The 113,484-nt window shown below is 44.4% G+C and overlaps 1 protein-coding gene across 1 annotated transcript; it reads right to left on the bottom strand.

Moving 5' to 3' along the window:
* Positions 1-19,217: 19,217 nt before the first annotated feature.
* LGR4 (leucine rich repeat containing G protein-coupled receptor 4) lies at positions 19,218-105,915 on the bottom strand. Its single transcript, XM_040409446.1, has 18 exons — positions 105,492-105,915; positions 68,872-68,943; positions 51,565-51,636; positions 49,724-49,795; positions 41,155-41,370; positions 40,419-40,490; positions 34,616-34,684; positions 34,373-34,444; positions 31,706-31,777; positions 31,193-31,261; positions 29,626-29,697; positions 29,474-29,539; positions 28,748-28,819; positions 26,532-26,603; positions 25,960-26,085; positions 25,047-25,168; positions 23,259-23,333; positions 19,218-22,608 (listed from the first exon to the last, which is right to left on the bottom strand). The coding sequence occupies exons 1-18, from the start codon at positions 105,701-105,703 to the stop codon at positions 21,332-21,334; spliced, it is 2,880 nt and encodes a 959-aa protein (XP_040265380.1). The 5' UTR covers positions 105,704-105,915; the 3' UTR covers positions 19,218-21,331.
* Positions 105,916-113,484: the final 7,569 nt, after the last annotated feature.

Raw genomic sequence — 113,484 nt, 5'->3', positions numbered from 1 at the left:
TGAGAGAGATGTATTTTTTTTAAATACATTTACACATTTAACCCTCCATTTTAATTATATTATTTACCCCAGTGTTAAATTCACCCCCCTGGATGCTTGTTTTTTCCCTACAGTGGGGTAAATAATTACACACAGGGATTTAAAGAATAAACTTCCTGACTCAGACCAAGAGCCGACTCAGTGAGTCAGCAAGTGAATGGAAGCATCCGCGCATGAATGAACCGATTCATGTGAAAGATCCGAACTTCCCATCTCTAGTTTACTCGCAGTAAACCTTTCCGGCAACCTGTAGCAGTGTCCCCTTCTCGGCGCTTGCGCACAGTGCAAGAAGAAGCCGATGCCAGCAGTCCACAACGGCGCATCAGGCTGAGCCTGTGCGCACGCGCGGGATCTCAAAACGGGAGAAGGGGGAGGGAGGGAGAGGCGGCACTGAGGAGTAGAAGGCGGCGCTGGGCACGAACGGCGATGTGGCCGGGCACCATGCATCCACAGACCTCCCCTGCTTGGGCACCTTAATTCAGTGATTGACAGGTTAGTAAAAGCTGTTTTTCCGCAGAATAAAGCCACAAATAGCTTTTATAAGGCCACCTTAGAAATCCGAATGCTGCCCTGGACATGAGCATATGTTCAGCTCACAGGGCTTATAGGTGGTGACAGAATCCCTTTAATCATATACATAAATAGGATAATTTGGGGCAGGGTAATGAGCCCAGTCCTCCACACCATAGAGCAGAGTGTGCAGATACTGCAGATGTCTGGAAAATGTAATAATAAGTTTGTGAAAGAAAAAAAAAAGAAAACCTCCCTGAAATGAGTTTTTGCAGGTTGGGATGTCTGTACATGCCTCACACAGTATGAGGCCCCCATAAGTGCTTTCCCCATACAGTATGAGAAGTGCTTTCCCCATACAGTATGAGGCCTCCATAAGAGCTTCTCCCACAGTATGAAGGCCCCCATAAGTGCTTTCCCCATACAGTAATAAGTCCTTCCCCTATACAGTATGAGGCCTCCATAAGTGCTTTAGTGGTAAAAAAAAGTTTTCTTGCATCACCCTAAGTAGTTGTTATGTGTGACCCTAGACCCCCTAGGGGTGCTGCCGCTTGCAGACCCCACTTTAAAGTACGGCCATGACACGTACCCGGTTTGAGGCGATCCGGAAATGCCTGCATTATTCAGATAATGCAGCATGTCCCCCCCAAGGTGATCCTGCCTATGACAATCTGTATAACATACAACACACTTTGGGGCCAAATTTGTACAGGCCTATGCACCTGGAAGGGAGGTCGCGGTTGATGAGTCTCTCATTGCGTTCAAGGGGAGACTCATTTTCCGCCAGTATGTTCCCTCAAAGCGGGCGAGGTATGGCGTGAAGCTGTACAAACTTTGTGAGAGTACCTCAGGGTACACTTACAAGTTTCGTGTGTACGAGGGGCGAGATTCCCGTATTCAACCCCCAGAATGTGCCCCCACTCTGGGTGTTAGCGGGAAACTTGTGTGGAACCTTATATACCCACTGCTAGTTAAGGGTTACCACTTGTACGTGGATAACTTTTATACTAGTATCCCCTTGTTCCAGTCCATCGCCGCCAGATCCATGCCAGCTTGTGGGACCGCGTGGAAAAATCAACGTGGCCTCTCTGCACCTTCCTCTTTATGATGCGCCAAATGTTCTCTATAGGTGAAAGATCTGGACTGCAGACTGGCCATTTCAGTACCCGGATCCTTCTCCTACGCAGCCATGATGTTGTGATTGATGCAGAATGTGGTCTGGCATTATCTTGTTGAAAAATGCAGGGTCTTCCCTGAAAGAGATGACGTCTGGATGGGAGCATATGTTGTTCTAGAACCTGAATATATTTTTCGGCATTGATGGTGCCTTTCCAGACATGCAAGCTGCCCATGCCACACGCACTCATGCAACCCCATACCATCAGAGATGCAGGCTTCTGAACTCAGCATTGATAACAACTAGGGTTGTCCTTGTCCTCTTTGGTCCGGATGACATGGCGTCCCAGATTTCCAAAAAAAACTTCGAATCGTGACTCGTCTGACCACAGAACAGTCTTCCATTTTGCCACACTCCATTTTAAATGATCCCTGGCCCAGTGAAAACGCCTGAGCTTGTGGATCTTGCTTAGAAATGGCTTCTTCTTTGCACTGTAGAGTTTCAGCTGGCAACGGCGGATGGCATGGTGGATTGTGTTCACTGACAATGGTTTCTGGAAGTATTCCTGAGCCCATTCTGTGATTTCCTTTACAGTAGCATTCCTGCTTGTGGTGCAGTGTCGTTTAAGGGCCCGGAGATCACGGGCATCCAGTATGGTTTTACGGCCTTGACCCTTACGCACAGAGATTGTTCCAGATTCTCTGAATCTTCGGATGATGTTATGCACAGTTGATGATGATAGATGCAAAGTCTTTGCAATTTTTCGCTGGGTAACACCTTTCTGATATTGCTCCACTATCTTTCTGCGCAACATTGTGGGAATTGGTGATCCTCTACCCATCTGAGAGACACTGCCACTCTGAGAAGCTCTTTTTATACCCAATCATGTTGCCAATTGACCTAATTAGTGTTAATTGGTCTTCCAGCTCTTCGTTATGCTCAAATTTACTTTTTCCAGCCTCTTATTGCTACTTGTCCCAACTTTTTTGGGATTTGTTGACACCGTGAAAATTGGAATCAACGTATTTTTCCTTTAAAATGATACATTTACTCGGATTAAACGTTTGATCTGTCATCTACGTTCTATTACAAATAAAAGATTGACATTTGCCATCTCCACATCATTGCATTCAGTTTTTATTCACAATTTGTTTAGTGTCCCAACTTTTTTGGAATCCGGTTTGTAAAGTAATAACCATTTTTGGGTGGTTTCTATTATATAAGCCTCACAAAGTGACTTCAGACCTGAACTGGTCCCTAAAAAATGGGTTTTTGAAAATTTCTGAAAAATTTCAAGATTTGCTTCCAAACTTCTAAGCCTTGTAACATCCCCAAAATATAAAATATCATTCCCAAAATGATCCAAATATGAAGTAGACATATGGGGAATGTAAAGTAATAACTATTTTTGTAGGTATTACTATGTATTATAGAAGTAGAGAAATTGAAACTTGGAAATTAGCAATTTTTTACAAGTTTTTGTAAATTTGGTATTTTTTTTATAAATAAAAATTAATTGTTTTGACTTCATTTTACCAGTGTCATGAAGTACAATATGTGACGAAAAAACAATCTCAGAATGGCCTGGATAAGTCAAAGCGTTTTAAAGTTATCACCACATAAAGTGACACTGGTCAGATTTGCAAAAAATGGCCTGGTCCTAAGGTGAAATAAGGCTGTGTCCTTAAGGAGTTAAAGAGGTTATCCAGTAAAATATATTTATGACTTATCCTCAGGATAGGTCATCAGTACCAGATCTGTAGCCTCTTCCAAGGCCAGTGACATCACTGTACATCGGTCACATGGCCTATTTGCAGCTTAGCCCCATTCAAGTCAATGGGGCTGAGCTGCAATACCAAGCACTGCCACTATACAGTGTACAGCACTGTGCTTGGAAAGCTGCCTGGAGCCTGCATCGTTCACCAGAGGTCTGATTCCCTGAAACAGCTGATCGGTGGGGATGCCAGGACTTTGACCTCCGCTGATGTGATAATGATGACCTATCCTGAGGATAATAAACAAAATGTATGATTTGGGAGGGTACTAATCTTGAATTGGAGGAGTTTCACCGACATCTAAACTCTGGTGTCCGGGGACTTCAGTTCACTGTGACTTTTTCAGACAGTGAGCTGCAGTTTTTGGACGTCAGGGTTTATCTGCAGGATGGCGCACTTAAAACCGATCTCTTTCAGAAGTCCACTGATAAAAACACACTGTTGATGTATGACAGTAATCATCCACACAAGATGGTTGACTCATTGCCATGGAGTCAATTATTGCGCGTACGCCGTATTGTGTCAGAAGATGATATTTTTAAAAAAACGTATTGATGAGATGTGTAGGAGGTTTACTAACAGGGGATTTCCTAAGAGGTTGATTGGACGTACTAAAAACAGAACCATAGACACTGAACGTAAGGGCACTCTAAGGCTGGGTTCAGACCTGAGCGTTTGGGATGTCGCGCTCTGTATGCGCGATTATACGGGCGTCTGACATACGCGTCTCCGGAACAAGCGAACGCCTATTGTCGCGCGTTCCCGCTAAGTCTATGTACGGGAACGCGCGACAAGACACCCCAAAGAAGCTCAAGAACTTTTTTGAGCGTCGGGCGTTTTACAGCGCGATCGTACGCGATGTAAAATGCTCAGGTGAGAACCCTTCCCATAGGGAAACATTGGTTCTTGCCTGTTGAGCGTTTTACAGCGCGTAGGAACGCGCTGTAAAACGCTCAGGTGTGACCCCAGCCTAAATGTGAGCTCATATAATAGAATTGAGACGAGGATCCCTTTTGAGTCCATCTATGGAGAGGATAGTGGCAAAACTGCCACAATCCTTAGAGAAGAATGGCAGATTCTGCACAGCGGCCTGCCTAGTATTAAGGAATTTAAATAACCTCCCATGATGGCATAGAAAAGAGGCCCTAATATTCGTGATCGAGTTGTGAAAGCAGATGTCGGAGGAGGGAAGGATCTAGATAGACAACTGCTTTTGGCCCCCAAAAATATGGGAATTTTCCTTGTCTCTCATGTTGCAACTGCTTCCCACATCCATACAGTGGCGGAATGTACAAGTTGAAAGGACATTACACGTGTAGATCTAGAGACGTCATTTACATGATACAGTGCCCATGCAGTCTCATATATGTTGGTGAGACTACGATGGAACTAAGGAAATAGGGAAAGGTATGATTGATAAACCTGTAGCAAAGCATTTTATTGAATGTGGGCATTCCATAAATCAATTACGGTTCCGGGCAATAGATAGTGTAGGGTGTCTTAGAAGGGGAGGGGATAAGAATAAGATCCTGAGGAAAAAAGAACTCAAATGGATAAAACTTGAAGTCACTCCAACCATATGGATTAAACATTGAGTTCAATGTCTCCACAATTGATTAAGTTTATGTTGTCTAGTTCCTCTGTGTATGTACAATTATGTCATTGTTTTTACATACAGTGGCCTTCTCCCCATCCATGATTATCTGAGTGTGGGTATATGGTAATTCTGTCTTGCGATTATGGCGGAGCGGATGATGATGCCCGCAGGTATATTTTTTGACGGGACAGAAGTAATTGGATAAGCTAGATGGTGAGGAATGCATATAGTTAAGACATTAAGATATAGATAATTCCAATAAAAAATAAAGTCTCTGTATAGGATATTTGTCCCCTCAAGCGCTGCAAATCCTAGGACAATGTGGGCAAATAAGTCCGCTAAATGTAAATGATAAAAGGAGGGATTGCGCTGCAGGAGAAGATTCTTTTCCGTTTCTTTTCTCCATCCACCACCTTGCCGGGCTCCATTCTCGATATAGGTGTGGGTTCCACACCTATAAGACAATGGGGGCATATCCTAGCGATATGCCCCCATTGTCCATGATGAGACAACCCCTTGAATAAAGACCAATTGAAAAAATGCTATGATATTGCCCTTGAACATTTGTGTATCGGTTTGTCCAGAGATTACAACAGATCACTCGGGGTCGCAGAAGAACACCATGTGATCCCCCCCCCCCCCCCCCCCGGGGGAGTTTTCTAATAAAAAGCCCTTGTCCACATCGGACACATTGGATTGCTATATAAACAACTGTACTTTGGAGAACAAAACTGACATAATTATATTGATTAAAAGAAAATAACGTATAGAATATGACAGAAGTGAAAAGCGACATTCCGGAAAAAGACGTGCATTACCTAAGGCTTTAAATGCCATCAACCGGCCTGATGACAGATCTCTTTCTATAAAATTCTATATGTAGCGAGAATGACATTTTTTTAATGTTCCTCAGAAGCAATAAAACGAAGGCATCGCAGGTCAGATCAGAACGAACCGGTAGAAGACCTGTTAAAACAATGACTGACAAACCCAAAGGCTTTCCTGGGATAACGTGCAGATATTGTTCCTTAAGCCCCTGTTATGCTTCTTGTTAAAACTGATAATCTTTTAAGAAACGTTCCCACAAGCGGCATACACTAAACTGTCTTAAGACAATTAGTTCAGCTGTCAAACATTGTTAACTTTTATTTCTTCACACACTAAACAATATATGGTAAGTCACACTGGCGCCGTGCTATGAATGCCTAAATATCTATGTGGGTGTGGAGTTCCTGTGTCTTGTGGTCACAGGTACACCGAGTGCTCAGCGTCTAGTAAATAAGAAGGCAGAATCTTCATGACTTACATGTACCATAGGTGTCTCCGGGGGCTAACGATTAATCATATCATATTTACAGTGCCTGGAAAAAGTATTTATACCCCCTGAACTTTTCCACATTTTTTCACAGTACTCCCACAAACTTTTTAAATGTATTTTATGTCATAGATCAACACAAAGTGAAAAGAAAATGATACCTGGTTTTCAAAAATTTTAACAAATAAAAATTTGGAAAGTATGGCGTGCATTTGTTTTCAGCCCCCCCCCTCCCCCCTCCCCCCTCAGTCAGATTGGATGGAGAACGTCTGTGAACAGCAATTTTCAAGTCTTGCCACAGATTCTCAATAGGATTTAGGTCTGGACTGTGACTGGGCCTTTCTAACACATGAATGTGCTTTGATCTAAACTAGGCATGCTCAACCTGCGGCCCTCCAGCTGTTGCAAAACGACAACTCCAATCATTCCCTGACAGCCTCCAGCTATCATCCTACAGAAGGGCATGGTGGGAGTTGTAGTTTTACAACAGCAGGAGGGCCGCAGGTTGAGCATCCCTGATCTAAACCATTCCCTTGTAGCTCTGGCTGGTTGTTTACGGTTGTTGTCCTGCTGGAAGGAGAACCTCCACCTCAGTCTCAAGTCTTTTACAGCCTCTACCAGGTTTTCCTCCAGGATTGCCCTGTATTTAGCTCCATCCATCTTCCCATCAACTCTGACCAGCTTCCCCGTCCCTGCTGAAGAAAGTCATCCCCAAAGCATGATGTTTCATGTGGGGATGGGGTGTTCAGGGTGATGCGCAGTGTTAGTTTTCGCCGCACATAACGTTTTGCACTTAGGCCAAAAAGTTCAACTTTGGTCTCATCTGACTAGAGCAACTTCTTCCACTTTTGCTGTGTCCCCTACATGGCTTGTGGCAAACTGCAAATGAGACCTCTTAGGGCTTTCTTCTTCGGCGTACCCACCACCAATTCTAAACGTAAGACAGCTACATTTAATAAATGTAGTATGGTATATACTGCAGTTTTTGATTATTTAATCTCCCCTCAATGGGGCCCCTTCATAATCCTAAGGATTAAGGACATTATTATTTAGTGCCTGGAAACCCCTTTAACCCCTTAAGGACTCAGCCCTATTTCACCTTAAGGACTTGGCCATTTTTTGCAAATCTGACCAGTGTCACTTTAAATGCTGATAACTTTAAAACGCTTTGACTTATCCAGGCCGTTCTGAGATTGTTTTTTCGTCACATATTGTACTTCATGACACTGCTAAAATTGGGTCAAAAAAGTTAATTTTTTTGCATAAAAAAATACCATATTTACCAAAAATTTTGAAAAATTTGCAAATTTCAAAGTTTCAGTTTCTCTACTTCTGTAATACATAGTAATACCCCCAAAAATTTTGATGACTTTACATTCCCCATATGTCTACTTCATGTTTGTAGCATTTTGGGATTGATATTTTATTTTTTGGGGATGTTATAAGGCTTAGAAGTTTAGAAGCAAATCTTGAAATTTTTCAGAAATTTACAAAAACCAAATTTTTAGGGACCACTACAGGTCTGAAGTCACTTTGCGAGGCTTACATAATAGAAACCGCCCAAAAATGACCCCATTCTATAAACTACACCCCTCAAGGTATTCAAAACTGATTTTACAAGCTTTGTTAACCCTTTAAGTATTGCACAAGAGTTATTGGCAAATGGGGATGAAATTTGAGAATTTCATTTTTTTGCCTAATTTTCCATTTTAACCCATTTTTTTCCACTAACAAAGCAAGGGTTAACAGCTAAACAAGACTGTATCTTTATTGCCCTGACTCTGCCGTTTACAGAAACACCCCATATGTGGCCGTAAACTACTGTACGGGCACACAGTAGGGCGTAGAGTGAAAGGTGCGCCGTTTGGTTTTTGGAGGGCTGATTTTGCTGGACTGTTTTTTTGACACCATGTCCCATTTGAAGCCCCCTGATGCACCCCTAGAGTAGAAACTCCATAAAAGTGACCCCATCTAAGAAACTACACCCCTCAAGGTATTCAAAACTGATTTTACAAACTTTGTTAACCCTTTAGGTGTTGCACAAGAGTTATTGGCAAATGGGGATGAAATTTGAGAATTTCATTTTTTTGCCTAATTTTCCATTTTAACCCATTTTTTCCACTAACAAAGCAAGGGTTAACAGCCAAACAAGACTGTATCTTTATTGCCCTGACTCTGCCGTTTACAGAAACACCCCATATGTGGCCGTAAACTACTGTACGGCCACACAGCGGGGCGTAGAGTGAAAGGTGCGCCGTATGGTTTTTGGAAGCCAGATTTTGCTGGACTGTTTTTTTGACACCATGTCCCATTTGAAGCCCCCCTGATGCACCCCTAGAGTAGAAACTCCATAAAAGTGACCCCATCTAAGAAACTACACCCCTCAAGGTATTCAAAACTGATTTTACAAACTTTGTTAACCCTTTAGGTGTTGCACAAGATTTAATGGAAAATAGAGATACAATTTCAAAATTTCACTTTTTTGGCAGATTTTCCATTTTAATATTTTTTTTCCAGTAACAAAGCAAGGGTTAACAGCCAAACAAAACTCATTATTTATGGCCCTTATTCTGTAGTTTACAGAAACACCCCATATGTGGTCGTAAACCGCTGTACGGGCACACGGCAGGGCGCAGAAGGAAAGGAATGCCATACGGTTTTTGGAAGGCAGGTTTTGCTGGACTGGTTTTTTTTGACACCATGTCCCATTTGAAGCCCCCCTGATGCACCCCTAGAGTAGAAACTCCAAAAAAGTGACCCCATTTTAGAAAGTACGGAATAAGGTGGCAGCTTTGTTGGTACTAGTTTAGGGTACATATGATTTTTGGTTGCTCTATATTACACTTTTTGTGCGGCAAGGTAACAAGAAATAGCTTTTTTGGCACGTTTTTTTTTTTTCTGTTATTTACAACATTCATCTGACAGGTTAGATCATGTGGTAATTTTATAGAGCAGGTTGTCACGGACGCGGTGATACCTAATATGTATACCTTTTTTTTATTTATGTAAGTTTTATACAATAACTTCATTTTTAAAACCAAAAAAAGTTTTAGTGTCTCCATAGTCTAAGAGCCATAGTTTTTTCAGTTTTTGGGCGATTATCTTGAGTAGGGTCTCATTTTTTGCGGGATGAGATGACGGTTTAATTGGCACTATTTTGGGGTGCATATGACTTTTTGATCGCTTGTTATTACACTTTTTGTGACGTAAGATGACAAAAAATGGCTTTTTTTACACCGTTTTTATTTTTTATTTTTTACGGTGGTCACCTGAGGGGTTAGATCATGTGATATTCTTATAGAGCCGGTCGATACGGACGCGGCGATACCTAATATGTATACTTTATTTTTATTTATGTAAGTTTTACACAATGATTTCATTTTTGAAACAAAAAAAATCATGTTTTAGTGTTTCTTTAGTCTGAGAGCCATAGTTTTTTCAGTTTTTGGGCGATTATCTTGGGTAAGGTATGATTTTTGCGGGATGAGATGACGGTTTGATTGGTACTATTTTGGCGTACATGTGACTTTTTTGATCACTTTTATTACCTTTTTTGGGAAGTAAGGTGGGCAAAATTTCAATTTTCTCATAGTTTTTATTTTTTTATTTTTATGGTGTTCACCGTGCGGGGAAAGTAACATGACCGTTTTATAGATCAGGTCGTTACGGACGCGGCGATACCTAATATGTGTAGTGTATTTTATTTTTTTTTATTTTTATTCAGTGATGAATGTTTTTTTTTTTATCTTAACTTTTTTCACTTTTTTTTTGACCCAGACCCACTTGGTTCTGGAAGATCCAGTGGGTCTGATGTCTGTATAATACAGTACAGTACAATATATATTGTTCTATACTGTATTTTACTTACACTGAACAGATCTATGCTTTCAGCATAGATCTGTTCAGCACCATGGACAGCAGGACGCCTGAGCAGGCGTCCTGTTGCCATGGGAACCTTCCCCGTCTGCTCAGAACTTCGCAGACGGGGAAGGGTAAGCACGGGGCTGAGGGGGGCTCTCTGGGGGCTCTCTCCCTCTCCATCGGGGGGCTGCAAAGGCACAGCAGCCCCCCGATGGAGAGGGAGGGAGCTCCCTGACCGACGACAGTTAACTTTTTCCATACAGCGGTCCGTACGGACCGCGGTATGGAAAGGGTTAAACGGCTGACATCTTCACAGATGTCAGCCGTTTATACCAGGGTGCCAGCAATGTGCTGGCACCCTGGTATCCCCACTAGACACCAACGATCATTCATGGGGAGGCGGGCGGGGGATCGCGATCCCGCCTGCCGCACCGCCCGCCTCCCGCACCGCCCCCACCGCATGCGACACCCCCCCCCCGGCATAAAATCGTGCAGGGGTGCAGGGGGGGGTGAAAAATATTGATTATAGGCACTCAAAAGTTTCTGATCCCCGCGGTCAGGGACCGCGGGCATCAGAAACTGCAAAAAGCGCAGCAAACCGCAGGTCTGAATTGACCTGCGGTTTGCTGCGATCGCCGACACGGGGGGGTCACATGACCCCCCCTGGCGTTGTCACAGGATGCCGGCTGAAGGATTTCAGCCGAAATCCCGTTCCGTTTAACCCCTCGGGCGCCGGAATACTGAGTTCAAGCTAGGACGTACCGGTACGCCCTGAGTCCTTAAGGACTCGGGAAATAGGGCGTACCGATACGCCCTGCGTCCTTAAGGGGTTAAGGTGCAGTCTTAATGTGGCTATAGCTAAAAATGCACCTATTGTTGTTTAGTATAAATCAGGAGTGTACGGTACGTGAATACATAAAACATCTTCATGACCTTTCAGCAGCTTCTAGCCCCATGTTCCCTGCCTGTAGGCTCTATGTAAATGTTCAGAAACCTCTCGACTAGCTAGGAAATGTGTCGAGTATGAGGGAGGAGGGGGATGCAGCTGCAGTTTCCAAGAGCTTAGCAGAAGACAGACATCCGATTGACTCAGAGTGAAGTTCTTTCAGGCATGTAAATGAAAAAAGGGTTCAAACTAAGATTTGTTGCATTAAAAAAAAAAAAAGTCTTCGACAGTGAACAGCACATTCATGTAATTTCAGCAATACAACTACAATTTTAGCTGGGGTGATGATAGGGGTAACTGATGGTGACCAGTTTACAGGGTACCATGAGCACCACTTTCCAGACTGACATGACACTTAGTAAAACACCAGTTTTGAAGGGGTTCGGGGTTCTATACTCAGGATAGGTCATCGATATAACGGCGGGGTCTGAGTACCGGATCTCCCTGCTAATCAGCTCTTTGAAGAAGCTTCCTCACAGTTTACTAAGCACAGTGCTGTCCATTGGATAACGCCTGTGCTTGGTGTCTGCGACTGAGCTTGCGCCTAGGCAATGTGAGCAATGAACGTGACATCACATGGCCTAGGGAGAGGCCTAAGCGATCACGGAGTGCTGCAGCCTTTTCGTACTGTTTATCGGCAGGGGTGCCGGGAGTCTTTTCAATTTGATATATAAAAGGGTAAGAAGGTCACAGGCAATTCCCCCCCTTCTATATACTGCTCTCCTAATAAGACCTAGAGGGGATTGTCCTGGACTTAACGCACTTGTGACTTTTATACACCTGTCAACAAAGATCACAAGTTGGACTGTAGAGAAGATACAAGGCTGCATTGCAACGTTTTCAGAACGATGGCAGCGTATGGATGCCTTCACACGTCCTATTTTGTCTGTTTTCATGGCCCGGCAGCCCGCATACTATTGAAGGTGACCATTTTTAATGGACACTTTTCAGAAAGAAATCAGTGAAAAATTGACAGTTTAACAATTTTTTTTTTTTTTACCAGTTATGTGAATGTAGCTTAAAGGGAACCTGTCATGTGGATATTTGATTATAATCTAACTAATTATATGCAATCATTAACTACTAAAAAGTGCCTTAGATGTATTCACTTACTGGTGTGACAGATGGTTACCTCATAATATACACACAAAGATGCCGCATGCTAATGAGCTGATTTGAGTCCAGCGTGATGTGATTGAATCCAGCGTTTATTTCATTCAGAGCTGTAGCCACTCCCCTGCTGATTCATATGGAAAATAACTGTCAATCAGCAGCAGGTGGGCGGGGAGAGTCAGGAGCTCATGAATATTCAGGACTCATCATTATGAGCTGGAGCTTTTCAATACAAGATGTTGGCAGATTGACTGGGTCAATTAAAGAAAGTGACCCAGCATTTTGCTAAGAGAATCAGTCACTTATTTATGTTGCCCTTCGTTAGGACACCATAAAACTGGTGACAGGTTCCCTTTAAGGGTCTCTCACTCAGGAGGACCCTACACAGCCAAGCGTTACAGAGACAGCCCTATGATTTCAGGCACAACCATGTAATACTCCATTTCCCCTGTGGTGGTGCTGCACCACACTTCTGTCTGGTCATCCAACAGCTGTTTACTGAGCTTCCAAGCAGTGGATTCTCTTGCGAGCAGCATATTTTGTAGGAACCTACTGTATCTCCCAAAAAGCAGTTGTCCAAGGTGGTCATCTTCTGGGGCACTCCCTGGTCAGGGTATCCTGCCTGATGGAAGTCAGGTGCCCTTGGTGTTAATGTTGTGAGGTGCAGGGCAGAGAACCAGGTGATTGCTGAAAACGGTAAGACCCGTGCAGTTTAGAAATACCATTATTCTGACCACTTCCTACTTTGGCAGCATGTAGCTCATGAAGGAAATATATCCCCATTGATTTGAACCACCATTGCACTCCATTCCTCATTGCAGTGTGTCCCCTATTTCATGGTTTACTCATGAAGGAAGTCACGTGTGCTGAGCTGGCTTGTTGGGTATCTAAGGTGTGGGATAGGCCATCTACACACGTATTCCTCGTTACGGTCATGGGTAAAAGGGGCTATTTTTCAGAGTTGCAAAAGGGGATAATTATCTTTCGGAGGATGGCAGTATTTTTGAACCTGCACAGTTTGTGAATTATCTGTGGTGAAAGTGTATCATGAGTGGACAAATGGCAGCATTAAGAACAAGCGATGTGCAAACTGTAGAGCAGCACCTGCCACTAATATGAGAGGTGAACATCAGCTACGAAGGTGCACAAGGGTGACAGACATGCTACAGTGGAGCTGTTCACCCCCAAAATGAACCAGGAGGCTACCAGACGTGTCTCACACAACAGTTCAGCTAAACCTACTGTGTATGGGTCACTGCATCTCTGGCACTGGCAGAAAAGGCTTAAATTTTCACGCATTATAGGAACGGGACCTTTGCTGAGTCACATTTTCATTGAACAGATGGACGTTGGCATGTCAAGCGAGAAACATCAGAGAACAACTACCCTGCAACCAGTACTGGAAGAACACAAGAAGGAGGTGGTGGTGGTGGAAACATTATGGTCTGGGGAATGATTTCATGGCATTCTCTGGGTCCACTCATCCATGTGGAAGGCACTCTCAACCGATTTGGGTCTGAATACATCTTTGCTGATCGCTTATACCCATACATGCCGATTATCTTCCCTGGGGAGGATGGGATATTTCCGAAAGACAATGCAACATGTCACACAGCTAGAAACGTACAACATTGGTTGGAAGAGCATCAACAAGACTTCCAAATACTACCATAGCCCCCTAATGCCCCAGACTTGAACCCAGTTGATTATCTGTGGGATCACCTTGATGGCGGCGTTTGCTCTATGGAGCCTTCTCCATGCACCCTCCAGCACTGCATCCTGTCATCATGGCTTCAGCTACCTGTGACCACCTACCAGGACCTTATTGAGTCACTCCCAGCCCATCTAGCTACTGTCCATGCTGCACATGGCAATTACTCTGGATATTAGCTGGTGGTCATAATGAGACTTGATTGTTTATAACCAACTGTACTAAAGAACCATCAATTCTCCACCCACATTCACATGTAAATGTAGGTTTAGGCCTTTAACTGTCAACTTCCTGGCTGAATGAAGAGGATGGCCTCCATCCATGTACCTCATCCAGATTCACTTGTTTATATCCGGCTATGTTTCACTCTAGTCCAACCTGGGGGTAAGAACTCTCCAAAATACATTTCTAAAATGCCTACTGCAGGGTGCAGACCTTAAAGGAGGGTCTTCAGGATTTACATATTGATGACCAATCCTCAGGCTGGCTCCCCAGCTGTTGTAAAACTACAACTCCCACCATGCCCTGCTGTAGGTTGATGGCAGACTAGGCATGCTGGGAGTTATAGTTTTGTAAAAGCTGTCAAGCCGCAGGTTGTCCATCCCTGGGATAGGTCATCAATATGAGATCGGCGGGGATCTAACGCCCTGGACCCCCGCACAAACAGGCTGTGGCACTCCACGAGTGCTTACACCTCTTCCTAGGCAATATGATGTCATGTTCATCGGTCACATGGGGCCTAGGCACAGCTCAGTCCCATTCGAGAGTCCTCTGGGTCACTTCGAATCCAATTCTCAAGGTACAAACGTTGGGAGTCTCTTCTGTTTTGGGGGTCACATTCTGACTAGATAAACAAGCCCCGACATGGACAGGGTGACTAATCCCTGTTTGGAATGACTAACCTTTGCCAGTTGATCATTTCTCTATACACAACAGTAATATTTCATAACCTATAGGAATGTCTGCTGCTATTTTGTTTTCACCCATGCTCTGATGGAGCATGAAATAGGCCTGGAAAGCACAAGTCATGGATATTTTCTATTGTATGCACCTGTAAAATGGTTATTGTTAAGAACTGAGTAATTGGTTTCTTCATGAACAATGTGGAATGAAGCCAGGGTCAGTATGACTGCTAAATCCTGTACTAAACATGCAGATCAGCGAGCAATTGTCAGGAGGGAAGCGTTGCCTCCAGGAAATCGCCTGCTCGCTAGCGGAGGAGACTGCTGCTATTACATGCAGCGATTTCCCCCACAGCATGGGTAGGAGTGATCGTTATGCCATCGCTTGCCCACTTACTGTCTAGTGCAGGCATCCTCAAACTGCAGCCCTCCAGCCGTTGCAAAACTACAACTCGCAGCATGCCCGAACAGCCACAGGTATGAGCCTACAGCAGGGCATTGTGCGAGTTGTAGTTTTACAACAGCTGGAGGGCCGCAGTTTGAGGATGCCTGGTCTAGTGGTTTGCTGACAGCAGATTGCCATTATTAGACAGCACGATCTTCTGCTGGCCAGCACTGATTTTTAAAGGGAACCTGTCGCCATGTTCTGACTTACACTGCCTGGCCCAAAAAAAAAAAAGTCACCACCTGGATTTAACTAAGCAAATAGTTAAAAAGCCTCCTATTGGATAGTTGCTGCATGGGCGATTATCTTTCAGCTGGCAACAAGTTATTTAACCCCAACTGGTGCAATGAGTTGCTTCTCATTTCTTAAACAACCAGGTCGGAAAACACATCTCATGGTCGTGGAAAAGATGTTAGTCTGTTTGAGAAGGGTCAAATCATTGGCATGCATCAAGCAGAGAAAACATCTAAGGAGATTGCAGAAACTACTAAAATTGGGTTAAGAACTGTCCAACGCATTATTAAAAACTGGAAGGATAGTGGGGACCCATCGTATTCGAGGTAGAAATGTGGCGGGAAAAAAATCCTGAATGATCGGCGATCTCTTAAACGTTTGGTGAAACCAAATTGAAGGGAAACAACAGTAGAACTCAGGGCTATGTTTAATAGTGAAAGTAAGAGCATTTCCACACGCACAATGCGAAGGGAACTCAAGAGATTGGGACTGAACAGCTGTGTAGCCGTAAGAAAACCAGATTTACCCTGTTCCAGAGTGATGGGCGCATCAGGGTAAGAAGAGAGGCAGATGAAGTGATGCACCCATCATGCCTAGTGCCTACTGTACAAGCCTGTCAGGGCAGTGCTATGATCTGGGGTTGCTGCAGTTGGTCAGGTCTAGGTTCAGCAACAGTATGGGCTCCAAGAATGAGGTCAGCGACTACCTGAACATACTGAATGACCAGGTTATTCCATCAATGGATCCTTTCTTCCCTGATGACACGGGCATATTCCAAGATGATAATGCCAGGATTCATCGGGCTCAAATTGTGAAAGAGTGGTTCAGGGAGCACGAGACATCATTTTCACACATGATTGGCCACCACAGAGTCCAGACCCTAACCCCATTGAGAATAATATTTTTTTTTTTTGGACAGGCAGTGTATAAAACCAAATGTACCTTAATGCTTGATTACCCTGATAGCTCCCAGTGATCGATCCATAATCTTCTCAGGACTAACCGGTCCTATTTTATCGCCCTATAAAGCTTTCCTGCCGTTAGGCTCATTCGCATAAATAATTCCTTCCCCTCACACCATCCTAGCCTATTTCCCTCCCCCTAAACTTTAATTGACAGCCAATTTCTGACCTCACTGCTTGTAATCCGAAATCGCACACTTGCCCTTTCTTTGTTAGACCAATCAGATAGTTCAGTGTATGTCCCCTCCCCCTCACGCCACTACGGGCTGGAATGTTCTGCCGGAAATGAAATTTGCGCATGTGCGAGATTTTATCTATAGGGGCGTTTCTTAGCCGGAGAGGAGGTGCTTGACTCTGAGAAAATATGACTCTTCTCTGGTCAAACATGTAAGATATGACTCTTATGTTAATTAGCATAAAAAGGAGGGAAAGGTTTATAGTGCGATAAAAGAAGATTATGGATCGATCGTTGGGAACCATCAAGGGAAACAAGGTACATTCGGTTTTATATGTCAGAACATGACCACCAGTTGCCTTTAAGCATGCTTAGAAAAATCAGAATTGCAATCAGCGGCAAATGCGCTGCTGCAACCAATGATTGACCTCAGTGGTAACGTGTCTTTAAGCAGCAGACCCATGGGGGTGATCATACTTGCCTGATCCCCGCTACAGGGATTCTGACTCAATTGCTGCCCTGCTGCCTCTGCAGGATCTGGGTATCCCCGCATCAACATCTGGTTTGACACGGGGCACATGACCATTACAACAAATGACTTGCCGAAAGGGTGACACTTCACTGCTGCGGCCACCGATTGACTGCAGCAGTCACACACCCCGCATCAAAGCAGACTTTCACGAGGGGAGACCAGTGACTTGCAGAGCTGGAACACAGTGGCAGGAATGAGGCAAATATAATCACCACCACCACGGGTCTGGCCACAACCCCCCCTTTAAAAGGGCAGTCCAGCTTTTTTTTATTTTATTTACTTATTTATTTGCATAGCCTGGAATACTTAGCCTCCCCCTAGCTTCCTACACGGCTCTTCCAGCCCCTGTCCTGCAAACATCCGCACGGAGGTGTTCACATGTGCCGCTACAGTCAATGTTTGGCTTCAGTTCTGACATACCCCCAAGTGGCAAGTCACTGCTGGGGGTCTCATCCCCGTTAGAGGCACGTCACCACTGAGGTCAGCCATTGGCTGCGGTGGGGCATGGGACCCCCTTGCAGAACTTGACAAACAAGGACCAGACCAGTGAAGAGAGAGGCAGGGAGCTGGAACGGAGCAGAGGGGAGCAGGCAAGTGCGGATTTCAACACGGGTATTCCTGGCTGGGGCGCAAATAAAAAATAAAAAAGTTGGACAATCCCTCTATGGCATATTCGCAGAAGACCACTGTTGGCCAGATTTTTCCATGATTCAATGAAAGATTTGCTATGCAGAAAACATCTAAATGATCGTGCCTCACCCAACAAAACACACCAAATGGAAATAATTCTTTACTTGTTAAAAGCTTTTCATATAAAAACAAAATTACAATGTACAGCGTAAAACCCCTCCCATGATTAATATACAGCAACTTTATTACAGCAGCTATGTACAAAAGAGCGGATTTACAAGGCAAGAGAAAGTTTATAGACTGATTCATTCTGCTACTGGCAGCCATTAGAGTTTCGAGGAGGTAGCTTTAATTGACAAAATAAACTGAAGCTATACATCCCAACCTTGTGCTCTATCAAATAATTTATAATAGAAAGATAAAAAAATATGCTCACTATATACAGCTTAATTTGTAAAACCATCTAGCTTCACGGTTTAGATCGGAATGTCTCTAAAATAAAAAAGGTAGGGGGATCGTGGCAAGGAATCGGGGATATGAAAACGGCGCTTCTGATTACTCACAAATCAACGGCTCTAAGGAATTAAGAAGAACAGCACGATACGAGAATTTTGCAACGTAAAAGGTAATGGAGCCAAAAAATAAATAAAATAAAAAATCCCCTAAGGACTATAAAAAAAAATTAAAATAAAATCAGAATATTCATCATTTATTACAGACTGAAGCAAAAAAAAATATGGAATTCATTCAAAAGGATTGAATTGTTTGGCTGAAAAAGTGTAAGTGCTCAAAATTTAATTTGTGAATTTAGTTGTCATATTTTCACATGTTATTAGGGCATTCTGATTAAATCAAAGTGGTCCCCTGACGAGGACCACCTTCTATTTAACCAATGCAGAGACTGGCTACAAAGAGCATCTCTGGAGGACCAGGTCTGTCCATGTGTTGCACAGACAAACAGCCCCCAGCAATCTAATCTGCACCAGTCAGACACTAACCCCCTGTGCATAAGGAATGAGTTGTTGCAATGGGACAACCCCGTTAAAGTGGTTGTCGGCATAATTAAAATAACAGATGGCAGCAGCAGTGGGTAGGGGGAAAAAAAAAAAAAAAACACTTCACCTTTTAGGCTCCATTCACACGTCCGCAAATGGGTCCGCATCCGTTCTGCAATTTTGCGGAACGGGTGCGGACCCATTCATTTTCTATGGGGACGGAAGGGATGCGGACAGCACACAGTGAGCTGTCATGCATCCGCATTTGTGGAGCGCGGCCCCGATCTTCAGGTCCGCAAAAGATAGAACATGTCCTATTCTTGTCCGCAGCATGCGGACAAGAATAGGCATTTCTATAGGGGTGCCAGGCGGGTGTGTTGCGGATCCGCAACACACCACGGACGTGTGAATGGAGCCTTAAAATGCCATCTGTGCCAGTGCCGCAGTTCCCAGCGGCACACGTTGGATTGGAAGCAAATTGTACTTCACTGTTCAGACTGCTGGAAGCCAGTGTGCTGGAAAAGAGGGTGTGCGCCATAGATTTCTGGTCCGTTCTATGCAGAGTTTACATACAATTCGGCAGTGTGCACAGACACATTGTGTGACTGTTAATTGAAGCTCCACCTCGGAGGAGTTCAGAGACGTCTGATGATTGTCACCCGATGCAACCAGGCACCCTCTATGGACACCACTGATGGTGTCTGACTTCTTTTAAGTCAATTTACACCCCCAAAACAGCACCTGTCATTGTGCTGTATTTTGGTACGGCATTTACTTGCATGAGTTGCAATACACCGCCCATGGACAGCAGCGGTGCCATTTCTGGGAGGGGAAGGGGAAAAAAAAAAAAAAAAAGCAGACCCATTTTCCTCCTTGTACAACCCCACAGATGCTATAATGATCAGTGTGAAATTTTATGGAGACTTCTTTCCATAAAATATATATATTGGCACCATTTCACATCATTTTCACTCTTCCGCACCATGTTTTGTGAATTTCCATGGCAGACTGAATTTCTACCACGAAGCACCTAGGCCTTCTATGGTAGACTGTTTTGCCATGAAAAGCCCTCAAGAGAAAGCAACCGGGTCATTATCAGATACGTTGATAACTATGGTAAGGGCAGATGGATTTTTGGCCAATCTGACCACTATTACGTGGGTGCCCAATCAGGACCCTTTGGATGGCTCTTAGAAGGCTCATCCTTAAAAGGACAACTGGATAGTGCATAAGGGTCTGTTTGGTAGAGTTCCGCCTGCTGGGACCCCACTGATTAGAGAGGGTCCCATGTCCTCCACTTGACCGAAGGGGAAGCATGAGCATGGTACTCAGGTCTAGTCTATGTGACTGCCAAAGATAGGCAAGCACTTTGGCTGTCTAATAGGAGTGGCAGTGCGTTTACTTGGCCGCCAAACAATTCAAAAGAGGGGATACAGGACCTCCTATCTTCCGACTGTTGTGATTGATTAAGGTCCCAGTGGTAAGACCCCCCCCGGCACTAATCACCAAGCCTTCGAATAGGTGATAAGTTTTCATTCTTGGACAACCCCTTTAAGTAGTACTCAATAAGGCACAAGTAATAGTTTGTGTTTCACGTCATGTACTGTTTGCAATATGCACCGGCTGTATGCGTATAACAATATTGCGGATCCCCCCAAAAAGCAATTTGGTTACATATCTACCCAAGTTGTGCTTGGCGGACTACCAGCCCTATTCTGTATCGCTAGAAAACCCATTACTGTTCCTAGCAGATTTCTAGCCCTTGAAAACGTTAATAGATTAGATAATACTGTACTTCCTTTTATTTTTGGTCTATGATTACCTATAGGACCGCTGGAGCACACCTCTGATAGATGTCGATCTACCACTCCGGTGCCAGCATGTGTAGATGGCGGCATGGCCCCACTAGCTGTGATAGACCTCGTGTAGCGTTCCATACAGACATAGGAAAGACGCTTAAGATCATAGTATCGCAGACTGGGATTGTATCCCTCCTGAGCTACTACACCTACATGCTACTAACAACTGTCTTCATACAATGACATTCCCTCAATATCAGCACTGCACTACATGGCGGTTCAATATGCCGCCGCCGAGCTAACATACAAAGACATTATACTGTAGGGAAAAAAAAAAAAAAAACATGAAAAAAAACACATCAACACGTTACGTAGATTCGAAGACAGACAAAACAGAACGATTGCAGGCAAAATTTTGGTTTACAAATTATTTGTAGTCCAAACAGTCAGTCTTTAGACTCCTGTCTCCTGCAGAGGCATGTAACTGCTTGCAGCGCAAGAAACATGGCCCCTTAGACAACAAAGGGCTTGTTCAAGAGTCCTGACGTCCTTTGTCCGCTTCCCTTCTTTATAAGTGACAGGCTTATAAAAGTGCTCCCTTTGATGTTAGGTCGTTAATGGTTTGTGCTCTTCGACCACTGCTATATTCCCAACGAATAGGTCCATAGTCTGCTCAGTCTTTCATCCTTGGTATATTATAGGCGTAACGAACCAACGGAAAACCGCGACTCTGGTAGAAGCAGGCTCGACCGCAAGCCTGGACCTGGTCGGAGCTATCAGACACAAATGAGTCTTCTTCGTCTGCGCAGTCCGAGTGGGCAGACTGAGTTCCAATGTCTGACCAGTAATTCTCGGACCGGTGGCAGGGCACGACGGCCAACGTTGGACAACTCTGAGACTTTATCAAGTGTTTACAAGGCGGAGGATTTTTTAGGAGCACCGACTCGCAGTAATCGCACACCGCGTAGTTGCCTTGTAGGTGAGAATACATTCCAAAGTCATAGTAAAAATCCTGAGTCACGCATCCTCTTTGGGCGTTGGTGGCGACTGCGACCGAGCCACGTCTCTTGGCGATATGCCACCTTAGTAGCTTCCAGTCTTCCTTAAACTTGGGGTTGAAGAACACATACAGCACCGGGTTGAGGCAGGCTGGCAATGGGAAAAATATCAGTGTTACAGATTTCATGATTTCAGGGGTTATGGATATTGCAGTGATGAGTGGTGCAAAGGAGAAGAAGGCCACGGGGCAGAAGAAGATGCAGTTGGTGAAGATGAGCCAGGCGACATGTTTGATCATACTGGACTCTGCGTTCTCAGAGAGGTCTTCTTTCTCCAAAGTGCAGTATAGTCTTGTATAGGTTATAACCATCACCAAAAACGCCAAGGAGTTTAGGAGAACCAACGTTACTGTAAAGCCTAAAGATGGCGTCTCTCCAGTTGGGAAAGGCAAGCACAGAGGAGAGGAAGAAAATTCCCCAACGTGAAACAAAGGCAAACATCCTGCTCCTATTGCAAGGAACAGAGCAATGACTGAAGCTATTTGAAATTTCTTTAAATGTTGGCTCTTCTCCTTCTTAATTATATCCTTTGCAGACAAGCTCCGTTCAATGGCTGCCAAGGTCAAGAAGAAAATGGCACTCTCCGAAGAGAAAATTGCCAGGAAGCCAGCCACTTTACATCCGCTGCCAGTTTCCCACCAGATGCCAAACTCCGCAAACTGTCCCCAAGAGGCCGTGTCCAATACGGTCAAAATTCCTGTATATATGCCCATGAAAAGATTGGAGACGGCAATGACACCTACTAAGAGCTTGGAGGAGGACATGGTGGAACAGGAAGCAAACATAGTCATGATGACAATGCTGTTGAAGATGACAGCTAGCAAGAAGATGAACCATACGGTGAGTCGAATCATCCAGCTGCCAAGCAGAAACTCACAGGGTTTAAAAGCGCCTGAAAGAAAAAAGGGACCACAGAGTTAGTTGAGTGATATCTAATGGAAGGGGAATGAAACCACTGACTATAACAACTATAGCTGGACAAGCTATTCTATTCTAGTCATCCTAGGCTTAAAGGGGTTTTCTAGGATTTACATATTGAGGACCTATCCTCAGGATAGGTCATCAATATGACATCGGTGGGGGGTCCGACTCCCGGCAACCCCGCCGATCAGCTGTTGATAGCAGCAACAGCAAAGCGCCGTCCACTGGAGAGCAGCTGTGCTTGGCATCACAGCTCAGTCCCATTCACTTGAATGGGACTGAGCTGCACCTAGGCCATGTGACGTCACATGGCCTAGGAAGAGGCCACAGTGCTCACCGATCAGATATTGATCAATACCAAAATTAATAGAAAGCCCCTTTAATTATCAAAAAATATCTAAGACCAAGTGGACCAGATCTTTGCTCAACTCTTTGGCCTGATCGGATGATGGACTTGATGATATGTCAAGAAGCAATGGATAACACCCAGACCAAATCCACATAAGCCAATTATTCTCCCCTTGAAGGGGGATTTTATTGACCAGTCTAAAACACAAGTGAAACTCTTGTGACATACAAAACTAATGCACACTACCATAAGGAAATCTGAAGCACACTTACCTGTAGGTGGGTTGCAATGAACAACAGTTTGCACATGGTCTTTTACTTCCTCAGATACGTAGTCTTCAATGGCTCCTATGTGAGAAGATACAATAGTTTTAGGGCTCATGCACATGGCTGTATGTCTGGGCTGCATTTTTTGTGGATCAGAAGTGGACCCATTTATTTCAATGAGGCTGCAAAAGATGAGGACAGCACACAGTGTGTTATCCACATCCGTTCCTCGGCCCCGCAAAAAGATAGAACATGTCCTATTCCTGTCCATTTTGCGTACAAGGATTGGGCATTTCTAGAGCAGTTTGAAAAAAAAAAATTGCGGTATGCACACAGCCAGGATCCGGCTGTGTGATGCTACTTACTGCCGTAAAAGTGGTTTGGCCTATCTTTATAACTGCGTCCCTTCGGGGGCTCGTCTGTATAGATCGCTGTGCTTGGTACTGCGGCTCTGTCTCACTGAAGTAAATGGGACTGAGCTGCACTACCAGGCACATCCACACTCCTGTATGGTATGGTGCAGTGCCCAAGAAACAATGAAGGGCAGGTGGCTCTCGCTGGAGTCCTGCTGCGCCATTATTTTAATGTTTGGCAGGTTCCGGAGCGTTGTGCCCTCACCAATCGTGTATTGAGGGCCTAACCTGTTAAAGGAGTAGTCCAGGTATCAATATTAGAATGGTGGGGGGGTCCGACTCGTGGAACCCCTGTCGATCAGCTGTTTGAAGGGTTTGCCATGCTTGTAGGATTGCTGCAGTCTATTCAGCGTTTTCCTATACGTCATCTACATACTAGCGGTGGTGCAAGGTGGTTACAGTTTGGTACCATTTACTTTAATGGGGTGAAGCTGTAACTACGCAGCACGGCCAGTATGATGTAGACAGAGAACTTGAAAATATTGAAGGGGATAAACCATGACCACTTCAAACATCTGATCAATGGAGGGTGCAGAGAGTCAGGCCCCCATCGATTCGATACTGATGGCCTATACCAAGCCTTTCCAGCTTCACAACACAGATGGCTTAAAAGGGTTGTCCGCTTTTTACTATTGATGACCTATCCTCATGATAGGTCCTCAATATCAGATTGCCGCTCCAGACACCCCTGCCGATCTGCTGTTTAAAGAGAAGGCAACTCTGCCTTCTCTGCTCTGTTTACCTGCTCGCCGTAGCAATTGCAGTGGTAAGCAGTCTAATTACAAGTATGGTGTCCCCATTCAATTCTTTGGGATGACGCCTTCTGTTCAAGTGAATACTACAGAGCCACCCTATAGAAGTGAATGGGGACGCCATACTTGCACTGCTCACCACTGCAATTGCTGGGGCGAGCAGGAAAATAGAGAAGGAAGCTCTTGTATGAGAGTTGCCTTCTCTTCAAACAGCAGATTGGCAGGGGTGCTGGTAGGCAGACCCCCGTCGATCTGATATTGATGACCTATCCTGAGGATAGGTCATCAATAGAATAAAGCGGACAACCGCTTTAAGAATAGGCCATTAATCCAGAATATTCCTGCAACTTATGAGTGACTTGATAGATGCAGGTTAGATGTATTCGGTTTTTCTCCTTTCAATAGTTCTGCCATTAAAGGGGTTGTCTCGCCTCAAACATTGGTGGCATATCACTCCTATAGAAATGAATGGAGGGCAGCCACGCATGAGTGGTGCACGGGTCTCAGAGGTACACCTACCTGACATTGGTGGCTTATCCTAGTGATATGCCACCAATGTTTGAGGTGAGAACAACCCCTTTAATTTCTTTTCCAAATTTCACTCCCCGATATGTGATTAAGGGGGATACCTTTTTCATGATCCATCAGAAGCTTCTGGTACTTTGATCCATCATCTTCCGCAGTGGAGGTTGTGTAAGAGTCACAAGCCGAAAACGCACAGCACTGATAGGCGTATGGAACAGACACCGACCTAAAGGATGAAGAGGGGAAAATTTAACGCCTTTGTGTCATCGTGCATGTAAAGCTAGGCCAAGTAATAAGCTGTAATTATACTCAGTTAAATAGGCCTCCCTCCCTGAATTTCATATTTTTATAAAATGTATTTATGCATTTTCATAAGAAATGGACAATTCAAAGGTCTGAGAGAGGACACTGGCAGGAAGGGGGAGGGGGTCTTGTTTAGACCCTTTTTCTGTTAGATCTGGGGAATCGGACTGACCACTAGTATGTGGATTCCAGTGATCCTAGGAGGGGAGTTTATATGGAGAGGCAGTCGGATGGGTGCGCTGCCACTCAATTCTCAATGGAAGAGACAGCGGGGACATACACGTGTGGAAGAACAGGAGGTGGGACCACCGCCGATCTAAGGGTACAGCCACACGGTCAGGTTTCTGCATGAAGTTTTAGAAGCCAAAACCAGGAGTGAATTCAAAAAAAGCGGAGAGGTCGTATCCGTCCTTTATACTTTCTCCCCTTTTAGGAACCACTACTGATTTGGGCTTCCAAAACTGCATGCAGAAACCTGACCGTGTGGCTGCACCCTTACAGTTATGATCCATCTACTGTAAAGGGCATAAATGTTATCTGCTGAAATTTCCCTTCAATGGAGTTGTGCTCTACAAGCTTGTAGATACGGACATCTCGGCATCATGCCAAAGGAGCACCAAGTTCTACTTATACTATGTGTGAATGACCAAAGGCATGACCAAATGATGTGTGAATGTATCCAGTGCCACCACAAGAATACTCAAGGTCACTTACTGCAGCTTTTGAAAGTCTTTAGCCAACAGTGAATCTCTAAAGGTCGGATTTCCTGTGAGTTTCAGTTGAGTTAAGCCGTGCAGTCCTCCGGTTGGAAACGACGACAACTGATTAAAACTCAGGTCCCTAAAAACATCAATTAGAAACAATCAGAAAAGATACAAAAAAAATAAAAAGTATCAAATCCCATTCCATCATAATCAGGGTGACGTCCCTGCGCGGCTCTGTCGCTCTGGTCACCAGCGCTCCGATTTCTCATTTCGTTAACCAGGGAGTATAATACTCAGTTATTACCACGGTCACTTCTGCACTCGACATTTCTCTGTCTTAATCTGATGAAAAATGCCCTTTTCAAAGCACATTTGTTATTTCGACATTAAATTGCGCTGATTTCGGGCGATTACCCCGGGGGTCTATGATCTTATTAAATACTTTCAGGAGGTAAATCCTCTTAGCATACAAAGACAGATTACTGTATATGGTAATTTAAAAAAAGGAGGGAAGGGGGAGAAGGTGTTTGCTTCACGGTTTTGCAGGATGATGGGAGGGATAGTCTGCAGCTGGTCACTTACAGTTTGGATATTGAGGTCAGAGTGCTGAAGGCGTCACTGTGGATCCTGCTGATGGAGTTTCTGCTGAGGTCCCTGCAATAGAGAAGATGCCATTATTAGTGGATTTTCTGCATCTGATTGATTCATGTTCATTACTTTATGCCATCATGGTGAACTTTCCTAGCACTGCACTACCGAATCATCTTATGCTTTAAAGGGGTTGTCCGGTATTGGAGCCTAAAGCCCTCTGGTCTGGATCTGTGCCCCTGAAAGTAAAAAAAGGAAGACTCGCCTGTCCTCAGTCCCACTGCTGCTCCATTCAGGATCAGGAAGAGTCTCGGTCCGGTCACCGCTATCAGACTTCAGCAGACAGAGGGTTGAACAGTACATCATATCTGTGCGTGCAGTCATTAGCCGAAGCGGTAACGGTACCCAGCCGCTTCCAGGTCCTATGGGGTCGGGAAGCAGCTGGGTATGGAGCAGCAGTGGGACTGCGGACAGGTGAACCTTCCGTTTTTAATGATCAGGGGGTCAGGCTCGGATCAGAGGGTTTGTCTGCTCCAAGGCCAGACAACTCCTTTAGTGTAGAAAGCCCTACTAGTATTCTGTATGGGGGTTATATATTAAGGGGGTATTCCATTCATGGCTGATATCTGCCGTATGCAGGGGCCACAGTTACAGAAACAGCTGTAAAGCTACAGAAGTGAATGAGAGCTATGGAAACAGTGTAGCTCACTGTGCAACAACGTATTCCTAACTCCCATTCACTTCTGTGGGGGAAACCGTATAGCACAAATCGCTTAGCTGGTTTCACAACGAAATCTCTGTCCACTGCATACGACGTATATTCCGATCTTCACCATGAAAAGGCTGATATGGGCATACCCCTCTAAGGCAAAGAATGGGATCAGATCCCTTATAGGCATAGGAACTGACCAACGGACATTCACTGTCTATAATGTTGCTGGGAAGACAGCATTGGGTGAAACTCTTAAAGGGGACTTGTCAGAAATTAACAACTGGGAATAGCCATTCTCACCGGCTTACTGAACAGTGTGGAGTGCGTGGGGACAAGCCCCATGTTCTCAAAGGGGAGAGGGGAATAAATTATTGGGCATGTTAAACGATCGATAAAGGTGAACCATGACGTTAAGGCCTCATGGCACACGACCTTATACGTCTTGGGGTCTGCAAACCGCAATCATGGATACCGGCCGTGAGCATGCTGCCATTTTTTCCCCACCTATCTATAGAAATGTACAAGAATAGGACAGCGGCACAGACATATGGATGTGGACAGCAAGTGGTGTGCCGTCTTCATTTTTGCAGCCTCATTGAAATAAAATGGGTCCACCTCCGATTTGCAAAAATGCGGATCGCATGCGTACCAAAAATACAGTCGCGTGCACGGGGCCTTACAGGGGCTTTCAGGGATTTTTTTACCGATTGCTCATCTTCAGGAAAGACAAGCATTGTACCTGTTGGGTAGCAGAGCCAGAACAATCCCCTACATACTAGATTGATGGCCGTTGCTGCCTGACCTTACTCTAAGGGTCCATTCACACATCCGCAACTGTTCTGCGGTCCGCAAAACACAGACACTGGCCATGTGCGTTCCGCATTTTGCGGACCGCACATGGCCGGCACTATGATAGAAATGCCTTTTGTTGTCCGGAACCATGACAAGAACATGGGTCCCCAAGTGTGACTGGAGCCATAATGCACACGTGTGACCACCACTCCATTCACCGTCTATGGGACTGCCAAGTACAGGGCTCAGCTAGCTCCAGCAAACAATGAAATCCAAAAGGCAAATCCACTACATAAAAGGATTTATAATAACATCTGAGATGTGACATCCAGCCTATCTTGAATGGTTGTTTACAAGAACAAAATGTTCCAGGTTAAGAGCCCCTTTAGGATCCATTCACACGTCCGCAAAATGGGTCTGCACCCGTTTTGCAATTTTGCGGAACAGGTGCGGACCCATTCATTTTCAATGGGGCCGGAATGTGCTGTCCGCATCCGCGTTTGCGGATCCGCCAAAAAAATAGAACATGTTCCATTCTTCTCCGCAATTGTGGACAAGAAAAGGCATTTTCTATGAGAGTGCCGGCAATGTGCGGTCTGCAAAATGCGGAACGCACATTGCCGGTGTCAGTGTTTTGTGGATCCGCAAAAACACATATGGACGCGTGAATGGACCCTTAATAGGGTTTAAAGGAAAAGGTACTTACAGGATGCGGAGGGAGGTCAGGCCTTGTAAAGACTCGTTTTGAACCTCTGTGATTTGATTGTGCTGCAGGGAACTGTAAAAGTCAAAAAATCCAAGTGAATATTAAAAGGTTGCTATAACCTAAGCGAAAGACACACAGGTTTAATAGAGGATGCTCCTGTAAAAGCTCAGAGGTGTCTGCTTTCTATTAAAGGAGCATTCCCATCTAAGACCTGCACCTATCTCCAGAATGGGGCCCCTGAAGTGAAGGAGAGCTCCCCGCTCAGGAGCAGCCACCCTTCATTCACCACTATGGGGAGATCCAATAGCGGCAAGTGGACAGGTGGCCATGCATGTGTGACGTGCTCTCCATTCACGGCTATGGAAGTTCCAAAAATAGCCAAGTGAGCACCCTCTGCTGTTTTTGGATGTCCCGTAGCGATGAATGGAGAATGCACCCCGCGGGCAGGGCTACTTGTCCATTCACCACAATGGGATTGCTGGAAATGGCCAAATCGGCGCTTGCCCATTTTCAGAACTCCCATAGAGGTGAATGGAGGGTGGCGGTCAGTGTCCGGTTGCTCTCGGTTCATTTTAGAGGCCACATTCTGGAGAGAGGAGCGGGTCCCAGAGGTGGCATATCCTATCAATGTCCCAGACGGGCCAACCCCTTTAGGATGATCCCCAGTAATACATAGAATAATAGTTGCACTAGGTAATAGAAATGGCTGCAGCCACTGCTCCTTACACTTCTTCCAGCAAGCCGCAGCCCTTCAGTCCGGTCAGTGATGTAATCTCGTTGTAAGAGAGGTCCCTGGAGAGAAAAAAAGAAATGCATCTAAATCAAGATGAAAGCACATAAAGTGAAGGCTAATACTAGCAGACTGGCCATGGACTCACAGAGATCGAAGCATCTTCTGCTCCTGGCACAGGTTCAGTGGGATGCTTCTTATCTTGGTGCCGGTCAAGGTCCTGTACAACACAGAAGAGAAGTGCATGGAAAGGAGATGTAGAGATAAGATAAGGCAGGATAAATGTAGAGGTCCCGGCAGATGCTGATAAGGTCGCAGAACATCGCACCAAACTGCTTGTAGTCATTGTAAAGGTTCACAGAACGGTCTACGCCAGTGAAACTACAATGCCCAGCATGCACACTTGCTCGGCTGTTCTGAAAATTCCCATAGAAGTGAATAGAGCATGCTGGGAGTTGTAGTTTCACAAAAGCTGGAGTGCCGGAGGCTGCTGATCCCTGGTCTACCCACTACACACCTCTCCTGACATTCCCCATGTAGTAACCGTTCTGGAGCATCTATTCTAATGACTCTACGTTGTGCCATTCCTTTGTTATTCCTGCTAGAAGTTCTGAATTATTTACTAGCAGTTTGCAGTACGAGTACAGAGGGGCGATAACCAGCTGGGGGGGGTGTACCTACATAGTATGACACTAATTGGTGCTGCCAGTGTCAGACTGTGCAGTGAAACGCCCCTAAACTGGTAACACTCATCTGGACCGTAAGCGCAAACTGCTGGCAATTCATTCATAACTTGTAGCAGGAACAATAGAGGGATGGCACAACAGAGCCAGAATTGTTATTACTAAAACAGACATGTCAGGAGAGGACACCGAAATATCCTCACACTGCAGTCACATCTAAAGCTGGCCGTATACTTCAGGCATTAGTCAGCCGCATGGTCGTTTGACAGACCGCTATCTCTCCTGACCCTTTCAATAAACATGCATGCTTGGCCCATCCGAGTGTGCATATGCCCTGACTGGGGAGAGGGCAGTAAGCCACCACCAGACACCGGTATTGGAGGCCCATCTCTCCTGAGAACAAAAAGGATAGGGGACAATTTGGAAGTTCAAAAGCCAGATCCCCCCGCCTTCCACTAAATCTGTCAGAGAAATATTGGGACACCACCATATAGAGACGGTAAGGTCCCCTTGAAGTGCGACCACTATTATCTAATGTTTATGGCCAGCTTAAAAACCTGCTGGGAATAATACATCTCTCTGACTTTTCAGCAAGTAGCTTTATTTAAAGGAATAGTCAAGGATTACAAAGGAAACAGCGCCACTCTCATCCATAGTATGTGCCTGGTATTGCAGCTCAGCGCCATTAGCTATGATGCTAGTTACTTTATCTAATCGACGGCAGTTTTTTTAAATTTTTTTTATTTAATATGCTGTCCCCTTCAATTTCCTTATTTTTGTGCAAATTACTCCAGCTATTTGCACGTCGTGTCTCTGCTGTGGTACAATGGAGGTTTGAACCAGTCCCTCTCACTCCAACATTAGCTGGATGTAAACCACTACAATTTGCGCAGCTAAACTGCGGGGGCCAGTCTGCTGGCTGATGGGTTCCCAGTGACAACTTGCACAAATTTGAATGCAGCTTTGGCTGTAACTGGAGAAGAGGAACCTGCAGAAGAAAAAAAAAATATAATAAATAAAATAAATACTCACAGGCTTTCAAGATTGACCGTTCCCGTCAGGTTTGGAAACCACTGGATGTCAGACGCCCCTCGGATTACCCTTGTGGAAAGAAAAGGTCCATCAGCCACAGCCTCATGGTTACACCTACATCTGTTTCTATTACATCAACTGTCTTAAATTGGGAATTTTCTATATTTTTACTGTTTAGGTATCATGGCTGGTACATTTTGTCCTGCTGGTAACACTGATAAAAATTTGGCGTGGGTACATGCGAGACATATGGACCGTCTCAGAATTTTACCCATCCTTTTTCCCAAACCAATATGGGGGCCCAATCCTTCCCGGTGGCAGCTTCCGATACCCCTCAGTGTCATCCGCTGCGACATTCTGTTCAATTATAGGATACAATATTGGGACTGGCTGACAAAGGATTGCCTGGAGCGGACACAGAGCACACGCTCCGATGTGACAGGTATTAGATCTGTCCCCTCTAAAATGATAATCACTTCGCACATCCTAGTAAAAGTAAAGACGAGTACTTACAAGAAGCGGAGGTCTGATAAGTTCTGGAAAGCTGAATTCCCAACGAAAGACAAAGGATTATCGTAAAGTTGTCTAAAAAAAAAAATATAATACATTTAAGAACAGAATGGTGATCTGCAACTTGTGGATCTTAACACAATGTTTTTTTTTTTTAAATCACATATTAAAGGGGTTCTGCACTTTGTTTAAACTGATGATCTATCCTCTGGATAGATCATCAGCATCTGATCGGCAGACCGACGATCAGCTGTTTGAGAAGGCATGGAGCTTCGCCGCGCACAGGCCAGTTGATACTAGTCGTGACGTCACCGGGCCGGCGGTAAACAGTGAGAAGGCGGCGGCGCTTCTGGAGCGCCGCTGCCTTCTCAAACAGCCAATTGGCGGGGGTTCCGGGTGTCGGACCCCCGCTGATCAGATGCGGGTGATCTATCCAGAGGATAGATCATCAGTTTAAACAAAGTGCAGAACCCCTTTAACAGCCTCTGTGTGAATGTACTATGTAATTTTTTGTAAACAAAAAACAGGTGCATGTTTTGCTGAATATAATTTTTTTGAAGTCACGCCATGTATTCTACTTCCTGTCCTGGCTCTTTAACTTCCTCTGTATGGACTTGTACAGTCTTGCAAAAGTCTCACTCAAGTAGACGTCCACTGCGACCAGAGGGGGAAGGGCAATGAGTGACTCCGAGCTTTCCAATTACACTGATAAGTCCACTGCACTTCTGCATCTCGAGACACAATACTGTTATCCTAATTCTACTAATCAACTATTTTACTAACAGATAGATAACGCGTTTCCCTCACAGTAGATGGACAATATGTCTATGTAGGACAATATTTTATTTCAATAGTATAGTACTGCGGAAATAAAACTTTGTAAAAAAAAAAAAAAAAACACAACTGTCCCTTTAAGCCATTGAGACTGCAATTCCCAGCATGATATGAGTATGCCGATAGTTGCCGTTTCTCTACATCTGAAGAGCCGCAGATAGATGCGAATAGATAGTCGACTACACATTGTCGTAGCACAAGACACCACGTAGATAATAAAAATCAGCACCTGCCAGTTAAAGAACATCCTAGAATGAATCAACCAAAGCTCACAAACACATCCTGCAGTTTAAAGGGGATTCTCCAGAACTAACTTACTGATCATCCATTCTGTAGGATATCTCAAATATCAGATTAGGCTACTTTCACACTAGCGTTCGGAGCTCCGTTTGAAGGGGCTCAAGTCACAAGCGGCCCCGAACGGATCCGTCCAGCCCTAATGCATTCTGAGTGGATGCGGATCCGCTCAGAATGCATCAGTTTGGCACCGTTTGTCCTCCGCTTTGTCAAAACGGATTATCATGAACAAAAAAATAAAATAAAAATGGTAATGCAAACGGATCCGTTCTGAACGGATCTAAGCGTTTGCATTATAGGTGCGGATCCGTCTGTGCAGATACCAGACGGATCCGCACCTAACGCAGGTGTGAAAGTAGCCTAAGTGGGGTCCTACTCCCAGAAGCCGCTGTCCATCAGCTGTATTCACAAACTCCGGCACTGGAACTAAACAGCTCCATCCACCATGTAGTGGCCATGCCTGGTTACTGCAGCCCTGTTCCTATACACTTGGATGGGAACAGCGCTACAGTAACCAGACCCAGCCCAGAATCAGCAAAGCATGGCTGCTTTCTTCCAAAAAAAAACAAAAAAAAACAGTGCCACCTCTGTCCATGGGTTGTGTTGGTTGTTGTGGATCAGCTACATTAAAGTGAACAGGGTTGAGCTGCAATACCGCACACAACTTGTGGACAGGTGTGCAATGTTTTTCTAACCCTGAACAGCCCCTTTAAAGGAGTTATCCAGGAACTGATAATAACGATGACCTATCCTCTGGACAGTTCATTATTAGGACATTGATGGGGGATCTGAGTCCCGACCTCATGCTCACCGGAGCTCTGCTGAGCGCAGCCGGCTCCTGGCAGCTTTCCAAGCACAGCGCCATACATTGTATAGTGGTTGTGCTTGGTATTGCACCTCTGCCCTATTGACTTTGATGGGGCTGAGCTGCAACTAGGCCATGTCACTGATGTACGGTAACCTCACATGGCCTAGGAAGAGGCGGGGGCACTCACGGGAGCGTCTGCCTCTTCTAACAGCTGATCTGTGGGAGTCCCGGATGTCAGCCTCCGCCGATTTGATACTGATGACCTGTCCAGGGGATAGGTCTTCAATATAATTTACAGGATAATCCCTTAAAGCTTCCCAGGCACATAATAAATGGCTTTGGCCTACAGCTACTTTCTCTGACAAAAGGGGGAAGATAAGCAGCTGCCAGACCTAGTGGTACCACTTATCGCACAAGTGACCAAAGAGGTTGTATGGACTAATAAATGTAACTCGAAATTTGCTGGCAACTCTCCAATAGGTTAGAGGCCGGGCCGGATCTGGAGGAGGTTAACCACGTATTAATCTGCTTCACTAAAAATATACTGGATAGGCGTGTCTTAATTATTTCCAGGGACTTTGTATCTAAGCTCGTCATGTGTGATACGGCACTCATGAACTGGTTGCTTAACCTGCTTACGAAACCCTATGTAAATATTAACCCAGAAAGCCTCGTGGCATGGCGCGTAATCTGTACAAGAGGCAGCTCACGCCCGCACCGCAGCCACTCACATGCTTTTCAGTAGAGGGTTTTTCTCAAACGCTCCATCAGGAATTGTAGTAATGGAATTGCTGTGGAAGCCTCTGAAAACAAGAAAAAAATAACGATTAGCCAAGTGCAAAATCCAAAAAGGGCACCCGTCACCGGGGAGCCTGACATTTACAGGACGCTGTGATAAAGGGGAGTCAGCGGGCAAACTACTGTCAAGTCTGGAGCCTGAACTGGAACAGCTCATCCCATAGACAAGTACTTACAGCTCCTTTAAATTACTCAGGGACTTTATGACATCCGGGAACGCCACGAGGTTATTATAATTCAGGTCACTGAAATAACAAAAAGGAAAAAAAAGGAAAAAATAGTATAATTAATATACAACACATACCAGTTAATCTATACGCTATTCCACAATCACAAATCTAGATGTCCTAAGATAATGGAAGCTGACAAGGCTGTGTTCACATCTGTGAGCGGAGGATCCGTCCGCACAAAGCCTGCCGCATGCAGCGCTCTTCTTGCTGCCAAGATGACGGATGACACCGCTAAGTGACAGGGGCCCATCGAGCACAGGTACATTAATATGCGCAGATGTGATCAGAGTCAAAATAATCAAATATTTGGAGGGGTCATGATTCGCATGCCCATTTGTATATGGGAAGCTCCCAACTCTCCTATGACAGAAGGTGACGGGGGCGGGGGGGGGGGGGGATCGGGCAAATTTCCTTTTTGAGCGGGATACTTTTCTGCTCCCAGGAGATAAGGCAGCAGCCTTCTCCTCTCTCCCCATTAAAAACATACATGCACAGCCAAACCGAGCATGTATTCATATTGTATGGAGAGCTGGTGCACCCTCTCAAGTTTGATTGAAAGGGGCGCCATGATGGTTACACTGCCTGATCCTGTCAAAGTACTGAAGGCAGAGCCTCTAGGTGTAATGGCAACGCCCCCATTGCTCCTAGAGGCTCATTTGCATATATTAAAACTTCTCAGCGATGCGGGCACATAGGAACATGGGACCAACACAGATGCCTTCAGCTGCCAAGCGCACATGTAACAGGTCAGTCTGTGTCATAGGTACAAAACTGCTGACAGATGCCCTTTAGTGTACTGCCCAATCCCTACTTTTCTTTTCTGTTGCATTCTATATGTAAAAATGGCATCATATGCTGTATTAAAGGGGTATTCCTCTATGAGAGAATACTGTAATATGGAACCGTACAGCTCCACAATATCAAGGCCCAGGGACTCCATACGGCCTCTCGCACTTTTATCAGTTATGTGCATGAGACCTAAGAGGGAAGTAAAAAATAGGGAACCCCTCTAGTAGATATATGGGTCCTAATAGTGTATAGGAGTATTGGGGGTATGGGATGAGCAGTTGTAATTACACTGCGCTGGTGCCGCAAATGAAAGAGCAAAAAAAATTACCACTGACATGAGAGCCGCTACCCCTTCAAATAGCTGATCGGCAAACGTTCCGGAAGTCGGACCCCTGCCGATCTGATATTGAGGACTTGTCCCGAGGATAGGTTTGCACTGTACAATCCCTTTAATTGACCTGAACTCACACCATCATAGATCCATACGGTGCTGTGAATTGCGCTGTCACAAATGCAAAACAATACGATTTAAGCAATGTCATTCTATGCCAACACATTCCTACATTATATATATATATATATATATATATATAAAACAAACTATTTCAATACATTAGACAATGTGCCCACATACTGTACACTGACTGAGTAGAGAAACAAAAAGGCACATTATATTTAAACACATCCGCCTAAAACACGGTGGAACGGCTGGCGTGTACACACAATCAGTGGTATCCTTGATCCCCTGGTTACACCACAGTATTTGTCTTTCCATCTTTAATTACTTCCTTCAGTGTGCAGTTTATATCTGATCCAGCAGAACAATGGCCAGGGGTCAGCTCAGTTCAGACCAGCAGCTTCATGCATGCTGTGTAGTAAGGCAAGGAAAGAACGACAGGCGGAGATGGCCACCACGAGACTGAAGAAAGCCGTATGGGTGCAGATGCAGCAGAGCTGGCTTTGTTGTTCAACTGTTGGTAGAGGTAGGACCTCAGCGGATCTAATCTTTATCCCCTACCATGTGGATACGGAATACATTGCTACAACCAGAACACCCCCTTTAAGCTGGCCATACACATTCAGTAGTTGTCAGCTGAATGATCTGACACCTCCCTCTCCTGGTTCCCCCATACACATACATGTTCGGTTTATCCAGTTCCGCTGATGCCGTAAGATAACCTGTAGTTCTATGGAAAACCACAGGTAACGGATGGACTGGTAGCAGAACCCGCGGTTCCCCTTAGTGGGGAAGTCAACAACTGAATGAGTATGAGGAGCTTCTGGCGCTCAATGCTCAATCACTCTATTCTCCAAGGAGAGAAGCAGCAGTGGCAGCTTTCTCCTCTCTCCCCACAGAAAACACACACACCTGGTCGAGCCGATCCTGTATGTGTACGGGGGAGTTGGGAGAGATGGCAGACACCACCGCTTGGGGGCTGCAGCGTTGCATGTGACCGTGTCCATTGTGGACTGCAGTAACCAGGCATGACCACTTCACAGCTGACAGAGCCATGTCCTTCCGGTGGCAAAGCTCCTGCAAATAGCTGGTCGGCAGATGTCAGGACTTGTACCCCTGCTGATCTGTTACTGATGACCCTTCTAAAAATTAAGTCTGCCCAGTGTGTTGCTGATAGAGTCTGCCCACTATAACTCTGAAGGGATTCAGGGCTAGAGACGCCCCTAAGGTGACCTTAACAGGAGATATGGGACAAACTAGAGATGAGCAAATCAATTAGTTAGACCCGTGGGTTTTTTCAACCGAAAACAATTTTTGAAAAAATAAAAAATAAAATCTGATTTGGTAGAATCTGAATTTCTTCAGGTTCGTTTCAGTATAATTTTTTGAGAGCAAGAGAAAAATTTTGGGGCGATTGGCCCTCATTAGTGCAGTAAGAACTTTTAGTTAGGCGAGAGGCCTTGGTCAGGAACCAGGGGATACTATTTCTCCTTATGGACAGTGCCCGGTAGGTGTGAGGAGTCCTATAGGCCAAGCAACACTCCTCTGGGTTTCTGGAAAAAAAGAAAGGGAAATCTAATGATGCCTTCACATATAACGGAAAAATCAGCCAAAAAACACACAGGTGTTAATTTTCTTGCTGATTTCCGTGCAGACTACATTCCCCGATAAAATAAATTAAGGTACTCTCCATAAGGAGAAATAGCACCCCCTGGATCCTGTCCAAGGCCTCTCGTCAAGCCAAGGCAGGTTTTAAAGCTCTGATGAGGGGCAATCACACCAAAATTTCTCTTTCATTTGTTTCGGGATTAAATAAATTCTACCTAAATTAAATTTCTTTTCCGATTAGGACAAAAACTTTAAGAAAATTCGCTCATCCTTAGGACACACCCTAAATGTTTGGCCTCTTATAAACTTGCAATATGCAGGAGTGGAAATATGCTCCATCCTCATTAACGTAAAATCAAACCTTAATGCACGCAGTGAAAAATTCTTCAAGACGAAGGACGCCATCTGCAGTGTAATCTGTGATCAGAAGTAGTGACTGGCACCGCAGCGTTTACTGATCCTATCTCCCGGACCGGTTTGGCTTAAGCATAACTTTTATTCTTAATTGTCTCTTTCAGACCTTCCTCCTTTGTGGGACTGTCTGCCTGGGTTGAATTAGAAGCCGCATCACTGCGGTCACACGGACTGACAAAGAGTTTTTTTTCCCATATATATATATATATATATGTTCATACATCCCACCCGGCTTCCGTGTGAGGCGATAACCGTAATCGAAGCGGCACAGGATAAGGGGAAGGAAACAAATATAGATATGCTTATGTTTAACAAGTCAAGAGGAACAAATGGATTTCAGCTTGACTTGCAACACATCTTATACAGCGGAATTACAGCAGACATATGTTGATGGGGTATGCAAGGGCTTCATGGCAAAAATGCAGGATTAGTTTCCCACTGTAATAATTATATATATATATATATATATATATATATATATATATATATATATATATATATCTCAGTATATTCTACAGAGTTAGGCCTCTTGCACACGACCGTATGCCCTCCGAGATATAAGTGAGGCCGGACTGGAGCGGAGCTTAGGGGAGGCCAGCATGACGCTGGTTTGGTTGGCAAGGAGTCAGGCATTTAAAGGGTTAATAGCCCAGTAGCCGGGAGGTGGAGGGTGTTGCCGGGGTAACTAAGAGGTGGGGTGAGAGGTATTTAAAAGTGGGAGTGAGGAGGGGTTTAGGTGCCATTTTGTTTGGGCAGTTAGCCAACTTCCACCCTATATTACAGGGTATCAGGGGGACAGTGTAATATAAATATAAATATATATATATATAAAAAACTGAGGATAATGGACGAGGGACCAGATGGATGGATGGGGCATAGAGATGGGTGGAATTGTCGCGGCAGTCGTGGCGGTGGGAGGTCCTAGAAGTTGGTGGATATGGTGCAAGTGGAGAATGGGAGGGCCCCCACGGGTGGGGCTGGACTCTCATCGGTTAACAGGAATCGAGGATTAGGCGCCCATCAGCTGGTGCCTCCGAGCTGGCGTTCATCGGCTGGGGGTAAGAGGGAGTTGCCAGTTGGTTTTGGTGGTTTATCTTATTTGGGCTTCTAGGACCTCCCTCGTCATTTACTCGGTCTATTGGGGGTTAATGTTAATTTATTCATGTTCTGTTATGTTATTTATGTAATAAAACGGCTGCTGTGGCCGAATTAATCCGATTTTTGGGTCTGGCTCTTCGTAAAAAGGGGGGTAAGAGGGGTAAGGGGTTAGTAAGACACGAGCAGTCTAACCAATACCCTAGTCATGGTCCATGAGCGGGCCATATGTCCCAGAGCTGCATTGATCATGCGCACGGGAGCACACAGCATCATAGATTACAATGTGTGTGTAATCTATGATGCGGTGTACTCCCATGTGCACGATCAATGCTACTCCGGGACATATGGCCCGCTCACGGACCATATATCTCGGAGGGCATACGGTCGTGTGCAAGAGACCTTATACCGAGAAGTGACACCATTGACATCTCACAGATGTGCACACTAGGCTAATTTCATAGAATTTTTTTTTTTTGGGGGGGGGGGGGGGGGTATGGCTGATATGAAGCTGGTTCAGTCCGTGCTGCTCTCCACTTCCTGGTTCCATCTCAACCCCCATTTAAAGCCTACCCAGTCAATCAGTGGCCGATATGGGTCACTGGTATGGCCAGTGATTGGGTGAGTGGGCCTTATCTGGGGTTTTGTCCAATAATTTTTTTTTGCAATGCATTTCACCAAATCATAGCAAAACTGCAGCTTTGCAGCAATAATTGTGATATGACGGTGACGTTTTCCCTTTGGTCAGATTCGGACACAGAACAACAGTGCTAACCACTGAGCCATCAGGCTGCAAGGATCAGTGCAACCTTAAAGGGGGGGGGACGACGACGGTGGTCCTACGTTCCCACTGAGCATGCGCCCTGCTGCTTCTTTCATCATCTATGGGACTGCTGGAGATGGAGAACAGTGCTTGGCTATTTCTGGCAGTCCCATAAAGAATGAATAGAGCGACAAACCAGGACTGGAACAGGGGACCTCCTCTTCTTGGGATGGATGGGGGTCTCAGCAGTCAGTGCTAGGGGATACCTTCCATTCTTGGCACAACCCCTGTCCAGAATTAGAAAAATAGGACTGCTTTCTTCCAGAAACAGTCTAGAAAACTGGAAGTCTGTGCATCTCATGCCTCGCTAACTAAACCGATGGCGACGATGGCTTCTCTTGCATTTTCCAAGAAATGTCTTTCTCCCCCCACAGTACAAAGAGAATGGTAAAGTAAATGTGTTGAAACCCATCCCTGGAGCCTCATGCCCTCAAGTAACAGATCTATAATGAAAGAAATATGTCCTGATAATACGCAGCCGCGCGGCCTTCATGCCATCAGTCTCTTAATCCCGGGAAAAGACTAAGCCGATGGATGAGTACTGCAGAAGAGCAGGTACTTACAGCGCCTCCAGACTGTCCAGCCCATCAAAGCAGTGCGGTGCGAGGGTTTTGATCTTGTTGTTGTGAAGGTGTCTGGAAATGATAAAGGAATGTTCGAATAAAGAAAGCTGCCACAGATATCGAATTCTGCTTCCTGCTTATAGATATAACAAAAATATAATACAGATGGGCAGAGCGAGTGCAAGAAAGCATGAACTGGAGAAAGTAAGAGCAGAGAGTAAGTAAATGGTATGTATGTAAGAGTGAGTGGGAAAGAGGATTTATAAAAAATTATATATATATATATATATATATATATATATATATATATATATATATATATATATATATATATATATGTGTGTGTGTGTGTGTGTGTGTGTGATCGCATGCACATTTACAGCATGTAATAGTGAGAATGCATGCAAGAGCGCATGTATGAGAGAGAGTGAGAATGTAAGAACGAGCATTAATAGGAGAGAGAGCGCATGTATGGATGAGAATGTGAAAGAAATAATGTACTGTATGAGAGTACACATGGGGGCGCATGAGAAAGTAAATAGAAGAGACATTTCTTCTCTCCATACATATTCCATATGCAGTATGTAGAGATACAGATCATTTCTCCAAATACTTGCAGTAGCAGGACACACACATACAGCATGCAAGCTACTATAGACAGCAGCGCACATTCTGCAGGGAAGCCTCCTGACATTTGCATACGGACAGATTAGTAATTCACGCTCTACATACTTACAAGACGACCAGGCTGGAGAGATTGGAGAAGGCGTAATCTGGTATGTGAGCGATTTTGTTCAGAGCCAGTGTCAAGGCCTGCAGGGATGGGAGGTTGCCGAGTGGACGCACAGGCACCTCCGTTAAGCTGTTGTCATCCAGCCATAGATGCCTGAGCTGCACGAGACCCTCAAAGCTGTCATCTGGCACGCTGACAATGTGGTTCGCGTCTAGTCGCCTGCAAGAGAGACATTCAATTCATCAGAACAGTTCAGCCCAAGTTTACCGGACAGGAAGACATGAAATAAATACTTTCAGTGTTTGGGGAGGGGGGGGGGGGGGAAACAAAAACTGGCAGGCTAAAGGGTACACCTGGCACACCATCTTAAAGGGAATGCGGCCTTCGTTTCATATAACTACGGCTTTAGCTACAGTATATTTAGTGCTCTGATTAAAGGGGCGGTCTCACTTCAGCAAATGCCACTTATCATGAAGGCACTTACTAATGTAGTGCGAGTGTCCATATTTAGGGATGAGCGAACCTGAACCTCACTGGGTTCGGGAAGTGGTAGGAATTCAGTTATGGATTCCGTTATAACTGAATATGAAAACAGACGGATCTGTTATGCTTGGCCATAGACCTGTATTATGACGGATCAAAACGGAATGCCTCTTGAAGGCTACCATTTTGCATCAGTCATCGAATTCCGTTACATTCTGTAGTAACGGAATCCATAACAGAATTCCTTCACTACCTGAACCGCGGGTTCACTCATCCCTATCGATATTGCCTTCATTGCTGGTGTAATTCATTTTTCCACCCCATTATACACTTGTACAAGTAGCAACGGCACTGGCCAAAGATTGTGAAATACATGAAATGCAACACTGGCACTACATTGTTCTTTGTGCCTGGTCACCATGCTCTGCGGTTTTAACATCCTGATCTAGAGAATCCATTAAAGTTGCATGCCCATCAATGCCGTGCTGCCTATCCATTCTGAATAGAAGAAACAGATAGGCCCGTTTCATCCACAGCTCCATGTGGTTGGTGGTCTCCCAGCTCATACTAGGAGTTTGTGATCCACAAAAACTGGAGAATGAAAGATTGGAGACAACGGGTACTACACAAGTAGACACCAAGCGTTCCAAAATCATATACAACTAGGAAATGGTTGAATAGGATTATTAGAAACTCAAAAGGACTTTTATCTAAATAAAAATAAAAAAATAAAAAATAAAATCAGCTGGAACTGATGGGAAAACCTACGAAGAAAGTGTTCAATTTCCGTGAATTTGCATACGTTTTCCCATGGTGCATTTCCTGTATACAAGTCTACATAAATCACCTTGATCTCTTCAATAAAAAACAGTACCCCCCCTCCCCCCTCCAGGTGTTCGCCATTAAAAATGAACAGATTGGAGAACCCATCATGTTGGTGCATGTACAATCCGTTGATTTCTAATGGGCACCTTCGGGGTATGGTTTTTATTAGAGATACTGGTTGTGTTTCCTAACCTTTAGGAAATGTTCCTCTATCTAGATTGGATAGTGGTCAGAACGTCTCACTCTGGAGAACCCATCATGTTGGTGCATGTACAGAGTGAGACGTTCTGACCACTATCCAATCTAGATAGAGGAACATTTCCTAAAGGTTAGGAAACACAGCCAGTATCTCTAATGAAAACCATACCCCAAAAGGTGCCCATTAGAAATCAACGGATTGTACATGCACCAACAGGATAGGTCCTTTAGAGTGAGCCATCCACTCTGCATAATAAGGGAAGATCCAAAAGGGGAATTTAAAAAAATAAAAATAAATTTTAAATCAGATATCTGAAAAACCCATTTTAAACCAGAACCCCCCCTCCCCCCTTTATACCATGGACACGTGAATTTTCCCCATTTAATTCAGTGCAGCTTGTTGCAAAAGACCAATAAACAGAAAATGCATCAGCGTCGCTCGCCGACTTCAAAGAACCTTCCAACAAACATATGAATTTACCAGAAAGCGTCCTGCCCTGGCGCTTCCCCTCTGCTTCACGACAAGCTGTTTGTGTGTGTTTTGGAGCCTAAATAACATCAATCGAGCAGAGTCTAAATCATCATCATTCAGTAGAGATCACAGCACCGTTTATAACAAAGAGCTAAGCTTTAAACCAGCGCCCCACCTAGGCTATCACGTTACACTGGATGTTTTAATTAATCCTCAGTTACGGGATACTTTGAACTGGGAAAATGATGAAGTTGCGCTTGAGAACAAAGAACATGAGGTAGGCCTCTCCAACCTGAAAAGGGTTAAAATGGAAACTTGGGCTGATGCCCCTGTGGCAGAACCTAAGTTACACTTAAAATTGACAGGCTCCCTCCTAGATAAACAGAAAACACCTGCACTTTCCTGTCACGTTGGTGATTAATGGTCACGCTAACCCAAGCATTACACTTCTCAAAACAAAGCAGCCACAGATCATTTACAGATCTCCAATCTTTCTCCTTTCTCAGTTACGGTCAGCTGAAAAATGAAGATGGAACGGACAACAGTTGCCATTTTGTTCCTTTCAAAAAGTAAAACAAAAGGCCGATGACTGTAGGCATTATCCATCCTGTCGCCGGGAACATATGAAATCCGTGGAACAGCTGTAGACATGTTGGATTGTCTTCTTCGTCTGAGGTAAAATGAAGCTTCAATTCTAGTTGCGGAGTTGTCATCCATCTTAACTTAATTTAGAGAATGTGTGTTTTGGGGGGGGGGGGGGGGGGGGGGGAACACAAAATAAAATAAACGTTGCTTTTTTGCCAGCTTTTGAGATGAAAGGTGGTCATAGCTAGAAGATGTCTGGCCAACAGCTATCTTCTTCAACAACATGAGATGCCTGGACATTTCTCTATAAAAAGACCAATCCGATAAGCCCTGTCCAGACACCTCTGGCACCACATATCTTGGGGGGAAACCACAGGCTCAGATACATCTAACCAAAAAAATAAAAATTAGGAAACAACTTTAGAAAGTGGCCATGAATATAAATCTAAACTTGATGACAAAAACGACAATTTCAACCAAAACAGGTGAAATTTAACAGATGAGCGTTTCAGCCGAACGATGAGAGACCACTGTCGCATGAAATGAACAACATTTTCGTCCGATAGTCTAACTAAAGATCTTTTGTTGAAAGAATTTTATCCAGTACCTGATTTTATTAAACCTGTATAGGTAGTTTGAACAGCTGTAACGACCAATATGGACTAATATGTAAATTTGTTGCTAGTCCTTCACCCAGTATCACTGAATATGTATGGCCAAGGTGAATGACGGCACTAGCCAATATAGACTAAAATGTGTACGGATTTGTTGGCAGAATGATCATTTACCCACCAGACGATTGTTCTATCAACAACTGTTCAATCATCATCCACTTCCATCTATGGTGTATCACCACCTTTTCTGTTCTTCCAATGAACTTGGATTGACTTTTCAATTTGTGAAACATTTCCCTCCTCAAGTGAAAACACAATTTGTTTGTATTCACCTTCCTAGAGGTTAGCCATGAATTATATCAAAAAGTACAACACTCTATAGATACATTATAAAAATACTAATAGGGGGAAAGTCCGTTGGAAGAATGCCATCCGAAAAGTAATCCTTTTGTGAAAAAATCTCAAAACTTGCTAGTTAACTAACTGAACCGCATAGTTGCCTACCTCAACCATATTCAGCCCAAGTGCAGATCTTCACGACCACCTTTAGATTGGTGGGGTGGTTTAATAACTATAGACAATGGCTAGGACCATCAAATTTGAATGGAACAAACCCCAAATTTTTCCAATTTAAAAAAAAAAAATTGAGCAAGCCTATTATTTAGCTAGGTTTACATACTCCTGGATAACCCCTATATACAAAGGCCATTCAAAACAATCTCTAACAGAGGAAGGTAGGTCATAAATTTTTACCACTGACAACACCAATGATCCACAGAGCAACACTTGGATTGTAAATAATCAGGACAGGCATAAGGATAACTTTGCATTCCTTGCTCTTATAAAGAGTACACCATATAGAAAGACTAATTCCCTTCACATCAATCCTCCTGTCACTTTGACAAGTTGCTTGAAGGCTTCTGAATGTGTCAGAATTATTTTTACAAGCCAAGAAAGATAGTCTCAAAATACACTGTTGATGCAAAGCAGTGACCTGAGAGATGACTCCTCTTACGTAATGACACCTGCATGCTTCTTACCTAATGCAAATAAATAATCCTGAGTTGATGAATCATTTTTGCCTTCTTAAGAGAAAGGAGTATTTAAACAGAGGTGCATTAAAATCTCTCGGGATACAAAAGGCCTGAGGCTTCGTCAAAAAACTGACGAGAAAATACCTGTCCCTCTTTGTCGTCTTCTTCCAGATTCATAAACCTCCCCCGAAGATCAAAAGGAGGATTTCCGGTGGGATAAAACTAGGTCAAACGTCAAGAAAAATGCCTTCACTATAGCCAAGCAAGATGACCTAATGTTAATAGACTGAAGTGGTGGGGTTAGAAATCCACCCATAGCCCATCAACCAACAAGTCTCTAACAAAAATCGCATGAACCCTTGGAACCAGTCAAAACCAATTCAATAGCCAGAACTATTGGTTGTGCTTTGACGCTATCGACGTAGACCTTTTGCAGATATTCTGCACTGTAATACGCATAGGACTAGTACAGTCATGCAAACCCTGCTCCTGTCCACGTGAATTAGTCCATGCCTACTCTGCATCATCGCCCTTCTAAATGGACAGCGCGTCAGTCCCTGAATCCAGAATACCCCTCAATGTTCTGAGCAACATGAAAACTACTTGACAACCGTGGTGGACCACAAAGCCAAATGACTTCTTATGTGTAGTAACCACGAGACGTCATCACTTTGGAATGGTCAATTGGCCCTCTTAAAACAAAAAAAAGTCCAAATATTTGATAGGTTCTTGTGGCTGCCAAGCCAAAATGGCTCTTCACCCAATCCGCCAGAGATCGCAGACCACTCAGACAAACCGATTGCAGGTGTGTTTGCTGCATGGAGCATATACCTCAATCACTTTTCTTCGCTGTGTAGTGTAAGGAAAAATAAACATGGTCCCTATTTCGCTACGTCACAGGCTGTTCTGCAGTCCTTTTCAGGTTATGTGCGACATACAACAAGGAGTTGTCTACTGCTCCTTTAAGAATATTTATACAGTTTTCAATGGTATATATTATATTGAAGAAAACAAAAGAAACCCCAAAAATCTACTGTATAACCATATTACGGATTTACCGAAGAGTTTTCACCCCTAAAAGGGATTATCAAGCTCATTAATGTCAATCCTAAACTCTAGATAGCCCTCAACTAAACTGTTGATATTCCATAAATATACACCTTAAGAATGGTTAACATTGAATACATTTAGGCACTAATCCCTACTGATTTCACATATTTGCATGTCTTGTTTTACATACATTGCTCCCCAAAAACATGGGGAAGAGTTAAATGAATGGGAGATCTCAGTCATTTTGATTGTGTATTTAACGGCTGTTGCTTGGCAGGAGGCGTGGGAGCTGTGCAAACATCGAGACCTCTAGGAGGATTTGGTTTAGGTCAGACAACCTGGTAGGTCTCGTGGAACACAAACCAATGTGCCAAACCTACCAACTTGAAAAAGTTGGCACAACATCTCTGTTAAAATAGTGTCTCGTTCCAAACAAAAGCACCTTTCAACAGAAAACGTTCTCGAAGGATACCAGGGATGTCAAGGTGTTTGGACAGGAGAAGAGAATGAAAACATTGTGGGAATGTGCTTAGCAACGGTAAAATTATGAAGGTCTAACACAACAGTATGGTTTAGAATTTACATACGGAATTGGAACGTTAATTCTAAATTCCTCATTCTTATTCAATATTACTAAACTTGAAGGGAAAGGCTGAGAATCAGTTAAAGGGGTTTTGCGGGGATTAATATTGATGACCTATCCTTAGCATACGTCGTCAATATCAGAGGGTCTAGTTCCATGGTCTCGTAACTCAGCCCTATTTAAGTCAATGGGGCTGAGCTGCATTACCAAGCTCAGCAGCTGTACGATGTACGGCGCTGTGTTGGCAAGCACCCAGGAGGCTGCTGTACTCACTCGATTGCCGATTCTGGTCCCTGCTGGCGTGGAAGTGAGGACGTTCCATATACACTCACATGCTTACCAATCAGTGGCCTCAGTGGTCAAGTGCTGCTTGTTGCAAGCATCACCGCTGTGGCCACTGATTGGAACATCCCATCTGGTCTGGTTAGGGACAGGACACTGGCAGGACTTTCAAAAAGGTGATTTTTTTTTGTTTTTGTTTTTAACACTGTCTAGCTGAACTCTAATTTTTAATGTTTGTCCAAATACCCCTTTAAATAAGTAAAGCACAAGTCATATTTTCCCAAACAAATTACTAATCAATCTATGCAAAGTGCAAAAGGTGCCCTTTTCTGTATAAACTGTTATGCTGTGGATTTAAAGGGGTTGGCTGGGATTTTCATATTGATGGTCTACAGCCTACAGCAGGGCATTGTGGGAGTTGTAGTTTTACAACAGCTGGACGGCCGCAAGTTGAGCATCCCTGGTCTATCCTAAGGCTAGGCCATCAACATCAGATCAGCAGTACCCTGACAATCAGCTGTTTGAAAAGGCTGTGGCCTCCGGTGAACGTTAAGGCCTCTTTCTAGGCGCAGCTGAGTCTCATACAGCGTTCTGTATTCAGAATGCTATTATTTTCCCTTATAACCATGTTATAAGGGGAAATAATAATGATCGGGTCCCCATCCCGATCGTCACCTAGCAACCGTGCATGAAAAATCGCACCGCATCTGCACTTGCTTGCGGATGCTTGCGATTTTCACGCAACCCCATTCACTTCTATGGGGCCTGCGTTGCGTGAAAAACACAGAATATAGAACATGCTGCGATTTTAACGCAACGCACAAGTGATGCGTGAAAATCAGTGCTTGTGTGCACAGCCCCATAGAAATGAATGGGTCCGGATTCAGTGCGGGTGCAATGCGTTCAACTCACGCATTGCATCCGCGCGGAATACTCGCCCGTGTGAAAGGGGCCTTATAGGATAGCTGCCTTACATCTGGTGGCATTAGAGGCAGAGCTTGTTAGGAGCTCATTTGCATCCCTTTCTTGCCAAAATTCCAGAGGAACATGTATGGCCTGTAAGTCTCCTAACGTCAAATTCAACGTCCTTTTAAAAAAAACACATCCATCAGAATGAAGATAGAAAGTGATAGTAGGTCATTACAGGAAGCCAAGTTCGGCTCCAGCTATGCCAGAAATTTTGCTTAAATGCTTCTCTACTAGCTTCTTGTTCCTAGCAATGTGAAGGAATTGTGAAGGCAAAAATCAAGCTGAAGACACCATCTACCATGTAAGGCATTTGACACAGTCCCGCAGACATTTCGAGACACAGCAATGATAACTGTGGGGATACCAAAATAGATCTTTGCATAGATTAAATTATAGTGTTTAGTCGGTCTGGAAACCTCACAAGCATCTTCCATACTTCAAATGCATATTCTAAACTGGGAAAGGGCACCAGTCCACGACAGACACAACACTTATTTATTCGACGGCAGCCTAAATCCAGACTTCTGCAGCTGTACACGGTGTTATTTGCGCTGCCACACCAACGACCGACTCTCCACACAACACTCTCAGTTTCCATAATGAAGAGACAGGAGTATAAATCATCGAGGGATAAAACGGGCAACTGTAAAATGAAGTATCCTTACAAAGCAGAGCTGCTCCCTTCTGGGTTACCCATGTCAAATTTGTAATTGGCTGTGTCTAGACTTTTCAGGATCATTTCAGCAGTGGATTTAACACCATCTTTTCCAGAGATCCTGATGCAAAAAACAATTGGCCTCGAGTTCCCTCCTTTGCACAGAAATCTCAGAAATTCTAAAGGGGTCCATACAACACCAATAGCCACCAGCCGAACTCCATTCTCTCCTCGGATCACCCGTATATGTGTTTTTAATGGGGAAAGGTGAGAAAACCACTGCCAGACAACTCTGGTGGTGGAGCATCTCCCAGGAGAACAAATTTTAGCCAATTCTTCCCCACAGCCAAAATCCTTTGGGACATCATTGGGAGTCAGGGAACACACATGTTGGCGAGTTCAGCTGACAGTCTACGCCTCTGTTCACACCATGTTATGTGAAAACATCCAGCATATAAACAGGAAAGTTCTCAGCAGATTCTCTAAAAAGTATTTATTAGGTGTGGACCTTCGACACCGTTGTATGCCAAAAGTGTATCCTGTTGCCATACGCCAAGTCAATATGTGGTACACCATTTTTTGTTCTACTGTATAGTGAAAATGTAGTCTGGCAGGCTTTCCTACACAAAAAGCAACTGCCTGATATGCCACAGTATGCCTATACACCGACAATGGATGTAGCCTTCTGTTGGAGAATACTCTCCATGTAGAACTTCAACGGATAGACGAAGACTAGATGTGAACTGGGCCCAAAATGTTCCTACAGATGAACCACAATTTTTTGAATAAAACAAAAAAAAAACAAAACATAAAACCACTTACAGTGACTGAAGGGATCCCAGGACCTTCAAAGCCTCACTAGGGACAGTCTTCAGCTGGTTGTTTTGAAGAGTCCTACAAAAACCATACATATGAAATTATTATAAGCATTATTGATTTCCATTTTTCTGCTCTGTTACAGGAGAAGAAAATAGAAAATAACAGAAGTGCTAGATTCAGCAGACAACTGACACCAACTGAGCCAAACAGGTCCTATCGATTATAATGGGATCTGTTTGGTTTCTGTCCAGGTGTCCTTTTTTTAAGTGAAGAAAAAAGTCCTGCTGTTTTTGACAGAATCTGCGATGAAGGCTCTGAACAGACTCTCCAAGCCCTAAAGTGCTATGAATGTTGTGGCAAACCTATGATTGTTCCACCACCAGAAAAACATTTCTTCAAAACTATCAACCATGATGAGAAGCCAGAATTAGGGCCAAAACCTAGGATCTTTTAGAAACTCTAAAGGTGCACACACAGGACCTTTAATGACCGCTTCTTTTATCAAACTTGAACATCTAAACTACAGCTAAAAGGAAGGAAAGTGCGCACACCATTCATGGTGGTTTCCATCAAGCCTTCACTGCTCATGTGTACGGTCAACCTGCAAATAAGTATTTCTAGTATACCTAGGATAAAATGAATTAGTCATCTGGTGGTAGACCAAAAAGAGCAAAGTTATGTACATGGTTGAGGAACCTACATTGAGGCCGTACGGATGCATGGCTCTAAATGCACTCTGTTTTAAGTCATCTGCTGCTGCCACACAGCGAGATAAGAATACCGCTGTAATAATGTCCCATCAGATGCATGTCATGGTATAAAAATGCTATAAGAAATGAGAGGCAGATGGAGGTATGGACCCATAGACTGCTACACATGCTGCATTAGGTTATATGGAGCACAGTATGGTCACATACCTAACATGACCTCATGACGAAGCCTTTCTCGGCGAAACGCACGTCGAGGTGCAGCTCTGGTCACAGACTTTGGGTTCCAGCATACCATGGGTAATTTATGTTTTGTTTCATGCTTGGTTAGTTTGTTATTTTAGTGTCACTGCTTACACATAGCACTCTTGCTTTGCCTTCACTTGTGATACATTTGGCTATCTGCATTTTCCAGGTGGCCATTTACGTTACCCAGGGTGGGCAAGTCTGCTATGTGTGACCATATCTACTCTTTACTTGCATGCAGCATACATATGCTTATATGTCACTGTGGGCGAACTTACAGCTTTCCCATATTCATGCGGTTTTATACCCAGGGTTTGTGACCCCTTTTCCCTGTTAGTTGGGTATATGTGAGGGTGGTTGCTTATGGTCCCGCTACATGGGGCGTCCCACCCCCCTTTACCTTGTGTCATATTTATGGTTATTTGATTGTGTTTCAATAAATTACATATATTTTATATGTGTGTTCTCTCATTTCTATGGGTTATTGTTTTTTTCCGTTGGTTGGCTCCATATATTATACTAGACCCCAGTGTATTTCATACACCCAATTTGAGTTTTGTCTTATAGGTTGGTCACATACCCAAGGCCTGTGTGTGGTTGCACAACATTTGATGCTTCTGTCTCTTGAGGACCAGGATGATGCTACCACACAAACGTATGCAGCCTCTCTCTCTAGTTAATTGGTTGCTGAAGACGGCAACAATTACAGACCACAACTACAAATATTAGACACCATTTCTAAAGTGGTGGTGGTTGGGGGGGGGAAGGGGGGTTATGTCACAAGAGGACAACCAATTCCCCCTGGGTCTACGAGGGTTACAGGGAAAGGCTTGCTGTGCTGACAGAGTAGGGCAAGCATGTAATTACTAACAAAACTGCACAATTACTTACAGAACTTTGAGTTCTCTCAGGCCAGACAAGGCCATGGGATGGATGAAAGAGAGGTCATTGCCCGCCAGCCGCCTGGAAGAAAAATTGTAATAATAATTGAGACCGTGAGGGAAAAATTTTTTTTTGATAATGTTTAAATTTATGAAAAATACTGTAATAATGAATTCACAAAAGAAAATAAAAAAAATGGAGCCATCGTTAATTAATTGTGAAGAACATGCAACTTGTTATATCACTAGGGTAAATGGCAATAAGAGAGACACATACATTGTACAGTAATGAGACCTGGAAAGTACTCAGACAACGACCGGCCGTCATCCTTGTCATCCTGCCAGCGCTCAGTCATAATGAGACAAACTGACCTAGATTAGCAGCTCATTATTATTCATTTGCCATACAAAACATGGAACGGCCATTGCCAAAAGAAGTCTATTCCAATAATAAAAATTTATACATAAAAAAATAAAGTGGTCACTTCACTTCCCCATAAGATAGGGGAATAGTTTTTATATTTTCCCCCTCTCTCCATCCATTCTGGTTCTTATTAAATGCACTAATCATGAGCGCAAAATTATTAAAATACCAAATAATAAATTTAAAAAAACCTGGTAAAGCCACATAAATTTGGCTACAAAATCTGCAGAACTTGGATATGTTTTACAGAGTCACAGATTACCACCTGCCTGTCATGTAATGAATATATGATCAAATACTGTGGCCCAGATTTACTAATGGGTCCGTGCCAAAAATCTGTCTCAAAAGTGCAGCAAACTGGCGCATCTAGGGATGCTACACTTTTGCATAAACCGCACAAAGGGGTGGGGCTTATTAAAAAAAGGGGGCAGAGCTTTGCATGAAGTGCGGGGCCAAGAGATGCACCATTATGTGTATCTATCATCCAGCCCGAGCCCGTGCCTACACAGCTGATGGGCCGGTGAGTGCAGCAAAGACAATTAGAATAAACGCAGACCACGCCGACATACTTTGGCTGCGATACATAATTATATTAATCTTTATTTATGTAGCGCCACCATATTCCGTGGCGCTTTACAATTCAGAGGATTCATTTACAAAAAAATTTTTTTTTTTTTAAAAAAACACAAAATTAGAAGGTAATAAATAGCAATGAGCGAAGTTCAAAACTTCAGATTACTACTGTACGGAGATCCGTCTCTGTACATAATTAAAATGTACGGGCTCCAATGAGCCAAAGTGAGTTATTTGCGAAGTCCCACAAAACTTTGTTGAAACCATTTTAAACCTTGGAACCGAACTGTGGTTTGGTTCTGAGGTACCAGTCAACACTACAATAGCTATAACCTATAATATTTTTCTACTAGTTAAAACCATATAGCACCACAAATCCTTTATATTTTTTGGTTGATTATCGGGGCTGCCATTTTGCTTAGGCCTCATGCACACGACCGTTGTGTGCACCCGTGGCCGTTGTGCCGTTTTCCGTTTTTTTTCGCGGACACATTGACTTTCAATGGGTCCGTGGGAAAAAAAAAAAAAAAAAAAAACGGAAAATGCACCGTTTTGCAGCCGCATCCGTGATCCGTGTTTCCTGGCCGTGAAAAAAATATGACCTGTCCTATTTTTTTCACAGCCAACGGTTCACGGACCCATTCAAGTCAATGGGTCCGTGAAAGAACACGGATGCACACAAGATTGGCATCCGTGTCCGTGATCCGTGGCCGTAGGTTAGTTTTTATACAGACGGATCCGAAGATCCGTCTGCATAAAAGCTTTTTCATAGCTGAGTTTTCACTTCGTGAAAACTAAGAACCGACAGTATATTCTAACACAGAGGCGTTCCCATGGTGATGGGGACGCTTCAGGTTAGAATATACTAACAGAACTGTGTACATGACTGCCCCCTGCTGCCTGTAAGTTGCTGCCAGGCAGCAGGGGGCAGCCCCCCCCCCCCCCTGTAGTTAACACATTGGTGGCCAGTGGGCCCCCCCCCCCTCCCTCCCCTGTAGTTAACTCATTGGTGGCCAGTGGGCCCCCCCCCTCCCTCCCCTGTAGTTAACTCATTGGTGGCCAGTGGGCCCCCCCCCCCTCTCCTGTAGTTAACTCATTGGTGGCCAGTGGGCCCCCCCCCCCTCCCCTGTAGTTAACTCGTTGGTGGCCAGTGGGCCTTCTCCCCTCCCTCCCCCTCCTAATTAAAATCTCCCCCCTATCATTGGTGGCAGCGGAGTGTCCCGATCGGAGTCCCAGTTTAATCGCTGGGGCTCCGATCGGTAACCATGGCAACCAGGACGCTACTGCAGTCCCGGTTGCCATGGTTACTTAGCAATTTGTAGAACCATTATACTTACCTGTGAGCTGCGATCTCTGCGTCCGGCCGGGAGCTCCTCCTACTGGTAAGTGACAGGTCCGGCCGGGAGCTCCTCCTACTGGTAAGTGACATGACATGTCACTTACCAGTAGGAGGAGCTCCCGGCCGGACCTGTCACTTACCAGTAGGAGGAGCTCCCGGCCGGACCTGTCACTTACCAGTAGGAGGAGCTCCCGGCCGGACGCAGAGATCGCAGCTCGCAGGTAAGTATAATGGTTCTACAAATTGCTAAGTAACCATGGCAACCGGGACTGCAGTAGCGTCCTGGTTGCCATGGTTACCGATCGGAGCCCCAGCGATTAAACTGGGACTCCGATCGGTACACTCCACTGCCACCAATGATAGGGGGGAGATTTTAATTAGGAGGGGGAGGGAGGGGAGAAGGCCCACTGGCCACCAACGAGTTAACTACAGGGGAGGGAGGGGGGGGGGCCACTGGCGACCAACGAGTTAACTACAGGGGAGGGAGGGGGGGGCCCACTGGCCACCAATGAGTTAACTACAGGGGAGGGGAGGGGGGCCGGCTGCACTGGCCACCAATGTGTTAACTAAAGGGGAGGGAGGGGGGGGCCCACTGGCCACCAATGAGTTAACTACAGGGGAGGGGAGGGGGGGGCCCACTGGCCACCAATGAGTTAACTACAGGGGAGGGGAGGGGGGCCAGCCGCACTGGCCACCAATGTGTTAACTACAGGGGGGGGGGGGCTGCCCCCTGCTGCCTGGCAGCACCTGCCAGGCAGCAGGGGGCAGTCATGTACACAGTTCTTTTAGTATATTCTAACCTGAAGCGTCCCCATCACCATGGGAACGCCTCTGTGTTAGAATATACTGTCGGATTTGAGTTTCACGATGTAACTCAAATCCGACAGTATATTCTAACATAGAGGGGTTCCCATGGTGATGGGGACGCTTCAAGTTAAAATATACCATCGGATTGGAGAAAACTCAGATCCAATGGTATATTAACTCCTGACTTTACATTGAAAGTCAATGGGGGACGGATCCGTTTGAAATTGCACTATATTGTGTCAACGTCAAACGGATCCGTCCCCATTGACTTGCATTGTAATTCAGGACGGATCCGTTTGGCTCCGCACGGCCAGGCGGACACCAAAACGACTTTTTTTTCCATGTCCGTGGATCCTCCAAAAATCAAGGAAGACCCACGGACGAAAAAACGGTCACGGATCACGGCAAAACGGAACCCTGTTTTGCGGACCGCAAAAAAATACGGTCGTGTGCATGAGGCCTTAAACTGATAACAGTATTTAGACATATGTCTCACCACATCTCCTTGGGCCACAGACACAATGACCAGGAGGGGACCTTATTGACTTCTATAGGTCAGGAGGGAGTAGATAAACTGTTATATCACCTACTGTAAATAGTGGATCCGGTGTTATCTGTATAGAAGTGGTATCTGGTATTGTAATCCTGTCTGTGATAATAAGATTGAAAGGTATTGGGATCTGCACACCTTTAAATGGGGTGGGTGCTCAGAGGATCAAGACAATTTCAGGTAGAGATTATGGCACACCACACGTTGTGATATTAAAGGTTGAAGTTTTAATTCATTAATTCATGTATTTTATCTTTACAACACTGTTATTCCACATCCAGTGTTACATTACATCGGGTCATATACAGGAGTCCCGACGTTTCGGTCAGTTGTGACCTTTATCAAGGGATCTGCGGCATGTGGATCTGTGTGGAGAGCTGGATGTGATAATGAGATGACTGCTAAAAAGTAATCTGTACAGACCAACAAGTGGAGCTTATTAGGCTTAGCGGCCATTGCAAAAAGCACAGATCTTTTTATATATTTTTTTATTATAGGGACATGGAAAATTAAAAATAACTGCCAAAAATTCTTTAAAAATATGTAACATAAAAACACTAAACAATAGGTCATTTTCTGATGACATTTCTAAAGTGTACTTAAACCTTTCTATATACTTTATTAGAACCTTTCATAAATCCCATAAAATTCAATTTTTTTTGTTTTCCCAGCTAGATGCCTATATCGCTTTGGAATCCCTACTCCCAAACACCACTGATATGTCAGGACTCGGAGTACGTATTCCACCACAGGGCCCTGTGAGCGCTGTACAGGCCGCGGCATACAATCGCTGCTCCTGCCAGACTTTGATCAGAGGGGAGCAAGCGGAGGCGGAGTTCCTGCCTGTGCCTGCTCCACCAAAGCCTGTACCGATGTGGTATGGACTACATGAGCGGTTTAAGGCTATGCGGGGGGGGGGGGGAGAATGGATTACGTCTGTACATAATTTTTCCAGCATGAAATGCAAAAAAATAAAAAAAAGTAATGGAAAAAATAAAATAAAATCCTCACATAAAATATTTGACTTTTGCAAATGTAAGAGATCCACATTAGAACCCCTTGACGTTAGGATTGAGAGCATTTACTGCATTTTGCTCATTAGTTTATAGGTAGAGTTAATTACGGTCTCTAAGGCCTGTCCACCCTACAGATTTCTGGCAATCTTACGAAGATCAACAAACAAAATAATCTCTTCTAGATGTGCATTTCTCGGCACAGCGTCCTTCCTCCTGGCTTGTTTTCTTCTGCTTGTCCTCCTTCCTGATAAACATTTTCTGTGTGGTCCAACCTTTGCTTCCATCAAGGCTTAAATATCACAAGCCCTTTCCCGAATGCAGAATCAGACAAGTGCTAAAATGTGGCACACCTAGTAATCCCCGCCACCGGGTTGCCAACACGAGATCACTTTACACCGTAAGCAGAGTACAAACTGAACGGTTCCATTCCTTGAGAAAAGGTGGGGGCTCGCAGGGTACGTCTCAAGCCAGCTCTTCACAATTTGCATGGATATTAGAGAGGGGATGTGCTCATAATAATTGTCCGCTAATTGCGCTTACATCTGGTGTTTAACAGCAAGTTCCTCCTACCCACAGGAAGGTAAATAATTGGACAAGTGAAGATTGCCTGATGGTGGCCAACGTTAGAGAATCAAGACAGTAGACTGACCCGACAGTGCCGTTAAATCTGACTATGAAAGAAGTTTTCCAAAAAGGTCAGATTTTGTCTAGATTGTGCTCATTTCTTTGTGCCAATGTCCGGACGCGCTTGCAAAATGTAAATTGTGTTGTCTTTTGGGGACCAGCACTGTGAAGGTAGATGATCAGGGCAATTATTGGGGAGGACAGTTCTTAGGACGGCTGGTTCCTGATAATTGCCAGACGATGCTCCCTCATTGGGTGAAAGTATCATTGATTCGGATGCCAAAATTTCTGTTCCTGGGCAGCAGATCATTCAGTGTAAACAGGAATCTGCAGCCCCAAACTGATGAATTTGTACAAGGACAAGCAACCCTCAACTCTACTCACAACCAGGCAATTATCAGGAATAATAATATAATATTAGTCCCCCAAGATCGGCGTGAGAAAAAAAAAAAAAAAAAAGGCTAACTCAGCACATGATACCAAAACAGATCTGGTCAAGCACAAGTCAACATTCTGGGACTCAATATATTAAAAATCCCATTGCTATATTGCATTTCCCCTAGACATGTTCACCTGGGATCCTTGTCCGAAAGGCCTGCCCCTGAATTTGTGAAAGCATCTGGCCCAGCCAACTTTGTTTCTATAATAACAGAATGTTTTAGGCTTACAAAAATAAATTTTGGGGACTCATACAAATTTAGAAGTAGGGATGAATGAAAGGTGTGTAGAAACACTTCACCTGCTTCTGTATGAGATCACTAAACCAGCACTGAGTAGAGGATGAAAAAGATGCTATGGTGGTATATCTGTCCAACGCTGAATGCTCCACAAGGAGGACCAGAAGGATTAACAGCAGGGGGCGCCAGAGAGGAAAATGTTGGGTACATAAATGAAAACATTTTATTGCAAGTATATTGTTATAAAGCTTCCTTTTAATGCCCTATTCATCGTATAGTAATAATTTTTGTGCGATAGCCCCCTATAGGGGGTTAAACATTTAGGATGAAATACTTTTCCAATCATAGTGGTAGGAATCCACTTTGACATCTGTTTGAGCTCATGTTACTTTGGCGCTTCCTATACTGCTTTCACATCTGCGATTTCCCTTTCCGCTATGAAGATCCATCATATGATCTCAATAGCGGTGGAAAACGCTTCAGTTTTGTCCCCATTCATTGTGAATAGGGACAAAACTGAACTGACCGAAACAGAATGAGTTCCGTTTGGTTGTGTCCCCATTGGGGAGACAAGCAGCATTTTTTCTGTCCGGCATTGGATGCGAAGCAAGACGGCTCCGTCATGACTCAGAGTGTAAGTCAAAAGGTGCCGGATTTGTTTTCTCGGACACAAAAGAAAACGGATCCGTCCACTTTCAACTTACAATGGTTTTATTGACTGGTCCGTCTTGGCCTTTTTAGAGATCATACAACTGGATCCGTTCAGAACGGATGCAGCCAGTAATATTATCAGAATGGAAGCGTTATTTTTGTCGATCCATGACGAATCCAGCAAAAACGCTGGTGTGAAGGTAGCCTTACTTGAGGTCTGCTGCTTTTCTTTAACGCAAAAAAATTACAAAATTGATGTGGATTTAATTCTATACGGCTCTTCACTGGAATTAGACTACACCGGACTCCAGACTTAAGATGGAAGACAGCGCTGGAGAAAGGGAGGAGAGGATTTGATTTTAGGTTACTGCGGGACTTGTCTAATAATTTTAATTATCTCGGACAACCCCTTTACCACTAGGAGAGTGTGAGAGGAGGAATGTGCAGAAACCAAGGGCTGTTGCGTGACTTTAAGTAGAGATGAACTGTCTTCCTCAAGGCAACTCCTGTTTATTCAGCCTGCTAAACCAACTAACAGAGAAGAGCAATTCACCCAGCATCCGCTTTTTCCTCACTTTGGCAATCTTCCAGGAAACAGGATACAACTGGCCGAGTATGCGAAAGGTTTTTCTAACATGCCTGCCAAATATTCGTGGGCCGTTGACGGACTTACTGCTTATAAGGGTCAAGAACCTCATAATTAGAGGCGGGGAGGGGATGTGCACTATTAGCACTAGACACAAGCTCTTTGGATGATATAAATAATGCCTTCAGGATTGAGGAAACGGAAGATGAGACATTTCTTAGCCTCCGGGCAGCAGTTTTCGTTTTCTGTGACATACTAAAACCTTTAACATCAAGGCATCACCTGGAAGCGCATATCCGTGGCATATGGAGTAGCTCATGGATAATGCCCAATTTAGGGACAATTATACACATGGTCTGATTTCACAAGAACATTCATGAACGTGAACACTTAAAAGCTGAATAAAATCTACAGAAGAAAAAAATATATATATAAATAAATAAATACCAACACTAATTTTCAGATCAAGACTAGAGTCTGGAGACAAGTGACGACGTGCTACAAAATTGTCAAAGACTACAATATGGAACGTCATGTCTAAATGTTGCAGCATCGTTGGACAAAAATGGATTATACAGGCATATGTATAGACATCATAGGATCACCCCCATCAGACAGAGTAATCGGAAATATGCAATTCTGCTATATGCCGAGATACCAAGCAAAAATTGTAACAGTTTGAAGTGCCAGCATGTAGAGAAACAAATTGTGGCCAAAAGTCAGGAGAAGAAGATGGTGACCAAGTTTACTAGCTAGGAAATTCTCCTGGGGGAGTAAGAGAAAAACCATCAAGTGCTAGGATCTCCTTTGGCACAGTCCCAAAAACACTTTACAGGGTCTGACTTATGGGAAGTTGAAAAAACGCGGACTGATCTGCAAGCAGCAAGTTATTGAGTGGAAGGGAAGAGCAGAATATGTAGTTTTATGGGAAAAGTCATTATAACTTGGAATTTGTTGGATTCGATCTTTCTGAGCTTCGGAATCCAGTGGGAGGTCCTAATCGGTATGACTGTGCTAATACCGATAAACTGTCATTGAATTAGACACCCACTGGACTCCTAAGCTCAGACCGAGCAAAGATTTAGATCAATGAATGTCAGCGGGGAGGAGATACACTCCCCACCAGGCATATAGCATGATAGTTGCCTAAAAGCTCTCGCAAAGCAACCTTGTGGTTGGTTAAAGGTGTTTTAGGGAAGTTTGATATTGATGGCCTATCACCAGGATAGGTCATCAGTACCTGACCGGAGGGGCTCCGACTCCTGGCACAGGTGAGAACTGTGGCCTCCTCACAAGAGAAGTGCTGTCAATTGTATAATGGCTGTCTTTGGTATTGCAGCTCAGGCAACTTCACTTGAATAAGACTGAATGGAACTAAGCTATGAGACCGATTGGTAGGAGTCAACTCCCGACACCACCGCTGCTTGAAGAGGCTGCGGCGCTCCGGTGAGCACTGTGGCCTTTTCACAGCATACCAAGAACAGTGTGTGGCTGCAGTGCCCATTCACTTCAATAGGACTGAGCTGTGACTGATGAACGTGATGTCACCGGCCTAGGAAGAGGCCGTAGTGCTCACCAGAATGCAGTGGCCTCTGTAAACAGCTGATCAGTGAGGGGTGTCTGGAGTCAAACCCCCACCGATCAGATACTGGTGACCAATCCTGATGATAGGTCATCAATACTGAACTCCCAGAAGACCCCTTTATTGTTGCTGGGAGCAGCATTAACTAATCATGCTGGCAGTATACACAGGTATATGGCCAATCATCATTACTCCTACTTTGAAGACAATTTTGAAGCTAGTGGGCAGTGTTCTTCTTAACCCACTTCTTTATATAAATGTATTTTTATTTCTCCAACGCATCTAAAATGAAAAAAACAAAAAAAAAAAAAAAAAAAACACGCAACTTTGCAAATAGCTTTAAATACAATTTTTTTTTAATGTTTACAGCACCTATGCAGGGCTATGTGTATCCATGGTAACAGACTACAAACAGACCCTGTGGAGTCTGATTCTGTCATATTATCGTTGTCTCCAACTTCGAGTAATCTACCAAATGTAAATCTTTCTGACATACGAGACAAAAGGAAAGAGTAACACAAGGCCACAATCAGACGGCCGTACTACTGGATACCACACATAGATCTGCATAGGAGCTGTAGACAAAATAGAGATTTTTTTTATTCCAACCATTTCTGTTGCAGTGGAGAAATCGACTGGTTGTGAACGTGGATATATCCTTTACTTTAGGTTAAAAATAATTAGTAACCCAAAACTCATCTTTTCATATCTAGGAGGCTCACTGCATGTACTACTCAGCGTGGAAACTGTAACCCAGCTGTAATAAAACACTTAAGCATCGATATAATTTTGCAGCTACCCGGCTGAGTAATTTGCTGAACTATGAATGGGGATTAGCAAAACTGTGGCCGTGGTTTTAGGTTTCGGGAAGAAATATCTAACACCATTTTTTGGCTGCTGAAGTTACAGCAGGAGAGTAAGGGTCCGGTAGAAAGGATCCAACATTTTAAAAATGGATAAAGCAAGAAAGAAACAAAACACAGTATTAACAGTAATATCCATCTATGGAGGGCCCTTGCACTACTAATGTACCACTCACAGCAGAGAACACGTCGAGCCATAGATTTGTCTTTCAATAAGATTGACTGTTACAATAGGAGGTTCACACTGAGTTTTTGGAGGCGGTTTTAAAGGGGTTTTCCCCATCTTCGACATTGGGGATGTTAACGATATGCCCCTAATGTCTGATCGGTGCGAGTGCCCACCTCTGGGACCCCAACCTATCCTTGGAACGGAGTCTGCAAAGTTCAGGAGGGCACAGTGCACATGCATGATGGCCCTCTATTCATTTCTATGGGACTGCTGAATAATTTTCGGAAGTCCCATTGAAATGCAGCCACCGCTCCATTCACTTGTATAGGGCTGATGTAGACAGCCGAGCCAGTGCTCAGCTATTTTCAGCATTCCCATAGAAAGAAATGGAGGGTGGCCACACATGCGGTGCTCACTCTGGCACTTTGCAGGCTCTGTTTTAAGCATAGGTGCACGTTTAAGACATTGGGGGCATATACTAATGATATGCCCCAATGTGCAGGATGGGACAACCCCTTTAAGACAGATTTTCCTGCAGGTTTCTTATCCAAAACCAGAAGTGGATTTGAAAGGAACTGAAAACATAAAGGAATGTCATACTTCATGAGGGACACAGTTCTGGCTTTGCCTAAAAAACATGCAAGAAATTTGGCACAGTTTACGTGTGCCATTTACACTAACTCTAAACTGCGTGTAAGCAAGACACCACTGGTAAACCCAACCAATGTCCTCATAGGTAGAACAGACCAGCATGGTGGCTCTGTTTTTTTGCCATTTTAGCACCATGTCCTTGCTGCACTGGGATCATAGGTTCATGTCCTGCATGGGTTCTATGCAAAACCAGTAGGTAAAAGGGTTCTCCTATGGGTTTTTACTAAAAAGTTACACCACCATTGAGCTGCCAATTTCACCAGCTCTTCTGTGCTCACGTGACCACCTGGATTGGCTGTGGGCTCTTTCGCCATGTTCCCGACTGGATGTGTTCCTGAGCTTTCCTGTTCAAAATGTACATACAGCTGAACAGGAAGACACAGCAGAACATCTGGTTGAGACCTCAGAGGAAGAGTTTGTGGGCAGTATAGGCGATCACTTGAGAGCAACTGAATTGAAAGATTCTGAAGGACATCCAGTTGGGACCTCAGAGGAAGACTCCGCAGCCAGTCCAGGCAGTGACGTGAACAAAGCAGAGATCATGGAAGTGGTAGCACAAGGGGCAGGTAAATACTGCTGAAACCATCTGGCTTCCACAGGTTAGAAGACAGAGGAATTTTAGTGAAAACCTAAGGAACCTATTTAATTGGCTTCCTATGGAAAAAATAAAAATTAGGGAAAGGGATCGCTGTGATGGTTTTTTAAATTTGCACGGGTAATGTTAAAGCTACAGTTTTAAGGTTATAGGAAAAATGACACCAACAAGACCAACGCAGAACCTGTTCTCCATGTGGTAATCCCTTTTAAGTAGCCGCACCTTGTTTTGTGCTCCAAGATGGAAAGCATTAGGAGAACATGACATGTAGGCACCTGGCGGGTAAGGAGTGAAGATCAGTTTAGTGTTCAGGAAAAACACAAGTTGAAGGTGTAAAGCGTAGGAGCATGTAATAAGTACACACTTGTACTTATGTTGGGCAGAAATATCTGTGCACATATTGCGAGACTGAAGGCAAATATTGCTGGCACCATCGTAACACCTCCTAGACCGAGAGAATCTGACCTGCCTTCTGTGTCAGAGTGTGGAAATACTGAGTCTACAGATCAGGACTTGTGAAATATCTACATTTTCTGAATTTGTTTCAGGGCCACAAATTCTACCAATTCTCAGTGCATTCTGGATCTCAAAGAGGGAGTGTAATTCTCCATGTAGGACACATGGTCGCATAGACAAACATGAAGAAGAGCTCCTGGGGTCTCTGCCTCATAGAGGATAGGAGATCAAGATGGCTGGGGATACTTAAAGTAAATCCTGTTAAGGTATGACCATGCGGTTGCAAAGTGGCCACGCTGCGGTTGAGTACTGTATGGCCATACAAGCAGAAGCAGGCTCTCACTAAACTAATCAGGAGCACACTGTAATCAGTCTGCATTGTCCGTGGCAGTGTGCCTATTAACAATGCAAGCCGACTAAGTAGTGCAGTCCTAATTAGTTTAATCAGTGTCTGCGTGGTACTCTACAACAGCAACATGACCGTGCCTTGTGGTCGCAGCCTCATGCAAACGACCATATCCGTACTGTGGTCTGCAAATCATAGATCTGCAAAATATCACTTGAAGGGACTGTATTGCAGAAAAGAATACATGTTCGATAATTTACAGAATGGACAAACAGCTATTTCGGGGCGGGGGGGTTTGTGCACCCATAGAAATGAATGGGACAATGTGCAATCCTCAATAAAATAAGGATCGGACATGAATCCAAAATACAGTTGTGTGCATGAGACTTAACACTTCTAGAAGAGCGCCACCTAGTGACAAAAGAATAAATAAAAATAAATGCAAATGTCTTTGTGATTATAGATAAATAGCCACCTTTCAGGTTAATTTTTTTTAGTCGCCCTAGCTGTTGAAGGATGAATTTATAGACGTCCAACAAATTTAATTAAACCAAGAATTTGTGACGTCAAAAAAACGTTACCTAGCAATAGAGGCGGAAACATCATGCTAATGTGCACGAGAGAGAAACGTAACCTGAATTAACCCGATATGGCAATGACTCATAGGACACAACAAGTGTGAAAGGTATAATTAATGAATCAAGTAAGAAATATCTCTTTCAGATCACTTAAGCCACTTTATATACAGAGCAAGAGATTACTTGAGATGAGTGAGGTTTCTGTCCATGTTTAGAATGGACAGCATCCAGACTAAACCATGAAAGATGGCCTGCATGGACCATCGGCAGGGGTGGACGGGAAACTGAAAGTGGCCCCGTGTTGTAGGCTAGTCCAAACTGACAGAAGGCGGGGACACCAGAAGTAGGTGGGTCCAGCAAAATAACGCCTCAGCATGGAATACTGTAGCCCGCACCACAGTATGAAACTGTATCATCGTCCAGAGCATGGCAATAAAGTTGAGTTCAAGATGGCACCTGCGGCCGCTGGACAGGTGCCTAAGTGCTTGATGCTCCTACATTAATTAATGCTGAGGCCATCAGATCTTTATGAACCTGGCTGGTACCATGAGGAAGGCTTGGGTGGCCCCCTTTGCATTGGGCCACCTGGAAATTCCCCTGTAGGGTCTATGGCCAGTCCGCTCATGACCATTGGTCTGTGCCATGAAAATCACAGCATGCGAGTCTGTGGGCAGAACTGGATTGCACATGAACTTAGTAGTGTGTAGTCCATTGAAAAACAAGTCATCCAGAACATGGACAAGTTTCCACTTGTTTGTCCAAAAGAGGCCTAAATGCTGCCTAGATGCCGATTAACTAGCTAATGTTGCAAAGGGAGTTGCTGTCGCTAGTCATTTCCGCTAAAGACGCCACTATTATTGGAAAGAGGTACTGCATTCGGCCATTCAACTCAAATGAGTGGGTATGGTCCACCAGAGGAAGAGCTCATTGTTGGTAACTCATTTTTGGCTAATGGAGAGGGAAGTTTAGAGCCGTTCCTCCATACAGGGCTGAGCTAATACGTTCAGTTACAGAGGTGGCAGATCCGAATGCAAATTAATTCTGCAGAACTTTGAAAAATCAGAACTGCGGTGGGGAGGATAAAAAATAAATAACAAATCCCTAAAAAAGGCTTTACATTTCGCTAGAGGAGCATCAAGTAGTCCTAGGTATCAGAATATCTGACAACTAAAGGTCCGGAAGATGCCGGATTGTTGGACAGTTCCTGAAGATAAAAGAAGGTACTCTGTGCCGAATCAATAACCTGCCAAGAGTCCATTAAAGGACTACATGTTGCAATCTAAAAAGCTTTTAACGTGTCTCTATTGTCTGCCCAAGAGACTCATCTGGAAGCAATTTAGGGATGTCTGTAAGGCAGCATCAGCCAAAACAGACACTCGGACCACCGGGAGTTTTATGCTGCAGCGCAGGAGGCACGCGTAAAGCAATGAGTGGGACAGCGCAGGGAGGTGGCTGGGGGGGGGGGGGGGTTTTATATTGGCAGCAGCCTTTACAAGCCAAATGACAGGGTGAGCCTTTAAAGGAGTATGCCAGGTGTGACAAGTGATTCCCCATCAATAGGACAAAACTATTAGATCAGTAGGGGTCCTACAGCTGGGACCCCCCCGATCATGAGAAAGGAAACTCTGTACCCCTCGGGATCTACCCAAAATCTGTGGGTGTCCCAGTGGCAGGAACCCCACCAACCTGCGAATAGGAGATAATGTGTCACAAGTATAATACCCCTTTAAGTGAATCTCCTCCTTCATTCCTAGCAGGTGCAGTGTCTGCACAGACCATGAAGTGAAGAACTGAAGTTTGATCTTTTCCCCAGGCTCTGAACTTGCACAGTAAGTACAGTAATCCCACGGTGTTATAATGGCTCAGCTAAAATAACCCAAGAGCAGAATTGGGAATGCGTTGGTAGTACATCCATTGGCAATTTTATCAGACCATGCTTTCTTGCCATCTAAACTACAGAAACCATAATGGAACCTTGACTGATCCCATTATAGAACTTAACAGTCTCTTGGGCACCCCTGGCTCTGAGCTACATGGAAGGAGGGGAGCACCCTAAATAAAAAGGCCTCAGAAATTTAAAGTGCAAACCAGGCCTTAAAGGGTCCATAGGTGCGGACAATATCAACTTGTTAGGTTTCTTGACAATAAGCCAACTACAGGAGAAGGCTCCTAAACAAAGGACTCCCCCCCCCCCCCTCTATTAACTTAAAATTCACTAACCGAATGGGGTATATGTAAATGGTCTCTCTAAACTAGAAAACCCCTATAACGTAAGAAACAATTTTTTTTCCCTTTTCTTCCCTTCAACTACTCTGCGTGCTCAGAGGTCTGTTCCGCTAATAGATGCTAATTACAAATTCCACCCTCGTCACACCCTTTGTTACGCATGAAAGTGGATTTCTCACAACTCGTTGTGTATATTTCCAAATGCTAGAACTAGGTCACACCAGTCCAGCTTCAATGAACACCGTCTATGGCAGAGACCGCCCCTGCCCTTGAAAGGATAGGAAAACAAGAGTCAAATTTTGTGCGGCACGGACTAGAACGTGCTTCTTTATGCTTTGTGTACATATTGAATAAGCTATTTTTCATCTAAATTTTGACAGAACGAAGCAACACACTCATCGTACGAACAGAACGACAGGACGGGCTAATTGGAATCAGTTGGAAAAGCAGTCTTGCGGACCCTTAGATATACACAGCTTGCGGTTTAGAAAGCTCCCACCCACTTAGATAGTGTAAACACTAATTAGTTTGACTTTACGCCATTTTGAACACACGTGTACAAATATGGAACAGTCGTGATTGGCACAATGTCGAAAGCGTTATGGCTCAGTACATCTGTTTGCCAATACATAGAAATCTTATTACCCACTCACTCAGACAATGAAATGATACACAGTCATTGTTATAATAATGTGGAGATCCAAGGTGGTCTACAAAATAGTGGAGCAAGCAGATACTGGATTGTGTTGTTCGAGCCAAAATACTGGGGTTTACAGATCAAAGTTGGCTATGATGTCAATGGCAACAGGTTTGAAGGTGTTGTCCAGGATTTTAAATGGCCTATCCTCAGGACAGGTCATCAATATCTGATTGGCTGGGGTGCAGGGAGTCGGACCCCCACCAATCAGCTGTAAGAGCGGCACCCTCAAAGTGATTACAATGCATAGTGGCTGTGCTTGGTATTGCCATGTGATTGATGAACATGGCGTCACTGGAAGAGGGTGAAGCACTTACCAGATCGCTTTTGATGCAACTGGGGGGAGCCAGTGGCACAGACGACTGGTGGCACTGGGGGGAGGCTGATGAGTTTTTATAAAGGAAAATGTTCTTTTAATTCGTTTTTTTTTCTTATTAGAGTACTCGATTAATCATTGGATTAGAATAATAGAATACTTGATTACTAAAATAATCGATAGCTGCAGCCCTAGTTGTCTGAATATAGGGCAAAATTCCAGATGTCAGAACCTGATTGGCAAACACAAACCCAGAAAGACTACCGTTTTTCATATTCCGAGATACCTGCTCATTTTTCCAAACTATGGGGAAGATTTATCAAACTGGTATAAAGTACAACTGGCTAAGTTGCCCATAGCAACCAACCAGATTCCACCTCCATAGGAGGTGTTAAAAATTAAAGGTGGAATCTGACTGATTGCTATGGGCAACTAAGCCAGTTCTACTTTACACCAGTTTGATAAATAGCACCTGGTTTTTCTAGTTGAGAAGATCAGGGCACCACACTTGGACATAGGGGTGGGCGATATAGACGATATGCAATATAAACGATATAAATTTGGCCAAAGCTAGAGATTCCGTTTATATCGCGGTAGAACATTGCATGCGCCGCTCTCGGCACACACCATGTTCTCCAGAGCCGGCACAGTAGAGAAGGAGGGAGTCCCTCCCTCCCCACTGTGTGCGGCTGCCGCTGACCACCAATGAGAACCGACTAGGAGGAGGAGGGGAGGAACTGTGGCCACTGCGCCACCAATGAGAACAGAGTAGGAGGAGCTGTGGCCACCGCGCCATCAATGAATATAGTTAATATTCCTGAATACAAACGTAGCCTGCATGTGCCGGCCATATCCCATACCTGGCCTCTATTACTGCGCAAATAGAGGCCAGGTATGGGATATGGCCGGCACATGCAGGCTACGTTTGTATTCAGGCATATTAACTATATTCATTGGTGGCGCAGTGGCCACAGCACCTCCCTTCTAAGTATTATATTAATTGCGAACCCCCCATCCACACAATTAAATCATTGGTGGTAGTAGCCCCAGGGTGGCAGCTTCTGATCGGAGCCCCAGCAGTGTAAGCCTGGGGCTCCGATTGGTTACGTGGCAGCCAGGACGCTACTCAAGCCCTGGCTGCCAAAGTCAGCTCCCTGCTGATATGTGCACAATGCACAGGGCAGCAGGCGTAGTGTGAAGTCCTATTCACCCTCATAGAGCTCTATTAGGGTGAATAGGACAAGGCTTCCAGCCCCTAAGGAGGCTACTAATAGTTAAATAAAAAGTAAAGAAAAAAAAAAAAAGAAAAAAAAAGTTTAACCCCCCCCCCCTCCCCGAAATATAGACTATATTGCGATATATATCGGATATGCTTAAAATTATATCGCAATATAGATTTTAGGCCATATCGCCCACCCCTACTTGGACACATGCAAGAGTTCCATCAGCCAGTTTGATAAATGATCCCATATATCAGTGTGCATACAGATCCATAATACAGTCCAGTAGAGAGCATGCCATACTTGTAAAATATGGAGGATTTTTAATCCAAAATCTAAATTCAGATATCATAATGGACATATATACTTACAATTCTACAAGGTAAGGCAAGCCTTTGAATGCACCTTCTGGCAACTTTGTGATGTTGTTCATACTGATATCCCTGAAAATAAAAAATAAATAAAAAAATATTAGGAACTTGAACATTTTATTTGGAATTTTAAAACAGAAGCACAATTAGTAATAGTCCACCTATTCTGCCACTTGTTTGTACTTTTGCTTGTGGCCTCTTTCCACGAGTCACCTAAAAAAAATATACTGATAATCTCATCCAAATCACATTAAAACCTAAACCATGCGAGAAAAGCAAACTAGGTAAAATTATCTATACATTTGTACAACTTCCAATTGCCAACAGCAACCATGACGGTGAAAATCGGAGTGCCTGCCTAACCCAACAGAACAGTCTGCTAATGTTATGGTGGTGGTTTGTAAGATTTGAAGGTCACCTGTTAGTAACATCAACCCCATTAAACCAGGCATACTGCCTGTTAGGGTAGGTTCCACTGATTAAAATAATACCTTTCTTGTGAAAATCAGTTGTGGCATCCCCAAGAAACAGCTACTTTCATTCTTCATGCTAAGGAGGGCTTGAGTGCTCAGAGCAGCATGGCCAGCACTGGAAAGCTAAGGAGCACCGAGTGGATAGGCCCCGCCTCTTGGTGCACTGATCCCTCATTTACATGAAGAATAAAAGTCTTTGTATCTCAGGAACCCTGCAACCGATTTTCACAAGACAGGTATCATTTTAATCAACTGGATCAACTCTATAAAGTAGTTTGTCTGGTTTAATAGAGTTGATCCTGCTGAAGGTGCTCTTTAAAATCTGTCAACTTCGTCTACACAAGTAGCAGCGGAGCCATAAGGGCTGCCGATACATCAAATTGACTGATACTCTTTTAAAGGTTCTTTACATGGGCCAATACAAACTTCATGGGAGTGAATGACTGTTAGAAAGATCACTTGCCCCCATACACTTTGCACAGTGTCAGCAGCACATCCCCTGTGAAGGTGTGCTGCTTGCATAAAAGAGCCGATTAAATGACATGAAAACAGTTCATTTGTCGGCTGATCTGTGGGATGTTCAGACCGTTTCTACAAATGTCCATTCCCGATAGTCACCCTGGTAATGGAGCCTTTAGACTTTGATAAAAATCTGTGCTATGGCTCCTGATGCTGTGACAAGAATGATCGAAACGCCACCGGACAGACCGCACTGAACTGTAATGGGTTCCACTAGGGTTTCGATGTTTCAACAGTTTCGACGGCAAGAACACGGTTGCGCGCTGTGCTACTCTAGATGTCACAACTTGAATGCAACCTCCAACAGAAAGTACAGACATAGATCATTCCCACATGTTTACTAAAGGTGAATCTACGCTTTTAAGGCTTATTATCTTTTCTTTTTCAGATAGCATCTTTGAATGTTGCCAACACAAAATTTTTAAAATATGTTTTTATTACATCGAGCACAAAATCTTGATGTCAGCAATCTGCAGACCATGAAAAACCCCATAAGAACAGGGTCAGCTGTGGACAAACATGTGTTCTGTATCTTAAATTAGTATCCAGTTATGATTTACAGTCCAAGTAAATATAGGGCTGCCACGTAGTGCCATGCAACCTAGATGTGGCAGCTGAAAAGTGCCAAGCTCGAACCTGCATAACAATTTCCAACAAAACATTTCGAGCCAGGGCCTGATAAATCATATTTTTGATACATAACCAGTCTACTGGGGTCTAACTATTAAAGGGGTTTTCCAACTTTTTTATACTGGTGACCTACCTCAGAATAGGCCATAAGTATCTAATCGGCAGGCGGGGGTTGGTATGGCGGTCTGACATCTGGGACCCTCGCTAATCAGCTGTTTCGGGAGCTTACCCTAGGCCAGTGATGCAATGTTCATCGGTCACACAGCCTAGCCGCAGCTCTATCCCATTAAATTGCATGAGGCTGAGCTGCAATACCAAGCATATCCGGTGATGGAGGGGCGGGGTTAGGGGTGGTCAGCCAATAGCAGGCCGTGACAGTAACTAGCCTCACTACACCCATGATGCTAGGGAGGCTCGTTCCTGTCGCTGCCTGCTATTGGCTGCCCTCAATCCCCCCCGGTGAAACGAGGAGATGCAGCAGCGGCCGTGCATCAGAAGGATAACCCCCCTTTAAGCTGGCCAAACCTGTCAATTTAGGAAGCACTGCCTGACCATCCTCAAACTGCGGCCCTCTAGCTGTTGTAAAACTACAACTCCCACAATGCCCTGCTGTAGGCCGATCGGGCATACTGGGAGCTGGAGAGCCGCAGTTTGAGGATGCCTGATCCAACGTGTACATATTTTTAATATTTTCATTCAGAGCATTCACAATGCTGCTGGTTGCTACTGGGGTCAGTCAACACGCAGTCTGACAGACACACCCCTATCATCTTAGCTGAGATTAGTTAATGCTTCTGGGACGGAGAGGTTTCTGGGTGTAAAACTTACATGTTCTGTACAAACACTGACCAGAGCAGCGGCGTGGGAATCGGCGAGGAATGCTTATTTTCAACCCATGCTGACCTTTTAAAAAATATCAACACCCTCCCACCCTGAATAACCTCTAAATAGAATTTACACTGAAAACCCAAAACAAAAAAAAACACAAAAAAATTCTGCCAGGAACACTAAGCCATAGACCGCACAACCCTAGAAACAATACAGAATAATGTCAGCGGACTATAAACAAAGTTACTGTTTGTGTTGGCCCCTCTCCCAAATTCAGAAGGCTCATCCTTGAACATCTTCACCACCATCTGTCCTCGAGACAGAAATTCTACACATCTAATCAGAGTTGGTATGGTCCAGAAGACACCATGGGGCAGATGAACTATTTCACACAAAATACTGTGCGTCTCACAAGATTTTTTTTTATTTTTTTAAAAGGGGAGGAGACTTTGTAAAATGTGCCAGATTAATAGCATGTGCAGGGTTTTTTGGTGCAAATAATGGGGTGAAGTAAGCCCACCTTGAGCAGATGAAAGGAAGAGAGTTGTCTACCTTCTTCAGAGATGTGCCAAATGTATCACACAACATAGGTCACTATGATATATTTGGGGCATCATCTTACTACCTGGTCTAAATATTAAACAGCGTTAGTAAATGGGTCCCTATAGTCACAGAAACTATAGACAGAAAAGTAATAGTAAAGCAAGAGAATGACAGACACAAGACCTTGACAATGGCTCATGTCTTCCCCAATATACATTAGATTATGGCTAAGAAACACAATAAAACACATAAAATTTAAGATGGTTGGAACCAGTAAAATATGGCATAATTTGGCTAATAGATATATCATGGCTCAGATTTAGGATTTTGCTATATTCATTAGAAAGAAAAGGGTTTAACCCACCTCACCGATCGATGGTAGCCATGTATTATGGGGACAGATCCGCCTTAAAATGGTCGTCTAAATTATAAAAAAAACCTAATACAAAAAGTCCCTAAATTCAGCAATTATCATTAAATAATAAAAGAAGAATATACTAACCGTATTTCATCCTCCACCACTGCCTCATCAATCCTTCCCGCCGCTGCAGCCATGACGTCATCTGTGTATCCATTTAATTCCCCGCCACTTCAAGCTCCGATACTATCTGCCAAGCTTAGTTTGGTTGCATCAATGACCATATACCCCAGACACTGCTGTAGCCAATCACTATCCTTGGTGGTAGACAGCAAATAACCTCTGCAGCCAATGACTGGCTGCAGCAGTGAAGAGGGAGATAGGAGCAGATCATTGCTGCCGCCAAAGCCTGGCAGATATCATCAGAGCTGGAAGTGACGGGGGATGAAGTAGGTACATACAGGCATCCATAGTATGTTAATTTTATCATATTTTTTTAAAATATGCCCGACAACCTCCTTAAGGTAAAAATCTGTACAGGAACCTCACAACGATATTAGTTTTATAGGATTCTGTATCCCTTATTACCAGGAGTGTCTGATCACCCATCAAAACACCCACCCATCATTTGTTTTTATGATAAACCGGCATGGGGCTATTTTGCATGCTGGATTTTTAGGATTGTCCATAGGTTACCATTAATGGGGTCGTCATCTATAAACACGTTCTTTACCGATAATTAGCCAGTGTAAAGGTGCCACCACTTAATGAAGGTGCGAATGCTCATCCATTGGGTGAAAGCATCGCTGATGCATCTCTGTTCGTTGGCAGCAGAGCGTGCTTTGTAAAAAGGGATCTGCTGCCCAGAAACAATTAAAGGGGTTCTCTGGGATTTTATACTACTGATGGCCTATCCTCATTATCGATCAGATACTGATGACCTGTGGGGGTCTGACACCCAGGATCTCCGCCAATCAGCTGTTTGAGAAGGCACCAGCACTCCTGTGAGCAGCGCAGCCTTCTCAGCGCTCACCAAGCACGGCGCCGTACAATGGATAGCGGCTGTGTTTGGTATCGCACTTAGCCCAAGTCACTTCAAATCGTGCTGATCACGATACAAAGCACAGCGCTGTGCTAGGTAAGCTGCGAGAAGGCTGTGTTGCTCACAGGAGCGCCAATGCCTTCTCAAACAGTTGATTGGTGGGGGTCGGACCCCCATTGATCAGATATTGATGACCTATCCATGAGGATAAGTTATCAGTAGTAAAATTCCAGAAAACCCCTTTAATCTATGGGGGGTGGGGATAAGGGATTGCAGCAGTGATCACTCATTCCCAGAGGAGATGATTGCTGTATGTAGATGCAGCTCTCACCTCCTCTGACTTGCACAAGATTACCTAGAGCAAATGGTTAGTTCCTAATAATTGGTTGATCAGCCGGCATGTGTAAATGGGCATTGAGGCCAGGTTTCACATGAGCTGTATATAGATTTAGGGTAAAGGGCCATTCACACATCCGCATGAATGGGTCCGCATCCATTTCTTAATTTTACAGAACAAGTGAGGACCCATTTATTTCAATGGGGTTGCAAAACATGCGGCAGCACACCGTATGATGTCCGCATCCGTAGTCTTGTTCCGCGGACCCACAAAAAAAAAAAAGATAGGACATGCTCTATTTCTTGTCCACAGCCAGAGACCAGAATAGGCATTTCGTTGATAGTGTCGGCCATGTGTGGTCCGCGAAATGTGGAACACACATGGCCGGTGTCAGTGTTTCGCGTATCCGCAATTTGCAGACTGCAAAACACTTGTGGATGTGTGAATGGCCGCTAAGGGCTCATGCACAAGAACGTGTTCCGGCCGTAACCCGTATATGCAAAAAGCAGGTCCGCGATACACGGGCACCGAGCCATTTGCACCCTGCATCACTGATGCAGACCCATTCACTTCAACGGGTCCGCAATCCGAAGGTCTGGTGCGGAATGAAGGCACGGAACCCCACAGAAGCACTACACAGAGTTCTATTTTTGGCGGGGCGGATGGATCACGGACTCATTCAAGTTGAATAGGTCTGGATCCGTCTGCGGAATCCGCAGGGATTTTGCCCGTGCATTGGGGACCGCAATGGAACGGCCGACCATCGGCCGTGTGCATGAGCCCTAAAGGACGGCATATGATCCCATTCTGAGAGATCTCGAAAGTCTTTTTCAAAAGCTTTCTTCTAACACTCTGCTAAAAAAATGCATGTCTCACAAAAACAAGCATTAAAAATCCAACACCAGCTATTCAGGCCCTCAAGCATGTCCGCCGCTATCTTCATGGACAAAATGGTTTGTGAAGGACCTGTCTAACGAGAAGCCAAAAATAACCTTTCCATAGTATTCAGCACCATTATATAAAATAAAATAAAAATAAAAAAAATGCAAGCGAGTTGACAACAGTTCAGGAGCAATTACTGTCTAGCTTCCTCTACAAAAGGGGGAAAAAAAAATATATATTTTTTTTTAAATACTCAGAAGTTCAGGAAAAGATAACTTATGAAAACACCACAACGCGTGGGCGAGCCAGCTAATGCTTTGCCACTTTTAAATTAGACGTGACGGTTTGGAAATGTCAAACTCTGCACGGCAATAGCCTGAAGTAGCACAAGGAATACACAGTCTTAAAATGGAAAATATGCAATACATTTGGCACTATTATTTTTGACTAAAAATATGTTTTACAAGACTGTAAAGACCGGATTATTTATTGCACTTGGGTCAGCAATTGTGTTTTGATGGTTTCCTGCACCCTGGCAACAGACTCACTTTCTCCATGTCTTTATTTAGGAGGGGGGTCCAAAATAAGCCTTGGCTACGGGTCTTGAAAAGTAAACCTGCCATTGAATTTAGAAGTGCACGCTTCTCTTACACTAGAGATTATGAAATCTTAAATATAACAACGCACTGGACCGGTTTGAAATGTATTCTTGCTTGCGGCTTACTATTGCTGCAACGGTCAAACCTGGCAGGAACGTCACCAACACCAAAGCAAATGTTAAACTAGAGTATTGTAATCTTTTCTACTTTTCTATGGTAAAAACTTTGAATTGTCGCCGATCCTGCCGAAATCATCAAGTTCAGACCACATTTCAAGGGTTTGAATGAGAGAAGACGAACTGTAACCAAAGGGAAAAATTGCATAAAATATATATATAAAAAAAAAAAAAAAAACGACCTGTTAAACTGCCCATCTTTCCTGAACCAGGCTCCCCGTTGGGTTATGATCCCTTAGGTGCTGCGATGAGGTGGCCATATACACGCAACCACTGCAGCAAATACCTGGCTTGAGAGGTTAGTGATAGGCTGGAGTTCTTGTGCGAGTTCGAATGGTCATCGCTGTAGCCAAGAGAACCAAGTCCGGTGGAGAGTACTGAGGAGAAGGGGGGCAGGTTGATGGACCACGACCAGTCTGATATTGATGTCCTTTCCTGAGGATTGGCCATCAATATATAAATCCCAGACAAAACCTTTTAATGTAGTATTACATGGTGATAATTCAAAAGAATGAGTGACTGTAATACATGGCCAGGCCAAGGCTGCCAGAGTGGGAGAAGTTCCAGAAGCAGAGAACCTCAAGTAGGACCTCCGTAGGCCCTAACAGGACAGGAGTAGTTCTGATGAGATTATGATTCTAGGAGCATTTTAGAGATGTTGCTATGGAAGTCTACGGAAAGGCACAGAGTTATGTGCCAGTCAGATAAGAAGAAGTTACACAGAAGCACATAATATTTTGGGACATTCAAATGACTATTTTTGGCTCCGCTCATTTCAATGGGGACGCAAAAGATGCTGACAGCACACAATATGCTGTCCGCATTCGTAGATCCGTTCCGCGGCCCCGCAAAAAAGATAGAGCATGTCCTATTCTTGTCCGCAATCGCGGACAATGGGCATTTCAATCATAGGGCCGGCTACATTCACACGGCCGGTATCCGTGTTTTGCGGATCTGCAATTTGCGGACTGCAAAACACATACGGTCGTGTGAATGTACCCTTAATCTACTAGGCATTTCTGAATTCTACAGTCCCTCTTGTCAATCAGTGGCATAGATCAGACACAATATTTCGTCCCTCTCGTTTGTATTCTACTAAATTATAGAAATTATACATTTGGAAGAACAAAATCGGATGTTCAAATTCTGCACAGAGAAAAAAAAAAAAAAAAGAATTTTAAAATGTCCCTGTAGCTTCCTGTCGGGTTGCACAAAGGTTAAATGCCCGTTCACATGCACTCCACCTCGATTCATTACCCTGGTGAGCCTCACAGTGAATGTATTCCATTCACATCACACTCTGTGGCTGCAGAGGTTGCAGATAATGAATTCAGGGGTCAGGTATTTAAGATAAGGCTCTAACTACTAGACTAGCAAGAGAAAAAGGAAAAACACTAAATACCCCCTGGGAGAAAAAGAGCAGATTCCCATTAGTACAAATGATTCCCACTCCTACAGGTTTACTGGGGAAGACACCTTTGCGTCAAATAAAAACGTACGTACATAGACCAGGAGATGTACAGAGAGACCTGCAACAAATTACAGTGTATTACATCAAGACAGGAAACAAAAAAATAATAATATATATATATATATATATATATATATATATATATATATATATATATATATATATATATATTTATTATATATAAAAATTATGACAGATCTCTCCAATCAAGGCCTATGGGTGAAGATTCTCTAGTGTAGATGGCCTCAGATATACAAAATCAATTAAAAGGAATTGGAACAAGAAACTGACCAGGATAGGAGTACTGCTCTTTCGGGGGAGGGTTGTAGAGGAATAGACCAATTTTTGTAGTTCTGAACCACCCTCTAGCCCTTCTTCATTGTGCCAAATGTATTAGTTTCTCAAGTAGGTGGATGAATAAATTTGGTGCAAATTTAGACAGTTTAGGGTACGTTCACATCTGCGGCGTGCCTGACCTGGCGCAAATGCAGGCTGGACAAAAAACGTTGCATGCAATGATTTTTGTCCGGTCAAAATCCAGCATTTATGCCAGAAAGTGGCCTGATCACCTCCGGACCCCATTATAGTCAATGGGGATCTGGCGGTGAACTGTAGAATCCGACAGTGCCGGATAAGCCAAAAAAATAAAATAAAAAATAAATAAAAAGCAAACAGGCTACTCTCTGCCAGAACAGCCTGGTGGATCCACTGCCAAATATGTTAAAAGTACCCTGAAAGCTGTATTACACCAGCCGATTGTCGGGAGGGAAGCGTTCCTTCCTTGTAAATCGTCAGCTCGCTAGCGGAGGAGACCGCTGCTATTACATGCAGAGATCTCCTTCACAGTATGGGGAGGAGTAGCATTATAGCATCACTCGTCCCCATGCTGTCTAGTTATTTGCCACAGCAGATTGTGAATAGACAGCACAATCTACCGCCGGCAAATCGTGATCTTTCAGAACGCCCAATGAATAAGAAAAATTGGGTAATCCGCAGCAGTATTTTTTTTTTGCGTTCCGTATATGGGCCGTTTTTTTTGTTCCGTATACGGAACTATTAATTTCAATGGTTCCGCAAAAAAAAAACATAAAAAAACAAAAAAAAAAAAACACGGAATGTACTCCGTATGCATGTTCTATTATTGCCCGCAAATCACGTTCCGTGACTCCATTCAAGTCAATGAGTCCGGAGGAAAGGAAAAAAAATTTAAAATTAAAAAACCACACATACAGAATGTACTCTTTAGGTCTTCCATATCCGTTCCGTTTTTTGCAGAACCATCTACTGAAATTTTTATGCCCAGCCCAACTTTTTCTATGTAAATACTGTATATGCCATACGGAAAAACGGAACCGGAAACACTACTGAAGCAAAAAAAAAAAAAAAAACGATCCGTTAAAAACGGCCCGCAGAACACTAAAAAAGCCATACGGTCGTGTGAACAAACCCTTAGACTGCAGTTACTAGCGATCATCAATACAGGCTTTAGACAGTTCCCTCCATCTACAGCATGGGTGTCAAACATGCGGCCCGCAATGAATATCTTTGCGGCCCGGCAGTCTAGTATCTATGAAGATGAGCGCGCTGCTATCGGCGCGCTCATGTTCTCTCAGCAGCACGGGGAGAAGGAAGCTGTCCTCCCTCCCCCTGTGCTGCTTCCACCAATGAGAGGAGAGGGGGGGGGGGGGGGGGGGGGGCGGGCGCACTGCGCCACCAATGAGGAGAGAGGGGCGGAGGAGGGGCGGGCGTACTGAGCCACCAATGATAGGACTATTCCCATTTCCCACACAGAGCGGTGCCGAGCGATGTCTCAGCACTCACCATTAGTCCTGGGCGCCGCTCCGTTCCGTTCGCCCGCAGTGCCCCCTTACTGTCTCCTCTCCTGCTCCACATGCTGCTGATTACTATCGGAGCGATGGGAGGAGACATCAGCGTCACTAGTGGGCGTTCCTTCTTCCTGGCTGTAGCGCTGTCCAATCGCAGCGCAGGAAGAAGGAACGCCCACTAGTGAAGCTGATGTCTCCTCCCATCGCTCCGATAGTAATCAGCAGCATGTGGAGCAGGAGAGGAGACAGTAATGGGGCACTGCGGGCGAACGGAGCGGCGCCCAGGACTAATGGTGAGTGCTGAGACATCGCTGGGCGCCGCTCTGTGTGGCCTGATAGTGAAAGTCAGTCTTTAACACAATACAGGAGGCGGGTGCCGGCAGCAGAATCGCATTGCCGGCACCCTGTCGCTGACAGGGGGCTGCGATCAGAGGCAGTTAACCCCTTAGGTGCTGCACCTGAGGGGTTAACTGCTGATCTGCCAGTACCAGCCTCCTGTATAAAGGGGTAATTTATCATTGGTGGTGCAGTGTGCCCCCATCCCCCCCCCCCCTCAACCCCCCATCCCATTAAAATCATTGGTGGCACAGTGCGCCAGCCCCTCTGAACCCCCCCAGTATTAAAATAATTGGTGGCAGTGGCCACAGGGACCTCTCCCCTCCCCCTCATTGGTGGTGCAGTGGCAGCTTCTGATCGGAGCCCCAGCTGTGTAAGCCTGGGGCTCCGATCAGTTACCATGGCAGCCAGGACGCTACAGAAGCCCTGGTTGCCATGGTAACATCCCTGATGCTGTGTGCACAAGGCACAGAGCAGCAGGGACAGTGTGAAGTCCTATTCACCCTGATAGAGCTGAATAGGACAAGGGATGAAAGATCCCAGGTTCTCGCCCCTAAGGCTACTTTCACACTTGCGTTCAGAGCGGATCCGTCTGAGACAGATCCGCTCATATAATGCAGACGGTGGATCCGTTCAGAACGGATCCGTCTGCATTATATTGTAAAAAAAAATATTTTTTTGATGCGGCCCACATAAACTAAAATTTTGTTTTTTTGGCCCATGTTAGCTTTTGAGTTTGACATGCTTGATCTACAGCAATGTACAAATTTGGCACAGGAACAGAATACCAGAATTGCCTAATCTGGCATATGCCAGACACCGCCAGCGCCCTTTTTTAATGTAATTTCCACCAGAATTCTGGTGCATTTTTCTTACTAAATCTAAGAGAGGGAAATGTAAAAAAAAAAAAAAAAGATTTTTAGAAGTAAGAGCCAACGTAAAAACTAGATGACAACAGACTAAAGCATGAACTGGTGGCAGCTGCCATGTAAGAGTGGTTTTTGACATACATCAGCTACCACTTCCCTTGTGCCACAGTTTACTTTCCTCTAATTAACTCACCCGGAGCTTAGCAAGTGTCCAGGATGGGAGGAATGGTGAAAGAGAAGATAAATATTGGCACGTACAATATAGAGAGCAGCTGAATTCATGCCAAAGTACAAAACAAACAGTGTCAATTGGAGCAAGTCACAAAGCGTCAATTTGTAGGTGGTTGATTCGCCCCGTAGAGGAGGAGCTCATCTTCCGCATTTCACTCCCTGAAGAAACAAATGCACAAAAAGCATTGTGGTGGAGATTAATAAAAATAAAATTGCTAAAGATGCGAAAAAAAAAAAAAAAAAAAAAAAAAAATTATTACAATTTCTAAGCCGAGCAGGTTCACCAGACGTCATTACACACATAAAAAACTGCCAAATGTAGGCAAATCATCTCAAACATGGTTAGTGCTATAGAAGCTAAGGAAAGGAGTGGCTGCCATATACCACTGGTACCAATTTACTAGATAAAATCAACACAATGAAATAGAGAGGCAGGGATCAAAGGCCTAGGCAAAGATCCGAAAGCCAAATAACGCTGTAGATATTTCTTTAAGGATCTACTGGCTCTGAGGAGGATATGAGGCCTACAGAAACTTTAAGGGGTAGACAAATGACTGTAGACTTCTGAAGACCATTTCAAGGGCTTTTCCGATTTTCTTAAAAGCCAACGGTAAGAAATTCCATAGACCTTAAAAACAGAAAATAACCCAAAAATATTGTTTCTATGTATATTAGCTACTTCCTGGAATTTATCCACCTCTGAATATAGAGGCTAGGTGGTCAGCACTTCTTCTGTACAGCAATGGAACCACAGCTTTAGATCAGATAAGGACAACAGCTATAAGAAGGCTACATGTTATTGACCTCGCATAGATTTCCCATCTAAAAATTGGATTTCTACAACAGTGGAACTTTTTGAGCACCACAAGAACAGTACTACACATAGGCCAAACTGTGCTTAAATTGGATCCAATAAAACTAGACCAAGGAAGGTCCATTATGACTTATCCTAAAAACAGATATACGAGACCAGTTCTATGCAGAAGTGTCCAAACATTATGACTAGACTAGGTGCTCTAAGCAACTAAAAACACCATATTCCTCCATATAGAACTCAGGTAGACATTCAGTTTTTGAAAGTCTGGTATACCCCAAAAATATTTTCCCAATATGTCTAGGATTGAGAATGCTGACGTCCTTACTAAGGGAATTTTTATATATATATATTATATATATATATATATATATATATATACACTGAGAATGACCACATTTAGCATATATGCCAAATTTTACCAGTCTGTAATCAATCGTTCATTTTTACCCTATTGTAAACCTAAAAAGTTTTCAAGGCCATCTCTATGACTAAGTGCCATCCAAACTGCCAAATTCTATCAATCGATAGTTGTTACAGAATTTCATCCAATTGTATATCTCCACAGGAATTCAGGAAGTTTAAACCTCCTTGACAAGTAAACATCACCTCTAAAAGCCTAAAAGGCTCAAAGTACACAATAAAATTCTTCGGTCTAAAAGCAACGTACCAAGAATAAAAAATAAAAAAAATTTAAAAAAGAAAAGTTGAATCAAATTTAAGATCTAAGAATATTTGCCTTTTATTTCCATCGTTCTGCAGCTGCCTTTCACGGAATTGAAAAAAAAAAAGCCAATAATTGGCTTCTTTCACCTCTGTTAACCACGAACAAAAGTGTCAGTTATGTGCAGAAAGCGCACAGGGCACCAATAGCTGGCCAGTAAACCAGGCCAATAGGGACAGCCAACAATGAGCTTGAATCATACTTTTCCTTCACCCTCCTTTGTTGAGGCATACAAAGCCCTTAATTAAGGGCTGCACAAAGCACTCCCACTGGTTTTGCTCAATAACGAATTACACGCCTGTTTTGCTGAATTTAAAAGGAAGGGGGAGAAAATAGCAAGGGTCCCAAAAACAGTGTGTATATAATAAATATATATTTTACACACACATTTGAGTACGACTATACAAAATTTTAATTATAAAAGATGAACCGCAATCAAACATTTATAAAAAAAAAAAAAAAAAGCAACAATACAAAATGTATTAATAAATCAACTATGATCCAGGATACAAGAATGATGGAAACAAAACTGGCGGCCATACGTTATATGTTGGCCTATCCTGCTGATTTCCTCAGGACTGCCTGACCATTTAAACTCTTGGGTGATGAGTCAGGCAACATGGCCAATCATTTGTTCCCAAGGGAAATAAACCACCGCAAGATGCATCCGGCAGTGGCTTATTCTGCTCTGCCCATTGAAAACACATGCATGTTTAGCTGGATCTATGTTATATGAGGAGTGGTGGTGGGAACAGCTTATCGACAGCTATCTAACCCTACGTTCACATCAACGTTCGTAACAGCCTGCCAGAATTCACCGTAAATGGCACAGCCATCTAGTGCCGGGAACAGTCGGACCCCCAATGACCCCAATGAGATTCAACGGGGATCGGGCCGGACAAAAAGTTGTGCATACAGAACTTTCTGTGCGGCCAAAAAAACTATTTATGCCAGAAAGTGACCAGATTCCCATCTTCCTGGCATTATTCGGCTATGCTGGAGACCGTGAACTCCTAAAAGGATATTCTTCTGCTGGAACAGCCTGCCGGACTTTTAAAACGCTGGAGGGGTATTCCCATCTGGACATTTATAGCATATCCACCTCTGGGAACTGCTGTTCTCTTGAGAAAGGTCCTCTGTCTCATGCCGCCAGGAAGGCAGTGGTGGCCACTCTTCATTCATGTCTATAAGCCCTCTGTAAATAGCCAAGCGTGCTAGATCATAAAAGTGAATAGAGAAAGCCATACGTGCATGGCCAACATCTCCATCCCCGTACAGGTGAGATAGGGGGCCGAATGTCGATAAAGGGGCAGGCGTCTGAGGTGGGACTAGCACCTATTGGATATTTATTGCATATCCTATGGATATCTCATAAGTGTCCAAATGGGACAGCCCCCTTTATAGGAGTCAGACAGAGCCAGCAAAGGCTGATGGATCTCTTGCATTGTCGCAGTATGGTGCCCTGATCTTCTCAACTGGAAACAATGGGGACATTTATCAAACTTGTGTAATAGGAGCTGTGAAAAATGAAAGGTGGAATCCGATTGGTTGCCATGGGCAACTAAGCCAGTTCTACTTTACACCAGTTTGATAAATCTCCCCCCTACTGACTTTAGTGGCGAAATGCCTCAGTAAAGTGCCATGTAATGGGGCATGCCCTAATTTTTTTTTATTCCGTCCAATAGATACGGAATTCGACAGATATAACCTCTGAGGCAGAGAGGGGGGTACAATGCAATGCACCATTGGTGTTATATTACGGCTTTGTAGAGCACAGAGGTTTCTGTAAATTGCTATAAATCTGTTGAGGGCACGTTCACATCTGTCAGAGTTATTTCCGCTGTTTTGTTCTATTAAAAAGGAGAAGAACAATGAAAATAATGGAAGTGAAGGATTCGGCACATAACTGAAACCAAACGGATCCCATTGCCTATAATTGGGTCACTTTGGTTTCCGTTCGGGTTTTCCCTTTTTTAGCTGAATAAAAAGGAGTCCTCCCCGAACAGAGTCGCCAATGCAGAGGTGAATATTGAGTAAGTCACATGTAATAATAACAAGGCACAGGTCTCTGCTCTCTGCGAAGAGACTCTTACCGGGTTTGGTCTCAAATACACAGCATGCCTCATATAACCTGAGGAATGCTAGGCCTTTATACCTGAAGTATGCAGCATCTTTGTTAGCAGGAAATGCTAGAAGGCTTCATGGATGACCTTTCTGCAGGTGTTGAACGGCTTAAATTGCATATCTCAAGTTATGACCAGAAATTAATGCATTACAAGCCAAGCAGGAAAAAAAAAAAGTTTTAGAAGACCTTTTTTGGTTCGATAAACCTCGGCAATGTTTGATGGCTCCAGATGCAAGTGGATTTAGTGGACAATGCTTTCCAACAGGTGGTTGATCATCAGAAACTGGGAATAAGATGACGCAACTGAGTTTTCACAGGGCATTTAATGAATACAATTTTTTTAACATTTAACATAGACTTATACTGACAAAAATACTTTCAGCAAAGCACCAGGTATGGCACTCAAACAATGACTGGAGCTGCAATAATACATTTCCCAAGACAACCTCTCAATAGAACCACTGCCGGAGGCTATGACATTGTAGTGCAGGCTTCACCATCAGATAAAGGTATACCGCACCCACCTAGTGATAGCTATGCGAAGAAGTCGAAAAGATAGTTTCAAATTACAGCAAGGCTGGGGTTAGGTTTCTTTAGTCAAAGCTGACAACAACAAAAAAAGATGGACTTCTCACACATAAATCAAGAGATAAATAGCTTTTGGCCATCACTGGGGGACAAGTCAGCTTTCGTTTCCACTCAGTCCTGACATATATATGACTGGGAAGTAAAATGATTAACACCTCTCTTCAGCTAATGAGCTCCAAGGAACACTACACTTCTGAGCAAGGTGTCCCAGATTCCTTCAAGACAATGGCTCAATGATGGGTTCTACAACAATGACTACACTGGAGGCATCTTCTAAACAAAGGCTAAAACAGTATCCTTTAAAAGGGTATGCACACTTATGCAACCAGCTTATTTTCTCCATAAAAATCAAATAAAGTTGGCCATTATCATTATAATAAAAAAAATAAAAAAAATTGCCCTTACTCTAGACCATTATCTGGAATGAACATTTTTACGAACGCTCATTCCCGATAATTGTCACGTAAAAAGGCGCTGCCAATCACCTTATCGTAGCGATCGCATGTCTCTATACATCAGGCTCCTCCTCTGATGAGCAGGCAATTATTGGGAAGGAACTGTTCCTTTCCAATCACTGCCTGCTCAGCGGGCCCATGTGAATGTGTCATTACATTGTCTACAACCCTCTCCTGTAGAGCTACGTGTCTCCAAGGGGAAAAAAAGCATCAGAATTATCTGTTACCTCCATCCATCTGCTCTAAAGATTCCCCTCAGGCCTCTTGCAACGTGTGCTGCGGACCGCAAATTGCAGTCCGCAATGTACGGGCACCGAACGTGGGCCAGCCGCATGCGGATCGCGACCCCATTCACTTGAATAGGGTGCGCGATCCGTCCGTTCCACAAAAAGATAAAACTTGTCCTATCTTTTTCCGTTCCGTATCTCCGGATTTGCGGAACCATTTAAGTGAATGAGTTGGCATCCGTGATGCGGAATGCACACGGCCAGTGTCCCGTGTATTGCGGACTCGCCATATCCTGGCCGCAATACGGCCATGGGTGGACACATGGTCGTGTGCAAGAGGCCTCACTCTGTAGACAGTCAAGTAATGGGGACGAATGGAAGAAAGTGACTTAAAAAAATTGGCGGCAAAAAAAAATAAATACAAAACTATCATTCCCAAACCAGAAATGTGTTGCATACGTCTCTGGGTTTGTGTGTGTGGGGAGGGGGGGTTGGGAGTCTAAAACTAGTTCTAAGACTAACATCCTCTAGGAACATCGAAATAGAATAAAAAAATAAAAATGTTGCGTCACAATGGCCGTGGAATCCACACCGCTCCATGATTTTTATTACGTCATGTTCACCAATCCCTTGTTCGCAAGAGCCATAAGGACAAGATAGACTCCAGCGGGCACAGTGCCCTTGACCCGAGTTTGGAGACATACCCCATCACTGAATCTTGTTTAGATACTTTTAAAGGGAATGTGTCACCAAAAATGTTATCCGCCAGTTAAAATCAGATCTGTTTTTATTTTCTGATTGTAGATTTTTATTTTATTTCCTGAACATGATTATAGGGGCGGCCATCTTACCTGAGCAGTTCTTAACTGCATTAAAAAAAAAATAGCTTTACGGCAGCCCCATTGGTCATACACCCAATGACCAGGAGGGGACGTCATTGCCTTCTATTGAGGAGTTTTCTGGGCATGCTCTGTGCCCTGTGCAGAGGTCATTGTACAAAGAAAGAATAGATAAGATTTGACAATCACCTGTTGTGAATGGTGGAGTCTGTCTTATCTATGCACAGAGGTGATATCATTACAGGTAGGATTAGAATAAATGAAGGTACTATTATGCTGACAGATCATCCGGGCGATTGTCAGGATGGTAGAGTTCCCTCCCAGAAATAGTCTGCTCGCTAGAAAAGGAGACCGCTGCTATTACATGCAGTGATCTCCTCCTCAATATAAGGGCTCATGCACACCACCCGTATTTTTTTTGTGGACCGCAAAATACATACGATGACGTCCGTGTGCATTCAGTATTTCGCGGAATGGAACATATGGCCCCTAATAGAACAGTCCTATCCTTGTCTGTTATGTGGACAAAAATAGGACTTGTTCTATTTTTTGAGGAACGGAAATACGGAAATAGAATGCACACAGAATAACTTTTCAAAACGTGTCCGCTAAAACCCCCAGAAAGGACACGGAAAGAAAATACGTTTGTGTGCATGAGCCCCAAGGATGAGCAATCGTTAATGCCATCTCTCGTCCCTATACTTATTGTTTGCCGGTAGCAGAGCGCCCATTACACAGAACAATCTGACGTCAGCAAACAAGGATTTTTAAACATGCTAAAAGATCCCGATTACCCGATGAGCGAGCATTTCGTCTTTCATTGGGTAATCGGCGGTAGCATTACACTGCCAGATGACCACGAACGAGCATTACAACGAACGCTCTGCTGTCACTGCGGTTTGTATTGTAGCACCACGGTGATCTTGCCATCGCTGCGGCTTATATTGCAATACCGCAGAGATTTGCCGTTTATCGACAGCACAAATTATTTTACCAGACATTATAAAATAATTTTACCCTATAAAAGGTGGATTTGAAAATGGTGTTATTATTTATATTTTGTATTATATACACGTTTTATATTAGGTCAGTCTTTTGATATTATGAATTTTCATATGTGAATAAATGTGTTTTTATGATGACCCCGGATGGTTGAGTGCCTATCTATTTTCAGAATACTATAATTACCGATCATCTATTGATGTAATAGGACCTTCAACTGCAGTAAAGTGATCTGTACAAACCAAGAAGTGGCACCAATTATTAGACAGTGGCCAGTGCAAAAACTGCAGGACTTTTGGCTTTAGATTAAAAATAGAAAGAAAAAAAAGTGACATTAAAATGAACATGAAATGAATTAAAAATATGTTAAACATAAAAAAGTGATTTAAACAGCAGGTCACTTTGGGATCACACATTACTGTACAGAATACATTTCTTCCTGAGATACGGACAAGGTCCTGGTGAAGCACTGCGGTTACAAATCTACCCTTAGATAAGCAGAAAGTTCATCAATAACCAGCCCGGCAGATGCCAGAAATGCTTGGACACACCTTGTGAACTTGTGCCTGAATACACATGTGCTTTTAACACAACTTGTTTGTCCATTTGTTCACAAACTGCTCAAGAATGAACCGTCCCCGAGAGTCACCGTCCAAGACCATGAAGTCAAAGGTGCGAGACTCCAAATACATTTTTGTATCCTCGCCAAGAGGGTGCATTAAAAACAAAAAAGCACTGTAAAACGCAAGTCAATGACTGTTTACTACCCTACTAGAGAACCAGCAGTCAGAACAAAGGAACACATTACGTACACAATAAAACTAAAATTTTAATTAAAAAGGAAAAAAATGTAGATAAATGTAATTCCCTTAGGTCGCCACCACCTGATCACATCACTGACAAACTCCCCATTCTTCTCAAAACTGGTTCAGCCTGTGACACAAAGTTTTAAAGGGTTGTGCCAAGTTTATAGGCTATCCCCTATCCTCAGGTTAGGACATAACTACCTGATTCCTGCAGGTCCAACTGCTGGGACCCCCAGCAATCACAACAATGGGTGTCCAGTTCCTCCATTCTGATGGAGCGGCAGGTCACTCCATTAATTCTCTATGGGAGTGGCAGAGTACAGCGCTTGACTATCTCCACCGTTCCCATGAAGAATGAATGGAGAGGCAGTGCGCATGCATGACCTCCCGCTCTATCAGAACTGGGGAAATAGACCCCCATATCTTGATCACTGGTGGTACCAGTGGTTGGACCCTCAAAGATCAGCTAGTTAAATTATAAAGCTAAATAACTTAGCAACTTGGCACATCCCCTTTAAAAGTATCTCTTATTTTGGCTCAGTACCTCCCATAACTAACTGGAAAGGGTCTAGGACAAATGGGCGAGACATGATTTAGCCCAGATTGACCCGTCTGCGGGTTCTGGTAAAACCGAGAAACCAGAAATATGCTAATTATAAGTAGAAGAAGCCTGCCGTCACATTTCACACAGCTCAGTACCAACGCTTTCAGCCATTACAAAAATCGACAAAGCTTGATAAAAAAAAATACAGCAGAAGAAGAATAAAATAACTCAGTCAACGCCAGGACCAGCCAGACCTTCTGGGCAAAAAGGAATGTGCGGCAAGAGACTACTTTCAATTTACAGCTAGCAAAATTACTAAAGATATTCCAGGGGGAAAGGAAGGGGGGGTTAAACATATCGTACATACTTCAATTATCTCAATAAAAAGTTCTAACATCACTAAAGACACAACGCAGTGAAAAAGTCTATGTATTACTAGGCCAGCACACTGGCTCAGTGGTCAGCACTGGTGCCTTGCAGCGCTGAGGTCCTAGAAGGACAACATTAGCATGGAGTTTTTTCTCTGGTTTCCTCTCAGACTCCAAAGATATAATACTAATGAGAGTCTCACGAGGGACAGCGAGTCAGATAATGTCTAAAGCGCTGCAGAATATGTTGGCACTACACAAATAAAAATATATATATATATATATATATATATATATATATATATATATATATATAAATAAATATAAATCTACACAAAAGATTAGGACAAGAATACACACAAACATATTCTAGGAAAATAATTCATACACAATGAACAGGCCATTTCAAATTAAGTATTCTTGCAATATACATTTTTTATGTACATTACTGTAAGCGCCCCCTGCTGTTTATTCTTCTGGTCCACCTTCTCCTGCATTCAGTGGTGGGCTGACATGCTCAGTAGCTTCGCTGCTCCTTTCGCCTGAGTACTGGTGCAGGTGAAGGTGAAGCAGTCCAGACACCTTTCATTCATTCGTCCCTACTTCTGAACTGATAAAAATATATAGTTCTATCTCTCGAGACAGTGGAGGGGAACATTTTGGAGGCATTACACACCATACACATCTCTGGGGCTATATCTAAGAGGCTCTTATGCAGGGGAATAACTGACAAGCTGTCTGCAATGCATTGTGGGAGACATGTGCTTGACTGTCATGCGAGTTGCTGCCCACCCACAGAAAGGCAGTAAAGAAAAATAAATTTTACATTCATGGGATAACCTCTTTAAAAAATGTAGTGGATATCATTTTTGCAGTATCTTGCATCTGGTCTTCCATGGATACATCTAGTGCAAGACAGTCTCTACCTTTACAAGAGAAAAGCTGCACTGCCTATGAATGCAGGGAATGAAGAAAACATCCAAGGAAGACCTGGTTGCTTACTACAGCCAAAAGGGTTGAGGTAGAAGCAACTTAAAAATTACTGGTAATCAGATTACATTAAAAAAATAAAATAATCATTTAGTTGCCCTCTGGTGTCTATTCTTGGGAGACCTGTCAATCGAGGCGTTCAAATCTGCTCGTTAGCCAGAAGGATGAAACTAAAATGGGGGGAACGTACACGTGAATAAAATGGCACCAAAATATCAGTAAAATGCTTAAAATTTTGCAAAAAAATAATAAAATAACAAATGCAAAAAAGAAACCAAGTCCTTAGTGAGTCAGAGGGCAACTGCAATTTCATATTCAGAACCCTACAATCACCGTCTTGTGAACAGAGCATTAAGAGTCTGCCTTTGGCCCCGTGCCAACCACTACTAACCCCCCACCCCAGAAAAACAAGAAGCCATAAAAATTTGATTGGCCTCAAACAACGTTGCAGGGAGAGAAACATTTGTGACAACCCGATGGCACAAAGTTATTCGGTGTTTGCTCTCGGTAGATATTTGACTAAAATTGATTTGCTTGTGTTCTGCTCACAAAGGGAACTTTACAAGCTGGTGCAGAATGTGTATGTAAGGCAGGGAGGCCCAATGCACTTTGTCAGAGGCATAAATCACGTCCCGGGGACAGCTTGAGGCGCTGCCTTGTTTGGAAATGCTCACCGAGCAACAAAGTTTCTCCAAACAAATGTTACAAAGGCCAAAGGGCAGGGAAGGTAATTATTGTGAGGAAATCTCTCACCAAGTCGTGGAGAGGAGATGAGATGGTAATGGGGGTTAGGGAGGTAAACGCTGCCTCGTTTCATTTGCCTTTTCAGTTTCCAACCAGATGATGGGCCTAAAATATCAAAACTGACCCATATGAAGTGTCCTTTTGTCCACAGCAGCCAACCAGAGCTCAGTTTGCAACACCCAAACTGCTCCAGAAACATGAAACTCTGACTCTCATTGGTTTCAACCGGATGTCAAAAAAATTCTCGGAGATAGTTTGCAAGCTGAAGGCCTCTAGGAGAAAGGGTTCCTCTACATGTTGAAGAACAAAAAAAGTCAGTTCTGTAAGCAGCACTGCTGTACCTTCATTTTTCCAACAACAAATGTTTAGCGATCCTTTCATGGTCCACCAGGGTGTACGTTGCATTTGTGGGGTCCATCGTTTTCATAGCAAGAACAGCATGGCATCTTGAGCTATTCTTGCCTACAAAAAGGTGAGAGAACTGCCGACAGAGGCTCTGAAGAGAGTTTGGTTTGACTAGAGTCGATTGAGAGCGGACATCAAGCAGGGAATATCTCCTGTGAGTGGGCACTAAGGGGCAAAATTACTGTGAGGAGGCATCAAGGGGGCAAACCTATTGTGAGTGGGCTATAAGGAGCAAACCTACTGTAAATGGGCACTAAGGGACAAAACTAGTGTGAGGAGGCATAACTACTGTGTGGGTATTAAGGTGCAAACCTACTGTCAGAGGGCCATACACACTGAGGGGGGCACATTAGACAGGATCCACATAGACTTTGCTCTCTGGATGAAAGGGATAATGTTTCCATTCACGGAAAGTAAACGGCTGAAGAAAACGGTGAGGTATTGAATCGTGGTATAATATATATATATATTTTTTTTTTTACATTAAGTTCAGATCACTTAACTTGCGGTTGGTCCACAATCCGACCAAACGCTGTATGAAGTTATTCCCCGGAGCAGGCAATTCTCCTGACTGCAGCGAGACATCACCACCAGGAAACGAATGATTACCCATCAGATACCAGACACACAAGCTCCAATCTTGTCTACAACTTGGGAAGCTATTTGCATGCGGTGCATTCTTGGAGCCCGGGGAAGGCTTCCAAACACTGGTCCTACTAAACCCGAGTGAAATATTAAACAGTTTGCTCAACACATGGTGTACAACCTCAGTAAGGTCTCCACAAAGCAAACAACGGCGCCAAACCTGCAGCCATATGCTGTAGTTCCCACAGCGGAGGTTACCTTCACGTGTTTGACAACATTCTGGGACACGACATTGACACAAAGCGACAACATGAAAGGCTGGACACAAACGCAAGGTGCTAATCAGCGAACTGGAGGAAATGAAACCGGACACATGGTCTGACTTGAACTTTGGTTTAAATGGAAGCTGTAGAGATGTTAAGAGTCGGTTCACATGGATTTCGGTGTCAGCACCGCGTAGGACAAGCCAACACTTCACAACATTGTTTATTTTTCTGTTCTTCTGACAGATCAGAAGAACGGAAAAAGTAAGGAAAAAAAAAAACTATCTCTATATAAAAAAAGAAAAAAAAAAGAAAGAAGATCCTGAGCATCAGTTCTGCACACTTGGCATGCGTTTTAGCCATTTCCGTTATTTTAGAGAAAAAAATAAATTAAAAAAAAGTCCTGCACGCAGGCCGAAGCAGCTTCTACTACAATCTAAATGGCAGGTTCATACCTAATAAATGAGCTGTCTCCTTGTAAAGTGCTGCGAGCCGTCCCGTCCCACGCTCTGCCAGCACGGGCAGCAATGAAATATCCCATATGTTTGCTTTGTCAACAAGATGCCTATTGAATGCAAAGCCACATAAGCCTCCTACTGAGGGACGGGCTCAAAGCATTCATGTGTAACCAAGATGCTAATGGGGAGAAAAAGACAGCAAATAGCATCTTAGGTGAATAGAACCCAAACAATGAGACGTGGAACTGTAACAGTCTTAGGCTACATGCACACGAACGTTGTTTGTTTCCGTGTCCGTTCAGTTTTTTTTTGCATATAGGATGCGGACCCATTCATTTCAATGGGTCCGCAAAAAATGCAAACAGCACACCGTGTGCTGTCTGCATCCGTATGTCCGTGCCGTAGCCCTGCAAAAAAAAAAAAAAAACCTTCCACTTTCTTCACTATTTGGAGTGCTGCCTTCGTTTTTTGCTTTGTGTCTACAATTTGGACCTTGGTCACAGGTCTTATAAGGAGGACTTTTTTGCACCCGTTTATATTTCATCTGGAGTCTCTCTCTCTCTCTATATATATATATATATATATAACATGTCCTATTCTTGTCCGTTTTAGGCATTGTTACAATGGATTCTCGAAAAAAAAATAAAAAATTTGCGGACCGCAAAACACATACAGTCGTGTGCATGTAGCCTTAAGGGGAATGCATCAGCAAAAAAAAGGCCTATGGTTTAAATAGAATTTGTGTTAATTAGAATTGTTGTTGATTTTTGCTTTCATTTTCCAGGTCGCTATATTTAATACGTTGAGCGTTCCTGTCCAGGTCACTTTTCAGTGGCCATCACATTATCTTCACAGGCAGGATTAGATACAACACAGGATCCACCATTCACAATAGGCGATATCACCACTTATCAGCTCCCTCCTGACCTCAGCACAGGTCACAGAGCATAGTCAATATGGTCAGCTCCTGTCCATGTGGCTGCTCTCAAAAGACGTATTGTAGGCCTAGTAGCCAATGTGAAAACTAAGGAAAAGATGTCCAGCGCTAAGATCAGTTAGATCGAAACACGTGTTACAGCTTCCCATGTGGAGAAGTATTTTTTTTACATGAAGTCAAATAAAGATTGAAGATTTTCATCTTTGGACATCTTTTCCTGGATTGTTTGCGGACTGGACCGGGTCCCTGCATGAGAGATCACAAGGGTTGTACTGGCTTGACTTCCAATTCATACAACGTGAAAGCTGCAGGATTTTAGGTTCTCTCGTATGTATAGCCAGCCTAAAAATCCTAATAAGGGGTCCATTCACATGTCCGTATGAATGGGCCCACATCCGTTCTGCAATTTTCCGGAACGGTTGCGGACCCATTCATTTCAACGGGGCCGCAAAAAATATGGCAGCCCAGCACACAGTGTGCTGTCCGCATTCGTAGTCCCCCCCCCCCCTCCCAGGTGCGGTCCGTAAAAAATGCAGAACGCACATGGCCAGTGTCCGTGTTTTGCGGACGTGTTAAATGGACCATAATGGACACTCAAATTCAGGAATAAATCTTTGACGTTTCCCCATCACAGGAGGCCTTCCATTCACATCCCCAATCCCGCAACCAAGTGATAAAATAGGTCAGTTTGGAACATTTCAGGTCAGAGCCAATCATTTTGATCAATTACAGACAAAATGTGGAGCATCCACCCAACCAATCGGAGCTCTAATTTCAAAAAGAAACAATACGATTGGCTGCTTCTACACTAGTTTCCGTCTCTTTGAACCTCCCCCCTATTCAGGCGAGGAATTATATTGGAGTAAATAGGCTATTGTTTCTAAAGTAGCATGACACATCAAATAAAAAGACAAGGTCGGCATCAACCAACTGTACGAACGCTTTAACCCCACCCATGGACAGAAGTGCTCGGACAGCCCCTGATCGTGGCTCGTCTCCACCTGTTATAAGCAACGTAAAAGATGAAAGCAGCAATTTACTATGACAGCGCTGCTCACAAAACTCAACAGTTCAAAAGGCTTATAATCGCCCTCATCATAAGCGCGCACATAAATGACTAAGCACAACATGTATCTAAAACAGATCGCGACCAAAAGGCGTGTACAAAGATGGCTGCAATTTTAATGGGTATGGGTTGCAAATTTACGGGAATCTTGTCACTAGGAAAGTCGTGGTTAAGGTAAGACCTCACACTACATGCGGCCAAACCACACCTACCTATGGCGAACTGTACCCTAAAACCAGACGTAACTGGGCAGACCCGATCTATGAAACGGCTAGTTTTGATTAAGGGCTCATGCACACAAATGTATTTTCTGATATCCGATCCGAGATTCCGATTATTGGGAATGAACGTTCCTGAAAATCTGCAGCAGATTACATGATGAATGAGCAAAACGCTCATTCCTCGTATGATCCTGTATGAGGACGAGCGCTTGTAATAGTGACCCCTCATTCTCATACTGTGGAGGGGATCGCTGCATGTAAATACGGCAATCTCCTTCACTGAAGGAGCAGCCGAGGGTCAGGAAGGAACGCTTCCTTTTCAACAATCGGCTTTAGCTCGGCCTGTGTAAACCCGCCTTAAGTCTAAAGGCGGCAGAAATTTTCCACCGTGGATCTCGCCATATATCAGCTGTGGATTTGCAGTTTGACATGCCACGGATCATAGCAGATAAGCCACGCTCATTGAGGCTTCTCTGCGTCTGGTAGCCCAATGTGGTCACCGACATGGATTTCAAAGTCTCAGTGGTCCGAACTGCAATGCAGGTTTTCCCACTGAAAGCAACGGGATGCGGATTTCGGTGCAGAATACCAGTCAAAATCCACTAGAAACTCCCATGCCATGAACATCCGCCATCTCTTCCCCATTTGTAGTCGTTTTCTACTAACAAATGACATCCAGGATCAGGACCTCCCCAAGAAGAGGCGCCAAATGGACAGTCATACACTGGACCAGTCCTTTATAGATACGAGAAAAAAATAATAATTCAAAGGCAGCTTTGTGCAATAGGATAATGCAAGGGAAAAGGTACAAAACCGTGTGAGGTATTAAACTTGATCCAGGCCAGACAGGTCTGTAATACCCGGGTGGCAAGCTTGTCTCTGGCACAGCAACAGTTGCATAAACTTCTTGTGCCCCATTGTTTGGACTTTCCTATAAAAAAATGCAGGTGTCGCAAGAGAACTCATTGGCAGGCGACTGGAAATTTTCACCTGCCTGCAAAGAGAAGCAGCTTCTGCAATGCATCGGATTTAGGCCACTTTCACCCGAGCGAGTTTTCCACGCGGGTGCAATGCGTGACGTGTACGCAAAGCACCCGCACTGAATCCTGACCCATTCATTTCAATGGGTCTGTGTACATGAGCGCTTTTTTTCACGCACCAGTTCTGCGTTGCGTGAAAAACGCAGCATGTTCTATATTCTGCGTTTTTCATAGAAGTGAACGGGGCTTCAGTGAAAAACGCATCGCATCCGGAAGTGCAGATGCGATGCGTTTTTCGCTGATGGTTGCTAAGAGATGTTGTTTGTAAACCTTCCGTTTTTTTATCACGCGCTTGAAAAACGCATCAATTTGTATTGCACCCGCGCAAAAAAATAAAAATAACTGAACACAATCGCAGACAAAACTGACTGAACTTGCTTGCAAACTGGTGCGAGTTTCACTGAACGCACCCGGACCTAATGCGTCACGCTCGTGTAAAAGAGGCCTTAGGCCACTTGCAGACGAGCGTGTCCGGATGCGTTGCGTCTGCGATCAGGGAAAACCGTGCGAGTGCGTATGCAATTTCAATCAATCAGTTTTGATTGCGTTGCTCAGTTTTTTCCGCGCGAGTGCAACGCGTTTTGCACGCGTGTGAGAAAAAAAATAAATAAATGACTGTGGTACCCAGACCCGAACCCGTACTTACTCACTGAAGTTCGGGTTTGGGTTAGGTGTTCTGTAGATTTTATTAACATGGTTATAAGGAAAAATAATAGCATTCTTAATACAGAACGCTTAGTAAAATGTGGCATGAGGGGTTAAAAAATAAAACAAATTAACTCTCCTCATCCACTTGATCGCGCAGCCGGCATAGTCTTCTTTCAGGAGTCTCAGGACCTTTGATGACTTAATCGTGCTCACCACGTGGTGAGCGCGGTGATGTCAGAAGATTTCTATCTTCCTTCAGCAGGACCTGCGCTGATGTCATCGCATTCACCACGTAGTAAGCACGATTACGTCAAAGGTCCTTTAGCAGGTCCTGAAAGAAGAAGCAGAAAGAAGACGATGCCGGCTGCGCGAACAAGCGGATGATGAGAGTTAATTTGTTAACCATGTTATAAAGGGAAAATAATACAGTAAATTGACTTTTATCAGTTTACTTACATCATCTAGCAACCATGCGTAAAATCACACCTCTGCAGAATATAGAACATGCTGCGATTTTCACACAACGCACAAGTGATGCGTGAAAATCACCGCTCATCTGAACAGCCCCATAGAAATGAATGGGTCTGGATTCAGTGCGGGTGCAATGCGTTCACCTTACGCATTGCACCCGCACGGAATTCTCACCCGTGTGAAAGAGGCCTTAGGGTACTTTCACACTAGCGTTTTTCTTTTCCGGTATTGAGTTCCGTCACAGGAGCGCAATACCGGGGAAAAAAAACTGATCAGTTTTATCCCCATGCATTCTAAATGGAGAGCAATCCGTTCAGGATGCATCAGGACGTCTTCAGTTCAGTCTTTTTGACTGTTCAGGATGGAGATAATACCGCAGCGTGCTACGGTTTTATCTCCGGCCAAAAATCCGGAACACTTGCTGGAATGCCGGATCTGGAATTAAATTTCCATTTAAATGTAGTGCATTAAAATTGCCGCGTTGACGGATCCGTTCTTCCGGTCCGTTCATGCGCAGACCTTTAAATCTGTGGGAGAAAAAAAATGACACCGGAGAGACAGATCCGGTATTTCAATGCATTTGTCAGACGGATTGGTCTGACGTATGTATGTATGCATATACACACATTATATAAATATATATATTAGCTTATTTGCTATATAATCGGCATCCAAGAAATCCAATAGGTGCCAGTTTATAAAATATTCTGGATTATCAGACGGCTGTAGGAGGTGGCATCTTTTAGGGTACAAACACAAAGGCCCTGCTGATTTTCCCAGCCGCAAAAGGTGGAGATTTTGTAGAGGAATTCATAGCATAAGGGCTCATTCACAAGACTATAGGTATTTTGCGATTTGGGCGAGATAATTTTTTAAACCTCATCCACTTTGCTGCTACTGGATTAGGTCAAAGACTTTTCCCATTTGGACTTTGAACAATCCGTTTTCGTGGTACCTGCGTACGCTATGGATTACAAACGGTTTTTCCAGGCGGATTGTTAAGCAGAAAAACCACACAGTGCACTATAGTCCCAGCAAAGTGGATGAGATTACACAAACCTCCTGTACACTTTGCTTTTTCATTCCGGGGGTAAATTGACCTGTTGTGCAGCTTTTGAAATCCACAGGATGTTGATTGTGCGAGATCTACGGCAAAACCTCATCACATTCGCAAGTTACACGTCCAGATTTGGTGCAGAAATGCAGAGAAATTTGCCCAGAAAATCAACACTAAAATTTCTGTTAGTAAATATGAACTCATGGGCAGGTACCACTAATGGGCATCTGCAGTGTACTTTACGTGGCACAGATAATTCCACCTGTCATTTCTAAAACCACATAACACACGGAAAAAAGGCGACATGCGTCTTCTTTCCATGTAGCAACGCCAGTGGAGGTCTGCAAGTGGATTGAACGAGGCAGAGTTATCAGGTGGATCTGCAGCAAAGCGCAAAACAATCAGAAATCTGGGTTTCACCATCGGATTCCTTGTCAGATTTGTCCAACGTGTAGCTGTGCCATCTGGGCACACCCCAGCATTGTGGATTTTCGGCATGCAATGCCAATGTAGAAAATCCAGTGCATCTGCCATGGGTGACTGTACCTCAACGATCCCTAGGCGGCACAGCCGAACACGCAATCTGTGGAGTGTGATCTCTGCAATCGCCGCTATAGTAGCTTCTGGCCAAACGCACAAAAACTGCAGAGAAAACGAGACGAAATAACCAGGTGAGTTCAGTCTCCGGGTGCACACTGATGTGAATCTACGTTTGCAGATCGTACGAGTGTCCCGACTTGTTGCTGCTTGCTTGTTTACCTGGAAATTCCTCAACCAAAAAAGTCTGAGTAGTCGCCAAGATATAAAAAGCGTTTGGTAGGACACACAGGCAGTTACATAAGGTCACTCTTTGCGTCGGCCTTTTGTTGCAGAGGCTTTCTAGAAAAGCCAGAAAATCCCTGGTGCTAAAACCATTGCCATTGTATACAAAGTGCTGATTAAACTGACCTGCTACCAGGGGGGGGAAATCGATACGACAAAAAAGAAATCAAGTCGAGACCACACACGACAAGGTAAAGAATGAGAGCAGGATAAATGCAGTAGGCTGGATCCAAGGTGGTGAGTTTTCAAATCAGAACGAAAAACGATGTTCCCACTCTGGGTTATTAAAAAAAAAAAAAAAAAAGTTAGAACTGCTTAAAGGGGTTGTGAAATATTCCCCACCCTCCCTACGTGGCCGGACCTGTAAAAGAAAGAGGACTTAACTGCTTCCCCGCACCGTCCTCCATGCCCGAGATGCTCCCTCGATGTCAACATCCGTTTTGCCATCGTCACAGCCAATCACTGGCCAAGGTGTTGACCGGGAGCCCCTTATGTCCTGACAAATTGTCACATGATGCAAGGGTATCTGGTCTCCAGCAATGTCAAACCGGACGCTGAGATCGAGGAAGCCAAGCAGAGCATCACAGGCCGGCAAGTCATCTTTCCTTTACAGGTTCAGCCAAGTGGAGAGGGTGGGCAAGTGGGCTTTGCTCGGTCCTCCCTCCGATTCTTGGGATCTCCATTCTTCTATTCTATCCTCTGGTGTTAAATGTTAATCACGGGGCGACCCCTTTAAAAGGTTTGCCCACTATTGTGAAAAAAAATTATTAATAAATAAAAAAAAAATGTACAGGTTGGCCAGACATTGCAAAAGTTTAAAGAGGACCTTTCACTAGAATAAAAAATCTAAACTAACTATACAGACATGGAGAGCGGCGCCCAGGGATCCCCCTGCACTTACTATTATCCCTGGGGCGCCGCTCCGTTCACCCGGTATAGCCTCCGGTATCTTCATAGTTAGGCTCCACCCAGTTGAGCCTGCCAGCGTCTCATTTTCCCATGCTGTAGCGCTGGCCAATCGCAGCGCTCAGCTCATAGCCTGAGAGGCTTTTTTTTCTCTCAGGCTATGAGCTGAGCCCTGCGATTGGCCAGCGCTACAGCATGGGAAAATGAGACGCTGGCAGGCTCAACTGGGTGGAGCCGAACATATGAAGATACCGGAGCCTATACCGGGAGAACAGAGCGGCGCCCGGGGATAACAGTAAGTGCAGGGAGATCCCTGGGCGCCGCTCTCCATGTCTGTATAGTTAGTTTAGATTTTTTATTCAAGTAAAAGGTCCTCTTTAAGGCTACAGGTAAAGCACCTGAGCATTTTCGAGATAGTAGTCAACTACTTATACCGGGCACTGTAGAATATACAATGGGGGTTGTGACTCCTTTTATTCTGGCGCAGGAGGCATAAAATATTCTTAGGAAACAATAGGCTACACTTTTTGGAACAAAGTCCTGGTGGTCAGGGGAGAAAATCAATCAACAGAAGAACAATTCCGGTCACCGAATTTCTGGAGAATAATAGTCGCATTGGAGGCTCCACAATTTGGTCAAATCAAACACAGATTATACCAAAGTTCTAGTTTATAGCATTAAATCCCACATAAGAGCCGCCATAATAGCGCCAGATGACTTTCCACCCAATTATAGATTTAAATGAACCGTCTTTTGTGCGGCTAAATCCGTAGCTTCATTATAAAATGCAAAAATAGTAAGGTCGTTTAGGTTTCTATTTAATAGAGTCTGAATTTACATTACCGGGCTGAAAAGACCCACACAAATAAAAGAGCAAAAACCACAGGATAATTAAGACTGCTAGTAGTGGAAAGAAAAGGAAGAAAGAAAGAAAAAAAATCCCCCTCCTGCCAAACCGTTGACCTGTATCACATCTGGAGTAAGGAACAAAGCTCATACTGATTTCATTTATCGCTAGAGTAGGGTATAGAAGACAGTTGGTTGACCATGAAGATGCATGCTCTGCAACATCCTTGAAGAAAGCTCTGGTACGTCTTGTATAGATAACGGCTCAGCTTCCAACGATAAAGCATTCCTCATCCAAGGTCATCCACTCAGTCTACTAACCATTCCTTCTACCAAAACGTTCTCCAGCCATAATAAATTAAGTGAAGAACCAGCGCTATAATAATGGTAACACTGGAGTCTGTGGTGGACTGTTCTCCTCAACACCAATGCAGTAGTCAGAACAGCTCCTCAATGGGTGGACAGAGGAACAGACATGGTCACTGCATAATAGCCTTCTGTAGACCCCATGGGCAGACAAGAGATGTTATGGAGATCAGTGGTGGCCCCATCATGGCACAAAAGTTCAGGTCAAAGATATGAGGTTTGGTATCAGGGCCAGAAAAAGGTTACCCTACATTTAAGGTGGTGACTTTTTTTGTTGTTGCAAAAACACTGTTTTGTGGCATTTTTCACTGTGCGGCCTACTCTACAAGCATGATGGTTTACACCACGGTAGAGGTAACCTGGGAGAGCTGACAGTTGTGGTTGAATTATATGTGAATTATAGGCGAGTAGACAAGATGAAACCTTTATAGGTGCACGTTTACAGTACCTAAGGAAGTGAACTGACACCGGAGATAAAAATGCCTCAAGAACATGTCAAAGTAGTAAATCACTTGTCAAATCACACTCAACCTTCCTCAACAAACCTCTGCCGCTCAACAACAGAGGAAGAAACATTTCCCAGGACCTTATTCAGCCAACTGGACGGCCACAAGATGGACTCTCACCACCCCACGTCTGGTCCACAGGTCTAATTTGTCTACTTTTACACTGGCGTTTTAACTTTCCGTTTGCGAGATCCGTTCAGGGCTCTCACAAGCGGTCCAAAACGGATCAGTTTGCATTCCGAATGGAAAAGGATCCGGTCAGAATGCATCAGTTCAGTCTCCGTTCCGCTCTGTAGGCGGACACCAAGCAGCAGCGTTTTGGTGTCCGTCTGATGAAACTGAGCCAAACGGACCCGTCCTGGCGCATAATGTAAGTCAAGGGGGACGGATCCGTTTTTACGGACACAATCTAGAACAATAGGAAATGGATCCGTCCTCCATTGACTTTCAATGGAGTTCATGACGGATCCGTCTTGACTGTTAAAGATAATACAAACGGATCCGTTCTGAACGGATGCATGCGGTTGTAATATCTGAACGGATCCGCACAAAACGCGAGTGTGAAAGTAGCCTAAAGCTGGTCAACTACACAGCTGTCGGACAAACAAGTCTGACCAACAACTCTTCCCCTTGGCCAAGAGAAGGGGAGATGCAAAATAAAGCACGAGGACGCAAAAAAAATAAAATAAAATAAAAAAAACACACACCAACCAAAAAAAACAAAAAAACAATTGACATGCTGCAGATTGCAAGATCTTCATGGCAGGTTGTTCCGCATGAAGGAAAAAAAGGAAAGTGTACAGAAGATTTGTCTGATCTCAATCACTTCGCTAGTACTATATTACGCTGCAGTTTTTTCGCATTAGAATCCGTGTGGAAAAAAACTTGCGTAATCCGCAACGTGTGCATGTAGCCCTTTTTGCGGCGTCTTCACACCCTCTCTATAGGTGGAAAACCACCATGGACAAAATGTTAATGGTCAAACACACTGTTTGGAATCAACACCCCCCCCGCCCCCAAATATTTTTTTTATTATTATAAAGTCTATAGTGCATTATGATATGTACTACATACAAATCTTTTTTTTTCTTTTTTTTGGGTGGGGGTTTCGCCTTTATGTAGCAAGCACACTTCTAGGTGTGGCATTTTTTATTTAGAGTTTAAGACTAAAAGTTGAGGGTGGCAAACTTTACCACATCTGTATGCCTCAAGCTTCGTGTGAACAGAGCCTCAAGCTTCGTTCAATGTATAGATCCCTATAGATGACGAGAACATTCGTTTCAGCGATCACTGGGTCACTGACGGCCAGGGTGCTCTAGCTCCCCTCAAAGACGACATGCACACGTTGCCGATTATGCATGTTTTTTTCTTGCGGATTCTTGTGCAGAAAAACGGAGCGCAATACAGTACCGATCAGACAGACAATCTCCAGTACACTCTTTTTCATGCACACGACCGTTGTTGTGTTCCGTGTCCATTGTTCCATTTTCCGTGATTTTCTGCAGACCCATTGACTTTCAATGGGTCCGTTGAAAACTCTGATAATGCACCGTTTGTCATCCGCGTCCGTGATCCGTGTTTCCAGTCAGTCAAAAAATATGACCTGTCCTATTTTTTTCCACGGACAACGGTTCGCGGACCCATTCAAGTCAATGGGTCAGTGAAAAGACACGGAGGCACACAAGATTGTCATCCGCGCGTCCGTTTTTTTCCTATCATTTGCAAGGCAAACTTGACTTAGATTTTTTTTTCAATTTTCATGTCTGGTGATCCTCCAAAAATCAAGGAAGACACACGGAAACGGATCACGGAACAACAGAACAGCTTTTTGCGGACCGCAAAAAAAATAAAAAAATACTGTCGTGTGCATGAGGCCTAAGTGCGGATTTGGAAACCTGCTGCACGTTAATTCTTTGTGCAGATTTCATCCTTTTCATCGAAAGGGCGAGATGTGCGGAAAAACAGCTTCAAATACGGGCCAAAAGCAACACATAAGGTCTTTGGCGTGGAAACACACGGAAATTCATGCGGAATTCAGCCCACACGCGTGTGCAGGTAGACATTTTCTAGCGGAATACGCACCAAAAAACACCTCTAAAAAGTCTCTCATTCATTTCTCGCTGAGAGAAATAAATAAAAAAAACGCACCATAACCACTCAGTCGTGTGAACATAACCTAAGGCTAAATGCACAAGATCAGGAGGAAATCCGCAGGTAAACCTGTGCGCACAGTCCGCATCAGCTGGTGTGGATGTACATGCGGATTTGGTACAGATTTTCCGCAGGGAGATTTTACTCTCCCCATTGAAGTGAATGGAGAAAATCTGCATGAAATCCGGTCAGAAATAAAAATAGACATGCTGCATTTTAAAATCTGCACCGCGGGTCAAAATCTGCATTTCAAATACTCTCAGAATACAATGTAGATGACGTACGGTGCAGATTTTCCCAGGGCACCTGTATGGATTATGCGTGGAAACTAGTAAACGATAGTACACCGCTTTTTTTCCATGTGGAAACTGACTTGCCACAGCATGTCGAATGTGCGGTTTTTTTTTTAGGCGGATTTTACCCTTTGCAATGCACCAAAAACTGCAAGTAAGGCTACTTTCACACTTGCGGCAGAGGATTCCGGCAATCCTGACGCAAACTAATGGCATCGGATCCGTCTGACAAATGCATTGAAACACCGGACCAGTCTCTCCGGTGTCATCCGGAAAAACGGATCCGGTATTTATTTTTTGCATTTTAAAAAAGGTCTGCATGTGCGCAGACCGGAAAGCCGGATCCATTTTTTTTTTTTTGGAACACTTTATTCCGGATCCGGCACTAATACATTGCAATGGAAATTATTGCCGAATCCGGCAAGTGTTCAGGATTTTTGGCCGGAGAGAAAAAAAATGCAGCACGCTGCGGTATTTTCTTTGTCCAAAAAAACGTAAGATGGACTGAACTGATGCATCCTAAATGGAATGCTCTCCAATCAGAATGCATTAGGATAAGGCTACGTCCACACTACCATATGTGTTTTGCGGTCCTAAAATAAAAAAAAACACGGATGACAGCCGCATGCCATCCATTGTTTTTTTTTTTTGTTTTTTTTGCGGATCCATTGTAACAATACCTAAAACGGACAAGAATAGGACATGTTCTATTTTTTTTCCCGGGGTTACCGAACGGACACACTGATGCGGGCAGCACACTGTGTGCTGTCTGCATTTTTTGCGGACCCATTGATATAAATGGGTCCGCATCCTATCCGGAAAAAATAAACGGAAAAAAACGTTTGTGTGCATGTAGCCTAAAACTGATCAGTTTCTTTCCGGTATTGAGCCCCTAGGAAGGAACTCAATACCGGAAAAGAATAACGCTAGCGTTAAAGTACCCCAACACGTGCGTTCTTCGGAGCAGAAATGCACAGAAATCTGCTACCCGTGTGCAGGGAGCCCGAATCCTACAGGACTGTGTCCACGGGGGGGGGGGATCTATAGGACTTGCTGAAGTGACCACCTGCACAGCAACTGGGTGGGACACGGGGTCACCGGGGGTAATTGCAGAAGGACTTCAACAATATTGTGTTCTAAAGAGATCCCGGTCACGGCTCCAGACCACTCCGCGCGGCCGCACAGGTCAGTGTAAACTACTGATGGGGGGCACAAAGGGAATAAAACACAATTCACACACTACAGGTGACCCAACACCACCGACTACCCCAGTGGAAGGTGTAATGACGAAGATATCGGTTGTTGTCACCCAATCAGGACACTATACAAATAATATTCTAATACATCTCATGAGCCGGATCACAGAATATTCTGCCAAAATTATTACAAAAATCTATATGAAATGAAGAATAACGCAGAAGAAAAACCATTTCCGAGCACCCAATTCTCCCCTATTGGCACCCACAGGACCCTCACCCGCCTGCCCCGGCTTTGGGGGCTATCATTTCACCCGCCGGATCAGAACCTTACACACGGTCACATCATAGGTTTAGGCCAGGACGGAATTCACATGGTTAACAAGGACTTATTTTTTTTCCCCTAATATCTTTGCACCTCGCAGATTTGGACCCACTTGGCATCTACGTCCTCTTTAAATAGGGGTGGGGGGGTCAGGGCATGCTGGGAGTTGTAGTTTTACACAAGCTGGTCCTGAAGGTTGAAGACAACAGCTGTGCAGTCTGTTGATATTTGAGGTGATGCCTATTGTTTACCATCGGATACAATGTAAGGAGCCGAACGCACAGGTCAGTGTCCCCTGGTGGGCACAGCGGGTCAGCGGCACTGGACATGGAGGTACCCCAGGAGTTGGGCGACCACCTCAGGCAAGAAAAATGAAAGCTGCCAAGACCTGATCCAATAGGAGGCGGATGGAACCGGAGGATCGGACTGAGCCCCACCACTGGGGTAAACAGGGGACCACACATTTCCATTGAGTTCTATGGACAGGTCCATCAACAGCAGCTTCCCCGCTGACATCTGCCATGTGGACCTTCCACAAAGCAGGTTGTACAATGGGACTTCTTACATTTTCCCATGGCATTTACTTTGTGTATAAAGTTGCCACCATTGCAGTGCCCTGAAGTGGTGCCCACTGCACCAGGTGACACCCTGCATTCATTCCTGCAAGTGCGAATCGCGGCAGAATCGCACGGTGTGAACCTGCCATACTTACAGCATGTTGGTGAAGGCGCTCAGCCCCTCCGGTACCGCGACCAGTCCTCTCCCGGAGCAGTCCACTCCTCTCTCCGCGTTACAGCGGCACGGCACCGGGCAGGGGGGCGGCGAGGAGACCCCGCTGGGCCCACCTGAGGACGGGGAGACCCACAGCAGCAGCAGCAGCAGAAAGGCGCCCGGCGCCCAGAGCCACCCGGGGCGGCTCGTCATCCTCCTCCTCAGCGGCGGCAGCAGCCCCCGGTCGTGTCCGTGCGACAGTTCACAGCGCTCCCCCCGGAGCCCGCACTTCTCTCTCACAGGGAATCGCAAAACAAACAAGAGGGAAACCTCCTCCGGCCGCAGCGCCCGGGACCGCAGCGATACTACGGCTACAATGTGACTGCCTCAGCCATTCCGCTCCCCGAGTCCTGGCGCCGCACGCAGCAGCCTGCTCCACATGCTAATGAGCCAAGGTGCATGTTAACGAGCACGGCCGCTCCCATTGGCTGAAACGCTTTCATATGCAAATTCCAGCACAGGCAACAACAGCCCGCCTTCTGATTGGCTGACGCTCAGGGGGTGGAGCCGTAGGACGAAGGCGACGGGGCGGTGGAGAGGGATGTCTGAGTGGAATTACAGTGTGGCGCGCGGCCGTGTCCTGACTGGAGTAGTAGTCCCCTCAATGACAGCTATCCTGTGTCCTGACTGGAGTAGTAGTCCCCTCAATGACAACTATCCCGTGTCCTGACTGGAGTAGTAGTCCCCTCAATGACAACTATCCCGTGTCCTGACTGGAGTAGTAGTCCCCTCAATGACAGCTATCCCGTGTCCTGACTGGAGTAGTAGTCCCCTCAATGACAGCTATCCCGTGTCCTGACTGGAGTAGTAGTCCCCTCAATGACAACTATCCTGTGTCCTGACTGGAGTAGTAGTCCCCTCACTGACGGCTATCCTGTGTCCTGACTGGAGTAGTAGTCCCCCTCAATGACAACTATCCTGTGTCCTGACTGGAGTAGTAGTCCCCTCAATGACGGCTATCCTGTGTCCTGACTGGAGTAGTAGTCCCCTCAATGACGGCTATCCTGTGTCCTGACTGGAGTAGTAGTCCCCTCAATGACAGCTATCCTGTGTCCTGACTGGAGTAGTAGTCCCCTCAATGACAACTATCCTGTGTCCTGACTGGAGTAGTAGTCCCCTCAATGACAGCTATCCTGTGTCCTGACTGGAGTAGTAGTCCCCTCAATGACAACTATCCTGTGTCCTGACTGGAGTAGTAGTCCCCTCACTGACAGCTATCCTGTGTCCTGACTGGAGTAGTAGTCCCCTCAATGACAACTATCCCGTGTCCTGACTGGAGTAGTAGTCCCCTCAATGACAACTATCCCGTGTCCTGACTGGAGTAGTAGTCCCCTCAATGACGGCTATCCTGTGTCCTGACTGGAGTAGTAGTCCCCTCAATGACGGCTATCCTGTGTCCTGACTGGAGTAGTAGTCCCCTCACTGACAACTATCCCGTGTCCTGACTGGAGTAGTAGTCCCCTCAATGACAGCTATCCCGTGTCCTGACTGGAGTAGTAGTCCCCTCACTGACGGCTATCCCGTGTCCTGACTGGAGTAGTAGTCCCCTCACTGACAGCTATCCTGTGTCCTGACTGGAGTAGTAGTCCCCTCAATGACAACTATCCTGTGTCCTGACTGGAGTAGTAGTCCCCTCAATGACAGCTATCCTGTGTCCTGACTGGAGTAGTAGTCCCCTCAATGACAGCTATCCTGTGTCCTGACTGGAGTAGTCTCCCTAACAACAACTACCACATGTATTAACTGGAGTAGTAGTCCTCTTAATGACAGTCACCGCATGTCCTCACTGGAGTAGTCTCCCTAATAATGACCACCCCATTTCCTGACTGGAATAGTCTCCCTAATGACAACTACCCCATGTATTGACAGGAGTAGTCACCGTAATGATAACTGGTCTGAGGCTGTGGACTGCTATACTGTTTAAAAGAATGAACCAATAGTATTATAAGAACCCCCTGTAAATGTCTTAAAGGGGACATATATGACATGGCACTTAAAGGGGTTTTCTGAGAGTTTGGTGTTGATGACCTATCCTCAGGATAAATAATCCATATCACAGTCCAACCCCCACCGATCAGCTGTATGAAAAGGCTCCATCCTAATAATTAAAAATTCAAGTTCCCTACTAACACAATTTGGGTCTATTCAGACGTCCGTAAGTGTTTCGCGGACTGCAAATTGCGGATCCGCAAAACACGGATACCTGCCATGTGCCTTCCACATTTTGCAGAAAGCACATGGCCGGCCCTATGATAGAAATGCATATTCTTGTCCGATTGTGGACAAAAATAGGACATGCTCTATCTTGTTTGCGGGGCGGCGGAACGGAACTACGGATGCGGACAGCCCATTGAAATGAATGGGTCCGCAAAATTGCGGAACGGGTGCGGAGCCAGAAACATGTGTGAATGGACCCTAAATCTAGCAGAAAAAAACTTAATAAAAGCAAGTGTAAATATAAAATAAAACACATAAAAAATAAATAAACAGCTTTTATTAAACAAATATCACAGAAATAAAGGAGGCATTTACTCAACAAAAAGTGGAGCACTTGGGGCGCAAGTTTTGTCGCACGGCATACATGCTGTAAAATTACAGACTTTTTCCCGTTCGTTATACTATACGAAAGAGGATGTGGCTTGGGCAGGGAAGAGGGCCAGTACGCCCAGCTCTTTTATCATTTTCCACACCAGTTTTTGACTTAGAAAATGGATCAATGGAACTATCCCATGAGTGATGTAAAAAATAAAAATCACACATCATACAACACATGACAACCGCTCTCTAAAAAGCTAGAACCAGCCCCGTACCTCACATGGATCCAGAGATCTCCACATTGCTCTGTTAGATTTATATCAAGCTGGAAGCTCAAGGAGAGTGTCCTCTCTGCTGCAGCTCTCTCCCTATCACAACTCAGGAGGCCGTTAAAGGATGAAACTGAGCATGTGCGGCCTTCTCAGTGAGCAGGTCAAAGAAAAGAACAAACAGAAGTAGGCGCTATACAGATAGATTTCATTGAATAACTCAGTGGCTATACTAAATTTTTTATTACATACAATTACAAAAGTATTCAGATCCACGTGCTGGTTTGAAAACTGAGGAATACTTTTCGTAGGACAAGCCCTTTAGATCTAGCAAGAGAGCTAAGTTAAGCCTGTCACATGGCCTGCCGACAAAGCGCCTCTACATAACTTTGGTGGTTCCTACGGCGTCGCAGAGGGACTTGAGACCGGCGTGGAAAATCCTAAATCCTAAATGTTCCCCAAAATATGTACATATTCTGAATACTAATCCATAAGAATCCCCTGGTAAGGGTACATGCACACGTTCAGGATTCATGTGCGGAAAATCCGCACGCAATCCTGATCATGTGCATTTAGCATAAATCTTATGGGGCATTTACAGGTGAAACTCAAAAAATTAGAATATTGTGCAAAGTTCATTATTTCAGTAATGCAACTCAAAAGTTTAAACTAACATATGAGATAGACTTATTTCATGCAAATCGAGATATTTCAAGCCTTGATTTGTTATAATTTGGATGATTATGGCTTACAGCTTATGAAACCCCAAAGTCACAATTTTGAGGTACCCTTTGCTCAGGGGGTATGGATTAATTAGCTGACTAGAGTGTGACACTTTGAGCCTAGAATATTACCAAACCCATTAAAGACATCGTCTCACTTCTAGTGTTGATCGAGCACCAGTTCGGCTTGAGCATCTCGATGCTCGACACATGGCAGTATTCGGCCGAATACCGCATGTGCTCGAGTCTCCTCCCTGCACATTTGTTGGCTGCTACGCAGCCAATAAACGTGCAGGTAAGTACTGCCCTTCACTGTAATGCTGTAGTCATGTTGGTTACTGGCATTACAGTGATTGGCTGGCCGGAACACTTCATCAGGTGCTATATAGCACCCGATGACACGTGTTCTGCTCAGTGTTAGTCAGGGAGAGCTGTGCTGAAGACGGGAAAGATAGTGTAGGAAATAATTTTTTTGGGGTAAGTTGAAAGACTTGTCAGAGACCCAAAAGTCCTTTTAAAGGACTGTTGTGTGTGGCAGCAATATCTATTTTTAGCGCATCCTGCGCTTAATAGCGTGCAATAGTTAGGCCGCTGCAGACAGCGACATTATCTGTGCTACATCTCCTGTGTAACGTGTGTGCATCCCAAAAATGTCTGTGACATCCAGTGTACTTTTTCCGCAGACGGTGTCCGCTGCGGACAGTGACATTACCTGGGGTACATCTCCTGTGAAACGTTTCCACATCCTAAGCACCTGTGACATTCCCTGTAATTATTTATTAGCTGCTGGTGACATCAGCGACATTATCTGCGGTATTTCTCCTGTGTAACGTGTGCGCATCCCAAAAATATCTGTGGCATCCAATGTACTTTTTCTGTAGACAGTATCTGCTGCGGACAGTGACATTACCTGGGGTGCATCTCCTGTGTAACGTTTCCACATCCCTAATACCTGTGACATTCTCTGTCATTTTTTGTTAGCCGCTGCTGACATCAGCGACATTATCTGCGGTATATCTCCTGTGTAACGTTTCCACATCCCAAATACCTTTTTTTGCGCATACACTTACAAATCCTACTCTACTGTACAGTCGTGGCCAAAAGTTTTGAGAATGACACAAATATTCGTTTTCACAAAGTTTGCTGCTAAACTGCTTTTAGATCTTTGTTTCAGTTGTTTTTGTGATGTAGTGAAATATAATTACACGCACTTCATACATTTCAAAGGCTTTTATCGACAATTACATGACATTTATGCAAAGAGTCAGTATTTGCAGTGTTGGCCCTTCTTTTTCAGGACCTCTGCAATTCAACTGGGCATGCTCTCAATCAACTTCTGGGCCAATTCCTGACTGATAGCAACCCATTCATAATCACTTCTTGGAGTTTGTCAGAATTAGTGGGTTTTTATTTGTCCACCCGCCTCGTGAGGATTGACCACAAGTTCTCAATGGGATTAAGATCTGGGGAGTTTCCAGGCCATGGACCCACAATTTCAACGTTTTGGTCCCCGAGCCACTTAGTTATCACTTTTGCCTTATGGCACGGTGCTCCATCGTGCTGGAAAATGCATTGTTCTTCACCAAACTGTTGTTGGATTGTTGGAAGAAGTTGCTGTTGGAGGGTGTTTTGGTACCATTCTTTATTCATGGCTGTGTTTTTGGCCAAAATTGTGAGTGAGCCCACTCCCTTGGATGAGAAGCAACCCCACACATGAATGGTCTCAGGATGCTTTACTGTTGGCATGACACAGGACTGATGGTAGCGCTCACCTTTTCTTCTCCGGACAAGCCTTTTTCCAGATGCCCCAAACAATCGGAAAGAGGCTTCATCGGAGAATATGACTTTGCCCCAGTCCTCAGCAGTCCATTCACCATACTTTCTGCAGAAGATCAATCTGTCCCTGATGTTTTTTTTGGAGAGAAGTGGCTTCTTTGCTGCCCTTCTTGACACCAGGCCATCTTCCAAAAGTCTTCGCCTCACTGTGCGTGCAGATGCGCTCACACCTGCCTGCTGCCATTCCTGAGCAAGCTCTGCACTGGTGGCACTCCGATCCGCAGCTGAATCCTCTTTAGGAGACGATTCCGGCGCTTGCTGGACTTTCTTGGACGCCCTGAAGCCTTCTTAACAAGAATTGAACCTCTTTCCTTGAAGTTCTTGATGATCCTATAAATTTTTGATTGAGGTGCAATCTTAGTAGCCACAATATCCTTGCCTGTGAAGCCATTTTTATGCAACGCAATGATGGCTGCACGCGTTTCTTTGCAGGTCACCATGGTTAACAATGGAAGAACAATGATTTCAAGCATCACCCTCCTTTTAACATGTCAAGTCTGCCATTTTAACCCAATCAGCCTGACATAATGATCTCCAGCCTTGTGCTCGTCAACATTCTCACCTGAGTTAACAAGACGATTACTGAAATGATCTCAGCAGGTCCTTTAATGACAGCAATGAAATGCAGTGGAAATTTTTTTTTGGGATTAAGTTAATTTTCATGGCAAAGAAGGACTATGCAATTCATCTGATCACTCTTCATAACATTCTGGAGTATATGCAAATTGCTATTATAAAAACTTAAGCAGCAACTTTTCCAATATTTATGTAATTCTCAAAACTTTTGGCCACGACTGTACATGTGACATACTTTTAAGTATATATAACATTTAATATGAAGAAGGCGATCAGTAAGTGACAGCGAAGTGGCAGTGATGCTGATGGTGCACGCAGAGGCCGTGGCCCTGGGCGCATTGAAACTGTGCCTGCTGCCAGAGCACAAGAAAAACAATCATCCACGATACCTAGCTTCATGTCCCAGCTTGCAGGGCGGCGCAGGACAACACTCTCGAAGTCAGACCAGTGCGACCAGGTGGTCGGTTGGATTGCAGCAGATAATGCTTAAAGTCGGTTAAGCACCACCCTGTCTTTCACCAAGTCCAGTCTCAGTAGCCAAGAGTCTGGTCAACACAATCCTCACCCTGATCCTCCTTCCTCCCACCATGGAGAGTCTTGCCAAACAAGTAATCCAACACACGGATATTCCGAGGAGCTCCTTTCAGCGCCATTCCTTCATTTGGGCCTCTCGACAAGCCAGCTTGAAGAGGGACATGAGATCTTGTTTCCTGATTCCCAAACTCTTGAGCATCCACAGTCACAAGAAGATGACGGAGGGGAACGGCAATTAATGTTTCACGAGGTGGATGATGATGATGAGACACAGTTGCCAATAAGTCAACCGCAATTAGTGTCTCAAGAGGTTGATGATGAGGATGAGACACAGTTGTCAATAACTGAGGTTCTTAGATCAACAAGTCAGGAGGATGAGCAGAGTGAGGAAGTGGAAGAGGAGGTGGTGGACGATGAAGTCACTGACCCAACCTGGGAAGGTGGCAAGCCGAGCAAGGACAGCAGTACAGAGGGGGAGGGATCCGCAGCACCGCAACAGGCTGGAAGAGGCAGTGGGGTGGCAAAATGGAGAAGGCGGGCTTCAACAAACAGATGAAGTCACTGACCCAACCTGGGAAGGTGGCAAGCCGAGCAAGGACAGCAGTACAGAGGGGGAGGGATCCGCAGCACCACAACAGGCTGGAAGAGGCAGTGGGGTGGCAAAAGGGAGAAGGCAGGCTACAACAAACAGGCCTGCAACTGTTTCCCGGGAGCACCCCCTTGCGGAAATCTCCCTTGCCAAGGGGTAGGTGTTCCGCAGTCTGGCGCTTTTTTGAGGAAAGTGCGGACGACAAAAGAATTGTAATTTGCAACATATGCCATAAAAAAAATGAGCAGGGGCGTGAACACTAGCAACCTCACCACCACCAGCATGATCCGCCACATGGCATCAAAGCACTGTAATAGGTGGGCCGAACGCCTAGGTCCACAATCTGTGTCTGCAGGTCACACCACTGCCTCTTCTTCCCCTGTGTTACGTGCTGGCCAATCCCCTGTCGAAGGCGCAGGCCCGGTTGCCTCCCGCCCTGCACCCGGACCTTCGCAAGCACCATCAGCGACCACATCCACTTTCGTGTCCCAGTGCAGCGTACAAATGTCCTTACGCCAGGCATTTGAATGCAAGTGCCAATACCCAGCCAAGCACCCACAGGCCATAGCACTAAATGTGTGTCCCGTAACATCACCCGTGCCCTGACCAACGCAGTTACTGGGAAGGTCCACTTAACCACTGACACATGGACAAGTGCTTTCAGCCAGGAACGCTACATTTCCCTGATGGCACATTGGGTGAACGTTGTGGAGACTGGGAGAGAGTCGTACCCTGGGATGGCACAAGAGCTACCGACGCCAAGGATTGCGGGCCCTAATTACATCAGGGTTTCCGCCACCACCTATGTTAGTGGCTCCAACCCCCACTTCTCCTCCTCCCCTTCCACCTCTGAATTATCATCTTGCAGCACCA

Source organism: Bufo bufo, chromosome 10 (assembly GCF_905171765.1).
Source record: "Bufo bufo chromosome 10, aBufBuf1.1, whole genome shotgun sequence".
Lineage (NCBI taxonomy): Eukaryota > Metazoa > Chordata > Amphibia > Anura > Bufonidae > Bufo > Bufo bufo.
Note: the sequence above shows the minus strand (reverse complement) of the source record. Positions and strands in the feature narration are given on the sequence as shown.

Coding starts and splice junctions, on each gene's coding strand:
- LGR4 (XM_040409446.1), bottom strand. CDS start 105,703: ATGACGAGCCGCCCCGGGTGGCTCTGGGCGCCGGGCGCCTTTCTGCTG. Junction 34,445..34,615: donor CTGAGTAATTTAAAGGAGCT/GTAAGTACTTGT, acceptor TCTTGTTTTCAG/AGGCTTCCACAGCAATTCCA. Junction 29,540..29,625: donor CAGAAGATGCTTCGATCTCT/GTGAGTCCATGG, acceptor TTTTCTCTCCAG/GGACCTCTCTTACAACGAGA.